Below are 110,561 nucleotides of genomic sequence, written 5' to 3'. Positions count from 1 at the left end.
AATGGACAAATGGAGTCTTTAAACATCTCAGATGTAAAGTTATTCACTGTCAAAGTGACTCAAAAATGAATGGGAGTCAATGGGATGCTAACAGCAGGTGATGGCTTGGTTAGCAATGGCAGCCCCTAGGGGTGGAACGCTTTCCGAGCGCTAGATTACTGAAGCTTTCGCGCCTCGATTGCCCCCCAGTGACCGGTCCCAGTATAGCCGCCCCTCTGTGATTTCTAATGGACGCGAGGCAAACTAAATAATAAAATTACACTTCAAAATTTTTTCCCCAAAGTTAGTTTATGTCACTGAAGGCAGTTATCATCACGATGATTTCATTTCAGGTGTTCGTTTTAAAAATAAGTTTAGTTTGAGTTAGTTATTTGATGCTATAAAAACGGGGGGTGTGACGTCATGATTGACAGCTGAGACTGACGGCTTCTCTGAGTGAAGTTGTCACTGAGGCACTAACAGACTTTTTTCAAAATTTTTGGGAGCAGATTAGAGCTTTAGCTTTAATTTCTACATTTCCATAACTGTTTATTTCACACCAACATAATTAATTGTTCTGCATCTGCGAGAGTGTGGGCGGGATTTTGATATCGCGACTGTACTTCCTGCTCTACTTCCTGCGCTCTACTGCGCAACTCCGGTCCCGAAATCGCTACTGCGCAGACTCGGTCCCAAGATGTCCGCGCCGTGCAAGGCCGCCTGAAAGCTTCAAATATGGCAAGCGGAAACGGATGATGTCGAGTCGTCCATATTTTTTTACGGTCTATGGTCTGAAAGCGTCTGAGGTATGAAAATTATCTGTAGACATGACAGGCGGCAAAAATATCAGAAGAAAAGCTAAACATGTACTTACAACTGCATTATATATCTGTATTTTCTAAATTAGGATGTTGAAAGCAAGTGAAGAGAACTTCTAACAATGCTACACTAACAACTATGCTAATTAACTAACTAGGCTACACGAATTAATCTAAATAACTATACAAATGGCTGTGCTAACTAGATGATAATATATGCTATCCTGATAATTTTCTATACTCGCAATTACAACTCCTGACTCGCTACAGAGGTTTTGAACTGAAACAGGATGCTTTTATACCAGGGGCGTGGTGAGCTGCGCCAGGGGCGTGGTGAGCTGCGCCAGGGGCGTTGTGAGTTTCCGCCAGGGGCGTGGTAGTGAGCCGTTGGAAGTACAAACCTACATAACGAAGTACCATAACGTCCAATAGGAAAATTCAACTGCAGTAGCCACCGTTCAACCTTAAGAGGGCAGCACTAAGACGTTTTTACACCATATATTATAGAATTTAAACACTTTAAACCCAACTGTCAAAACATTTACTCGACTCAATGAACAATAATAATAAAGCTCCATTCTTGCAGATCATTAACTAAAAAAAGTTGTTCTAGGGTTTAGTTACCCTTTAATTAATAATAATATGAATTATTTTTAATAATATGAAATAATATGAATAATAATAATCATATTATTTACATTTACAAATACAGATAGACTGGATCTTTTGCGCTCCTTTTCGCTAATAATATGATATTATTACGAATTCTTACAGATGATTATGAGGATTACATATCCTAGACAAGCAGTTATGGGCAGTTTTTCACACTAAAAGCAGAAGCAGCAGCAGGTTGGCTGTGGTTTGAGGGAGAAAATTGCACGCTATTATCAAGCCTGTGGCACAACTCGCGTAAAGTTGATCATTCCGTGAATGACTGCAGATTTCAAACAGAGATGGCGACAAACATAAAGGGTACATTTTTAATCTCAAAACAAATTTCATTTTTCTGTCATTGTCTTTTAAATATTGAAAACATGTTATATCATAACTCAAAACTGGCCAGAAATGATTACTCTGCTCTGTAATTATTTGTTCTTCTTCCTCCTTGTACCCCTATTTTTTTACCAACTCATTCTCATGAAATTCGTGTAGGTTTGTGCAACACTTGGATAGGTTTAATGGCATGAAATGTGGATATGTAGCCTACATATAACATGCACATATTGTATTTATTGTGCGCTTTATAAGCCGAGTGCATATAATTTGCATTGTCACCACATTTAATTGTGTGGAGTGTGTGCATATAACACGTTATAAAGTGCGTATCATATGCCCATAAAAACTAATTTTGGCAGATAAATTGCACAATAAATACAATTTGTGTTATAGCTATGCATTCCCATTAGACCCGGCTGATTTTTACAGTTTGCATCTCACAAACTTGTCCTTTTTCTCCGTGATACTGTAATTCTTGTTCGTTGTTGATATGAACCTGCAACCAAAATCTATTGAGTAGTCAGTCAGTAGCTACTGTTAACAAATGGAAAGCAAAATTTGTTGAACAATTGTTCATTGTACAGTATACAGCCTACAATGCACTTATATTGGTATTGTGCAGAATGTGTCTTAAGAATGTGTTTAGAGTTTTGCTGAAAAGTCTAAGTGGGATCTGCAAATTGTGTTTTACCATGTGAAATGGTTTAAGGTATCGACAACAGACTGCACAATTAGCTAAACGAGTTCAGGCAACTGAGAACATTGTTCAGCCAGTGGGTTTTAGTGTTTAGTGTTTCAGCAATTGTGAAAAAAAAACACACACAAAAAAACATTCCCTTAGTAGTGCCAAAACCTATCCTCCCATCGGCAAGAACTCTCAGTTGTACTTAGCAATCATTGTTGATGATATTCACCTATGTAGGGCCCTATTTAAGTTTGCCTTTAGCCATTTATGCCACTATGCGCTTTCCTTAAGTCAGTTGAAGTAATCGTTGGTCATTTCCGACTCCCCCGCATGATGGAATACCTTATCTCTTATCTCTGCTAGGAATTGCTCAGAGTTGGAAGTGAAAGGTAAACCATGTTCCAAGAGAACAGAAGCCAATTCCAACACTCCTCCAGTCAATAAGGTGATGATATAAGCCATTGGTTTTTTTAAACCTGTCCTGGAGGACCCCCAGCCCTGCACATTTTGTATGTCTCCTTCATCTAACACACCTGATTCAACTCATGAGCTCACTAGTAGAGACTGCAAGACCTGAAGTGGGTGTGCCAAATGTGGGAGACATATAAAATGTGCAGGGCTGGGGGTCCTCCAGGACAGGTTTGAAAACCACTGAAGCCACTCGACTGCTGTTTGTAGGAAAACTACTGGGTTGAAGTTAAAAGGCTAAAGAGCATTGAGTGATAAAGCCTCGACAGCCACCGGTATTTCCATCATATCTCTCAGGAGGTGGAAGCCTAGGTTCGAGAAGAGGAACTGTTGGAATTGGTTGAGTTTACGGAGGTGCTGTGGATAACTCCGAACCCTCCTGAGACGGAGGATCTTGAGGCAAGGATAGAAAGTTAAACTGCTGAAGAATATCTGTGAGCACCTGTTCATGATGTTGAAAAGCTGTAGCTTGATTGGTGAGCTCGGATAATATCCTCTCCCCATTTGATGATGGCCCTTGACCCTATGCTGGGTCCGTTTTTCTTTGGTTCAGTCTGGCTGTAATGATACAGAAGTAGGGACTATAGAATATTGTCTTTTAGCAGGATTAGAACCCCAGTTTCCTTGATACAGAGCTGATGTTCTTCCTGAGTGAGCTAACTCAAGGAGATGAGCAGTACAAACTCAAAGGTGCTCGGTGGGCGGTGGGGGGAGTTGCACTTAAGATACTTAACATCTTTTGTTGTTTGATTAACATTAATATATTACCTCCAAATTAATGTAGAAACAACATAAATATTTGTTTAATGGACCCTTTTTTATCTTTTTAGGCCAGTATCATTAGTAATACAGCTTCTGATGTCTATATTAAATAATATTTAATTCCCACTTAAATGAAATAACACTAACATTTATTAAGCTTAAAAATATATAACTTTTAATTTAAGTGAATTTAAAAACAGTCTTCACATAATACATCTCATTTGTACCTGTGCTCAAGAACTTAACAATTAGGAAACATACATAAATTGTTATCTGTTTGCACAGCATAAGTTATTAATTATATATAGATTAATCCTTATTAAAGGTACTAAAGTTATTTAGTCAAGAGCAGAGCATATTTAGTGAGCAATTACTTTTTTTCTTTACAATTGTCATTATAAGTGGCTACTGTCACTTTAAAAGATCTTCCGCTGTCGTATCTTACACATGGCTCGTTTTCTCACACCTCTTTAAACTCATTTAAAACGTTATGTAACTTTTTTAAGGCTGCTCTTATGAAGAAACTTAACAAAATTGGCATCTTGGCATAATTGTGTGTGTTATTGTTCGTTATTACACGGCTCTGTGAAATACTTGATTCTGATTGGTCAATCGCGCATTCCAGCGGTACGTTATTTCCAGATAACAACCGCTCATCCTTGATGATCCTTAGTACTACTTCTATGCTTAATCAAGGGGGTAATCTAGCGCTCGGAAAGCGTTCCACCCCTAGGGGCAGCCGTTGCTAACCAAGCCATCACCTGCTGTTAGCATCCCATTGACTCTTTGACAGTGAATAACTTTACATCTGAGACGTTTAAAGACTCCGTTTGTCCATTGTTTATTTCTAAAGAAACACGACAATGCATAAAAGGCTCCGTTACCTTGTATCTTACACTATCGCCCCGCAGAAGCTGTTTTTGTAAAAATAGGCTAACGATTGCGTCATAACCAACGCGACTCTTTCGCACAGTTGAGAAATTACCGTATAGACCTGAGGAGATGCTCGCAGGCAATCTTCTACTGTCTATGAGACAGTCGGGGGGACGTGGAGACATAAAGTCTGATAAAGTCAAGGGGGAAGAATGGGGAGAAGCCCGTAGTGAGCCAAAAGCAACGGGAGAAAATATTTAAACAACGTGATTCAGCTTTCACTTTCCACAACTACTAGAAGACCTACAGCTGTCAGACAGGAGGCTCACGTCACATCTACGTCGTCAAGCTCAGTATGAGCCTGCGCAGTTCGCTCAGCCATCAGGAAGTGAGTGCTCCTATACTGACATCACTTAACGCCGTAGAAGTCAATGGGATCGCTCTGTCCATTTCTTTTACTGTCTTTGTGCTTAATGCTGGCGCCATCTTGTGGCTATTAAAAACTTAAACAGACACGGCTACAAAGGAAGACTTCAAGGCGGGTTTCCTTTATAAAGTTTTAAATATGGATATGTTTCTTACACAAAAACATCGATTCGAATCAGAAGGCTCTATTAACCCATCGGAGTCGTGTGGAGCACGTTATTTGACAGACAGCTGCATTTTTTATAGGCTTCAAAAACAGCTACAACTACTGCTTGGATTAACATTAGCCTGGACTTTTTAAATATAACTCTAATTGTATTTGTCTGAAAGAAAAATGTCATAAACACTTATAATGATTTGAAGGTGAGTAAATTCTATAGGCTTGGTTTCATTTTTGGGTGAACTAACCCTTTCAGCATTAATTTTCAAAATTTCGCAGCAATAGATAAAGGCTTAAAGCAGTTTGGAACAGTTTTTCTTCGCAGAAGCTTTGCGTAAGAGCTAATAAAATATTTAATCTCAAGACAATATTTTGTGTCTAATTTATTTGAGACTAGTAGGCGAGAATAAGCGGGATAATGTACACCCAGCCGGTTGTTATTGCAGAATAAACCCCTTTCAGAGTGATTCTTGGATAACAACTGGCTGGGTGTACATTATCCCTTACCTAAAGGGGGGTGAAACACTCAGTTTCAGTCAATCTCATGTCCATCTTGAGTACCTATAGAGTAGTATTGCATCCTTCATATCTCCGAAAAGTCTTTAGTTTTATTATATTTATAAAAGAAATATGGGCTGTACCGAGTCTTTCCAGAAAAAAATGAGTGCCTGGAGGCGTATCGTGTGGGCGGAGCTAAAGAATGACAATCGCGAAAACAAAGCGGTGACGTCCTCAAGCGTGGAGAAACCCATGGCTATCGAGCTCGGCTAATACATATATGATCCAGAATCATTCGGAGGCTGAAATAAATTGAACAGGAGAAACAGCAACACAGGACGTCCGTCTCTGTGTGCATGAGGTGTAGCCTTCGCAACTTATGGACTATTGTATGCGACTAAACCTTAGCAGTAGCAAGCAAAACGGTTTTGCACGTCAGACTAGTGTAAGGTTATACATAGAACAGCAATGGAGTCCGTTAGCGCATTTGAATGACGAAGCGCGATCGTGTCGTTTACTGATGTTTACTCACGCGACGAGCCAACAGCAGAGACATTTGAAGCAGTTTTACTCACCGGCTGCTTCCAAAGCAGGACAGAACCTTTATCGCTGGGACCTCTCCGTCAAAAAGACACTTCTTTGGTATGATTTGGTGAAGTCCTGACAGCAGTGAATGGTGGAGATCCACTTTTGCGACGCGACTGAAGCGATGTTGTGAAGCTTCCCGTCATTTCTGCGTTCAAATCGGGTCAAATGCAGCGCTGCCTTCCCGGAATGCTGTGCTGAAGCATTGAAGTCACCCATAGGAATAAAGTGGAGCGCGGCGCCTGGATCGACTGGATCTGCACCTGAGAGAGTGTTTACAGGCGTGCATTTCCTCTCTCGCTCTAGTCACGCGCGCTCACCCTACCGGGAGAAGAGCCCTTATGGCCCATACAAGGACCTTCCGCTCTATTAACGTCAACCCGAGCCATACTCGAAAAAAACTCTCCGAAACTTTTGAGAAACCGGAAGGAGTTTTTTGGCAAAGAAATACTCCATCAAACGTCCAACATTAGTTTTTGAAACTTTGTCTATGTTTAGGATGGGAATCCAAGTCTTTAACAGTGTAAAAAGCTCAGTATGCATGAAACAGCATTTCACCCCCCCTTTAAAGCGCAAAAGAGAACTTAAATTTGGCCGTTGTGTGACTTTTTCAACAACAATTTTTTTTATACCAAACTACTGAAGTGTATTTGAAAGTATACATTTTGAATTGCAATAACACTTTATTTTTTTTATTTTTTTATTTTTATATATATATATATATATATATATATATATATATATATATATATATATATATATATATATATATAGCTGCTCAAGTTCATTGTGTAGAGAGATCAGAGGGTGCAAAAACAATCAAAATGAGAAAATCACCTTTGAAGATGTCCGAATTAACTTTAGCATTGTAAAAAATAAAATATATGTACGCACAGTAGAATGAATGAAAAAAGAAAGAAACGGACAATGTGTTTAATTTTTTTTATTTTGTGTGCGACAAAAGACTGGATGTTCACCACATTTTCTTCCAATATATGCATAAATGTAAAAACACACATCGGTGGCTCTACAAGATCATCCTCAAAACGGTCTGCACTGCAGTACTGTTTCAAGGCCTCAGTGGCTTCTTCATCCTCCATGCACAGTATACGAGGAAGCTGAATTAAGCCAAGAATATCACGAGAGTTCTCCAAGCACCACTAACTGGTAATCTTAAGATTCCTCATGATACGCACCTAAGAAAAGAAACAAATGCAAAAGAGAATAATTAAGAATTTCCTGAACAATAACACTTTTCATGAAACAATAATACTTTTCATGGAGCCACCTGTAAGGTGCAGGTAATCACTTCCGCAAGTGAGCCTCCATTGCATTTCTTCCGAGAATAGTTTTACTGCAAGTAGAGCAATGATAGTGGTAAAAATGAGAAGTTATTTGACAAAGATTAAATACCCGATGTCCAACTTCACAGACTGTTAGTAATTGAGAGGCTGTTCAAGACATTTCTTTTCTTTAATTTAACATTCAAGATGTTTATTAATGTTTACACGCTACCTTTTTTCTGTTCAGGGGAAGAAGATAAACACAAACATATTGAATGCTGGATAAAAAAGAAATGGATACACAAACAATGAGTTTGAGTATTCTTTTAGTAAGTAAATGTAACGGATTCACAGAGGCAGGATTCAAAAGCAAGTAATTCAGTTTATTTGACGGATAGTGTCACAGAAGTCAAAACTCAGAACAGTGAAGAAGTCCGGATAAGACAGAGCAGTGAGAGAGGCTCTGTTGGCGACACGGGCAGGCTGTGAGCAGCTGTGACTCGGGAGGTCGGTACAGGTAATCCGGGAAGGGATCCAGCGTTTCACGGAAGGGGGAAACGACAACCAACACGGAGACACAAGGGGAAACATCCAACACGGAGACACAAGGGGAAACATCCAACAACGCTCTGACAAAGACAAGAGAGAAACAGAGAGACTAAATAGGGTGAAGGTGATGAGTTGCAGCTGGTGCAGGTGATCAGCCACAGGTGCGTGATGAGCCAATCCCAGGCTCCGCCCTCACCTACATTCAACACGCACCCAAGAGTGAGACAGGGAATCCATGAACCGTGACAGTACCCCTCCCCCTAGGAGCGTCCCCTGACGCTCCCAGCCGACCTTACCTGTTGATTGTAATCATCAATAAGGGAGTGATCCAGAATGTCCCTAGCAGGAACCCAACTTCTCTCCTCCGGACCGTAACCTTCCCAGTCCACCAAGTACTGGAAACCGCGTCCCCTCCGTCTAGAATCCAGAATGCGATTAACCGAATAAGTTGGTTCCCCATCTACGAGTCGCGGCGGTGGGGGAACCGGGACTGGCGGATTAAGGTGGGAGTGAAAAACAGGTTTGATTTTGGATACATGGAAGGCGGGATGAATCCTCCTGTACGCCGGAGGGAGTTTGAGGCGGACTGTCACCGGACTAATGATCTTGGTGACAGTGAACGGGCCGATAAATTTGGGAGCAAGTTTATTAGATACGGAGCGGAGAGGAATGTTCTTGGTAGAAAGCCACACTTTTTGACCGACGACGTAAACGGGAGGCTTAGACCGGTGGCGATCGGCTTTAGCCTTGGTGCGCGCTCCCACCTGGAGCAGAGTCTCACGGGCTCTGGTCCATGTGCGATGACACCTCTGGATAAAGGCGTGAACAGAGGGGACCGCGACCTCGGAATCCAGACTAGGAAAAATAGGTGGCTGGTAACCTACACTACACTCAAATGGCGAAAGGCCCGTAGATGACACTGGTAATGAGTTATGAGCGTACTCAACCATAGAGAGTTGCTGGCTCCAGGATGAAGGATTCTTGGATACCAAACATCGCAACACTCTCTCCAGATCCTGATTGGCTCTCTCGGTCTGACCGTTGCTTTGGGGGTGATAACCCGAAGACAGACTAACCGTGGCTCCTAGTAATTTACAAAACTCCTGCCAAAATTTGGACACAAATTGGGAACCTCTGTCGGAGACCACGTCCATCGGGAGGCCATGTAACCGAAAGACGTGATCTACTACAGATACCGCTGTCTCCTTGGCTGAGGGTAATTTGGGCAAGGGAATGAAATGTGCTGCCTTCGAGAATCGGTCCACGACGGTCAAAACGACCGTCTTGCCCTGGGAGGGCGGGAGGGCGGTAACAAAATCTAGAGCGATGTGGGACCAGGGTCTCGAAGGAACAGACAGCGGCTGAAGTAACCCCTGGGGAGGTTGGTTAGATGTCTTACCAACCGCACAGACCGAGCAAGCCAAAACGAAACTGCGAATGTCGCGAGCCATAAGTGGCCACCAAAATCGTTGCTTTATTAAACTGCAAGTGCGGTTTACCCCTGGATGACAGGCAATGTTGGAGCAGTGACCCCATTTGAGGACCTCGGATCTTAACCCCTCCGGAACGAATAAACAACTCTGTGGGCCGCCGGGCTGGGGCGTTACCCCTTCTAAGGCCACTTTGACCTTCGATTCGATCTCCCATGTGAGTGTAGAGATAACTATCTTCTCTGGCAAAATACACTCGGAGTAACCGGGCGTTCGGAAGCATCAAAAATACGAGATAAAGAGTCGGGTTTGATGTTTTTAGACCCGGGGCGGTACGAGAGAACAAAGTCAAAACGTCCGAAAAAAAGTGCCCACCGAGCCTGCCTGGAGTTGAGTCTTTTAGCAGATCTAATATATTCAAGGTTCTTATGATCCGTCCATACAATAAAAGGTACCCCCGACCCTTCAAGCCAATGACGCCACTCCTCCAACGCTAACTTGACGGCCAACAACTCTCTGTTACCAATGTCATAATTGCGTTCGGCAGGAGAAAGACGATGGGAGAAAAACGCGCACGGGTGCATCTTGTCATCTGAGGGAGAGCGCTGTGAAAGAACCGCTCCTACCCCCACCTCTGACGCGTCGACCTCTACCACGAACTGACGTGTGGAATCAGGGGCGACTAAGATGGGAGCCGAAACAAAGCGGCTTTTAAGTTTGGCGAATACAGCCTCGGCTGTATCGGACCACCTGAACGTCGTTCGGGGAGAGGTCAAGGCAGTCAGAGGTGTGGCTAGTTGGCTGAAATTGCGAATAAAACGCCGATAGAAATTGGCGAACCCCAGAAACCTCTGTAGGGCCTTACGGGAATCTGGACTTGGCCAATCCATCACAGCCTTAACCTTGTCGGGATCCATGCGCATTCCCTCCGATGACACGATGTACCCTAAAAAAGGAACAGACTGTGCATGAAAAGCGCATTTCTCCGCCTTGACAAAAAGCCCATTCTCTAGCAACCTCTGAAGCACTCGTCTGACGTGTCGAACATGTTCCTGGAGAGACAAAGAAAAAATCAAAATGTCATCCAGGTAGACATATATGAATTGGTCGACCATGTCTCTCAACACATCATTGACGAGTGCCTGGAAAACCGCTGGGGAGTTGGAAAGGCCGAAAGGCATGACCAAGTATTCAAAATGCCCCCTGGGGGTGTTAAATGCGGTTTTCCATTCATCCCCCTCCCTGATGCGAACCAAATGATAAGCGTTACGTAAGTCCAACTTCGTGAAGACGGATGCTCCCTGTAACCTCTCGAAAGCTGAAGACATCAACGGCAAAGGATAGGTATTCTTTACCGTGATGTTATTCAGCCCTCGGTAATCAATGCAAGGTCGCAGAGAACCATCCTTCTTCCCCACGAAGAAGAACCCCGCCCCCGCTGGAGAAGAGGAAGGGCGGATGAATTTGGAGGCTAGAGAATCAGAAATATATTTCTCCATGGCCTCCCTCTCTGGAATAGAAAGAGAGTATAGTTTGCCCTTAGGCGGAGACTTACCTGGGAGTAAATCTATAGCACAGTCATAGGGACGATGCGGAGGGAGAGAAGCAGCTCGGGACTTACTGAACACTTCCTTCAGGTCGAGGTACTCCGGAGGCACGTTAGACAGATTCACCGTCTCACTCTGAAAAACAGAACGAGAAACAGACGAACAAGCAGACACCAAACAAGACTCATAACATTTATCACTCCATGCAGACACAGAGTTTTGTCCCCAGTCAACCCTTGGATTGTGTAACTCCAGCCAAGGGTGACCGAGGACAACGGGAGCCAAAGGGGAGTCCAGGATGAAAAATGAAATGCGTTCGGTGTGGTTGCCGGAAGTGATCAGTGTAAGTGGTTCAGTGGTGAATGAAATGTCAGGGAGAACTTGTCCGTTGAGTGCGTTGACAGAGATGGTGTTCTTGAGTGCAATGGTGGGTATGTTAAGTTTGTGAGCAAGGGCAGAGTCAATGAAGTTACCTTCCGCTCCCGAGTCGAGGAGGGCGAGGCTGGAATAATCCTGAGCTGCCCACAGCAATCTCACCGGGAGGAGAGTGGAGGATGAGGTCTTTTCCACGGAGATCCCGCCCGACAGTAGCCTTCCTTTTACCGCCGGGCGTGGTCTTTTACTGGGCAGGAGTCTAGCAGGTGTCCGTTCCCGCCGCAGTACAGGCAAAGACCACGGGATCTCCGTCTCGCCTTCTCCTCCCGGGAGAGCCGAGCTCGACCCACCTGCATGGGCTCCGGGTCGAAGGTGTAGCTGACCGCATCCGTAGCGCTGGCCTGAGGGCATTCGACACTCCCATGCTGAGGCTCCATCCTGGACCTCAGCCGACTCAGACGAGCGTCCACCCTCAAAGCAAGATCAATGAGACCGTCAATCTTCTCCGGAAGGTCGATGGCGAATATATCCTTCTGGATGCGGTCAGCCAGCCCATGCAGGAACATGTCCCACTGTGCCTCCTCGTTCCACTTGCACTCGGCGGCCAGGGTGCGGAACTCGATGGAATAGTCCGAGACCAAGCGGTTACCTTGGCGGAGCTCTGCGAGTTGACGTGCCGCTTCTCTTCCGGTCACCGCTCGGTCAAACACCCTTCTCATCTCTGCCGCCAGCGTCTGGAACGAGGAGCAGCAAGGATGTTGGTTCTCCCACACCGCCGTTCCCCAAAGTGCGGCTCGTCCGGAGAGCAGGGTGAGGACGAATGCCACCTTGGATCTCTCTGTGTTGAAAGTCTGCGGTTGAAGAGCGAAAAACAAGGAACACTTGGTAAGGAAGGCTCTGCAATAATTGCTCTCACCGGCATAATTCTCGGGGGTAGGCAGACGTGGTTCCGGTTGCCGCGATGCAGATGGTGTGTGGGGAATCGGCGGTGGGTCGGGCACAGTGGGACCGACGAGTTGTTGCATCTGTTGGGTCAGCTCGGCCACCCGTGCCACCAAGGTGTGTACTGCCTGTCCTGTGGCAGTTAAGTTCGCCTCCTGCTGGTCCAGTCTCTCGTTGCTGCTGGTCAGTAGGGCGTTGATACTCGCTGAATCCATGGTTGGTCAGAGCGTTCTGTAACGGATTCACAGAGGCAGGATTCAAAAGCAAGTAATTCAGTTTATTTGACGGATAGTGTCACAGAAGTCAAAACTCAGAACAGTGAAGAAGTCCGGATAAGACAGAGCAGTGAGAGAGGCTCTGTTGGCGACACGGGCAGGCTGTGAGCAGCTGTGACTCGGGAGGTCGGTACAGGTAATCCGGGAAGGGATCCAGCGTTTCACGGAAGGGGGAAACGACAACCAACACGGAGACACAAGGGGAAACATCCAACACGGAGACACAAGGGGAAACATCCAACAACGCTCTGACAAAGACAAGAGAGAAACAGAGAGACTAAATAGGGTGAAGGTGATGAGTTGCAGCTGGTGCAGGTGATCAGCCACAGGTGCGTGATGAGCCAATCCCAGGCTCCGCCCTCACCTACATTCAACACGCACCCAAGAGTGAGACAGGGAATCCATGAACCGTGACAGTAAATTACTTGAGTACATTTTTCTTTTCAGTCATTGGCTTCAGTGAAGGGTCCAAGATGTGCATTTTGGTATCAGCTGCTTTACACCAGCTAGGACTATTGATTGATGCATTTGTAAGCATAAATTGAAGAAACGGAATTGAAAATAATTCTTGTGTATATTCTTTGAATGATTGTTATCTGTTTGGTAGTATTCTAGCATCTCTCAGTTTGAAGAACCATTTAACAACATTAAGATAACTTTTGTAATTACATCTTTATTTTAAATAATTTTAAGTAACACATCATCTAAACAACAATTATAAAGAGTAGGTAACCTGCAAACTTCTCTTTAACTTTTCAAAACAACAAAACCCACACAAGAGCCAGTAAAGCATTTTCAACGCTTAAACAAAATAAATTTTGATATAACATTATTGTAACAGTATAGATAAAACAACACTTTACATCTAGCTAATCTTGTATGAATGAGGTAAATATACTTACATTAACTATTTTATGGTCGTCAACTCCAGCTCTGAACACGTACACCTGTGTGCATGTAGTAGATGAATATCAGGATCGGTTAAGATAACATTTACCAAATGATGAACAACTCTTAATTTAACTTAATCTTGCACGAATTGCATAAATATACTCACAAGTAGTCTGTAGGTGCATTAAACGCGTGTATCTGCACGTCTACAAGCTTCTGAGAAGAACGCGTGTTAGACTGTGTGCCTGAATGATGGGTCCCAATGATGTAGTGTAAATGGAGAAGAGGAGAGGTCCAAGCACTGAGCCCTGAGGAACCCCCGTGGTTAGTTGATGTTCTTTAGATATCTCTCCTCTCCAGGCAATCTTGAAAGACCTACCTGTAAGATATGACTCAAACCAGTGGAGTGGAATCCCTGTGATGCCCAGTGATGAGAGGGTGGACAGAAGAATCTGATGATTCACAGTGTCAAAGGCAGCAGATAGATCAAGGAGGATGAGGACTGATGATTTGGAAGCAGCTTTTGCTATCCGCAGGGCTTCAGTAATTGACAATAATGCTGTCTCAGTTGAGTGGCCCTTTTTGAAACCTGACAAATGTTTATGTCGAGTTGATCAGACTGTGAGAGGAAAGATGAGACCTGGTTGTAAACAACTCGTTCAAGTGTTTTCGCTATGAATGGTAGAAGAGAAACAGGTCTGTAGTTGTCTGCAAGTGATGTGTCTACTGTTTTTTTTAAGTAGTGGGGTTGCCCGAGCCTGTTTGAATGTGGTAGGGAAGATGCCGGTGCAGAGAGATTTGTTGATGATGTGTGTGAGTGCTGGTAAGAGTGTAGGGGAGATGGCTTGTAGGAGATGTGAGGGGATGGGATCTAGAGGGCAGGTAGTGGGATGGCTGGAGAGGAGAAGTTTAGATACTTCATCCTCAGTGAGTGTAGAGAAGGAGGAGAGAATATGTTTGGCTGTGGATGTGGCTGATTTAAAATTGTGTGTATGGAGGTGGGAACTGACTGCTGATGATTGTGGTTTTATCTGTGAAAAAATGGGCAAGATCGTCTGCAGATAGAGATGTGGTGGGAGGTGGTGTAGCGGAACAGAGGAGAGAATTGAAAGTTCTGAAAAGTGTGCGTGTTTCTGAGGTGCTGTTGATTTTGTTGTGGAAATATGAGGAATTAGCTGCATGTACATCATTTGAGAAGGAAGAGAGCAGAGATTGATACTTACTCAGGTCAGATGGGTCATTTGATTTGCGCCATTTTCTCTCTGCTGCTCTAAGTTTGGTCTGGTGTTCACGATGAACATCAGTTAACCAAGGGTTAGAGTGAGTAGAGTGTGCTGGCCTAGAAGATAGAGGGCAGATACTATCTAGACAAGAAGTAAAGTTAGAACATAAAGCGTCTGTTGTGGTGTTGACATCCATAGAGGAGAATTATGTGGGTGACGGAAGAGAGGATGACACTGCGGAAGAGAGATGAGAGGGAGAAAGAGAACGCAGGTTTTGTCTGAAAATAACTGGTAGGGGAATTGGAGGTGCACGAGTAGTAAGATGTAGATTAAATGTGAGGATGTAATGATCAGAGAAGTGTAAGGGTTTGACCAAAATGTTTTCTGTAGTGCAGCCTGTAGATGAGGTCAAGTTGGTTGCCAGATTTGTGGGTGTGTGAGGTGATAAGGAGTTTGAGATCGAATGAGGATAGAAGGGAGTGAAAATCCGTAGCATACGGTTTGTCCAGGTGGATGTTGAATCTCCAAGGATTACAAGTGGGCTGCCATCATCTGGAAATGAGGATAGCAGCACATCTAGTTCCTCAACAGAGGTGCCAAATTGACCTGGAGGGCGGTAAATGACTACAAGATGGATTTTAGCAGGAGCTGTAACTGTAATAGCATGGTATTCAAATTAGTTGTTATTGCATATAGAGTGGTGTGGGTTGAGGATTTCCAATTGTTTGTTTAAGTAGAAAACCTGTGCTTCCACCTCTGCCAGTGTGGTAAGGGGTGTGCGAGAAAGAGAAGTGGTTAGAGAGAGCAGCAGGGGTTGCTGAGTCTTCTGGATGGATCCAGGTCTCAGTCAAGGCCAAGATATTCAGAGTGGACTGAGTGGCAAAGGCTGAAACGAAGTCAGCTTTTACAGTTGACTGACAATTTCATAGACCCAGAGAAAGGGAGGGAGGAATATTAGTAGAGGAAGGAATAGAACACAGATTAGTGTTGTGCTGCCATCTGCTTGTGATAGTGGAGCGTGGTTTAGAGATAATGGGTATGTATTGAAAGCACATCATGAGAAAAATGAGAAGGATAAAGAGGACAGAAAAATAAATACTTAAGTGCGTTCTCTGTGTTCGTTCTTCGGTGGAGTCGATCGTAGGTAGAGTCGAAAGAAGATGTCTTTACCCAAGTCGATCTTCACACACACTGACACACACATAATATTTACTGCTTCCGTACTCAGATATGGAAGTGTACATTGTTACATTTTTGCTGCCATTTACTTTTGTTTTTAACAGCAAGTTGAGGTAACGCGAGAAGCTGTGGTTCACTGTCTGCTTTCCTACCTGGGAGAATCATCTGAGGAGCTCATTGAAGCCTACCAGTTACATTAATAGATACTTGTAAAATTTTGTTTTGACTTCAGATATGTACAGTACTGCAGAAGTCTAAGGCACATACAGTACTGTTGCTTTGCAGGTTTTTTAAGTGTCTTGTAGTTACAGTTAATAAATTACAGTTCTTCTGGATTTTATTCTCTTCGTGTAATAGATTTAATGGTAGTGAGACCAAAATCTATGTGGGGCACTTAACACATAAAATTAAAGAGAACATGGAACTTACTGTACATTACTGTAACCATTTTGCACTTATTTGTGTTTTTTACAGGATGTCAGCAGAGAAAAGATCAAAGATAGCTTCACCAATCATGTAATGAAGATAATTGTACTGGACAGCACTGCAGAAAAGGAAGATGCCAACATAACTGACATCGTCGTCACTGGGGTTCTGTTGGGCTTCTGCTCGTGGGCTTCATTTACTGACCTGAACATTATGTTAAGCCCACCGACTCTATACATGATGTGATTGGCCCGACCATTGACCTAACCAGGTTAACACGTCATGCACTGTATTTTGAACATGCTCATGTTCACTTTTTTTTTCTTTATCAAATATAAGTACCAATAACAAATAACAGTAGTCACAATAAATATAAGAACAGTAATCTTCACAATGAATATATTAAAATACAATGATTAATACAGTAAACTAGGAAAACAATTGTGCCATTATATTGGAAAGAGCACAGCTAGAAATTACTAATACAGGGCAGCTGAAATTCGACACCCGATGGAGATGAAGCCACTCTGTCTAACACATTAGTGTGCATGCACTTAAGGAGTGCTTTAAATTGACTCAATTCTTAATGGATAAGCAGTTTGGTCTAATATGTCTAAGTGTTTAAAGGGGTACTTCAGCACTGGGAAGACAAATGCGTGTGTAAAATGGATCTTCTATGTAGTAGAAATGTCCAATTATTTTTTAATTTGGTGCCTTCTAGACTATGAAAAGCCAGAAAATGTATTTTGGCTCATGTGGATGAAAGGCAACAACTCCCAGAATGCACTTGCTTCGCCTCCCAGAGGCCACTTCCAAAGCCGGCGCTTCTGGTTCAAAGGATCACTTGGCTACCGCGGCACCGCCCTACCGTTGTTTTCATTTTCATAGTATTAAAATAATTTTTCAGCTAGATAACATACAATTGAAAACTGAATGTGTCTGTTCAATATAATGTGAGTGGGCCGAACGAGCGTCACAGCACAAAACGCAGCAGGAGTCAGATTTCATTCTTCATGAGAGCGAAGAGATGAGCTGAAGTAAGTGCGGCAGTCATTCACGGCACGTGTTCAGTCTGGCGCGTTTTCAGATCATGCCTATGGAAGCTTAACTTTCATAGGAATTAATTTGAAAAGTTGAAACACTCACTTTGCTCCACTGCTCTGTTTACATGAATCCCCGCAGCTGCCCGAGATGAGAAATGTGAGTGCGATTCCACCCCCCATGAACTGGTTGAAAACATGGAAATAGCTCCTACTACTGGCTGTAGTCTCTAGCCTTTGGCCAAAAAAATCCTCCGATGATGCAAAGGGATGATCAATCGAATATACTACCGGGTTTCTACTGATTCAAAGCTTAATGCTAATTGCTGAAGTATCCCTTTAAGCCATATTTTGGAGATGACAAGGGTGATGTTTCAGACTTTTGTCTGTGGGAGTATTAAGAGGTCATATTATCTTCATTAAGGAGGGCGAACTGTAGGCATCTGTCTGGGATATGATCTATAGTCCTGTCTTACGAACAAATGTTTTATTCATCTAAAGCTCAGAGTGACCTTAAAGTTATTATTAAGTTGAAAAATACAGGGTTCGTACGGGTGCTTGAAATCCTTGAAAGTGCTTGAATTTTAATGTTGTGTTTTCAAGGTTTGAAAAGTGCTTGAATTTTGGATAAAGTGCTTAAAAATGCTTGAAATTGTAACTATTTATTTTACAACAAATACCTATCTGACTAAATAGTTCGTTTATTAAATGTAGAAATAAAATGTTGGAGAGCCTAAAATGAAACCTGCTGTGCTCGCGATCTGCCCGTCTATTTCCATGTGTGACTCTGCCCCCATGTTGTCGTTTCATTGAACGTTGGCTGAAAGATGCTAAATACGAATTTTGGATCAAACTGGCACAAACCCCACGAAGTGCCTCTTGTAAAGTCTGCAAAAACACTTGCAGCTTTTCACTATGGGCGAGTCTGCTCTTTCGAGTCACATGAAAGTTAGGCTAAGTCATAGACTTTCAAGTAAGCTAACTAAAGTAGTTTACTGTAGCCTAACGTTACACATTAGCGCCTATTTGTCTAACTTGCGCTATTAACTGCTAGCTAGGAATTCGCATAAGTGACAGTTTAACGTTACTTATGTATAATGTGATAATGTAAGATTAACATGCCCGTTATGGCATGTTCATTTGTGGAATAGGCAGTGAACGTAGCCACAAATCTGCAAATTAAAACCTACAGACGTTAGCTCAGTGCATAAAAATAGTATCAGATGGTCATACAAGTAACTTTGCTGTTAAAAAAAATGATATTTTTGATATGCATCGATAATGAAATATCCGAAACGATACCACCTCTCCTCTACACCTGTTGCTCTCCTTTCTGGCCGATCGTTTAACCCTCTGTACACTAACGTGCCGACGAGTACTGCTGGATTTTTCTTTATGACAGTGTGTTAGTGTGTGATCGGTCTGAATTTCGCACAGGATTAGACATAATTCTACAAATTCCCGCAGATTTTGCGCTCATATCTGAAGTGCGCACATACTGTTATAAAGCCGACCTCTGACATACAAGTAAAAAAATAAAATGATCAAATACACACAAAAATGTTACACTGTTCATCTGTATTAACGTAAATACAGGCTGCGTCCGAAATCGCGTACAATGTGTACTATGTCTTAAACAGTTCAGAAGAATGAGTAACAGGAACAGTGTTTTGATTCCACACTTGCGTCAGGTCTTAAAGGGGAAGCAGTTATTCAAACTACAAAAAGACAAAAGATCACTTGCTGCTCTTTACTTGTGTAACTTGTGTAACTTTAACAGATTCATATTTAATTTTTACAGTGAAAATCCAATGTTATTTTAAATTTGATAACTTGTTTTTTTTTTTTAATTCAGTTTCTCACCTGAATACAGTTAGACCTAGGCCTACCTGATTTATTTGTGCTATTGTTTTTGCTTATTTGTTCTTATTTGTTCTTATTTGTTCTTATTTTATTACTGTTTTCTCTTTTTTTTACCATTTGAAGTCAAGCTTTCTTGTGCTGTATGTAAGCTACTGCAACACAATTACCCCATTGTAGAACATGCACTGTAAGCTAAGCATATTTGTGAGATAATTGTAATGGTAATTGATCAATGTTTATGAAAAAAAAGCTTAAGATTTATCATATAAGCTAATATTTATTTATCATCTCTTCAGAAGAAATATTTGATTGCCTAGACTTTTAATAGACATACACACACAAAAAAAAGAACTTAATTAAAAATAGAAAAGGTCAATGAGCTGAATCTGATTGACTGTTTACCTCAAAGACGAATGTTTGCATTTTTTAAATTTTTCAATAAATGAATTGAAAGTTAAGTGAACCCGTCGAGTGATTTTGTTTAGGGTAATTGTTTTTACAGTTACCCCAAAGGCAGGTTAGATAGTAAGCACAGTCTACTTAGACAGTGATACATTTAAAATAAATACAACTTGTGATTTGGTTAAATATCTGATCCTTCTGCTTTACGAAACACAATTTTGGCTGTTTATAGCATTATTTGCTTTTTAATGTGATGATAACACTAAACAATAATTTTGACAATGTATTGGAATGTAATTTACAGCGGTGTTAGGTGCTGGAAAAATCTTTAAAATTGACCTTGAAAGTGCTTGAAAAGTGCTTGAATTTGACCTTTGAAAAGGTGTACGAACCCTGAAAATATAACTCGGGCCATATATATATTACGGGCAAATAAGTGTTCTCAATTGCAATCAAAAAGTGATTGCAAGGTTTTGGCCACGTTTGAATAAACATTCACACAGATCAAACTGGTTTTGTCTCGGGAAGATTTTCTTTTAATTCATGTTGCTTTCTATATATTTTGTATAGTAATCAGAGTAAGAGTTCTAAGGCATCTCTTCTTTCTTTATATGCCGAAAAGGCCTTTGACTGTATTGATTGGAGTTATACATTTTCTGTCCTGGATTAGTTTGACTTTGGTGATAATTTTAAACTATTGATAAAAAATACTTTATTCTTCACACAATATTTTCACTGTAATACTTACTAATTCGGGTAGGTCTGCTTTCTTTCCTCTTCAGCATGGTCCGCTGTTAATGGAATAACTTGAGGTTTTTGGCTCTTTTTATGGTTATTCTGTTAACTGGAATAAGAGTGTATTCATGCCCTTGGGTGAAGCTCTACTTATTTAGGGTTAGTCATTCCTTAAAATGTTAAATATATTTTCAGTCTAAATTTCATGGAAGCCATTAATAAGTTTAAAACAAATCTCTATAGATAAATGGAGGCTTCTTCCATTATCATTAATTGGTCGGGTTAATACCATCCAAATTGTCTCTCTGCCTCACTTTATTTTGTTTTAGCACTTGCCTACATATTTGCTACATCATATTTTTTAAAACTGTTAGATTCTGTCATTTTGACATTTATTTGGGGCTTTAAAGCGCATAGAATTTCTAAGGCCCATTTGCAGAAGCCGAAAAAGTTGGGTGGTCTAGACTAGAGCTACCTGTTTTCTGTCATTATTATTGGGCTGCTAATGCCAAAGCTATGATGTTCTGGCAGATTAGCAATCATGCTGCCCATAACTCAAGCTGTCAGGTGCTTTTTTCTATCCATCGTGTTCTTTTTTTGCGCGGTCAACATGTCATGCGCTGTATTTTGAACGTGCTCATGTTCACTTTATTACTTTCTATAAGTCACATATCTTTATCAAAAATAAGTTCAAATAACAGTAGTCACAATAAATATAAGAACAATAATCTCCACAATGAATATATTATAATATAATGGTTAATACAGTAAATGAGGAAAACAATTGTGCCATTATATTGGAAAGAGCACAGCTAGAAATTACTAATACAGAGCAGCTGAAATTTGACACCCGATGGAGATGAAGTCACTCTGTCTAACACATTAGTGTGCATGCACTTAAGGAGTGCTTTAAACTGACCCAATTCTTAATGGATAAGCAGTTTAGGTCTAATATGTCTGAGTGTTTAAAGGGGTACTTCAGCACTGGGAAGACAAATGCGTATGTAGCCTGGGTAATTTATGTAGTAGAAATGTCTAATTATTTTTGAATTTGGTTCCTTATAGACTGAGAAAAGCCAGAAAATGTATTTTTGGCTCATGTGGATGAAAGGCAACAACTCCCAGAATGCAGCTATTTGTAATTCATCATCTTAAACAGATTCAGAAGTTAACGAAAAAATGAATGAACGTGTGACAGTTCAATCTTGTTCCATTATGTTTGGTATGTATTTGTTTAGAACAGGGGTCCCCAGTCTCGGTCCTGGAGGGCCACTGTCCTGCAGAGTTTAGCTCCAACCCCAATCAAACACACCTGAAACAGCTAATCAATGCCTTTATAGGACCTTTATTGGCTGGTTCAGGTGTGTTTGATTGGGGTTGCAGGACAGTGGCCCTCCAGGACTGAGATTGGGGACCCCTGGTTTAGAATATTGCTTAGGGTATGGTGGTGGTTTGGTAAGGGATACGTGCATTAGTAAATTTTAAAGACACTTTAAAGACTAACTATGTACAGTATGCAAATGAGTTCCAATTGGGAAAGAAGTGTGGGCCCCACTGTGTGCCCCTCTGATGGCAGCAGCCAATCACAGCACTTGAATGGAGAAGTGCCTAATTGCAATCTTCTCATCGGAAAGGGATAAGGTACCCTTTCAAGAGGCACTCCTTTTTCTGAGTCTTCCTGGCAAGTCGGTCCTGCAAGGATAAGACTGTGACAGATCAACCAAGTTCTGAGTCAGTCCTGCAAGGATGAGACAACAGATACACTGTAACATTCTGATCCTCTGGTTCATCCAGAGAGACAACAAAAGATCTGAGGTTATGAGTCTACAGGCAGCAACAGATACAACGTGTTCTGAGCCTTCAGCCAGTGAGGAAAGACATTAACAAACACTATGTTCAGAACTTTAGTCCAGCAAGACGACTACAGTTTGTCCCGAGTCTCCATGAGAGACAAAAGTGGATTGACCAAGTCCTGAGTGTCTGGCCCAGAGAGGCAGAAGATCACAAAGGCATTTGCATAAAGGTTAAGCTCTGGAGAGCAAACATTTACTTTGAGATTTCATCTGCGTGTTCCAGATAAAGGACCTTCTGCACATACAGAAGGGCCTCATCTGCATGTTCCAGATTTTAGGACCCTATGGCGCTCCAAGAGATCAGCATCCCACAGATCTTTGTGTTCAAGGCTGTTGAAACAGATTTAAGCTTCTTTCTCCACTGCCAATGGACTGCTTACTCAACCATGTGGAACATAATTAAGTGGGTGGTGAATGCACCCTTTATGTGATAAAGTTTGCTGGTCTGAGACAAGGGGAAGATGTGAAATGACATTACTGCACCGGTGTGCATTTGTAATTACTGCCTCATTGTGTAAAAGGGAAGATCTTCTGGCTGACCGTTTAGGCCCAGCTGTTGGGCACCATTATACAAAAGGATTGTAATAAAAATGACTATGAGTTTAATGTCTCGGGGAATAATTAACTCAAAAGGGATTCAATATTCAATATTCATGAATTTATGAATATAATTTGCTAGTCGTTCATTACGTATTAAAATTTTCCGATAAGGAAAAATGTTTAATTAAATACAAGTAACCCTTTACAGAATTGCTTGAAATTGTCTTACTAAGTTTGTCCTGCAAATTAGTTATAGATTTTCAAATCAATTCTCAATAAGGGATTACTGCTTTACGAGCGCATAAGTGAGCTGGACTGGTTGACTTCTTTGGAGTGTCAAATTGCTGATGTCGCCACTGCGGGCCGCAGCCGCGGACAGAGATACAAGAAACCGAGATTCACACACAGCCGGTGTCGGTCACGTCGGTCGGGCAACCCCCCCTTTGGAGACCAGTTTGAGACGATTCTCAATTCACCATAGATGCTTGTGAGCCCTACAATAAATACACAAAGAGGGTAAACAGGCGGAATTAAAATGAATTAAAAACTCTCCTGTTCACCGGATCAAAGGCTTTATGATTGTAGGCGAGAAGGAAGTGAAGGAAGATTACATATCAAGAGCAATTTAGAAAAAGTTTCTGTCAAGTAATGATAAAACAAAAAGCACTTTTGATACTGTTTGTAATTACCAAAATGAGCTTTATTCCCACTGGGAGGGGAAGAGAAAAACTTTTGCAGGAAAAAAAAATAATAAAATAAAATAAAAATAAAAATATTTAATAAAAAAATAAAAGAAAAGAAATTATAAAAAAAAAATTAGAAGCCCAACTTAATTCAAATTACATTCAAAGCAATTTTAAATGAAATTTAAATAAGACTGTAAGGGAAATCAAATAAAAGAAAGCAAATCAAAATCCTATCCTATAACGATTAATCTTTAAGTGGGAGTTATCCAAATAAAAGAATTAATCAGAAAGGGAATAGGGAGTTAGTGGTGTGCTGACTTAGCAGGGTACAGCCACGAGGTGGCGTCCTTCCTTCCAAGTGGACTGTCTGTGATTTAAACCTAATTTCACTTTGAGTTAGAGAAAATTATGTTTCTTTTGAACTTCAATTTCGAATGAGGGTGTTTAATCAGCGAGAAAGGAGACTTGGTTGTTGCTAGAAAAATTGTATAAATGAAACTGTGTGCAACAGTAAGCAATAAACAATTTAAAAGCTCAAACTTATTTTGTTAAGGCAGAATCAAATAGCGGAGAGTGACACTATCCGAATTTATCCACACGATGGCGCTGTTGCGCCCGCCCTAGACTAGAGTTAGTTAGGCGGAAATGCTCACCAGATGGCTTTGTCTGATTTTAGAGTCGCCCTCTGGCGTTCTGCAAGCGGCGTTGCAATTTTTGAGTCGCCCTCTGGCGTTCTGCAAACACTTTTCTTGCTCAAAATCCCTCAAAATGACTTTGGTGCTGGGCACGGGAAACGAAACGGGTGAATACAGGAATTTACCATCTGTCTATCACGCATTTACAAAGGACTCCAATAGACATTTATCAATATGGCTGACGGTTTTCAGCATCTTTGATTCAAATGTTTTAGGTCTCAGGTCTTTGGTTAGCTAAGCCAGACTTAAACCAGGAGTTATCGTTTATCTTTAACGATATAATATTATTATTAGGCCTGTTATTGGACAGGAGAGTCTCGCCCTGTTCCAATCTTCAGCAATGATAGAAAATTTTCGTCGTTCAGATCAAGCGGGATAACGCACGTACATGTCTACAGACCACACCAAAATCTCATTATTTTGATGGAACATGTATTATATGCTTGGGTTCGCTTTGCGCGGTACCTCACAATTCAAAAACGCGCGTGCGGGTTATTAATACCCCAAAAATACACAATGAATAGAATATGTATATCGTTCACACATACACAAACGTTTGAAACTTACCCGGTAATTTTTCCACCATAATATGTAATAAAAATGACTATGAGTTTAATGTCTCGGGGAATAATTAACTCAAAAGGGATTCAATATTCAATATTCATGAATTTATGAATAAAATTTGCTAGTCGTTCATTACGTATTAAAATTTTCCGATAAGGAAAAATGTTTAATTAAATACAAGTAACCCTTTACGGAATTGCTTGAAATTATCTTACTAAGTTTGTCCTGCAAATTAGTTTTAGACTTTCAAATCAATTCTCAATAAGGGATTACTGCTTTACGAGCGCATTAGAAACATTAACTTTACTGATCAGGACAAATCATGTTTCATATGTTCGTATAGTTTACTTTACTAGAATAGTAGCATAAGCAGTTAGGTAACGTTAGGATCGTAAGTTTCATTGACTTTGTGTATGTGGAAGAGTAACAGATTCAATTCAGAAATGTCTTTTGGAAGTTTAATAAACACAGACTAAAAATAACACTAAAATTCACACAGAAAGTACATACTAAATATGCATAAAGAGATTAGAAATATAGATAGTAAACGAAAAGAATATGGTACATAAACGAAAAGAATGAATAGACCAAAAATAGAGAGAGAGAGAGAGAGAGAGAGAGAGAGAGAGAGAGAGAGAGAGAGAGAGAGAGAGAGAGAGAGAGAGAGAGCGAGAGAGAGAGAGAGAGAGAGAGAGAGAGAGACAGCGTCCACTTCAGTTCGTTACACAGAGCCCTCACGGAGTTAACTTGTCCCAAACGGGAAATAACACGACCCTTTTAACAGCAGTTTGGATTTTAGAAATAAGAATACTTGCTTTGGTTTTGGCTTCTCGCGTGTGTGCGTGTGTGCGTGTATTCTGAGTTCAAATGTCCTGCGTGTCCGGCGGTTCTTTCCGAGTTCGGTGTGGAGCGGAGGGTCTCTGGAAGTGGGCTGAGTTCTCCCCTCTGAAGAATGCCCTCGGGGGGGCTGGAAAGTTGGTGGCCGATGGCCCTGGTGTTTGATGCGATGCAAAAGCGAAAGGGTGAGGGTCACATTGGCATTTGTAGACCAGGTCGAGCGACGCCCATTTCCTAGATGGTCCAATCGATCAGAGAGTTTTCGGCGCGAAACAAAGTTCTTTGTTCAGCTGGGTCCCTCCCTTTTGGTTCTTTCCGATGTAGATATGTTTAATGCATTTTTCTTTCCAACGCTGATAATTTTGTAATAATGCATGTTCTGTAAATTCTTTTACAAGATTCGGTACGATCGCATTTTTCTGATTACGAGGATACCAGGGATCATAAGTCTGAGATCTGGGACTACACAAATACAGGCTTTCCACTGTCTGGTGGTCTACACAGCTTATTCATATAATTTCTCCTAATTATTTCAGACACATATAAAAACACTTTAAGCAGAAAAGCATACATTTAATACGTTTTTGGGGTGACTTTTAATCATACATTCCTTTGATACTTGGTGGACCCTCTATGTGTGTGTGTGTGTGTGTGTGTGTGTGTGTGAGGTGTCAGGTATCGTGCAGGCAATAAAAGTCACTACGGGGCCTGCTTGATGTCTCCTAAGGGAGATCAAAGGGTGGTCTCCAGACATCGTGGTGCCTTTGTCCGGCCATTAATCGTATTCACATGATCTGATAAGCACCTCAGGAGAAGCGAGAGGCATCGGGCTGTTTGCCAGATGCACAGACGGGCATTGTGGCTACAGGATGGTCCTCTCATAAGCTTTCATCATGAGTGCCCCGTTGTGGAGAATGACCTTGACAATAGAATATCTCGTTCATATTGTTCAATGGAAGTATCTCGTTCATAGTGTTGAGGAGGCAGACATTAGCAGAAGTACCTTCATGTGGGATAGTCTTTGAGATGTCTGCACTCTTGAGATTGATGCTATGAAGGACCAGTAGGTGGCCATCATTACACTTTGCAGTGCATTTTCAGATTGCACATGTTGCAGTCTTTTATCCAGTTTCGTTTCTGGTCAATAAAGCTGCTCAAAGTTGTTATGATTGTTGAGGGAGGGTTTATGGTGGTAACAGTAAGGGCAGTATGGAGTTGAATTAGATTTGTTGCTGTAAGTGTCTCCTTTGTCAGTGGAGGTGCTTTCTCTGTGCCAAGCAGGATGGTGGCACTTTTAGTGAATGACTTTTCTTTTTTTGGGTTTTGTCACATTAGCACTTTTGATGCGCACCCGGGTTCGATGGATGTCAGAGTTCGTTTGGATGATGTGAATGTGGTCTTACAAATTCGGGTGCACACCCACAAATCGTACTCGAGCCCGCTTAAAAAGGTGGTCTGTGGTTCGGTTCATGTGAACTCTGGTATGGTTCGTTGCTGATGTGAGTGCAATCATAATAAATTGCGGAAGTTAACGTCTATTAATGACGTATGATTTGATAAAAATGTGTGTTTTGTGTGTTTCACTCATTTACCTGACTAGCGTCACTAAGCCACAACATGCACAACCTTGAGGCAGATGGGCTACAACAGCAGAAGACCTAACCGGTTATCACTCATCTCCACTACAAATAGGAAAAACTGTGTAACAGGGTTCTTAGATGGAAAGGAAGGAGGCGGGAACTGGCGAACGTTCAACCAAAAGATTTTAATAAACAAACAAACTGAAAGTAAGGCGGGCAGCCCCTCATGGACGATTGCCCGCACACACATAATAAAGCGTAAACAAAACATAGCATAAGTCCAGGCGTATTATATACATTGCAACCAGTGTTTGGTTTGCATGCATTTGTGTGTGTGATCATGACTTTAACAGCTGAGGCACTTGCTATTTAAAGTTAATGAATGCGATCTAATTACATGCTTTCAATTAAATTGGTTTTGAGTGTTTTACCATTTCTGACCACCAAGTGGCGGTGTTGATTTATTCTAATAACTTGAGAATTAAGACATTAGTTGAGAGATTTATGTTGGAAACAGTGTATTGAGAAAAGGTTTGAGCAATGATACTCCAGACACATTGTAAATATCTTTATTCCTTTCTCTTTGTAGACCACACACGTACGCATCAATTCATACTATAAAGCTGTAAAGCATGTGAACTACTGTGTTGTGTTCAGCCAAAGACTGACAAAAATTAAACCTTCTTTGCCTGGAACTGTTTGAATCCAGTGTGTTCTTACCGACACCCAATTGAAGAATGCTAGATTTAAGCCATCACCCAATACAGTCCAACCGTTCCAGTATAGGGGAGAGCGGGGCACAACCTAACACTTTTTGACTGTCTGTTTGTGTAAATCCACTTGGGGTTTAGAGTATTTATTTTTTCCACATTAATTGCACATATGTCCAGTACAATTATGTGGCTTTGTTTTATTAATGACAGTGTTTACTTTTTTCTTGATTTACCCCGAAAGAATGGAAGAAAAATGTGACAAAATGCCCCATAGGTACATTATAACATGTAAAAGGATAGAGTGGTAAATATATTTTATTTTATCCAAGATGAAGTACATCCAAATGGCATCAAAAGCTCATAAGCTCAAAGCTCATAATGGTTGTCTTTTGCCTTTTCCCCTAGAGAAAAGAAAATGCATGATAAACACTGTAGTCTAAACAAACTGCTGTATCTTCTTTCATCAAAACATGTACTCACAAAAATAAAATAAGATGTGTGTTATGTCAGACATTCCCCATTACCATCATCTCAATCTCTTGATAAACATTGTTTTTGTAAAGTAGGAAAGGAATTCACAGGAAATCACCTTTTTCCCAGTAGAGCGAGCCAATTGCTGAACCATACTCGTTTGAAGCTTCACAGATATACAGGCCACTGAGATCAGATGTCAGTTTCAAAAAGGCAAGTTTATTTCCTTCAGTTTTAATGGCATCATTAGGGATCGTCTGGTGTGTGCTGCTCCACGGGAAAAAAAAGCAGAGAATACAAAACCAGTTTAGTAATAATAATATTATTATTTTTATACATGAGAGAGTTACATTTATAGATCACATTTATCGGTCCTCAAAGCGCTTTACATGGAAGGGGGAATCTCCTTAACCACCACCAATGTGCAGCATCCATCTGGATGATGCGATGGCAGCCATATTGCGATGGCATGCGATGGCAGCCATATTGCTCCACCAGCTGATTGGTGGAGAGGAGACAATCAGTATATAGGGATGATTAGGAGGCCATGATGGACAGAGGAGAATGGGCAAATTTGGCCAGGATGCCAGGGTTACACCCCTAATCTTTTTTCAAAGGACATCTTGGGATTTTTCATGACCACAGAGAGTCACAACCTCAGTTTAAAGTCTCATCTGAAGGACGATGCTCTTTATACTGTCCCCATCATCACTATACTGTGGTTTTAGCACCCACACACCCCCGTTGGCCTGACTAACACAAGAGACACACTGTCTGCTGTTTTTTAGACTGTATTATAAAAATGCATGCTGTCATCTGAATGCCTAGTAGTTTACAAAACCTGGCAAAGGACTGAGTGAAATATAGGGCCTAAGAAAAAAAGCTGTACATACACATCATGTCACAATTAGGGATGAAACGGTATGGAAATTTCACATCACGGTTATAGTGACCCAAATGATCACGGTTATCAATATTATCACGGTTTTGTTTAAATGAGATAGTGTTCACAAAGAACCAATGCACACACTGAAAACTTTTCAACAAGTTTTATATTTGAAAATCTACAAAAAACAAATAAATCAAGCAGCTCTATGCCCTTTTTTTAACAAAATTCTATTCTGTGGGATTTCCTTCCTTATATTGGCCATCATCAATAGCACCACATAATGCATAAATATAAATGTCGATATACAATGGTTACACACATAAAACTGATATTAGTGTAAATATCTTTTTTAAGACTGGCATATCTAACAATGGCAAGGAAAACTAACTTTATTGCACTCCGAGAGCCCCCTTGTGTTCAGGAGCGATTTTGTTGTGTTGTGGTTTAATTCCGTTGTGTTGTGGTTTAATTTAGTACGGCTGCACTACTGGGCCACCATCATTTTTACATAAAGTGTGGTTCTACAACATGTATTTACATGTACATTTTCATACACACTATAACGTAACTAAAAACACACTAAAAGCGTAAAATATTTATAAATCTGTGTGAATGTGTAGCAGCTCCCATGCACGGACAATACAATTGTGGATTTTTTTTTGTTTTTGTTGATTCTATTGTTTTTAATTGTCATATCAATTACATGTTTTCAGTTGCATTTATTAAATGCAGTTTACTCATCTGCTTACTGTAATATTTCAGTGACAATACAATCATAAAATACACCAAAACACTGTCAGAAGAGAGAGAGAGTACCCAAAGGCAAAAGCAGATGATGTCTTTTAATGGAAATAAAGCAATCAGCCACCAAAGCCGACAAACAACATTGTTGCGTCTCAATAAGCTCCCTAGTTCAGTAGTCAGGGCATTGATCGGGGAGTCAGCCCCTTGATTTGTGTCCTGATCAGTGCCCTGATTACTGAACTAGGGAACTGATTGAGACACACCCAAATTCTCTTTTAATGATCAACTTAAGCGGATATAGACCCAGGCAGAAAATCCCTCGGTAGAAATTTGCCTTACGGAAGAAGGGGGATGGTCTCCCTCGGTAGAAATCGTTCTCGGTGCGTGGTGGAAATCGCGTTCGCGAGGGCACTGTGGTGCGATTGAAAAGGGCACTTTTATTTTCAAAGGGGCAGGGGCTCAATCCCCCCCTTAACCCCTAAAATATTAGTATTCAGGTGACTGTGATTGCTGTGTGCAGGAGGTGAGAGAGTCTGGTAGATCTGTGACAAGTACAGACTTAAGGCTGCAACATACTCCGCAAGAACAGAGAAAAAAGTTCTCGCTCCCAGGGCTCCGAGAACAAGATGATGTCAGTATGTTCTCGCATCCCTGGTTTGTGAGTTCTCGCAGCTTGTTCTCGACACATCGCCTGAGTAGAACTTTCTTCTTGCGGGTATCCGAGAAATATTGTGTGATTGGTCATACATTTAAAGTGGGCGGGGTTAATGCGGATAAACGCAGATGATCAGCACCTGCTTTTCTCGTGAAGTATGGAATGTACTGCCAGAACGAACTTTGTTCTTGTTCTTGCCACCTCGAGAAAACAAACAAATTTCTTTGTTTTTGCAGAGTATGTTCCAAGCTTAACATGCACAAGCCAGACACGAGAGCCAGAGACCAGACACATGCGTAACAGTCAATAATCTGGTGGAGGGCAAAGAAAAGATGAGGACTAGAAATAAAGAAGCCAATAAGAGAGGAAGAGGGGAGTTACCCGAGATAACGAGGACTGAGGGAGAGAGAAGCTGAGGACTCGTGTGTGTTCGCTGGATGCTCTGCAGAGCTGCGGGGAAACTTTGTGGATTGTATTGAGTTTATTATAACACTGTGAAGCGCGACTTATGCTTTGAAGTTGAAGAAACTAAATAAAACACACAAGTCTAAGCAGTCTTCTTCTTCCTAACATTGTTACAATGTTGTATTTAAAGATTATTTACAACGGTACACAAATGCATGTACAAACACAATGGTCGGATAGGTGTAACGGTTTCTCTGAAACTCTAAACTTTAAACTTCAAAAAGTTCACACGGTGTTGCTAAACTAGCCTATTTACACAGTATATCCTTCTCAGTACAAGTTTATGAAGGTAAAGAGAGTACTCTCACTTCTGAGAGTACTTTAACCTGGCGCAGTAAAAAGTCCCGGCTGAAACATCCTCCCTCACATCTCCCCCTCCCCCTTATTGAAAGATATGTTTTTTTAGTGCGCCTGAGTCGAAGTACTCTCATAAGTGCTATTCCGCCATACATTATAGTTCTCCTTTTTAACCTGCTTTGAAAAGCTCCATGTTTTATTTTGTGTCACCATACTTGATCGTTCAACTATTGGTATAACTGTATTTAAATAGGGAAAATGTGGAGGTGTTTAGTCGCTTCTAATTTGATAGTGAATGAACTAATGAGAGATTAAGTGCACCCACTGAGACGAGAGAGGTATGAAGTATCCCTTTAATGTCACCAATACATCCATATTTTACATTTCAGCACCTTTCCAAACGTACAAAAACATACATTTTGTGTATTTGAACCTATACCTACATATTAACGATGAGACCAGGCTGCTCAACCACCCCTATGAAACTGGGATAATGATCATTGTAAATATTTGCTCTAGTTTTTTAATTAAAGTTAGGGTAGGACGGACTGATCTAAAACACTTTTGTCCAAATTTGTTTAAACTTTCTTTATATGTCAATACATAATTAAAATGTAAGTACTCTGAAAAGGAGAGTAAAAACGACTGACTCTGGACTTTTTAATGTGCAATAAACACCGCTCATTATTTTTGTTCGGGACGAAACAAATGATTGGCTTGGGCGACTGTCACTCTCTCTCGCTACCATGGCGACCACCGCTTTCGCTACAGGATCTGCCCACATGCGCCCGCTCGTTTGATTCGAGCAGTTCAAGAGGCAAAAAACCTAGGCCAAATAATGGCAGAGAAAGAGCATTCAAAATGCACAGTGCAGGGTTTTGCAGTCAGCGAAGGCAAACAATGCAAAAAAAGGAAGACAGTACGAGAGAAGGCAATGCACAGAAAGTCTTTGGATAAACAAAGAAATCAAACGCGAGTAAATATCTGCATGGCTTTTCAACGATGGTGAGAACTCAGGTACCTGAAAATCGACTCATTGCTGGCTCTATTTCTGCTGGACAGGTAATCTTTCATTTTGATTATACATTTTTTTGGTTTATGTTTTCATGAAGCATGTATCACGAGCACATGAAGCTGCCTAATAGCTAACATGACATCACTTAGCATAAAGTTACAATATTATACACTTAGCCATTAGTAGAGATGATAAATACTCAATATGCTTAGCTCAAGTTAATCGCTGTTGTTATGAATTTCACAAAATTCAACTTTCGATAACAAAATGCATGTGTAAACGCTAGTACACCGCATCCAGGAACTTTTTTTTGAACTAAGTTAGCTTTAGCTACTACTAATCAACAATGCTTTCATCATGGAAAATCTTATATGCAAAACACAGTATATGTTATGAATCTTACACAAAATTCATCTTCATTACAATATAACTGACGTTATTGAAAAAACATGATGCTACCCGTTTTCTTTGCCTTGTAAATATAACTAGCTCGTTACCAAATCAAACAAAAATATATTTTAAACTTTACCATTCTAGCTTGATAGTGAGTACTAAAAGACATCTTATTTGTTTATATTCATACTGATAAAGTTCGATTTTTTATTACATGTGATTCTGACATTATGTCACTACATGCACACTGCTCGTCTGAGGTAAATAATGCGTCTTCCAGCTGAGCTGAGCGGCCGGTGTAGCGTTCATGTATTTTGGGGGCGTGGCTTTGGAAAGAGCCCAGAAGGGAGAAGGTGGAGTGAATGGAAATAATGAGCTGTCTTTAAAACAGTCGTGAGAGGTCTACAGACACTCAATTTTTATACTTTCTTTTTCAGAGTACCTACATTTTAATTATGTATTGATATATAAAGAAAGTTTGGAAAAAAAAGTTTTTTTTAACCAATTCCTACATACCCTACCTTTAACTAAATCCCTTAATATTTCACACTTTCCCTTTTACAAGTTTATGCCAACATACAGGACATTTCCTGTTACCTTTTTACCCCATGCATTTTAGTTGGATAAAATTTGGTAATTTAATCCCACTAGATATCTTTTAGCTCTCCTTTTACTTAAAAAAAAAAAAAAACACTTAATATGACAATGTGCCACAATGACATTATGGTACATGCTGTACCTGACAATTTTATTAGAGTTGTTGATAATTAAGAATATTACATTTGAGTCGTCATCTCTACTTGCATATTATATTTCCTACCTGTGCCAGCGGAAGTGTGTAGCTGCTGGATTGGCATCTGCCTCACACTGATACACTTCAGCATTAGAACCATTTTTGAAAGGTGTCACAAAGACCAGCTGAGGTGGATCTTTAAAACACACAGACACAAACATATGATTGCAAAGTTCTTGCTACAATCCAGCACAACAAACTCCTGTCACATGCCTGTCCTGTCTTGTGTGCACATGTGGGTTTTGTCAGTATGGCCATTGTGCTTCTGTCATTGTCTGATCCCTCCCCCCTTGTTATCTAATTAGTGTTTGATTTCTCCCACCTATGGTCCCTCGGTCCCTGCCTCATTTGTTCCCTTTTATAAGCCCCTGGTGTTTGTCAGTCTTTCGGATCGTTATGTCTACGTCTCCCGTTTCCCTGTGATTCCTGTTGGTATGTTTTGAGTTATGTTCTGATTATGTATTTTGCCCCTCGTGGGTTTTGTTTTGAGTTTGTTTTATTTTGTAAATAAATCACCTTTCTTACTGCACTTGAGTCCTTGCACCATTTTCCTTTGTTTGATGTGACAACTCCTGTATGCATTTGTGCAATCCGTTCCAATGACAGATCAACTGATCCATCAACAACCAATTAATAAATCAAATAATAAATCAAATAATAAATGTGTACACTAGTGGATAACACGAGACACATATAGGCCTGTAAATTGAGAATACAATGCTTGTGAAAAAGTCTTAATTTTATTGAATGTGCACTTCAAATCTTAAAAGTTTATTTTAAATAAAACGACCTTGATTTGCAGATAATATACTTATGACACTAAAAATTAAAACTTTGCATACTCAAGGGGTGCATTTTTATTTTATTTTAACAGTGTACTTTTTATAATGTCGACTTAAAAATTGACTTTTAAATTACATTTAAAAGAATTTTACTTTAAAGATTACCATTATTTTAATGTGCTGTCTAACATACTAAAGTGCAAACTGAAGTCCTTGATTATAATTTTAACTGGAGTGTTATTTAATATATTTAATTTAAAGTATATGTATTTTAAATTGACTACATTACAACTTAATTGCAAATGTGTATTTACAAATACATGACACAAATTTAAATAGAAATGACTGAAGTATATTTTGGTTTACCATAAATACTTGACAGTACACGGAGCAGAACACTTTAGCCTTAAAGAATATAACGATGTATAAGTCATACTTAAGTTGGTCAAAGACGCTAAATATTAACAATTTAACTAATATTAAATAATATAATATTAATAAAAAATAGGTTTCATTCAGTTTGCAGTTGTTTTATTCTACAATAAGTACTATTTTTAAAAGTATGTTAAAGTGTCCTTCTATTTCACATGGAAATAATAAATCAATATAATGCATTTAAATCTTTAATTACCAATTATACTATCAGCCAGCTGAGGCAGGAATTGGCCCTCAAAGTGAAAGTTTGGGTAACACTTCATTTTAAGGTTCAGTTATTAAATAGTTGCTTATTAGCATGCATATTACTAGGATATTGGCTGTTTATTAGCTTTAACTGATAAAGCACATATTAATGCCTTATTCTGCATGACCTTATTCTACATCCCTTAATCCTACCCTATACCTAAACTGAAATGCTACAAAAACTACCTTACTAACTATTAATAAGCAGTATGTTAGGAGTTTATTGAGGAAAAAGTCGTAGTTAATAGTGAATATGTGTTCCCCATACTAAAGTGTTACCAAAGTTTGTTTCATCTTATAAAGGCTTGTTTCACTTACAGTGCACAATGATCTTGTGATCAATTTCCTGGTCCTTTTTCATTGTGGCATGTCTGATCACACACTTTACAAGCTGTTGATTCATCTGTACAGTTGGTGTAGCAATCAGATTGCTTGTGACCGTAAACGTCCCATCCAGATGTTTCACAGTGTTGGTCGATACCTTCACAGAATCAGACAAAGTGCCCAAAACCCATGACACCTCAGCAGCCGATTGTACTGTAGAAGATGTGCAGGTCGCCAAAGTAACCTCAGAGCGTCTAGCCACAGGGACTGCATCCACAGTCACGCTCGCATTCACAGGGCTCGTGTCTGTGGTGACCATGAAGAACTAGATCAGTCAATCAATCAAAACATTTTGCGCATGTTAAGAGAAAGAAAAATGAAAACATAAATATAATAATGCTATTTTAATATATTTTTTATTTGATAGTTTGGAAAGGCAAACTCGGTTCTTGAGGGACATCCTGCAGAGTTTAGCTCCAACACTGGTAAAAACCTGCTTGTGGCTTCTATCTATTGATCATCAACAAGCCATTGGAAGCCAAACCTGCAACCTTATCAAAAAAAAAAAAAAGTGTAACTCTAAAAAGTGTAACTGCTTGTGCTGTGCAGGGAAGGAGATAGAGGCCTGCATTCAAACACAGTTGCGGTCAGTAACTCTGGTATAATTTGAACGGGAGCAGTCTGTCATTGAATATCATGTTCCTGACCTTTATGAACAGGAGCAGGTGGGTGCTGAATATAACCCCAGCGGGAGCGGGACTTAAAAAACAGTCCTGCACAGGACTTTTTTCATGGATGTCAATGGAGGAGAGGCTTCACTACTCTGAATAAACTGCTTTTGTGGGGAAATAACTTAACATTTAATAAACTAACAGCCTATTCTTTAATCTTCAACATGTTGTGTGCTATATGTACACTCACCTAAAGCATTATTAGGAACACCATACTAATACTGTGTTTGACCCCCTTTTGCCTACAGAGCTGCCTTAATTCTACATGGCATTGATTCATCAAGGTGCTGAAAGCATTCTTTAGAAATGTTGGCCCATATTGATAGGATAGCATCTTGAAGTTGATGGAGATTTGTGGGATGCACATCCAGGGCACGAAGCTCCCGTTACACCACATCCTAAAGATGCTCTATTGGGTTGGAATCTGGTGACTGTGGGGGCCATTTTAGTACAGTAAACTCATTGTCATGTTCAAGAAACCAATTTGAAATGATTCGAGCTTTGTAACATGGTGCATTATTCTGCTGGAAGTAGCCATCAGAGGATGGGTACATGGTGGTCATAAAGGGATGGACATAGTCAGAAACAATGCTCAGGTAGGCCGTGGCATTTAAACGATGCCCAATTAGCCCTAAGGGTCCTAAAGTGTGCCAAGAAAACATCCCCCACACCATTACACCACCACCAGCAGCCTGCACAGTGGTAACAAGGCATGATGGATCCATGTTCTTATTCTGTTTATGCCAAATTCTGGCTCTACCATCTGAATGCCTCAACAGAAATCGAGACTCATCAGACCAGGCAACATTTTTCCTGCCTTCAGCTGTCCAATTTTGGTGAACTCGTGCTAATTGTAGCCTCTTTTTCCTATTTGTAATGGAGTGGTACCCGGTGGGGTCTTCGGCTGTTGTAGCCCATCCGCCTCAAGGCTGTTCATGATGTGGCTTCACAAATGCTTTGCTGCATTCCTCGGTTGTAACGAGTGGTTATTTCAGTCAAAGTTGCTCTTCTATCAGCTTGACCTCTAGCATCAACAAGGAATTTTCGCCCACATGTCTGCTCAACGGCTGTCCGATTTCGCTCACTCGTTTTCATTCACACATCAAGTCTGTATTAGTGGACTAAGGTAGGGAATAGTGATTCAGGGTTTGGGGGCGATTTCAGATTCTGCCCTTATTTAGCTGGTTCAGTTTAACTAGGGTTGGAGTTAAATTCCACAGGACAGTGTTTGCCCATCCCAGTTTTAAACAAATGATAAACAATTGCAAATGTTAGACATATGTGTGCAATTTTATTATAACAATTATAAACCATGCTAGCCTACCAGATAATGGCAGTATTTTTTTTCTAAATTTTACTGTCTGAAAGCACTCTTTTGTGTTTATTTAAAAGCCTGGCTCCAGCTGCAGTGAGCGCAAATGTGTCTGTCATTGTTTCACAAACTCTTCCCCAGCTCAGCAATCCCATACACAATTGAAAATCGTTTCAAATTTTCATGAAAATTGAATGTAAAGAGTTTTGTCTCTAAAAACAGATTCATCACTTAGAACAGCGCTCGTGGCTCGACAAGTCGAGACTGTTTTCCAAGATGGCGCCTGTCCGTGAACACGTAATGCTCTGTGTTTATAAAGTATCTTCTTATTAAACTGTTTGTACTCTTACAAAGTTCTCAATGATTCGGTTTGCATGTAGGGACCCTCATTATGCTACTGTGTTAGTGTGAGGCTAGTTTAGTTTTCAGCCTTGTTGGTGGTATTAACTAGCGATTTAATTTCACTTACTCTGCCCCATATACTTAGCCTGGATGCCAGCCGAACTTAGCCCCACCCACAAATTTTTTAGGTCGAGCAGTTCGGTCTGGCCTTGCTCCATAGAGGAGTAATTATCCCCGAACAGAAACTGTTTGGGGGGTAAAATGTGTGTTATTTTGGCAAGGTTGCCTGCTAAAATTCGCACTCATGGGTCTATATCACATAATAGTCGCTTAAACCTGCACACATAGAAAACAACCCACGGGGAAAAAAATGCGGACTTGGCAACACAGTGCAGTTGAAGTTCAGAGGTGCAGAGCAGAGGTTGTAGGTCTATCCTATTGATGTCTTTCCTGGTTCGGTTAAAACACGCCTCATAATCACAGCCCAATGGAGCAGTTTCAGACTCATAATATTCTGACTAGAATTGAGTATGACCACGTCAGGCTACCATATACTAGCGTTATAAGCTAATCTGTTTTTAGAGATACAACTCTTTACATTCGATTTCCATGAAAACACATCCCAGAGAATGATCTACTCTGTAACCATCTGTTAATTACCCCTAGGTTCATTTCTCGACGGAGTTGTCCTTTAACTCAAGAGACATTTGCTGCATCCCAATTTTTTTCTATTTAGTCCATGCCCTAAAAGTATGTACTCCTTTTGTGAAAAAAATAACTTGCTTTTGAGTGTGTAAAAAGTAAAGTTTTGTGACATGCTAGCATAATTGCCTCTTTATTAGTGCATAATTGCGTCTGTATTACATGCATCCTGTCATCGTAAACTGGCCTGTCCATCTGGTCACAGTTAACATCCTCATACACACACTCTACATTTTGATTTAAGTAATTTATACTTCAATTCTGCCAGCTTGGAGAGAAAAGAACTAGCACACTGATCTTCCAACTCTCCTCATGTTTTTTTTTACACAATGATGCATTTAAAACGTAAAGGCCACATATATCTTTATGTTGCAGATTAAATATATATTTTCTAATGTTATCGATATCGACAATCACTCAAACCCTTATAAACCTTTCCACTTAACCGTCTGTTATTTCTTATGTTTTTTTTTTGTTTAGTTTCAGTATCTATTTATTGATCTTTATACATTTTTGTTTCAAATACTGAATGTTTCTGAATGTACTTATGTTATTAATTATTAAGAATTATAAATAATGGAAACAAATTTTTACCATTAGTTACGTGAGGCAAAAGTAGTTCGAATGAAGGATAAACTGAAACGCACTGCATTTCAACTTTGCTCACGTGTTTGAAGGCTGCTATAGGTTCTTTGAGGGTAAACACCCTATTATGCGACTATGCATTACTTTACGGAGAACTTACGACCTGCTAGTTACGGTCTGCCTTAAAAACAAATGGCGCAACTGAAACAAAGTACAGATTTAGTTACAAACCAGCTAGTAGTTAGTAAGCCTCTATAGTGTGGACTTTACATTACAATTTGTGAAAGAACTTACAAGCAGTTGGTGCAACCCTACTGATGTGTATTTAAGTCCCTCCCCTTCACTCAGTGTTTGTCCGTTCTCGATGGAGTTAGTGTTTACACCTTTTTGTTCTATTTATCCTGTTTATCTATGTTCCTGCCGATCTCAATTCGTGCTGCCGAGTCTGTATAAAAAACATCTTAAGACACATCTCTTCCAATTGCACCTGACCAATAAAGAATAGCACTATCCATTAATTTTTGTTTGTTTGTCCAAAAAAAAAAAAAAAAACTGTACTGTGCTTAATTAACTGAGACTTCTTACAGCTTCTTGTTTGTTTCGTTGCTTCTATTGCTCTCCCCTTTTTTGCAACGTGTCTGCTAAATGATTAAATGTAAATGTATTTAATCCATGACTGTAATTAATTTCTGTTTCTTCAATTCAATTATACAACAACGAGGGTTTTATGGTCTTGCCCAGCATGGAGCCTGTGAGCAAACTGACTTTAACGTATATGTAGCCTTTACTTTGTTATCTTTTCCTTCTTTTTTCATGTTTGGCGAGCTACTGCTTTTTCTTTTTAAAGGGATCCCATGGTGTTGAGACTTGTATGGCTTAATATAACATAAATGATGTCTCTTACTGAATTATGTAGTAGAAAACCCATGAAAGATCTACGTTATTTTAAAAATCGATTTTATATTTGGACCATGGGCGGCGCCATTTTGTTTGCGTTCTAGGTTGATGACGTAGAGTGGTTGAACTCCTCAATCAGCTGGCATTACCTGTAGCTATTTTTACCACAACGCAACTCGAAAATTGTTTCAGAGTTAAACAAAACCAATGAATTCCTTTGTAATTATACTTAAAACACACTCAAACATACATGTGCACACAAACTCACCTACACAAGTCACAAACAGATCGGCGGGCGCGCACACGACAGGCTCTGTCTCAATCGAGATGTTGGGCTGCTCAGTCTCCACGACAGGGGCTGAATCTGAAATCGACCCTATACCCTTAAATAGGGCATTATTTGAAGGGACGGACATTTGTAGTGTTGTCCGACACCATAGTGGACATGTTCGAGTGCAGTCATTCAGTCTCACGTTCCACCGCAATAACGAGTAAAGCCGATTTACAAACAGCTGTCCGACTTCACGCACTCAAACATACATGTGCACACAAACTCTCTCTCTCACACAGACTCACACACACCCCAACAGATCGGCGCGAACACAGCAACACACACACACACCAACAGATCGGCGCGAACACACACCCAGCCCAACAGATCGGCGCGAACACACACACACACGCACGCACTGCGCGCGCATACATAACCCTCAATCTATTCCCTTTGTTGATATCCTGTTCAACACATCCTGTTCCCCAGATAGACTGTTGATAGTAGATTAACTATAATGCCTAATGTGACCAGCAGAGGGAAATATCTAGGTAGGACGATGGGATAAAGTAACGTGAGGAAGAGAGGCAGGATGTTTTGGTGATGATGCATGCGATTGAGACAGAGCAGTCAGGTGTGTGTGTGCGCGCCCGCCGATCTGTTTGTGACTTGTGTAGGTGAGTTTGTGTGCACATGTATGTTTGAGTGTGTTTTAAGTACAATTACAAAGCAATTCATTTGTTTTGTTTAACTCTGAAACAATTTTCGAGTTGCGTTGTGGTAAAAATAGCTACGGGTAACGCCAGCTGATTGAGGAGTTCAACCACTCTACGTCATCAACCTAGAACGCAAACAAAATGGCGCCGCCCATGGTCCAAATATAAAATCGATTTTTTAAATAACGTAGATCTTTCATGGGTTTTCTACCACATAATTCAGTAAGAGACATCATTTATGTTATATTAAGCCATACAAGTCTCAACACCATGGGATCCCTTTAAAAGTTATTGAAACACATGACTATTAACTAATTCAAAATTAATTCAAAACCCAATTACATATTACATACACTCACACCTTTAGACACTTTAGACAATTTATCATCTGTAATTCACACATTTTTGGATTATGAGATAAACCAGACGAAGGAAATACTCTCTGGCTCAGGATTCAATCCAGGATCTTCTTGCTGTGAGGAGCCAGTATTTCCCACTGAGCCAATGTGCTGCCCTTAATCACAGATATAAGAGACACTTTGACTATTTCTGTCAGAGTCAAACGTCTACAAGGCTCTTAATGAGAATTAACAGAGGTTTAGATGTTGATGATTTATGGTTCATTTGAAGTCATCGTTGTGGAGGGAAGCATTTGCTTTAGTTGGGCTTTTGGTCCCGTACATGTGTTAGCATTTCTTAGGCTGTTGTAACTGTGTCTGTGAAACACAATAGTTGTGGCTGAGAAAGCAAAGCTAATGTGACATCAGGTGTTGTCAGTTGATAATAACTAAATAATCAGAAAGTGAGCATCTGATTTTGTGTTTTGTGTTCTTGTTTGGCACAATAGTAATTTTTTATAGCCTCTATAATATTGTGAATCTGAAGTATTGGCACCAATAGCATTAAAATGATCACCTATCCTGAAGGATGATAAAAAAGTATCTGCACCCAGTGTTTTGAGAAAATATTTAGTCACACAGACTTGATTTGGCTTATGATTCACAACAACTGTGACAATCAAATCAAGCATGAGTGTTTGGCTTGGGGATGAGGGGAGAGGGGATGGCTTGTCCATGGACCCAATGGACATCGATGTTCCTAACATTACAGCTGTGACAAATGTTGGATGCAATTATTTCCTTTGCCCCAACCTACATCCAGTTCCCTAACCAAAATCCTCAACACGCCGAAATAAAATGATGCTGTAATGATTGATCCACTGAGAAGCAAGTTTAGAACGTCTCTGTTACGTATGTAACCCTTGTTCCCTGAAGGAGGGAACAGACGTGTGTCGAAACTGACCGACGAATTGGGATCTGGTTTCAGAGACCAATCTACTTTGAGTGTGTTAAAAACTAGCCAATGTAGATTGGCATGTGATCCACGCATTCCACGCTCCGCCCCGTGGCGCGGGTATAAATAAGGAAGTGGAATGGTAGATCATTGCTTTTTTTCTGCTGAGGAGCCGAACTAGTGGCTCTGCCTCCTAGCGGAAGCACAGCACCTGGCGACAGGACGTACGCCTCTGTTCTCTCCTTCATACGTAACATACGAGACATTCCCTTTCAGTCGGTCACATCATGCAATGTTTTTAAATGGTAAAAAAAAAAAAAAAAGTATGCTCATACTCTCAAATGCTGCTTAATCAATTCCAGGCAAATACTGTAATAATAAAAATAAAAATGTACAGTTTTGACACTAAGGGCCCTATCTTGCACCCAGCGCAATTGACTTTGTACACCGACGCATGTCATTCCTATTTTGCACCCACGCAAAAGCGCGCTTTTCCCTCCACAGAAGCACGTCACTAAACTAGTGAATGAACTTGCGCTCACTGGGCGGTTCAGCGCAAAAAAGGAGGCGTGTTCCGGCGCAAACAATCCCTGGTGCTATTTTGCTGTTCCATTAAACAATTGCGCCACTGACCAGAAAAAACCTAGTCTAAAGTCAGTGGCATGTTGCGCGTTGTTCATTATGCTATTTTAAGGGCGCATGCTTGACCATAATGTATAGCGTGCACAACGTGCATACACTTTGCTCATGAAATCTACACAGATGCAACAGTTATGTTTGCAAATCATAAATTGTTACACTAAAAAAATATTAACACATGAGATGACGGAAATCATTGTGGTGTGCCACGAAGATGTGAAAAAATAGGCATAAATCTAGCTTACAAATTATTCAGGCTAATTGTAGTAATTAAGGATCAGACCTGTTTTCCTAATAGTGGCAAGACATATACGTATATAAGGACATCTGTCTTTCACTGCTCTTACAAGAACATCAGAAAATTACAAGAAAATTCACTGTGAACCGCTCCTGGCGTGCGCCTGGTAAATACGCCATAATAATAGCAATCCATAATGGAACTCGCGCACCTGCTTTTAAAGGGAATGTTGGATGACGCTCTGATTGGTTTATTCACGTTACACCCAAACCACACCTATGAATAATGAAGCTACTTCAGACCAACCTATTTTAGATTTGCCCCGGGCGCAAGAGCCATTTATCCCACCGGGAAAATAGCAACAGCGCCGAGACCCGTCCACAAAGTTACTTGCGCTTCGCGCTTTGACACTTGCGTTTCAGATCGTTAAAATAGGGCCCTAGAAGCGGAACACTCCATTTTTATATCTAAACCTGATCTCATCGCATTTTATTTATTTCCTTAATCATGTTTATTTGTATTATTGTAGTAAGTGTAATTCACTTAAACTTACCATTATTCTAGGTTTGTGACAGCTCATTTTTCTTTCAGTACAGCTCTGAACAGTAGGCACTTCACTAATGCGATCTGTGAGTAGTGTGTCTGATACAAACTGCTGTGAGACAGTAACACATTATCTTGCAGTGGCGGCTGGTGATGGAAAAAGTAGGGGGGGCTGAGGGACAATGTGGTTTTAAATTTTTTATTTTAACAATTGAACAATTTCTGCTGTTTATTTATTACATTAACACCAAAGTAATGATTTACAAAAAAATAGCATCTAATGTAATTATTAAAGTATGAATTTAGAGTGTCCTTGTAGATTTCAAATATTGTTACTGTTATTAGATGGAGTAACCAGTAGATGAGGAAAATTACAAATTGTAATGGAGAGCATTTTTCTCAGTTCTTAATTTACCTTAAATTAATATGTTTCAAGTTTTTAATACTCTAATCAACATGGGTATGGATAAATATGCATGCTTTATGCAAATGTATGTTTATAGTAAAACCATACTCAGAGCATGAAGACAAGACATGTTGCAAAGGTCATAGATGTTTTTCAAATAACTTGTTGATGTCTCTTAAGCCTAAGCTTAAAAAATCAGAATAAGCAGTGATTTCTCTTATTTTAAGAATATAAATAAAGGGAGTTTTTACACTAGCAGTTTAGGGCAGAACAGGGCACAGTTCGTATGATAAATTGGTAATGTGAAAGCTGTGATGCAGACCTGAGAGCGCACCAGTATCACACCATACCTGGAGGACGTCCATATTCACCAGGAGTAGGAATATAGTGCGGCCCATTTAAGAGCTGGAATATAGTGGGGCCCCTTTAAGAGCTGGAATATAGCGCGGCCCCTTTAAGAGCTGGAATATAGCGCGGCCTCTTTAAAGGGATCCCATGGTGTTGAGACTTGTATGGCTTAATATAACATAAATGATGTCTCTTACTGAATTATGTGGTAGAAAACCCATGAAAGATCTACGTTATTTAAAAAATCGATTTTATATTTGGACCATGGGCGGCGCCATTTTGTTTGCGTTCTAGGTTGATGACGTAGAGTGGTTGAACTCCTCAATCAGCTGGCGTTACCCGTTGCTATTTTTACCACAACGCAACTCGAAAATTGTTTCAGAGTTAAACAAAACAAATGAATTGCTTTGTAATTGTACTTAAAACACACTCAAACATACATGTGCACACAAACTCCTACACAAGTCACAAACAGATCGGCGGCCGGGCACACACACACCTGACTGCTCTGTCTCAATCGCATGCATCATCACCAAAACATCCTGCCTCTCTTCCTCACGTTACTTTATCCCATCGTCCTACCTAGATATTTCCCTCTGCTGGTCACATTAGGCATTATAGTTAATCTACTATCAACAGTCTATCTAGGGAACAGGATGTGTTGAACAGGATATCAACACGTACAGGGAATAGATTGAGGGTTATGTATGCGCGCGCAGTGCGTGCGTGTGTGTGTGTGTGTTCGCGCCGATCTGTTGTGTGTGTGTGTTCGCGCCGATCTCTTGGGGTGTGTGTGTGTGTTCGCGCCGATCTGTTGGGGTGTGTGTGAGTCTGTGTGAGTCTGTGTGAGCGAGAGAGTTGTGTGCACATGTATGTTTGAGTGCGTGAAGTCGGACAGCTGTTTGTAAATCGGCTTTACTCGTTATTGCGGTGGAACGTGAGACTGAATGACTGCACTCGAACATGTCCACTATGGTGTCGGACAACACTACAAATGTCCGTCCCTTCAAATAATGCCCTATTTAAGGGTATAGGGTCGATTTCAGATTCAGCCCCTGTCGTGGAGACTGAGCAGCCCAACATCTCGATTGAGACAGAGCCTGTCGTGTGCGCGCCCGCCGATCTGTTTGTGACTTGTGTAGGTGAGTTTGTGTGCACATGTATGTTTGAGTGTGTTTTAAGTATAATTACAAAGGAATTCATTGGTTTTGTTTAACTCTGAAACAATTTTCGAGTTGCGTTGTGGTAAAAATAGCTACGGGTAATGCCAGCTGATTGAGGAGTTCAACCACTCTACGTCATCAACCTAGAACGCAAACAAAATGGCGCCGCCCATGGTCCAAATATAAAATCGATTTTTAAAATAACGTAGATCTTTCATGGGTTTTCTACTACATAATTCAGTAAGAGACATCATTTATGTTATATTAAGCCATACAAGTCTCAACACCAGGGGATCCCTTTAAGAGATGCGCGTTCCTGCCTATTTTTCACAGTCTATATGGTTCCTGCCTGTATTTTGTGTGTGTGTGTGTGTGTGCGCTGAACTGTGCTGCGATTCACACGAACAGTGTGAGAAACATGGACGCGGGAGCGCTCTTGTTCATAACCTGCGTATTCGTTTTTGCCGATTGTAATGAATTTAGTTCAATAAAAGTAACATGTAGCCTACTGTAGGCTAAGTGGTGATGGTGTTGATGATTTACCTCAGACATGAGCGAGAGTGAGCTTCAGTGCATCGCTCGGACTGCAGAGAATGTGCTCAGAGAAAAAAACGCACTTTAAAAAAAATATATATATGGTAACTTATCTTATGTAGGCTATAACTGCACTTGTTTCAGAGTAATGCTATTTTTAACCCTTTTCTTTCCCTATTAATATTTGCTGCTGCATCCTTTACATCTATGGCTGATTTCAATTTATCAGATAAGACTTTCAATTATATGCATCTGAGGTGAAATAAGATTTTCACTTCAATAATCAGTGCTGACGCAACGCTCCTGAAGGCACTGCCGGACCGCATCAGTGTGCAGTGTGAAAGCTGTTATCTGTAAACAAGGGAACGGAAAAAAATAAATACACACTGCAAGCGGACTGTGTGAAACCGGCGGTAGAGGTGAGTTGCGTTGCGGATCACAGATCAGCAGTTCTTGAGTAATTTGTTTAAACAACAATAGAAAGACTTATTTTCTTGCTATTATCTCATCACAGAAGCGCCGCTGATGTAAATCGGTAGAGGAAACTATTTATATTTAATACATTGGGAATTTGGGATACACTGCTGGGGTGGCAGACTTAGGGTTTTCCCCACCCCGGTAGATCCGCCCCTGCACCGTGCCACGTCACACGTGACCACACCAAACTCATGTATATTTAAATATTAAATATTAAATATTTAAATAACTCATGTTATTCTCCGATGGGCGCTGAGGCAAAGCGCCCATCAGAGAATTATTACTGCGCGTCACTGATTGGTTGAATTGATCATATTTAGTGACGTTTTATCGCATATCAGCGCTCCATTGGTTAGATAGTGTGGGCGCCCTTTCTCGGCGAGCATAAAACTACACATTTATGATGTTATGCGGCACATAATGAAGCTGGCAGACAAAAATGAAAAACACTTAACGTTACGTTTTTTTCAAACGTAATTTTTTTTTTTTTTTTCTATTCTTGGTAGGAGGGGCGGCGCCCCAGCGCCCATAATAGACCAGCCGCCCCTGTTATCTTGTGTCCTCCTATTTTTAAACGTCCTCACTGACCTGAAACATTACCATCAGACTTATCTGATTCCAGTTGGTAATATAATAGTTTATATTTATAGTCCATGTAGCATCTGTGGTCTCTCTCGTCAGGATCAAAGATGAGTCATGAGCATTGTGATATTGAGTTAGTGTTGAATTCCATCAGAATCATCATTTTGGTTGAGGTTGAAATTTCACTGCTAAATAATATTGGATCAATGTTCATAATTCCATGCTTTTCAGTGTTGAAAAGACAAACATTGAATCAATGCTGATGTTTGGTCAGCTTAATTCTCCACTGGTGAGGCTTACGGTCAATCTATCTGTCACATTATTCAACATGTTTTTTTTTTTTTTTTTTTTTTTTTTTTCTGATTATTCAACATGTTAAAGCTAATCCAAATAAATTGGGTACATTTGTGTGAATGTGAGCACATTTATTATCCTCAAAGAATACAATGAGTACACCAAGGAGTGTGTGGATTAACAAAGTGTCAGGGTTCTGTCACTTCGGTCTAGCTTTCTCTTGGTTTGGTGACAGAGTCCTGACACTCCTGTATTTTGTCCTATCTTGTGTGAGCACGCAGCTTTGAGCATGCTCGAGCTGCGTGCTCTTCTGTCCCTGTCATTTTCTGTGTGGGGCGTGGTGTTCGGGTCCCAGCACTTCTGTATAGTTGGGTTTCGGTTTTGTGTTGGGATTCGGACATTCATGCTCCTTGTGTTTTGTCTTCTGTTGTGAGTGCACAGAATGAGCATTCGCTCATTCTTGTGCACTCTGTGTTGTTGTGTGTGTGCGCTGTCCTGTCTGTGTTTTGTGTTGTATAGCATGCAGCTGGTGTTTTACTTGCTGCTTGCTTTCTTGTTGTCATGTTTCGTGTGAACATGCAGTTTATGAGTTTTCATTAACTGCATGTTCATGTCACGTTTGGTGTGAGCACATGTTCATGTGTTTCTTTGTCCCATGTGCTCTCATGTCAATTGTCTAACCCCACCCACCTTGTTTCCTGATTATTGGTTCATTTGCCCCACCTGTCTTCTCCCATTACCCTCTTTTGTTTGCTCCCCATTTAATCTCCTTGTGTTTGCAGTAGTGATGGGAAGTTTGGTTCTTTTCCGCGAACCGGTTCTTTCGGACAGTTCGTTTCCATGATCCGGTTAAAAAAACCGGATCACCGGTTCTTTTACGTCTTTACGTAATGACGTCATTTCTATCATCCCGGCGGATGAAAATACATTCAAACACATCCATATAAAGTATTTGTAATCAAAACTTAGTATAGTAATAATTATAATTGACATCATCATCATCTTGGAAACATTTTTTCATTTATGTTTTGCACTAAATACAGTTCACCAAATCGTACTGAATCGATTGTTACAACATCTACTTCAAGATATTAGTTTTATTTCTAGTTTGAGAGACTGTCACTGTCACTGTCGTGCAAACACTGATGTTTTACACGGATTAAATAAACATACATTGACATAATAGGCCTACTTACACAAATCCTAAGTGTTCACCCGGGCTCATGTATTATCAGCATCAGCTGTCCCAGTCCGAGAGAAACAGTTCGGTTACGACGCTATCACGCATGCTCAGTATCTCAGCTCACCGGTTCTCAGAATCGAACATGTCCGAAAGATCGAACGTGTCCGATAGAAACGGTTCTCAATTCTGTACCGGTGATCCATTGCAACCGGTCGATCTGACTCGAGAACCGCTGTATCAGTGTGTGTGTGTGTGTGTGCTGAGCATAGGGTGCTGAGCTGCGAACTGCTGCAAGCTGAATAGTCTATATCAAACCTACTGTTTTGATTACATGTATTTTAAAATCTGTATCGACTTAGAAATTAAATAAGATAAAAGCTGTTCCTGAAAATATCATGCATTATTGATAAAACAAATAAATGTTTAATTTGACCGTTTTACAATCCATTGTTTCCAAAACTTTAAAATAATACAGTGACAGCTTTGTTATGATGTTTCCAAACGTGATTAGTTTTATACACTTAACCTGCATTTCGTTCCTCTGAACAAATAACACGCATGCGCAGCTCATCGGCTCATCGGTTCTCAGTATCGAACGTGTCCGACAGAAACGGTTTTTGATTCTGTACTGCTGATCCGAGGATCCGACAACCGGTACGTTCGGTTACACGCGCATGCTCAGTATCAGCTGCTCGTGAGTTCATCAGATCTCTCAGCAAAACATGTCTCACTTCAGCTAACGATTGGAGTTACAGCATCTACTTCAAGATATTCGTTTTATTTCTAGTTTGAGAGGCTGTCACTGATGGCAGAAAGTTAATAACTACAGTAACTTGTGGGATCAGCCCTGATTTGAGACGCGAACCGTTTATAACGATTCAGTTCGATTTGGTGAACTGGTTCGACCGGTTCACTATAAAGATCCGGTTAAAAAGAACGATTCGTTCGCGAACCGGACATCACTAGTTTGCAGTCCTGTGCTGGATCGTTGTCAAACCTTCCTCGTCAAACTTGCCTCATGTTTCCCTGCTCCTGAAGTGAAGTGAAGTGAAGTCAAGCCAAGCCAAGCCAAGCCAAGAGAAGTCAAGTCTTGTTTTTCCCCCTCTGGGTTGTTTTTGTTTGATTTTTATAATAAAGAGCCCATTCTTCCTGCAATTGAGTCCTCGCTCCTTTTCCACACTACAAACCCTGACACAAAGAATACCTAAATGTAAATTTTGTAATTGTAAGCCTTTCTTTAACCTTTTTACTGGAAGAGTTAAAATTGTATGCGTGTTTGATTTCTGACTCTTCCAATAAGAAAGCTGTAAAACTACGAATCTTTTTAAAAGGTATATTATTTTCCTGCTTCCTGGGATGTAATGTTGTCATTCTGTGTTTCATGTTATTATAATAAAATAAAAGTAATAATAAAAAAAATAAAAATAAATGAAGTTAACACAAGTTCTGCCAGGAAGACTCAATCGTTACGTCACTAATTACCTTCTCATCTATCCAATCACATCCTTTACCGGAGCATATAAAGGTTGTACTTACTCATGTTTGGGTTCGCAGATACTACCGCTTCAGCATGGTGCGCAGATGCTGACGCCTACAGTTATTTGACGGTCTCGTCTTGTCATGGTCGATCAATGGGCCTAATATAAAGTAACAACTTGCAATACAGTAGCGATTAAGTCCTCGTCAGCAATCATTTCCTTGGGCAGTCGCGGCAATAGACGTTCGTTCCTTCTAACCGTGCGTTCACACCGCCGCCGGTGAGAGCGTCAAAATTCGCTCTTGCCGCCCTGACAACGACGCTGTAGAAAGCTCCGTGGACGTGCTGCCGCTCTGACGTAGATCGAATGATTTTTCTTTTTTTAAACTGTATTTAAAGAGGCCGCAAATCAAACAAGCATGTTGATGGATATACTAACCACAAGTAGGGTATAAATTAACTTCATGAAATCGTTTAAATGTGAAAGTAAGAATTAATTGCACACCCGCTGAACAACGAGCGTTCTAGCGCCTATAAAATAGTGTTGCGCGACTTCTTAACAAATTACACACCACTATGAATGATCTTGTCATAAATGGTAGAGAAACCCGCACAGCAATGATCAACCTTTCCTACAAATAGCTTGGGAACTAATGTGGTCGGAACCAAAGTTTACAGGCCTGCGTTCTCTGGATTTCTCTCAAGCGGAGCACTTCTACATTCTGACTGGTTGCCGCCTGTTGCCGCCGAACCGCGTCATAGCTCATTACCATAAAGTTGAGCTGATTTCAACTCTCTTTCAACTTCATCACCATTCTGGCATCCTACATCAGCATTCATCGCTGGGATATGGTTTTGCATTTTTCAATGACGATCGGGTGTAGTATCGTTCTCTTTCTCATTGTTGCAAGCATGTATTTCAGACGCACACGCATAGGACGCAGCACCTGCTCGCACAATGCGATCAGTTGTGTTGTGGCTTGTTTGTGTGTAAACTGACCATATAATGCCTCGAAAACACTACGCACAGTCTATCATTAATTATTGTTAGCTGAACAGAACAGATGGCACTGACTGTATATCCCCTATCAGTCTCCCCACCAATGCGTGGTAATCTCACGGGGTTTAAAGTAACATGCACCTATTTTATCCGGGCTTCAGGACGAACTAAAGCAAGCCGAATCACGGATCGACTCATTACGAGATTGCTGAGGTAAATTAACACGTTAATGTGCTCTGAGTAGTTCTTAAAAGTACAGCACCGACATCACTGGATATCCCATCTAACGTTACTTCGGTTCTCGCAAGTAGTAAGTGGCATACAACACACAATTTAAACTGATAAAATACTGTCAAGTTAATTTGGGCTGTCATCCTGGAGTTCATGCAGACATGTTTTGCTCAAATTTTCAAGGGTGTTGTTGAGAAAACATCTTGCATTTTTTACACTGCTTTCTTCTTATGAGGAAGAAACATAGCGAATGTGCTCCTCAAAGATGCTCTTTATTGCTTTATAAACGTACGCATACATTAACCTCTTTATGCTGCGTTCACACCGCACGCGAATGACGCGAATAAATCGCGCTATTCGCGCGAAGTTGGACGCGTGAACATTTTGAATCCATTCGCTTCATTCGCGCGTCAAATTCGCTTCATTCGCGTGTGACATTCACTACACAACAGACGCGAATTCGCGTCATGGGAGGGGGTTCTGCTAGTCATTTTGACTGGGTCACTTGACTTCTTTTCTGTAAAAAATACTACTGTTAATGTGTGACAAAACGTAGTTTGAAGACTTTTTCAGGCGATAATATTGTTGTTTAATGCTCAAATCTGTGTTTTTTTTATACAAAAAGTGCTCATTCGCGTGTGACATTCACTACACAACAGACGCAAATTCGCGTCATGGGAGTGGGTTCTGCCAGGCAGCGGCAGTCGGCAGAAAGACTATCCGAGTTAAGGCTGCTCTCACCGGGGTTGATGAGCGCTGAGCTCCGGTGATCGCCTGGGTCTCACACCTCCGAAAACACCAGATCAAATTTTCAAATAGGAGCTCTCTTAATAAATAAATCACATATTTGAGCTTTAAACAACTACATTCTCGCCTGAAAAACTATTAAAAGTACATTTTGTGACACAATAGAGTAGTATTTTTAAATTACTCTGTCCTCGGGGTTCCCCTATGGGTTTCCCATCCGTCACTTCACCACGTGACAGCAGTAAGCAGGCTCCTCATTGGTTAACGCGGCGCGAATATCCGCCAAAGTTCAGATTTTTCAACTTGAGCGATTCGCGTGTTTCGCGTGGTTCGCGCGAATCACGCGTTCAAAACGCTCAATTCGCGTGATCATTGCCGCTTCATTCGCGCGAATCACGCCATTCGCGCCGCCTCATTCGCGCGAATCGCGCCGCAGAAAGCCTATTCGCGTCTCTGCATTGACTTAACATGTAAATCACTCGCGCGAATCGCGTCATTCGCGTGCGGTGTGAACGCAGCATAAGGCCCGCGAGGATGTGGTCGTGCTGAAGCTCTCTTTGCTTGAATTAGCTCAAAATTATCAGATGTAAGTAATTACCTTGACAAACTATACATCACTACAAGATCTAAGACTAAAGTTTATTTTTAATTTCACCTCGGTTTTATTCTCAACTTATAGCGTTAATATGTGCCAGGAGTTATGACTGCGATGATCGGCGTCAATACCTTCACTGCATGAAAAGAGGTGTATCCGGACCCGTATACTCCTGTATACACTGCTGAAATTCGGAAGAATCCAGGAGTATACTGGCCGGATAGGTCAAATTCCATGGATCGGTATATATCCGTATACATCCGGAATGATACCAAATCGGATGTATGTTGTGGCCGTATATTTCCATGCTACAGCCATTTGTTGCCATGGCAAGTAATCCCATCAGGTTTTTTCAGGAGACATTTTCACACCTCTGAGCAGCTTTGCCTCCCATCCTAGCCTAGAAATCTAGACGCACCCTAGTGGCAGCAAATTTAATTTGCCCGCAAGTGTGGTCTAGCAACTCTCAATTCCTATCTGAGCTGTATTCCTCAGAATCTGGACGGCCCAATCACATCGTGTAGGTAGGCTATAGAGTCGGCGGGCGGGGCCATAATGGCGACGGCCGAGTTGCGTTTGCGTGCTTCTAGTAACACAGTCTTCTAGTAAACACAGAAACTGGCGAACGGCGGCGGTCTTTCGAATCAGCTCTGCCCGTGCCTCCGGAAGACTTGGAGTTAAGCTTTCCTCCGAGAAAAGAACAAAGAGCGGCACTGAAGTCATTCTTAAAAAGGGAAGATGTGTTCGGAGTTTAGCCGACCGGATACGGCGAATGTTTAATCAGTCAGCGAGCTCCCCTTCACCGTCGTTGCTCCGGTTGGTGTAGCGCTATCCTATCGCGTGCAGAGGGAGTTTGAAAGACAACCGTTTATCCCACCCCTCGGACTGAGCCCTGTCTATGATGAGTTTCCAGACCAAACATCTTGATGTGGGTCTGGCTTGTCAGGCTACTCCCATCCCCTATTGGCCTTTCAACTCAAACTGGATTGGTTGTTCTTTTAAAACCACTCCCAAAACCCAAACTGCTATTGGAGGACAGGGCACATTGAAAACCCAGTAAAGTGATTTTATTGGTTACTTTTAAAACTTAGCCCACCCTAGGCCTTATAGCATAGTGATTTGATTGGTTATAGGTCAGCTATGCAGATATTGCTCAAATATACATACACCATAAACCCCACCCCCCTCTCTCCCCAAAGGCAAAATACACACAAAGAACAATTTAGGAAAATTTTGAATATTTATTAAAGTACATAAAACATTACCAAGAGCATTATAAACAAGCATAAGAACAGAATGGGGAAACAAAAACAAGTGAACAAAATCTATTTAAAAGGGATGAAAATGTAAAGAACAACAAAATAAAAATAAAAAGGGCATTTAAAAGGAACAAATAAACAATATAAATATATAAAATAAAATAAGTTAAAATGAAAGGGTAAAAAAGGCATGGAAAAAAATTAACACAACATATTTTTATGTTGTGTTAATTAGTTGGCGATATAAAGGAATAAATACACAGTGTATCTAAAAAGTAACATTATAAAATGAGAACCAGAATGTAGAATGTTAAAAAAGGATATATAATATACATAAATGTTCTAAGTAAACAATAAAAATAAGTGAAGAAAAAAAAACAAGTGAGCAAATTCTATTTAAAGGACGGCGATGTAAAAGGAATACTAATACACTTTGTTTATCTAAAAAGGAATAAATATATAACATAGACATTATGAAATAAGAACTAGAATGTAAAGAAAAGTATATTATATATGGAAGTAAAACTGTGCCACTGGATTTTGAATTCTAATTTTTAGCACTGAAATTTTTTACATCGAATTTTTAACACTGAATTTTATTTTGCATCTAAATCAGACTTTGAATTTTAAAAGCCATCAAATTTCTAGCACAGTTTTTTTTTGCCTATGACATTTTTTCAATGTTTTAAAAAAATTCAGTGTAAAAAGAAATTCAACGTCTCAAAAGATTCAGTGTAAAAAAATTCAACGTCTCAAAATATTCAGTGTAAAAAAAAATTAATGTCTCAAAAGATTCAGTGTAAAATAATTCAACGTCTCAAAAAATTCAGTGTAAAAATATTCAGAGTCAACATCCAGGAGAAGCAATCGATCCCTGTATCAAATCATCCAACATCCAGCCAATCATTTACGTTCCATTGGTCATGTGATTTGATTTCTATGATCTACATATGTGTATTTTAAGATGTTCTGAAGGCCAAAAAATTAGATAACAATAGCTTGAAAACCATGTCACTCGGCGCCGCTGCGGATTGAAGAACACAGTGACACAAAGACTAAAAGACGGGACGAAGCAGTAGCCGAAGCCTTGCGCCAGTTTCATGTTTTAAAGGTTAATCACATATTTTTTTAGGGGGGGCTGATGCATAAGTTCATAAAAAAGGGCCTAGTGACGCCCATGGTTATGACAGTATTAGCCTACTTGATCAATTTACACTAAACAGCTATCTCTGATGTAAAAAAAAAAATTATTCAAATTAACTGCTATAATGTTCTGCACCTGAAATGAGCATGGCGTGTGGTCCATCCAGTACTAATATTCAGTGTAATGTTTTGCTCAACGTTATGATAGAGGGACCAGCTTAGTAGAGAACAAGTAACCAATAAGTAGGCTATACCTGTATATTTCGCTTTCTTTTTACGATACTGAGCCCCTGATGGCTTTGACCTTTTCATGATGATGAAACTAAAGCACGCTGTAACGAGTAGAAATATAGTGTGGCCCCTTTAAGAGTTGCGCGCGCTCCCTGCAAACGAAGTCTGCATTTTGTGTGTGTGCGCACTGAGTCTTGAGCTCCCATGTGTGGGGATTATTTTCTGTTTTCTGTTGCTAACAGTTATTTTGTTTTATTAAGTAATGCTGTGGACGGAAAGGGAGTTTGTGATGAGAGTTCAGCGGGAATAAAGTGCGATCTGTTTGATGTTAATCGCCTCCGTGTTTGCATCCACTCCAGTTACATTAAGTGAGCTATCCTCATTTTTCACTCGGACACAAGCGTTACAACGCCACGGATGACGACGTTCCCTGCCGCCCTCTACATGATCTCATTTCATTACAGCAGCTCCACTATCACCATGGCGACTTCACTCCAATAATCGCAACTAATCATAATGCCTTGAAATAGCAAAAGTACGAAATATAAATAATAAAATATATATGAAATAACTAAAAAATCTTGTTGGGGCGGGGGCTCATTGACGCCCCCCAGCTGTTGGCGCCCTAGGCGACTGCCTAGTTTGCCTATGCCTAGAAACGGCACTGGCGGGGAAGTTCACTTCAGGTGAGCTCCAGAGCTCAGCAGCATGGCTCAGAACACACACGATGGCGCTTCAGTGAGTTTACTCATGACCAATGGAGCGTAAATGATTGGCTGGATGTTGGATGATTTGATACAGGGATCGATTGCTTCTCCTTGGTTACCCGGATGTTGACTCTGAATATTTTTACACTGAATCTTTTGAGACGTTGAATTTTTTTACACTGAATCTTTTGAGACGTTGAATTTTTTTACACTGAATTTTTTGAGACGTTGAATTTCTTTTTACACTGAATTTTTTTAAAACATTGAAAAAATGTCATAGGCAAAAAAAAACAGAGCTAGAAATTCGATGGCTTTTAAAATTCAAAGTCTGATTTAGACGCAAAATAAAATTCAGTGTTAAAAATTCGATGTAACAAAATTCAGTGCTAAAAATTAGAATTCAAAATCCAGTGGCACAGTTTTACTTCCATAATTATATACATAAATATTCCAAATGAGAAATTTTTTAAAATGTATTTAAAAGGACAGCGATGTAAAGGAATAAAAGAAAAAAATGCATATGTAAATGTTCTAAGTAAACAATATATATAGGTGGAAAAATTTTCAAAGAGCATTGTAAAAATACATTAAAATGATGCACTGGTGATGTGACGTGTAGCGTGGATCAGCCTCTAGTCTGGTTCATAGCACTTCATAGCACATAGTGGTTCAAACAACCGTGGTTCTGTTTGGTGGAGACCTCACCATCCACACTGGCATTCCATCAACAACAGCATCATCTTTATCAGACATCTGCTCTATTGTTGCGGTCTCTTTCTGTGTTAGCTTGTACAACCCTGGACCTGGTCTCCAGCAACTGCAAAACATGACAGTAATTTAACAACTAAAACACAGACTGTGTTTACATGTTCAACAACAATAATGCAACTATGTATTCTAAGAGTAAGGTCTTAATCGCAGGAAGATGCTCACATGACGAGCAGAACTCTTCACTCCAGTTTACATGCAATTTGCATTATTCACTAATGGTTATGTCGCACTCAGATTTGATACAAAGTATTGGGTTTACATGAGGTAAAGTTTAATCACAATATTGACAAAATCATATCTCCTAAAGAGAAAAGTAATGCTAAGCCAGTTTCTTAACTTACCTTCTCTTTCTTTGACAGTTCTTTGCCATAATGCGCGTCGTCATGAGAATCCCGACAAAACATCCCTCAGGGCTTCTAGTTCAAATGCGTGCAGATGTGGAGAAATATCACTAGATTCTCTTATGTCTGAGTCAATTTTTACAGAGGAGTTATATTTATTCAATCTTATCCAAAATCTGTGCTTCCATCATTGAGTGATGTTGTACTATGTTTTTAGCTCATACTGGCAGCTGGAGGGTGCTGGCAAGCTGTACTACTGAACATTTAGTCATATATGACATATGAAGAACAGACACACATGCAACATTCCAGGAACTCCCTGGCATAAACAAAACTTGCAGAGAACGCTATGCAGATAGACACGTTCGAAGACAACAAACTCACAATCGCGACAATATATGGTTGGTCTGTTTTCTTTATGCCATGTTGGGTGTTTCAGTAATATATTATTTATAATGCAATGATATTCAAATAGCTTTCATCAGCTGCATCAGTACATTTTCTGTCAGATGCACTAGGACACAGTGCTTCAATTATAATAAAACGCATACGTGTATTCTCGCTTGCATTTACAGCCCAAAAGCCGGTTAAGGTTCACATCAAAACAAGGTTCAACTGGTTATTAGATAGCAACACTAATTTTCTTCTGTGCACAAATTAACCGTCTTTAAAATGATAGCATCCCGTAGAGCAATTAAACCACAGCGCAGAATCATAATTATCATATCTTTATGAATTTAGTAAGTGAGTGGAGGGTGCTCCCTTTATAAAATGCACGAACTGTCAATGCTTAATTGCAGCTAAAATCCTTCTCCAATGTAAAATGTTTGTCTAATCTGACCACACCGCGGTTCGAATCTATTCTACATCGGTTGAACGTGTTCCCTCGCAGGCAAAATTAGCAGTTAGTGAATTATCAAATAACTATTAAAGACATGTCAGCCAAGGAAAAACTTTTCAGGATCGCAATATTTTGTCTCAATTGCACAGTACGAACCCGGATTTGGGTTTCTATGGCCCTGTCCCAAACGGCACACTTCACGTGTACTTTTAGTGTTGTGGCCCTACAATGGCCATCGCGTGCGCGTGTCCGTTGGGTCCGCGGTGCCGTAGCGTGTTCCATTCGTCATTTAAGCTTAAAAGAAGGGTGTTCGTGAGCGCCCCCTTTGCGTCTGCTATGCGGCCTGGATGCGCCCTTCAGCTGAGCCCGCAAGTTTGCGAGCTATGCAGAGGATTTCTACCCGGCAGTCAAAGCGACATTACGCAGCGAAAGTGCGGACTCAGAGGAAGACCGCGAGGGTTTAGGGTGCCATTCGGGATAGGGCCAAAGATGATTATTGTATTGATCGTTCTCATAGGTTTTACAGGGTCCAGCAGCTAGCTATGGCCATTAGCTAGTAAAGTGCCATCATATAATTATGCACTTATTTTCTGCAAGGGCATATCTTGAGGTCCTCAATAGTTTGTATATTTTGATCTAATTCTTTCACTCATCGGTCATGCTGTTCAGGTTTCTCTCTTGTGGGTTCCCTCAACAGGTTCTGATGGCTACTTTATCAAGCCGTAAGTGGAAGTCACACCAATGGTTGCAACTCCTCCAACTGCAGATACAAAGAACGTCTCAGGTTACGTATATGTAACCCTAGTTCCCTGAGGGAACGAGACGCTGCGTCGAAACGCTGTGAGAACGCCTCTGCGTTAATGCGTCGTGAAGCGCCTGTAGAACCATTCCATCGGAAAAAAGATCGATCGTCGGCGTGATGACGTCATCGACCGGAAGCTATAAAGCGTCCGTGAAAACAAACAGGAACTAACTTCTGATAAAGCCTGAAGTAAGTGATCACGGACACGCCGGGAGTATGGCAAAGCGACGCAGCGTCTCGTTCCCTCAGGGAACTAGGGTTACATACGTAACCTGAGAAGTTCCCTTTCGGGGAACTCGAGCTGCGTCGAAACGCTGTGAGAACGCTTATACCCACATCGCCATAGGACCAAGTGTCTCGTATGTGTGAAGCCGAAGCGCACACGGTTACGAGAGTACCTGTGCCCCAACTGTAGATGCCAGGTCTAGTTCATAGAACCTGACAAAGGTTAAAGGAGACGACCATCCGGCCGCGTTACAAATATCGTGGAGGGAAGCCCCCGACAAAAGTGCTTTTGAAGCAGCCATACCCCTGGTTGAATGTGCCCGGACAGCCAGTGGAGACGGCTGCCCGGCCGCCTCATAAGCAAGTGAGATGGCCTCGACCACCCACTTGCTCATCCTCTGCTTAGATACTGGGGCCCCTCTCTTAGGGGGCCCGAAACAGACAAACAGCTGATCAGTTTTCCTCCACAGGGCAGCTCTGTGGACATAAGTATCTAACGCCCTGACAGGGCACAGCAGATTTAATCTTTCCTGGTCTGACGTCGTGAAAGGAGGAGGACAGAACGCCTGAAGAGTGATGGGGCCCCGTGGGCTCGTAGGAACCTTGGGGACATAACCCGGCCTGGGATGCAGAAATGCTTTCACCATCCCAGGCGCAAACTCTAAACATGAGGGCCCTACAGACAGGGACTGAATATCTCCTATTCTCTTTAGAGATGAAATAGCCAACAAAAATACCGTCTTGAGGGTAAGGAACTTATCCGAAACCTCCTCCAAGGGTTCGAATGGAGGCTCGGACAAGCCCCGTAAAACAATGGCTAAGTCCCATGCTGGGACCCTCGAGTGCATCACAGGCCTCAACCTTAAAGTGCCACGGAGGAAACGTGTAATCAGAGGGTGTCTTCCCAAAGACACTCCACCGAAAGGGACGTGGAAGGCACCCAAGGCCGCCACGTACACCTTTATTGTGGAGGGGGTCAACCCTGCCGAGAACCTTGCCTGCAGAAACTCCAGCACTGTACCAACCGGGAAGTTAACTGGGTCCCACTGGCGTTCTCTGCACCATGCTGAGAAAAGTTTCCATTTCAGAGCGTACAGTTTCCTCGTGGACGGAGCTCTGGAGTGAAGGATGGTCTCTACGATGTTGAAGAAATTTTTATAATTTATGTTTGAGTTCACACAAGAAGTCAACATCTGTTTCTGCCATAATAAAACACCATAAGACAGTGTCTTTTGAAACCCAGGGGGTAGGGACGGGAACCCTAGTTTGAGAGTTTTCCCTCATCAGAGGTGTCGGCTAATCTAAATTAGATCTAAGACCACTGTTTGTTGCTTTTCATTTAAATGAGTTCTAAGACAGAAGGGGGGCCATGTATGTGTGTGTGTTTCTTACTTTCCCTCTGTAGGTACAGGGACCATTGTGTCCCATGACAAAAGGGTTGGGGGGGAGACATTTGTTTCATCTTTCCTTTTGTTTTTGTAAAACACTGACACGGGTATAAAAGCTTGAACCTTTCTTTGTTTCCCCAGTTCACACTCGACGCAGGCATTGCCTAGTTGATTGTGGATTCATTCTTGCAAGGATTAAATCTTTATAAAGACACGATTGGCTAAAGTTTGTCTCTTATTCAGAAATGCAACGGAGTTAAAATAATTTTGCCTATACATTTGGTGTCAGAAGTGAGGATTCCTTGGATGTGCCTTCCGGACCCTGAGAGCGGACGGTGACCGATCATCCTGGACGTTAGAGTCACAGCCTTACCCCGACTGATTCAGGGAGAAGGGCCGGCTGCTCTAGGGGTCCTGGAGGGTCCAACCACTGGAATTAGAGAAAACGAACCCGGGGTGGCAACGGGACGCTTCTGGTAAGAGACAAACTTAAAAATTTGGGGAAGAATTTTAAATAGAATTTGGTTAAATTGAAATTTTAATTGATAGGGATTAACCATACTGGAAGTCTGAATCTGTGGCAAATGCAACGTGAATTTATGTGTTTTACGGGGTGAAACTGAAATCACGTGGGCGAAAAAGGACTGAGTTGTGTGCGGTCCGGGGACTGAGTTGTGTGCGGTCCGGGGACTGAGTTGTGTGCGGTCCAGGGACTGAGTTGTGTGCGGTCCGGGAACTGAGTTGTGTGCGGTTCCGAAATCGGGCGCTTGAGTAAGCGTCCGTCCCGTCTGGTCTGGGTGAAGGATAAGATCTGTACGGAGACGTCCGACAGATTACTAGCGTGCACGCGAACAGCCACAGACTCAGACTGCCAATATGGTAAAGTCCCAAAGCAAGCTAGCAGAATATGATACACCGGTGTTTTTGTCAAATGGGAAAATTATATGGCCAAAAATGCATGCAAGGTATAGAGAAATTAATTGAATTAATCATGATTTCCAAAAGAGGGAATGCTGTGTTTCACCAGGCTGAAAGTGGTCTGTTGGAGAGAGGAGATTAATCTAAGGGCTGTTGTGGGGGATGTGTGTGAGAAATGCAAACTAACAGTGTTGAATGAAACTGATAGCAGGGAAAGGAAAATGTTGTCTGATCACACAGAAGCCACAGCTGTTTAAAGATCGCTGGTGAGTATGAGATTAAGCTATGGATAACAATTTATGATAACTAAATTAGAGCTAAAAATTTGAATGGCATGATGAGTAACTTGATTAGTCCGAATAAAGATCTTGAGACTAGAGAGCAAATGCTGTAAGCAGCTTTGCTCTGAAGATCGCAATTGAAATAAATAAGCAGAACGTATTAAGAAAATGGCCAGCAATGTTTAAATTATGTTTAGAAAATTATACGGCAACTTAACTGGCTACAAATAAATTGAGAACAAAAGAAATTCAAATTTCTAGGTGTTAATGCTTATTCATGGGTTGTAAAATGGGTGGAATGCCATTAAACCCTAAAGGAAAGATCCCAGTAACTGAGGGATTGTATAATCTGATAACATTAAACTCTGAAGGAAAGATCCCAGTAACTGAGGGAATCTGATAACATTTAACTCTGAAGGAAAGATCCCAGTAACTGAGGGAATCTGATAGCTAAATGTGATTTTTGTTTTGAAAAAGCAGATGAATGATACCATTAATTGCAAGACATTGTATGTTTTATTGGACCAGAGCTCTTCTCTGACTGTCCGAGCGATTGCCGCTTTAGACACCACCTTACAGACTGGGAACCAGACTGAAACATTTCGATTGCTGAATAAGTGTTCATGTGTGGTCAGCGGGGCGTTTTTGCACACAACTGTGTCCACTCACCCATAAGGTGTTGAAAATGTGGCAAAATGAGACCACCAGACTAAATTTTGAAAATGAAACTAAATAAAGAATAAATTAAATAATTATTTTTTTGGAAAGAAGGAGTTGAGATGATTTTTAATTTTAATTATGAGATAAAATTAAAGACGATAAAAAAATTTGATGTAGAGGATTTAAAATAAATATGCTCTTGCTCTTCTCACTTTTGCAAACCTTTGATAATGCTTATTTGACTGAAATTGGATTGTTGAAATAACTATAGTTGAGTTAATATGTTGGAAAACCTAGAAGCTGATGTTTTGGGTTGATTATTTGAAAATGTGATCTCAGTCCAAGAATAGAGTTAAAAGGAACATGTCTGATGTTTATTTGGAACCAATTTTAATTCATAGCCAGATCTTACACTGAGGTAGTGTGGAGAGTGAAAAGTTTGTGAGAATGCAGTGTGCCAGCCCTGAAGGCCTCAGAGTCTCTCTCTCTCTTCCCAAATCAGCTCAAAGCTGATATCTGGACCAGTGTCACAGGATGTCATAGGAGATAAAGACACAAGGCATCAGTTGACAATCATAGAGACAATGATTTATTAAAAATAAACGATTGCCAATGAGAGGGCAATGATAGATATTCATGAAGAATATTTCAAATTTTTCTAATATAGACTACAAAATGAACTGAAATTTGAGACTAATCTGTTATATGACCAGTAACTTCCATGCCTGCTCTTAGCCACCACCATGTACAGAACTGATGGCTTTGGTCACAGAACATTAAATTGTTATGACCAGATGTACTGAGTATAATCTATTAATTTTAATGATTAAGTTGTGTTGTAATTAACCTGTCTCCATGTTTTACCAATAGTAAGCAGACCAAACGGTTCTAGTGACTCTTGAATGCACTTTCCCCAAAGTTCCAAAACACAGCCGATCCTGTTGAGGGTCAAAGATCTCAAGCGGGGAGTGGGCACGAAGTGATTTTCCCAATGACGGGTAAGATTCTGTGTGGCCTGACGCAGAACAACCTAAGCCAGGGGGATCACGCTGACACTCAAGCTCCGCCCCCAAAAGGAGGGTGGAGTCTATGTGAGGTGTGTAAAGTTGAACAGATGTCTGTATGAGGCAATCAGACTCACTGTGTGGGGGGAGCTGTGTCTTGTAGGGGCCGAGAGTCCAGACAGAGATACAGCAGTCTGCCCCAAAGAAAGGTTCTTCAATACCGCTCACCAAAACAAAACAAAAACCCGCATATATTGTGTTTGAATGCCAGGGAATGCCAGGGAGCACCCTGAGGGAAAGTTATGATGGTAAGGGGCATTCAAGAGCCAGCTGAGACCATGAGGTGATTGTCATTAACTTTTCTGGAGATCAGAACAAAATGTATAAATTGGTATCAGTAAAACTGTGTGATATTGAACTAATATGTCTCTATCATAGTTTTAAATCCTGCAGGTCATTAGATATGGCAGAGGATAATTCATAGACATGGTGATGGCTTTGAGATGAGGACGAAATTTGAAGTTTAAAAAGAAGGTCTGGATAACAAAGGTATATATAACTCAAGATAACTTGAAACAATTTCACAGAATTTAATACTATAAGTTGCTCTGAGTTAAAGTCTCAGAAGCTGTTGAAAAGATTATCTGTGTAAGAGACAGAGAGAGAGAGATAAAGTGAGAGAGAGGCTGCTTTTGGGAGCAGGGATGGCACAGTGTCTGTTAAAACTGAGACGGAAAAATAAATAAATAAATAAATAAATACATTTGGAATCAGCTGACTTCTAAAAGACAACTTAAAAGTGAACAGACATGATTTGAAACTGGTTGAGAAACCAAGTAGAAGCAAATTTTGAGAATGAGCGGTTCATATTTATGTGTCCTGATTAAGGTAGTGTTTTAGCACTACATATAATAGAGTTAAACAACAAACTTTAAAAGAAGCTGATTATTCTGAATCTGATAAAGAAGATGATCTAGAATAAAATTGGGACGAGCTTTAAGTGGATTGATATCCAGCTCTGTCTATTAAGGGTAGTTATGACTACTTTTGTCATTTATGATGTTGAATTACACTCTGGATTAGTAAATGCTATAGATTTAGAGACAGAGACAAAGTGACAGATTGGCTGAAGTCACTATGGAAATTATCCAGAGACTCCATCGCATTTATGAAATGCTGGAGGGCGAACAAAGGAATAAAAAATAAAATAAAATAAAAATAGTAAAAATAAAAATAAAAAAAGTTTAAGTTGTATGGTTCATAAGAAGGAAAGCATGACATTTGACTTATAAACAGAACTACAATTAATGTAAGAGAATAATAAAAATAAAATAAAAAGGACTGTGATGCTCTCTGTGTGACTGGGATTGAGATGAGGTAAAAATAGGGATTGTTTTAAAACAAGTTTAAAATAAATTTTGGAATTATAGTACAAATTTGAATACTTTATTAAAGTAATTTGTATGACAGCAGGGAGCAGGTGGGGAAAAGTCTATAAAGGTGGAGGTTTTGATATGGAGAGAAGAGGAATGAAGGCAGAAAGACAGCATACATGTGAATGAATGAGAAGAAACCAAGTGGAACAGTGAGGTTTACAGGGAAAAGAGAAGTAGGGGAAGAAGTCTGTGCAGGCAGGTTGGAATGGGTGGAGAAAGGTGTCAAGTCTGTTGATTGATAAAAGAGAAAGGAAAGGTGTACGGGACAGTTGTGAGAGACCAGCGATGGTGTGTGGTTTGGAGACAGTTGCACTAAGGAATTGAGCTAGAGGGAGGAAGATGATTCTTTGACAACCCCTGAAGGGAACAGCCGAAAAGAAAAGAAGATTAAATAATATGAAAACCATTTGTAAGTTCTTGGTAAAATTATGATAATTTGGGAGTTTTAATTGACAAAACATTGGATGAAAAAAATGTACTTTGAAGGAAATCCTAATTATTATATCATATTATACCTTATTATATCCTAATTGATAAAGAATTGGGTATTGAATATGATTAATCATTAATGTCACAAGAGAAAGATGAGTGAACGAGCTAATTGAATGTGATACAACCACATAATTATGTCGTTCTGATAAAGTTTTCAACATTAATACATTTTGATTTATGTTCATAAGAATATGATGTACAGTGAGAAACTGTACAGATCTAGATATAAACATGAAGTTGAGGTTGAGGATAGTGACCTCAGACATTTGAGCTTTAAACATAAGTCATGCCTGGGCAGAGGAGTCATCTGAACTGTGGGCAAAGCACAAACATAAACTGAAGGATGTTTATATATATAGACTTAAGGGCTTAGATTAATTATTATCTATATATTACTTATTTTTTGTTGTTCAATTTGAATTGGACCTCTATTGGAGTCTGTGATGATTTGGATTAATCAAGAGAAACAATGATTGTTTCTTCCTTCATGTTTTCTAAGAGTGTGTATTTGGTCTCTGAGGAGGGACTGGGGGTCTGTCCAAGGAATGTTTGACGTGTCACTAAACAGTTGATAGCAACGAGGTGTCGTATGCTGGATTTTGAAGGTTTCACACCCCTAAATTGACAGGAGTGCAGTGACAGTGCTTACTCACTTAGCCCGGCTTGCAGATATGAAATATAAATCGTATATTTACTTTCACTGAAACACGAAAGAATCAAGATAAAGATTGCCTGGTTAAGACTGAAGCCCTGACTGAAGCATGTTGATGAAAGGTACAGGTGTAACAATTTACACACAGTTATGTTTTGCGTTCGGATTTGCGCATGATTTTGGGGCATTGTGAAAACACTGGAAACCATCTCGCCATTTTGCGAATTGTGTCTGTTCCTCTAGACGCAATTTTTCTTGCCTGGCCGGGTTGATATCTGTAAATGCGCAGCGCACACTAATAACAAAGATTTGATTTCAACAGGAAACGTGAGAGCAGATGAGGCTGCAAAGGCCGGGGCAGAGCAGCAGTCAAAGGAACCATAATGTCTTTTGATATGTGAAATTAACAAAAAATGCTTTCACTTCTTTACAGAGTATGGAGACCTTCGCCACAACAGCAGAGACAGCTGTGGAAATGATGTGGCTGCACCATTCAAAATGGTGTGGTGATGGCAAGCCTTGTTTACCCCCAAAATTATTCGATCATTATGCTAGATGGCTGCATGGATGACCAGGCAGCCAAAGGGGGAATTATTAAATATAAAACTATCTGGGGTACAGTATTTGATGAAATTTTTTGAAAAAACTAAACTGTCTGCGGTACAGTATTTGAGTATTTGATGAACATTTTTGAAAAACAACAACAACAACAACAACAACAACAGAGGCCTACAGCAAATCTGAGACCATTTAAAAAAGTTTTTCGGAAAACCACCATTCATAGGAATGGAAGGGGGGTAAACAATAGCTTACATCAATAGAATTGCGAATTATTGCAAAAGAAATGTCTTTGCTGTTTGTCTAAGATCTGTGTGCAGGTTAAGGGACCCGATATGGTGATATGGGACCTTAGAGCTGGAAGGCGTAAAAGTGGCTAGAGCTTTTGTCATGCTGATGACGACACAAATGGCCGTCAAGGTTGCTGAGAGAGAGAGACGTGGGTGCATGCGAGCCATTGCAGACAGGGGAGAAGGAGCTGAGAGGAGAGGAGCAGGAGGCACACGTCTGTGCGGGCCAAGATCAAACACAAACATCACTTGGCATTATGATCTGAGGAGCAGAGAAACTGGCAAAACGTGGCGCTGAGGCAACCATTTCTCAAGTTAGAACCTATTGTAAGCCAGCAAAATCGAGACGCGCATAGAAGGTGATTGGACAAGATATACAACCATAGTTGGTCCATCTGAAGAGAGGTGGTGCCTTTTCATTAAGAGAGCAGAAAAGAATACAAGCACATCAAAGACTAATCCTCCTGACTTTCTGGGCGTACAACTGTGGGATTCATCTTGGCAACTAAAAGGACGGAGCAAGCAAAGCCATGACACCCTTTTCGAGCGCCTGGACTGTGAGGCTTGAAGAGAACAACATTAATACACATTTTAAATTTTTCTTTTGAGTTATCAAAGAATGATAAAAGGGGGAATTGTTGAAGAAATTTTTATAATTTATGTTTGAGTTCACACAAGAAGTCAACATCTGTTTCTGCCATAATAAAACACCATAAGACAGTGTCTTTTGAAACCCAGGGGGTAGGGACGGGAACCCTAGTTTGAGAGTTTTCCCTCATCAGAGGTGTCGGCTAATCTAAATTAGATCTAAGACCACTGTTTGTTGCTTTTCATTTAAATGAGTTCTAAGACAGAAGGGGGGCCATGTATGTGTGTGTGTTTCTTACTTTCCCTCTGTAGGTACAGGGACCATTGTGTCCCATGACAAAAGGGTTGGGGGGGAGACATTTGTTTCATCTTTCCTTTTGTTTTTGTAAAACACTGACATGGGTATAAAAGCTTGAACCTTTCTTTGTTTCCCCAGTTCACACTCGTCGCAGGCATTGCCTAGTTGATTGTGGATTCATTCTTGCAAGGATTAAATCTTTATAAAGACACGATTGGCTAAAGTTTGTCTCTTATTCAGAAATGCAACGGAGTTAAAATAATTTTGCCTATACAACGACCTCGGCCGAGAGACCTTCCTCTATGAGCCTAGCCCCCTCAGAGGCCAGGCCCATAGCGGGGCTGGATGGGTCAGAGAAAACCACTGCGGGCAGTGGGAATTCTCCGCCGAAGCAAATAGGTCTATTTCCGCTTTCCCATAAACCTTCCATAGGAGCTCCACCACCTCTGGGTGGAGTCTCCATTCCCCGGGCCTCGGCCCATGTCTCGACAGGCTGTCTGCTTCCTGATTTAGGACCCCGGGGATATATACTGCCCTGATTGACAGCAATTTCCCCTGGGCCCACAGGAGGATCCGATGTGCCAATTTGTCCAAAGGACGGGACCTCAGACCCCCCTGGTGATTTATGTAGGCGACCACCGATGTGTTGTCTGTATTGACTAACACATGGTGGCCCCTGAGGTCGGGCAGGAACTGTTTCAATGCCAGAAACACTGCGAGCATCTCTAGCCGATTTATGTGCCAGTGCCGCTGATGTTCCTGCCATAGACCCTGGGACGAGCGACCACTAATGGTCGCCCCCCAGCCCGTGAGAGAGGCGTCTGTCGTTAGCGTTACGCGACGAACATGAGCCCCCAACACGGGACCCTGAGATAAAAACCCCGGGTTTTTCCACATGACCAGAGCACGTAGGCATCGCCGCGTGACTTTGATCGTGCGGAGCGGATTTCCCCTCGGGGAGAACCCTTTCGTTTTGAGCCACCACTGCAGTGGCCTCATGTACAGTAGGCCAAAAGGTATCACGTTGGACGCTGCTGCCATGAGACCTAACAGTTTCTGGAACTGTTTCACAGTGACGGCCCGGCCTAGCTTCTGTTCTTTGACGGCTGCCAGGACCGATGCTATGCGTGTTGGCGATAATTGCGCCCGCATAATTACCGAATCCCAGTTCACACCTAGAAAAGTGGTTCTCTGAGCCGGAGAAAGCACACTCTTCTTGGCGTTCAGCCTCAACCCCAGCTTCGACATGTGGGCGAGAACAGCATCTCGATGCTGAACCGCCATCTGCTCTGTATTTGCTAGAATCAGCCAGTCGTCGATATAGTTCAGTATGCGGATGCCCTGTAGACGCAGCGGCGCCAGAGCTGCATCCACACACTTGGTGAACGTGCGGGGTGACAGTGCTAGACCGAAGGGAAGTACACGATATTGGTATGCCTCTCCCCCGAAGGCAAACCTCAGGAACTTCCTGTGATGTGGAAGGATGGAGACATGAAAATACGCATCTTTGAGGTCTATGGTGACAAACCAATCCTCCGATTTGACCTGCGCTACAATCTGTCTGAGTGTAAGCATCTTGAATTTGAGCTTGGCCACCGAGCGATTCAATAGCCGCAGATCTAATATCGGGCGTAAGCCCCCATCCTTCTTCGGCACGATGAGGTAACGGCTGTAAAAGCCAGACTCCCTGCTGGGAGGGGGAACCCTCTCTATAGCCCCTTTTTGCAGGAGTGTCTCTACTTCCTGTGCCATTACCAGAGCCTGCTCCGGGCCCACCTCTGTAGGTAGGACACCGCAGAAAGGAGGTGGCCGACTTCTGAATTGAATGGCGTACCCCTTTTCTATTATCTGCAGGACCCAATGAGATATGTTTGATAGACGTTTCCACTCGTCTAGAAAATCTACTAAGGGAACCAGCCTCTCGAGGCTGGCCTCTGGTGTATTTTGAGCAACAAGCACAGTGCCCTGAAGCGGCGGACCGGCAGGGAACGACTGACTTGACTGCTCGGGGGCCCCCCGAAGGGGGTGCGGACCACCCTCGGGTGGCCCGCGGAGACCGACTGCGCCCCGGCATTGCGGCGGGGTTGGCAGCGCGGCCCCCCGAGGGTGCCGTAGGGAAGCGGGTACCGTTGGCAGGGGTAAACACCGCTTCCCTACGGGGGGAACCACCCTCAGCGTCCTGGCGCTTCTGGCGTCAGGAACGCTTCGACGAGGCCTTCTTGGCGATCAGGACTGTCCGCAGATCAGCCCTGCCCCTCGAAGGCCTCGCCTGAGAGCGCCGCCCCTCGTCCCCGCGCTGAGGGGGAGCTCGAGCGGCGACGCTCTGCTTTTGTTGCGCCCTGTGAGCGGAGCTCGTACTCGGCTTGGGCTGCCTGATGTCAGCGGCAGCCCCAGGGACCTGGACCCGGAGAGGGAGAAACTGCTTTAGCGCCGCAGCTTGCTTCTTTGACTCCTGGAACCTCTCGGTGACAGTGTGTACTGCGTCACCGAAGAGGCCACCAGGAGACAGCGGCGCGTCGAGCAGGAAGCTTTTCTCCCTCTCCTTGATTTCAGTGGGGTTGAGCCATAAATGCCTCTCCGTAGCCACCAAGGCTGCCATAGAGCGGCCAACACATCTGGCCGTCTCCTTGGTGGCCCGGAGAGCAAGATCAGCTGATGTTCTGAGCTCATTTATAATATCTCCCCCCACTTCATCACGTCCATCTAGGTCCCTGAGCAGGTCAGCCTGATAAGCCTGCATTATAGCCATAGTATGCAGGCATGCAGCAGCCTGACCTGCCGCCGAGTACGCTTTGCCCACCAGTGCCGACGTTGTTTTTAATGGTCTGGTGGGCAAAGTCGGGGCCTTAAGGGACGATGCCGAGGAAGGCGAGAGATGGCTCGCGAGCGTCTCTTCTACCTTTGGCATCGCCCCATAACCGTAGTGCTTCAGCCCCATGATGTTGCTATAGACCGAAGTCTGAGGGCTGAACACACGGTATGATGCCGGTCTCCTCCATGACTTTGCCACCTCGGTGTGCAAATCATGGAAGAACGGCAGGCCCGTCGCTGAGGTTCTGAAGCGCGAGCGGGCAGGAATCTTTCATCTAATTTACTAGACTTTCTTCTTCCTGCCTCAGATCTTTCTATGGGCCAGTCAATATTTAGTCTGGCCACAGCTCGCGTTAAAACCTCAACGAGCTCCTCACTCGCAGGGGACTGAAGTGGCGAATCTTCAGTCGCGATGCTCTCAACGTCCACCTCCTCGGAGCTGGATAGTTGGAGCACCGACGACTCTCTCGGGGGGGAAGAAACCGCCATGCGTGCTTCCATGTCCCGAGAAGAGCCGCTGGATGGAGCAGGTGAGGGCAGAGATAAGGCAGCGCCCGTCTCTAACCCCTCTGCAACATCCAATTGTGATCCCCACGACTGCAGCCTTCGCTCCGCCTCGGCGGCAGCGGGACCAGAGCCGCGGGGAACACGAGCCGAGGCACCCTCCTCGAAGAGTGCCCGGCGGGAGCGCAGCGTTCTCAGTGGCATACGCTCACAGTGCTCGCAAGGGCTCGAGGGCTGCCTGGGCATGCTGGGCTCCCAAGCAGGCTACACAAAGAGAGTGTGTATCCCCGCTCGTGATGTAGCGTGGGCAGGGATGAACACACCTCTTAAAGCTGCTTTCACTCGCCATTTTAATCTATCTATTTTATTTTCTCTTTGTTTGTTAATATATACTGCAATATTTAACAAAAGGGTGGAAAATCTCTGGATATAGACAGACAAAAACACCAAATAGACAGACAGGTTCACACAGATCGCTTGCTGAAGGCTCAGAAGCTAGTTCCTGTTTGTTTTCACGGACGCTTTATAGCTTCCGGTCGATGACGTCATCACGCCGACGATCAATCTTTTTTCCGATGGAATGGTTCTACAGGCGCTTCACGACACATTAACGCAGAGGCGTTCTCACAGCGTTTCGACGCAGCTCGAGTTCCCCGAAAGGGAACTATGGTTCTCCAACTCGTATATGAATAGGACATTGTCTTGGATGAGGTCGCTACAAATGCAGCTCAAACATGCAGAGTCTGCTTCCTCTATCATGGTGTTGTGTACATCGACGCCATCAGCATTATAGTACAAGCAAGTTCTGATGCAAATTGCTCAAACACTCCAACGTCAAGTAATACTTATCATGCAATCACAGGTGGTGGTATGCTTCTCGAATTACTACTGCCCACTGATCCTGTTTTCATTAGTATCTATAAGCTTCATGAACTTCTCTGTGGTCTAACATGGTCTCTGTGCAGGTGGCCTATCATAGCCTTCATCTCTACTTTGCCTTTTCACCACGAGACTATGGTTGTTTTAGTTGTCTGGCTTGTTCCTGTAAAGGTATTCTCCAAGCCCTTGGAGTTCCCTGCGCAAGAGGGCCCTCTGACTTGCGGAGCAGCGCTGCTGCCGATCGCGGCTGTGCCACTCTGAGAAGCTGCGCAGGCAATTATCACAGCCTCTGCCAAATTGCGTGCAACATAGCGAATTATCGTGCAGCCCTACTCAAGATGGTTTTCTTCAGCACTTTAAACCTATAGTATGCTAAACCTTCTGGTAATTCTAAGATTAGCCATGTGTCGTAATAAGCATCAGATAAGTTACATTTTATTATCAAAGTCCTTTAATTAAATATTAACGGTAAGTATTCTTCCCTTACATCCATGATCTTTTCTCTTAATGTTTGGCTAAGGTTTATATTTTCACAATGGCGCTCCTTTCTCTCAGGCCGGGTTTTAGACCCACACCTCTCATCTGTCCTTATAAGTTGCAGTCTTTCCTTCATACCAGACATTCTTTAGGATCGGGGCAGTCACTCCAGCAGCCGAGTGCGGCATCTCTACAGCAGCCATCAAAATCCTGGGCAGATGGTCTTCTTTTGCTTTCAAGTCTGTATAAAAACTGATTCAAAAATCATCCTCGAAGCTCAGCAAGCTCTCCAATAATGGCAAATTCCTATTTAACTACTGGTGGTGGTGTTCCGAGCCGAATTGGCAGGATGTTATGTTTCAGTGGTCTTACACTATATTAAAGATGGTCTGTGGTACATATGTCCTATCAAAAGATGGTTCGTGGCCATGTGTCCTATCAGAAGTTGGCCGTTGGACATGTGTCCTGTCAAAAGATGGTTGTGGCCATGCGTCCTATCAGATGTTGGCTGTTGGACATGCGTCCTATCAAAAAATGGCTGCGGCCCACGTGTCCTATCAAAAGATGGCCCGTGGCCCATGTGTCCTATTAAAAGATGGCCCGTGGCCCATGTGTCCTATCAAAAGATGGCCCGTGGCCCATGTGTCCTATCAAAAGATGGCCCGTGGCCCATGTGTCAGATCAAAAGATGGCCTGTGGCCCATGTGTCCTATCAAAAGATGGCCCGTGGCCCATGTGTCCTATTAAAAGATGGCCCGTGGCCCATGTGTCCTATTAAAAGATGGCCCGTGGCCCACGTGTCCTATCAAAAGATGGCCCGTGGCCCATGTGTCCTATTAAAAGATGGCCTGTGGCCCATGTGTCCTATCAAAAGATGGCCCGTGGCCCATGTGTCCTATTAAAAGATGGCCTGTGGCCCATGTGTCCTATCAAAAGATGGCCTGTGGCCCATGTGTCCGATCAAAAGATGGCCTGTGGCCCATGTGTCCTATCAAAAGATGGCCCGTGGCCCATGTGTCCTATTAAAAGATGGCCTGTGGCCCATGTGTCCTATCAAAAGATGGCCTGTGGCCCATGTGTCCGATCAAAAGATGGCCTGTGGCCCATGTGTCAGATCAAAAGACGGCCTGTGGCCCATGTGTCCGATCAAAAGATGGCCCGTGGCCCATGTGTCCGATCAAAAGATGGCCCGTGGCCCATGTGTCTTATCAAAAGATGGCCTGTGGCCCACGTGTTCTATCAAAAAATGGCCTCCGGGCTATATTCAGTACGTCACGGTAGCTGTGAATCTGGCGTCAGGGAATACGCTTGCCGGCGGTTTCGAATCTTAACGAATCTTAAAATAGTATATGGTCTAAAATCTAATTGTTTTTCTCTTTCTCTCCATTAGGAACTTCAGGAATTAGGACCCGTGAGTATACTTCATAAACCGTTCTTTGGGGGTGGGCCCCGTTCACGGTGGATCCTCCTTCCACCTATCTTTGGGGGTGAGCTGCGCCCCTGCCTCTGTATTCAGGCAGGATACGCAGATTCCGTACCCTCAGAATGCGAATTACAAATGGGGCCTACGCCAAAGAACTTGATTGCTTGCTGAGCTCCTAAATAAATGTTATTGTTACAGCATTAATTCTTCCGAGTCTTTCTGGCAGAAATTAAGTTAGCGCAAGTTCTGCCAGGAAGACTCAATCGTTACGTCACTAATTACCTTCTCATCTATCCAATCACATCCTTTACCGGAGCATATAAAGGTTGTACTTACTCATGTTTGAGTTTGCAGATACTACCGCTTCAGCACCACCATCCTCCCCACCACCACCAAGATGGGACCTTTCCTTCATCCCCCCCTACACAACCAGCCAGGCTTTCATATGATCCTCAACACCACCAGACAGGATCTCCCCTCTACCCTGAAGACTTCAGGAGGTCTCTCCCTCCATCCACCCCACCACCACCAGATGGCCCCCTTTCGTTCTTCGCGGGGGGTGAGCTGCGCCCCTGCCTCTGTATTCAGGCAGGATACGCAGATTCCATACCCTCGGAATGCGAATTACAAATGGGGCCTACGCCAAAGAACTTGATTGCTTGCTGAGCTCCTAAATATATGTTATTGTTACAGCATTAATTCTTCCGAGTCTTTCTGGCAGAACTTCTACCATAAATTTAGTCTATCAGTTTTAAATAAATAAAAATGTAGGCTATTATTATTATTTAAATCATGTAGAATGTACATGCATTTCATTATTTATGTAAAGAATACAGAGTTAATAAAGAATTTAGAATATGTGTCCCTACCTATCGAATGTGCTACAATCCAATCCAGTAGGTGGCGGTAATGGACCTTCAAGACAACCACCAATCAGATCAAAGCAAGCGCAGCTGAACAGACTTCAAGCGTGAAAAAGAGACACAGGACAACGACCGTGTTTTTTAGAGGTAAGCGGCCTACAAAAAGATATTTATAAAATTCATCTCAATTTTAATTTAGTGTTTTTATTCATCTGTATGTTTTACAACTTGTGTGCTTCTCCTGAGCGAGTCAGAGTGAAGTGCAATGTTAATAATAGTCACATGAACGCCCTCGTAAATTAAGTTACACAACCAACGGCCAGGATAATCTACATTGAGGTTCAGTTTGTTTTTCATCAAACCATATCATATTTGTATTCATCTTTTTTTCTTAAGATTGGCATATACACTGTGAATTGCGTCCGAATTCTGACTCGTGCAACTTTTTTTTTTTTTTTTTTTTGTCGTGCGTCGTTTGTTATGAGGTGTAGGCTTTAGTAACTAAGAGTACTCGCGATTGAATGGCAAACTGATGCGAATGTGCTCTAGTTATGAGCCTCAGAGGCTCCAGTGCGTCATCGACAGTAGGGGCGGGGCCAGGCTCAGAGGCTCCAGTGTGTCATCGACAGTAGGGGCGGGGCCAGGCTCAGAGGCTCCAGTGTGTCATCGACAGTAGGGACGGGGCCAGGCTCAGAGGCTCCAGTGCGTCATCGACAGTAGGGGCGGGGCCAGGCTCAGAGGCTCCAGTGCGTCATCGACAGTAGGGGCGGGGCCAGGCTCAGAGGCTCCAGTGCGTCATCGAGCCACCGTTTTAGCCCCGTCTAGAAAATCCGGAGCACAGCAATGGTGAAAAACTGTTTAACGGTCTAACTCCACAATTTAGTACCACACAGTTCACAGTCTTTACAATGAGTTTTAGCAATATATTTCTAACATTTATAATGTGTTTAGAATTTTTTTTATAGAATTGCCTTTACAGGAACTTTAAAGACCGTTCACTGCAGGAACTCCGCTCTCCACACACCATCTCTTGTTAAACGTAAGGAAAATAATAAAGCGTGGCTTTGAAGTATTCAGAAGTCTCTTCCCAATGCGGTGGACAGTGTAAATCTTATCAGGATGATTTTTTACCCTGCTATTTTCTCTAGGGCGATTATTTATCAGACAGAGTGGAAATCTTCTGCTTTGCCTTTCATGTGGGGCCTACCCGGCCACTGGAAGTGGAGTAGATAAGAGCATCTCAGTGGGAGATGCATAATTATGGCAGCTCACATTATCAGACATTTGTAGCACTTGACCTCTCTTTTTCTTTTCTTTTGTCTGCAGCAGATTTCACCTTTAAAGCATCGAGGGGTACTATAGAAAACAAAACACGTCACAGAATTCTAAGTGATATAGTTTGACTGTTTTACAGTTTTTTTCCAACTGCTTACACACAAAATCATTATACTTGTTACACAATTTCTGAAACCTGACACTCAAACCCCAAAACCACACATCAAATCTGCAAAACCAAACTAATTCTCAGCCCTCGACTCAACTTCATAAAACACTTTTTGCAAAACGCATCACACAATTATCTATGAAACACACAACAATCTAAGGGCGTTTTCACACCTGAAAGTCCGCACTAAGGTCCGAACCAAAGTTCGTGTTTGGACATTTGGTTCGTTTTGGTTTGCTTTCACATTGCAGTTATGTCAGCGCACCAAAGAACTTTACATGACGCACTGGCGTCCTGTCGTCATCATCTATGTGGGCTGCATCTTAACATTGATTGGTTTGTTAGTGGACGTGCGTCTGACGTCAGTGTGTTGTCAATTCAGCGGCTAACTTTTGACAAGAATGAACAGCAGACGCATCGTTGCCAATACTGTTAATATTATGGCATTACTATCTGCAGCACCAACTATACTCGAGGCAAATTCACCAAATGAACGTCCTCGTTGAGCAAACATTTTATCGGCGCCGACAGGAAAGGAGGAGCTCCTAAAAGATAGACTTTTTAGCCAAACAATGTGTTTTATAGTTATGTATATTATAATGTTATTCTTAAATTTCATCTAGGGTAAATTGATTATGAAACGTGCACAGATGTGCAATATATGTCAAAGACATTAAGATTTGTTTTGTAGAAAGCTTTATTTTGTATCTTAATTTTAATAAATGTTTCATCGTTTGCCTGAATTTAATAAATAAGCTTAAATAAATAATATAGCAGACATCCCGTGACGGAGTGATCATTTGCGTTGCACATGAACTGGAGCGGTCTCATAAATAAACCGAAACTCATATAGTCAAGCAGAGCACGCTGTTCACGCGAGCTGACATAAGTACACAAGCGGTTCTGGTTAAAATGCTGCGCGCTCCATCACTGCTGCTCACATGTGCTGTGAGTTTAATCTGTGTTTTTTCACTAATCCTACACCAGAACTTCCTGTAAATGGTCTGAAAGTCCGAACTATACAGAAAATGCTTTCACACTAGAAACGAACCGAACCTTTGTTCTGTTTGGTCCGGACCGAGACTACCTCTTTTCGTCGGACCAAATTTCGTCTGTTTGGTCCGGACCATGGTCCGGGGGAGGTTTCACACCTGTAATTTTGGTTCGTACCAAACTGAAAAGTCCGAAAATCCGGACCAAACAAGGTAGGTGTGAAAGCACCCTAAGAGGAAGTATCTTGATTTCCTTTTCCAAACACAACCAATCAAAATGCAACACTAATTCATCAGTGCCTCACACAAACGCCTCACATGTGCAAACACTTTACTTAACACCAACCAATCACAGCTTTAGAATAGACCAAAGGTAAAGTTATAGGTTTTGAACAATGGATGCAAGCAATGCAGGCAGAGTAAGGGGAGTTGTACTCACACACACACACATTTGTTTTTGTGACATATGGGGACATTCCATAGGCGTAATGGTTTTTATACTGTACAAACCATATTTTCCATCCCCTTACACTGCCCCTGCCCCTAAACCTACCCATCACAGGAAACATTCTGCATTTTTACTTTCTAAAAAAAACTCATCCTGTATGATTTATAATCATTTTGAAAAGTGGGAACATGGCCAATGTCCTCATATTTCACCCTCTCCTTGTAATTCCTGTCATATCCATGTCATTATACACATTTGTGTCCTCATATGTCACAAAAACATGCACACACCCTGTGTGTTGGTGTCAAAATCTGACGGGTCGTTCCGTTTCTGCACGGATTTCAGGAAGGTAAATGCAGTCATGATGCCTGATGCTATTCCATTGCCGCGTATCGATGAATGCATCGATAACATTCGGGTAGCGAGATATATTACAAAGCTAGATCTTCTCAAAGGCTATTGGCAGGTGCCTTTAACTAATGCCTGGCTCACACTACAGGAGTTTTAAAATCCTATCAGATTGTAAAATCTGGTTGCAGTACACACTTCAGGAGAATCTTTGCAGATTTTCTGAACTCAAATCTTTAACATGCTCAAACTACAAGATATGAAAATCGAGGAGCATCACACACTACAGAATATTATTAAGATTATCATGCCAGAGAAAGTGCGTCATGTGATCTACGCAGCAGATAGTAAGTGTGAAAAAAAAATGGATCAGCCTACTGCTGTAAAATGACAACTTGCTGTATCAATAATGATAATTTGTTGTGGAAAAAAAACAAAAGTGTAAGAATAAACCAGTGTGTATTAGAAAATGGTTGGGGAGACAGGCTCAACTTGGATTGTCAGTTCTTCAGCGAGAAATGAAGGTAATTGTTTTGACCTTATTTGATCCTGTCGTTCTGGTGCTAGTTGTGTATAGCTGTGTGTGTTTGCAATGTATTTTTCCCCTCGGGCTTGCCGTATAGTGGTAGTGCATGCACACTTATTGTAATGGAGTGTAGCGGGTTTTCAGGCTAGTTATTACGCGTGTGACAGAATAAAGTGAAGGAACGTTCAGACGACTGTCACTTATTGTTTTCTTATTTCTGAGTATTTGAGGCGAACCCTGCACGAACGCTAGGTCACACTAGTGTGCTAGAATGTTTACCGCTGCCTAGTTCAAAAGCGATCGTCACCTGTTACAGTGTAGTTTTGTGCTGTCAAATGAAAAGCAAGAAATGCTGATATTCTCTCTCTCTCTCTCTCTCTCTCTCTCTCTCTCTCTCTCTCTCTCTCTCTCTCTCTAAGAGCTAACGTTACAGCAAACTACGGCAACTTAACTCGCGGTTGCCATTTCGAAATGTCCGTCTCGCCCTAGACTTGTTTCCTATTGGCTATTGTGACAGTACTGACGTTATTACAATCTTGCTCAGAAGATTAAACTGGCATAAACCGGCCTAAAACTCCTGTAGTGTGAGCCAGGCATAAACGTGCTGGGTCAGATGATCAGGAGATACGTCATGATCATGTGACTTGGTGTTGGGTGTGTGATGGGTGCATGATCTAACATGGCAGCATGCGGCTGCTAGAAAGAAGACAACAAACTTTTCTCTGCTTTTTTCTTAACTCTTTTCTTTCTGGTATTGTTTTTTTTCTACTTTTATCAATCAATGAGCGCTTATCTAACTTGGATTCCAGACTCTCACTAATCAAAGTACTTCACAAAGAATTCCAAAATCTTCACCATAGTCTGGAATACAGTCAACAACAAGTCGACTCACTCACAGAAGAAAACAAATCATTTAAAAGCTCCGTGGACTGACTCACCGCAAAACTTTCCACTGTAACCACTCAACTCACCCCCATCACCGCCGAAAACAAAGCTATGCAAGAAACCATCCTGGATCTACAGTCACGCAGTATGAGAGACGATCTAATCTTTTTCGGCATTCCCGAATCATCCACCGAAGACCCTGAAAAATCTGTTAAGGACTTCATAGTTAAACAGCTCAAACTTACACCAGGGACTGTCGAGCCATCACTTTCCACCGCATACTTCGTTTAGGACAGAAACTCCCCAACTCCACCCAACCCCAGCCCATCATCGTCAAATTGGAACATTTCAAAACAAAAAGTACTGGTTCAGCGACAGGGCCAGCAGCTAAAAGGGACTCATTACGGACTCATCGACCAATTTCCACCAGAGATCATCCGCAGACATAAGCTACTCTTCCCCATCCGCAAAACAATGATCAATCAAGGTAAAAAAGCAATCATTACAGTAGACACACTATATATTGATGGAGAATTATTCAGAGACAAGGACACTACTCCATGGCTTTACTAATTCTAGAAACTGTGAAAGATGTAGGGCTGAAACGATTCATTGAGTAACTCGAGTTAATCGAATCAAAAAAATCCTCGAGGCAAAATCATCTGCCTCGATGCTTCGTTTAGTCCATTTAACTACACACACATATTGCAGAAAGACATTTTTTGTGTAAGGACTCGGAGTATGAGCGGATTGCGGTTATATCCGCGGTTCAGGTGCGTATAAACATCCCAAAAATTGAAGGTGGATGAGAGAAATCGTTAATATGTTGATTTTAATAAAGATGCGGAACTCTCATATCACGCTAAAAACGCAATGAATGCGTGTCGTTCTTTAACTTTAGTTTTCATCTCATGTCGAGATCAAAGACCGCAATGCGAGAGAGAGAGAGCGGGAAGGCATCAGCACTGGTAATATCATTTAATATCGCTGTTTTTAAATGCAGACAACATAAATGCGGCAGTACATGCGTCAGCTGAGGAGAGACGAGCAACTCCAAACACATGAACGCGATGGAGTTTGCAGCTTTGCACATGGCTCACCGTCATTGTGATGTGTGTGAAATCTTTAATGAGACTTTATATATCCTACTTGATGATATCTTCGAAATGCATCATTAGATGTTCTCAATACTAGGCGCAACGCTGCCTATGCCCTGCTTACGCGTGCAGTGTGAAGCCGGCGTAACGCGCGCGCGTTTGTGATGAGCAGCGCTTGTGCTTTCAGAGCTGATCAGAGCTGCGTGCTTTCATTGATTTGTGTAATTTAATCACACTTTAATCATATTTATAGCTACTAACTTAAAACAAGCTTTGTTACAATGATGACTAGGGATGGGTACCGAAACCCGGTATTAAACGGGCCCCGGGGCTGAATTTTGAAAGACCGTTGTATCGATAAGCTCTGCCGTTATCGGTTCTGCTTTTGGTACTTTTGAAAATACACGTGACGAGAGAGAGAGAGAGAGAGAGAGAGAGAGAGAGAGAGAGAGAGAGAGAGAGAGCGCAAAACGACAGCCCTAATTAGTGATGAGTGCGGACGGAGGACAGAACTAAACATTCAAACATATATTTATGTATATATATCAAACAATATTTATGTCTAGCGCAACTTAATTTATAATACATATATATATATACAGTCTTGTTCAAAATAATAGCAGTACAATGTGACTAACCAGAATAATCAAGGTTTTTAGTATATTTTTTATTGCTATGTGGCAAACAAGTTACCAGTAGGTTCAGTAGATTCTCAGAAAACAAATGAGACCCAGCATTCATGATATGCACGCTCTTAAGGCTGTGCAATTGGGCAATTAGTTGAATTAGTTGAAAGGGGTGTGTTCACAAAAATAGCAGTGTGGCATTCAATCACTGAGGTCATCAATTTTGTGAAGAAACAGGTGTGAATCAGGTGGCCCCTATTTAAGGATGAAGCCAACACTTGTTGAACATGTTTTCATTCATCACAATGACAGAAAAACATGAAATTTGCCAAAATGTTTTATGTGCATATGTTACGCAGTTTTCATGTGCATATGATATGTACTTTATATTGTGTTATGTGCGCATACTCCAAATTACTAAACCTATCCAATGGGGTGACAATGCAAATCATATGCACATAAAAACTAATTGTGCCGTATAAATCGCACAATAAATACAATTTGTGATGTATATGCATTTCATGAGAATGAGTTGGTAAAAAGAACAAAAAGAGGAAGTAAAAAGAGGAAGAACAAAAAATTGCAAAGCAAAGTGGCAATAATTTCTGACCAATTTTGAGCTTCTATGATGGAACATGTTTTCATTCATCACAATGACAGAAAAACATGACATTTTTTTGAGATTAAAAATGTCCTTCTCCTTGAGAACTATGTTTTGAACAATGTGTTATGTGCATGTACTCCAAACAACTAACTTACCCACTGGTGTGACAATGCAAATCATATGCACGTGCCTTATAATAAATACAATTTGTGCATCTTATATGCATGTACTTTACACTACTAAACCCAAGCGTGTTATATGCAAGCGCCCCACTAGTGATGCGTATCATATGCACATAAAAACTAATTTTGCCGTATAAATCGCATGATAAATACAATTTGGGATATATATGCATTTCCTGAGAATGAGTTGGTAAAAATAGGGCTACAAGCAGGAGGAAGAACAACAAATTGCAAAGCAAAGCAGAGTTGTAATTTCTGGTCAGTTTTAAGCTACAATGATGAGAAAAAATTCATTCATCAAAATATGAAATTTGTTGAGATTAAAAATGTACTTCTTCCTGAGAACTATGTTTTGAACAATGTTTTCTATTTTTCAGTGTATTGTTTACTGATTGCTTGATAGCGTTTATCATTTTGATCCCTTCGTTTATGAGCAGTGTTTGATTTTGAACACAGGTAAAACTATTTTGAGACGAAAGTTTCATTTTGCAAGAGGAGTCAGAGGTTTTGTGAATAGTGCTTGAAGAGGAGGTTTTGTGTTTAATGGTTTCAGAAAATGGAGCAGTTTCCGAAATAGTGTTTTAGCAATTGAGAAAAACTGCAAGAGTTTAGGAATTTTTTTAAAAGTAGGCTATTGAAAAAATTGTCATAGCGATTGTAAAAAACTTTAATTCCTAGATGAGAATTCCTAGAGAGAGAATCAGCATTTATATGGTATTTGCACAGCTTCAATAAGCTGTTTCTCAGTTCCAATGGAACAGGGGCTATTTTTGTGCTTCAAATCACATTATGAACAGCTGTTCACTTTGACTTTAGCTCATAAGGTTAGGATTAGAATATGGTGTTATCTGTTCTGACATACAGTGTTAAAGCATTGGTCAATTTGGCAGTAAAAATCCATTGTTTTGGTCTTTGTTGAGCTTTTGTGTAAAAGAAGTTCAAGCATTTTGTGTTAAATGTATGCATTTTGTGTAAAGGCCAGAAGTAATGTGTTAATTGTATAGCCTAGTGTAGGAAAATTGTTAAAAGTATTGAAAAAATTATCATAGCGATTGTAAAAAAAAAACTGTAATATGATCATCATAGTATTACTAATGTTGACAGGATCATGTAATTTAGCCAATCCCACTTGTATAAACTGTCATCAAGCCCTCAGTGTTGCCTTTAACATTACATTGATGACTCATTTCTTACACTGCAGGGGGAAGACTCCAGCCCAGGAAGAAGTTTCCAGGTCAAGAACAAAGTCTGTAAGTGTGTGTGTGTGTGTGTGTGTGTGTGTGTGTGTGTGTGTGTGTGTGTGTGTGTGTGTGTGTGTGTGTGTGTGTGTGTGTGTGTGTGTGTGTGTGTGTGTGTGTGTGTGTGTGCCCTTGTTTATATTACATTGTGGGGACCAAATGTCCCCATAAGGATAGTAAAACCTGAGATCACCTATATCGTGAGGACCAGCCAGCGGTGTGATAGTTTAGGGACAGGGGCAGTGTAGGGGGATAAAAAATACTGTTTGTACACATTACACATGTGTAAATATACATGATGTAAAATCTCTAAATTGTGTCTTCATTTTACAGTTGCTGTTTTTTGGCTTAGTTCCCTTTCAGTCGGTCACGTTCGACGTACGTCGGACTCAGACCGACGAATTGGGATCACTTCTGGGAGCCCCTATCAGCTTCGAGATATAGAAAACGGGCCAATTGCTTTGCATATCGCATCCCGCCCCGCTGCGCAGGTATAAAGCGGAAGCGATCACCACGCACTGTTTCACTTCGGAGCCGAACGAAGTTGATGAAGCATCTGACTGCCTTCTATCTACCTGGGCTTAGAGCACGCTGAGGCGGCGTTTGTGGATAGCCCGTGTTCTCACTGCGGTGAAGGGGGGGATTCTGAAATCCACTGCCGCTTCGATATACCTGTATATATTTATATCTTAAATAACTTCATAATCAAAACCTTAATTAATATTTATCTTCCTATATTATTATAATGATTCTTTCCAGTTATGATTTTGCTTTGTTTCTTGTTTTCTAAAGTGTGTATTTGGTCTCTGAGGAGTGACTGAGGGTCTGGCCTAGAGATGTGTGATGTGTCACTAAACACTGGCAACAAGGTCGTGTGTTTGGATTTTGGAGGTATCACACACCCCTAACAGGGATGGAAATTAACTTTTTTGTCCACCGGCCACTGTGGCTGGTGGATTTCAAAATCTACCAGCCACTCAATGTTTTTACCAGCCACTTTCTTGTTTATAACCGACAATGTGTAACTGCATGTGAAAAATTAATAATACAAGCTCTACAATACTTAAGCTGTTTATTTAATCTCAAATCTCAATGAAATACTGACATTTTTTATTTCACTCTTATACACACACAAACCATGAACTGATATACATTTCATTAAATGAGTAGGGCTCTGTGTGCTCTTTTTTTTTTTTTTACCTGGATGTGGCATTTGGATGATTTGTGGTCTTTTATGGCTTCCAGTTTTAGGTTTTTAGTACCAACAATAAAACTATTAGTTTTGGCATCTTCTGAAGCGTGTTGACGACACACCGAGCAGAACATTGTCAGTAGGGATGCACAGAAATAAAAATTACTGGCCGAAACCGAAGCACTAAAAGAAATTATGCCAATTATTCATTGCATTTATGGCTAATGCTATGACTGTGTAACTTTACTAAAAATCAAGGCATTGCAATCGCATTAATTAATATTAAAGTTTCAAATAATAAATCAATTACAAATTATGCAAATATTTATTTAGCACATTGCAACATCAAACAGTATAAAATAAAATTCAAAGTAAAATGTTTAACTTGACCTCACTCATGCTACATTTAATAATAATGTGCAGGTCTACTGGCCTGCAGAAAGGTACAGAAATTAAATAAAGTAATCAAATGTAAAATAACTGCATATTTAACTGTTTAAATGAAAGATTAATCCTTATTTAACTTACAAAAGCTATTCAATCAAGAGCAGTGAGTGATGTCCTTATCGTTTGTTTGACATTAAACATAGCAGTAAAAGCTACTGCCCCTTTAAGACCTAATAGAAGGATATGCGTCATCTTTCACGAATGTATAAAGTTCACTTAAGGCATATTCAGACTATGTTTGCTAGAATACTCATCAAGATGAACATGTTGGCATACTTTTTGTGTGAGTTTGTCCGTTTAAGCACATGACTTGAAAGAACTCAATATTTGCGCGCTGTGAGACGAGTACGCGCTTCCGGATGACAGTGACGGATCTTCTCTCAGCGCGCGCGAGTTATTCGCGTCTTCTGGCACTACATCCGGGTAATGACGGCAAAAACGACTGGTCATATTCGGACATACGGCCGCACTCGCATGCACTGAACACAGGTTATAAAGAGGGGAAACAGTATGCTATTTTTATTTACCCGCCACGGTGGCCGGTAGGTGAAGCGAGTTTACCCGCCACAACTCAAAATCACCCGCATTTGGCTGGTGGCGGGTGCTAATTTCCATCCCTGACCCCTAACATGTCAGGAGTGCAGTAACAGGGTTTGCTCACTTAGCCCGGCTTCCAGAGATGAAATATGGATTTGTCTTTCATTTAATTTATTATATTTTATTCCTTTTATTTTTCCTTTTACTGAAACACTAAAGACTCAAGATGAATATTGCCTGTACTATTGTCTGTACCTCTCACTGCGAGAAAGCACATGCTACCAGCATGCTTTGGAGAAATGTTTTGTATATAATTAATTAAAATGTTCTCAACCTTGGAGGAAACCAGTATTCTCTGGACCTTTTTTTGTGTGTGTGTGTGTGTGTGTGTGTGTACCAGATCTGTGCAGGCCTAATGTTGGAGAAGGACATTTCTGCAGAAAACGCCAGACTTGAAGACGCTTTGCCCGCTCGGAATTAGAGCCCACTCCACTTCCTGGGCTCTGGCTTGTGGCGCCTCGCTGACAGATATTTGTAGAGCTGTGGGCTGGGCGACACCCAACACGTTCGCTAGATTTTATAGCCTACGTGTAGAACCGGTATCTTCCCGTGTACTCACTTCGCATAGTCGGTAGTACCGAAGTGCCCATTCTAGTGTCGGCTTGCTGCGCCACTCCCTTCCTCATGGAACATATACGTGCGCTTATATGCTCCAGTCGAGTTCCCCAGAATGGCGAACCCTGTCGAGTCCTCCGCAACCCACGGCAGTCAGACGTGGCGGAGCGTCTGACGCCAGGTCTAACCCTCGTATGCAGTGTGGAACTTGTGTTAGGCTGGGTTCCATATGTAGTGACCCCTACGGCGGTCCCATATGTGTATTCTCCACGATACGGCTCCCTACGGCGAGCCTGTGTTTCCCTTGGCAGAGCCCACTCTGCCGTCTTAGTGCGGTGACTGTCCCCCGCCCAACAGGGCCGGGCCACCCCTGGAACTCCCGTATGTAGTACTGCCCATGGCCAGTCCATACGTGTATTTCCACACGTTATCTCCTTCGGGGGAGTGTGGCTTCCGCAGCGGCCTCCAGGGGCACGCTTTCCCAGCGTTATTCAATAGTCCACTGTTTGGGTCTTGAGGGATGGCAGTATGACTCTCCCTGCAGGAAATTCCCCGCCCACTGAGACGGGGTCCGAGGGACTCCGGCAGGGCGCTGGAAGTGGTAGTAACTGTGGCTTTTTCCATAGGGATCCCAATTCGTCGGTCTTAGTCCGACGTACGTCGAACGTGACCGACTGAAAGGAAACGTCTCGGTTACGTATGGTAACCCTCGTTCCCTGAACGAGGGAACGGAGACGTACGTCCTGTCGCCACAGTTGCTGTACCATCACTGCAGTTCGAGCCACGGGTTCGGCTCCTCAGTGAAAAACAACAGTGCGTGGCTATCGCTTCCGCTTTATACCCGCGCAGCGGGTGCAAAGCACGCACGCCAATGTTCATTGGCCCGTTTTCTATTTCTCGAAGCTGATATGGGCTCCCAGAAGTGATCCCAATTTGTCGGTCTAAGTCCGACGTACGTCTCCGTTTCCTACCATACGTAACCAAGACGTTTTATATTCTCTTTTTTTATGTCTCAAATATCAGTATCATGTCATGTTTGTTATGCGATTCCATTGTCTCTTCTGTCATGTTGTCCTTGGTTTTTGTCACGTCTTAGTCATTAGTCTTTGTGTCCTTAAGAACTCTTTTGTTTGACTTTTTCCCTCGTTGGGTGTTGTTTCTTAGTGTACGAAAGCCTAACAACACCCTCTGTAGGTATCTATGTATATAAGTTATTAAGCTTGAACCCAGAACATGTCTGGACAAGTCTCCACAGGCAGTATATACAGTATACAGAGTTTTTTTTTCTCTTGCACAAAATGGACTGCTGCATGTTTGTGGTTCTGTGAGTGAATGATTAAGAAGTATGTTTTGTTTCACATTCTATATTGTTCACACTTTAACATTTAATAGCCTGACTTACTGTTACTCACATTTTGAATAGTTTATTCATTTTATGTTGTCTGTAACACTCTTTATATTAGAAACTTATATTGCATTTGTTTTCTTTGTTCATTGTAGACCACACATACCGTATAGGTGAATGCCTGTAATACCTCATACAAGCAGAAATAATCGGAATAAGCCCTTCATCTGGGACACTGTCTCTCTCACTTCAGTTTCTCTAACCGGAAACTCTTACCACCATTTCTACTTTTACCTACTCGAAACCTTTGAGTGTCCCATAAGCTTGTTTACCTAGTGAGGTCAAGTTCAAGTCATTGTTTCTGTTTGCTCACTTTGGATTTTTGGCAATAAAACTCAGAGGTGGTAAAAGTACTTAAAGGTTATACTCGAGTGAAAGTATATATACCTAAATAAAATAAAAAACTCCAGTAAAAGTAGAAAGTCCTCCATTCAAACATCACTTGAGTAAAAGTACAAAAGTATCAGATTTAAAACATACTCAAGTACCGAAAGTAAAAAGTAAATATTCAAATTAACTGTAAATATCAATAATTAAGCAGATAAAATCTTTTGGGACTGATATGCAATGCTTTAATTGAACAAATGATAAGATTAGATACTGCAATTAAGAATTTGTTAGCTTTGCAATTAATAAGAGACAATGAAGCACCTTAAGGCAGTATAGGGGTTAAACTTAAAATAGACATGTTCCATAACATTAGCTCCATAAAACAGATGAGGAGCAAGATACTATTAACTAATTCAAAATTAATTCAAAAGCCATAACCACAATGACATATTACATAACAATTAGTTAATAGTCATGTGCCTCAACAAGTAAAGTCATAATATAATTTTGCCAATTGTTATGATTAATGATTAATTAAACACAACTGAGAGTCGGAATGCATGGCTTTGAATAAATAAATTTACATTATTAGTTAATTAAATTTGTTTTTAGGGAATTAATGATGTCAATAGCAATTCATATATTACTTAATCTATTAATCATAGAGAATGTTCATTAGTTGCTGATGCAGTAATCATTAATAAATGGTTTAGTTCTTCATTAGTAATACATTCACTCATGATTATCTGTGCATTAGTTAGGCATGAATTATAATAGTGCACCTGTATTGTAAAATGTTACCAATGTTTTCATAGTAAATTGTGTGCCGCAAAATAAAAAAGTTGGGGAAACACTGAGCTAACGTTAGTGTGGCAAACCTGACTTGTCAGCTTTTCCAAGTCTATACCCGACTGGATCATCCATGAATGACCAGACCGGTTTGGAAATCAAGTGTAATAAATACTTAATACTTGGAGGGGGCATGGGGAAATGTATTGGAGTAAAAAGTAATCTTTGACTTTAATATTGTAGTGGAGTAAGAGTAAAAGTAGATGCAAATAAAATATACTCAAGTAAAGTACAGATCCCCGAAAAAAATACTTAAGTAAAGTATCAAAGTATTTTTACTTGATTACTTACCACCCCTGGGGGTTCCTTTAACACTTGCCTCCATTTATTTGCTAACACTTGCTATCATTAATTTCTTAATGTACATTTCGCAGTGTTCTTTTCACAGTGTTTCCCCAACAGAACAGAAATATTCATAAATGTATATGTTAGACACTTAATATTGATTTCAAAGCATTAAAGAAAAATGTCTCTTTGAATTTGACAGCATTCCCAGCAAGCAATAGCCGTCATTGCACCGTCTAGGTTAACTATAGACCTGATATAGTCCGGCTATGAGTAGACCACTTTTAGCCAAAAGAATCTTGAATTTGGTTACATGTAATTTTTGTCCAAAAAACTTGTGAGATGTATGATATTCCATCATGTAAGCAAAGTTAACAGTGATTACAAGGTGTTTGGTATCATTTCTTTAACATGATATGTGCATAGGCTGTGTGTAGCCACGGTTTAGCTCCTACACAGGAGCTATCCGTAGCCCACTTTTAGTCAAAAGACAAAACTGATTAATTGTAGTTTTTGGCAATGTAGCACATGATATGGTTAATATTACATCAAGTTCTCATTGTTGCAGAAATTCATTTTGGCCTTAAACCATTCAATGCTTTCCCAATCATCTACCTCATTGTTCTAATGCAACATAATGGCTAAAACATCTTTTAAACCCAAAAATTTAAATTCTGTCATTAACTCGCCTTCAAGTTGTTTCTTTTCGTCTGTTGAACACAAAAGAAGATATTTTGAAGAATCTGGGTAATCAAAAGCTTTATGGGCCCCATTGACTTCCATTGTATTTATTTTCCTACAATGAAAGTCAATGGCTACCATCAAATGTCTGGTTACCAACATTCTTCAAAATATATATTTTTGTGTGTGTTCAACAGAAGAAAGAAACCCATACAGATTTGGAACAACTTGAGGGTGAGTAAATGATGACTATCTCTTTAAAAATGTCACATTCATGTATCTTAACTTTTTATTGCCCAGCTTTAGTGCGCATTTTTTAAATTATATTACGTTGTTAATATTCCATATTTCTTATCCTAATTTTATATTTAATTTTATTTTTAACATTTTATTTGGTCATTTTTATGTTTTGGTCGTTTTGTATTATCTTAAGTTGTCTATGTTGTTAATGTTCTTTTTCTAAATAAAACCTTTATATTTAATGTGTTTGGATGGATTGTTATTTTTTAGAACCTGATATATTCGAGTGAAAAGAATCCTTTAGCCATTTTGTTGTCTATTAAATGTGTATATTAGTCATGTGTTAGCCGTCTATTTGATGACTAGTCTATCCTTGGGCTATGATTAGACGTCTATTAGATTTTCACTGACAGCCCAAGTTTAGCCTTGATTTAGACTAGACGTCTGGAAAAAATGCATCACCTCTGACCACATCACATTTGACTTTAATGTTTTTATTAACAAAGTGCAGGAGGAGCTTTTTCTGATAACTGACACAGGTGAAGAACACTCAGCTAATCAAATCCCGAGCTTGAAGAAGCCCTTTCCCCCCTGGACAGCACGCCAAATACGCATTTAAATTTACTCTCCATAAATGATATGTAAGTGTGAACTCGTGAAAGACTGATATGAATTGGGATGCAGCAACTTCCATTTTCCTGATATCAGGGCAATGCACATGCACCTGGTGGTTATAGAGCCACGTGCCCCTCTGCCATCATCGGCTGAGGTGTCCCTCTTGCTCTCCTTCCCTCCTTCACCCCTATATTCACATAAAAGCGTTCTGTTCCGCTAAAAAATCCACTAATTCCGCTAACACTGTTTTCTTTCCCTCAGCTCACTCCGCTTCATCAGTCACATGCTGTGGCAGCTATAGTGTCCTCTCTCTGTGGAGCTACATTTCCAGAATGCCGTCCCATTAACTGGTAGATTACAAAGTACAATCCACATTACAGACAGTGGTTGATCCGTGGAATTAGTAATTAGTGCATTTGAAAATATATATATATTTTTTTCTGTCGGTAATGTTTTGCTCCTGGTCTTCATATCTAGTGCTAACAACTTGCTCAAAATAATATCCATCAAGCTCTTGGAAGATATCTAATCAAATTATTGTAGGCTACCTGATTTAATATAAACAACAACATTTGCTGTTGTCGGAAAACTTGGTGGACAAAAAAAACGAACACAAAAAAGAATGAGAAGTGAGCGCGCAATTGGGGAGGCTAAAGCCCGTTCAACATTACAAATATGGATTCAAAGCTCCAGCGGGTGAATCGTCATATTTAGCTGACAGTTAGACAGTTAGTCACACTTTAACTCATCTAAAGTATATTTCTCATTATAATCAATTGTCTGAGTTAATACTAGTATCTATATTAGTACCATATTAGTAGTACAAAATTAAATATAAAGGAAAGCTATTTACCCAGACCATCATAAAAAAATAAAAAATTGTACACCACGATATATATTAAAATGGTTAATCGCTTACCACTGCTGCAACTGCTGAGAAAAAGGGAAACTACAACAGCCGTAATAAAGTGACAAGACATGTCTGAGTAGAGTACCCGTCTTCAAACTATGTAGCCGAGAGAGAGAGAGAGAGAGAGAGAGAGAGAGAGAGAGAGAGAGAGAGAGAGAGAGAGAGAGAGAGAGAGACATCCGTGTTGCGGTCTGCGTTGAGTAGGCTATGCAATGCTGAAGCTAATTGTGCTTTCATGTTGTACACCATTTTTTTTAAAAATATTTTTATTTACACCTGTTTTATTTATCCTTGTTTTTAATTCGAATTTAATACGAATTTTAATTCGTACACATGGTATTCTTTTTTCTCATACATATGTTACCACTATTTTAATTCATGTAAAGCACTTTGAAATGCCTGAAATATGCTATACAAATAAACGTGCCTTTCATATGCCGGGTTTGCAGTGCGTTTGCTTTACTTGTAGCAGTTTGTAGTGTAGTTGCTTTAACTTAGCCTTCACTCTTTCATAGATGACACGTCTATTCAATTCATTTATTCCAATTAGGGGGAGACCGGGGATGGTTGTAACATTTTTGACCTTTCTTTCTACATCTTAGAGTACGTTCAAGCCAGTGTGTTCAAAATGTGATTCAAACTAGTTAAGCAGGGCTCTATGCTAACTTTTTTCTTGAGGACCACTTGTGCTAATAATATATATATTTTTTTAATGTAGGAGCACAGTGAAAAATTTAGGAGCATATTCTGATCAATAACACACATTCCAATAATAATTTCCCCATTGCAGGACGATATTTTCCCTTTAAATTAATGTCCAGGTGCATTTTAACCATTTATAAGAGCAGTTTTCTAATCTTATTACATGTATCTGTCAATTTCTTAAATTAAAAAATAAAATGTTGTTTTTAAAATGTTAATTTAAACAATAAATTCATTTAAAACAATTAGACACAATCCGACTGTTTCCAATCAAATGAGATAAGCATCAAATTATCCATCTTTGCACTGCAGAAGTGGCAGAAGCTCTGAAGTGGGATTTAGACATTTGCATGTGTAAATAATGTTTTATAAATGTTTTACATATAAGTTTTTTTAATGTAGAAATATGTACAAATTAAACTTTAAATGTTGAATAAAAAGTCCATGCAAAGTATATGAAAATTAAACCGCCAGTAGGTGGCGGGAAGTCATTCAGTCAATAGTTCAAAACACTGGTTCATTTGAATCTAATCGCTTGGAGATGTTCTGGACTGGTGTGGCTTTGATTTTCACGAAATAGACAGTGTGGCTAAAACGTTGTTACTTAATAACAACTTGTCTTTTGGACTTTTGTGCAAGATCAGTATCACATATGCAGTATGTGGCGGATCTAGAAAATTTTACATGGGGGCAAAGGGGTGGCAAGAGGTCTTGGCAGGGTGGCAGGGGTAGACGGTCTATGGAAATCCCTATATGTGAATTACTCTTCTTGATCACTCTCTGCCTCTGTCCCTCTCTCTGAATCTGAAGCCTCCTCTTCATCCCTCGCAACCCGTTCTCACTCCCAGGGCGTCAAAAGCCGAAGCATGGTCAAGTGCCTTCCGCGTCACAATGACTACGTTTACATGAACAGCAGTAATCTAATTATTGACCTTATTCTGAATAAGACAATATTCTGATTAAGGTGTTTACATGAGTTGCTTTTAGAGTACTCCGTTCATGTTCCCGTTTTACATGTGATAGAATAACATAGATCGATTATGGCACATTATGGTCATTACGTCCCCATGCCACGGTTCTCCAACATCCAATCATAGCGTGACTTTGGCAGGTGTGTTAATTTTATGGGCTCAGGAAACCCGCTAACTTCACCTGCGGGTGTCGCTGTTGGACAGTGTTACTTTACATTAAGAAGTGTAACAAAACATGCGTTTTTATATTTACGTTGATTTATTTTTGTAATATTATGTATTGCCTCTTTCTGTTTTTTTTTTTTTGAAGAGACACTGCCCCTCTTTCCTCCTTATTGACAGCCTACATTTAGAATAATAGCTTTGATTATTGATGAAAAAGGTTTAAAAATCAAGACTCTTTGGATTATTTTTCCTGCCGTTGAGCCACAGGCGTTCACTGAATGACCTATCTGGTTTGCGATTACAGATACAAACTTATTGTATTTTACTTTTACAATGAGCATAATAATTACAACAACAACAACAACAACAACAAAAATATAGAGAGGACGCAGTGTGTTCACAATGAACAGTCAAGTAAAACACACACCGCCCATAGCAACGCGTTATGGCAACGACATTTCAGACTGACAGATACGTAAAAGATAAAAGCGACTTTTCCGCCATTTGTTACTGTTTTGTACACGTTGTATATTAATTATAATTCCAATTCTGTTTTATTGGCCACAATATTATCGATGATTGTTGAAAGGGGCACTTTTGATTAATTTTCAAAAAGGGCAGAGGCTCCAAAGCCTCCCCTCTGCACTCCCCTGTTGTGCGTAACGTTATGTGCCCTGTCACAAAATGCGGCGAAATCTCCGACACAACATTAATAATTAGATTAAGGTGTGTACATGTCTCCGATAATGCGACTAAAATAGGCATACTCCACATGTCTTAATCCGATTTATGTGTAGTTAGATTATGACTTTAATCAGATTAAGGTAATTAGAAATTGCTGTCTATATAGCCTCTTAATCAGAGTATTGTCTTAATCAGATTAATATCGGAGTATTGTTGTCCATGTAAACGTAGTCACTGAAGACGCTAAAGGTGCCCCTAGGCCCTAGGCGTCATTTTTCGACGCGCTGGGTGCTCCATTCATTTCAATAAGATACCTTTGGCGTCATACACAGACACATTTAATTCTTGGCGTTTGTAAAAGCAGACATGATTTAATTAATATTTAAAGGCTAATTTAATATTTTGGAACAACTACCAACCCACCCACATCTAAACAATATAAAACACATAACAGGCAAATAAATGTAGCCTACAGTCACAGGTATTTATTGCAAAAACTGACCAAAACAGTATAAAAGTATTAGCTCATGTTGCAATCCAAGTCTTATGAAGTCATACGATATCTTGTGAAGAACAGAGTTGATCTTGATGTTTTAATCGCTGAAATGATGATCCCGCTGCCCCGTGAACGAACTCATTCATATCTCATTCAAATAATTCAAACGACTCTTGAGCATGACACAATCAGTCACGAGACACAGGAGAGCCAATAGGCTTGTTTGAGATGCGCCTTGCCTCGCCTGAAATAAAGGCGAGACTAGGCGGCTGCAGTGAGGGGAGGAGTGAAAAAAGTTCAGGCAAGCCGGACAGTTCTCTCCTCTCGTAGTGGATCAGACACCTGCGAGATGAGTTGCGGATATCGCGGGATTCACACTCGAGCGCTCTGTTGCTGATAAACTGGATGTCATTTAAGTTCTGTTGCTTTTATATGAAAATAAATATTATGAACAAAACACCCAAAGTTTTTGTTATTTATTTCCATTCGAAAGGCCTGTTTATCAAGCATTTTTACTTTAATTACATACATGTTTTTATATATTTTTATTAATAGGCCTATGACAACAATCACATAACCCACAGAGAGATCGCACTCTCTGAGAGTTTGAGAATATCCACACATAATTTATACACATAAAAACATGATAGAGTTTTAAAATCAAATATTTTAAAAAGCAACCTTACATCACAGTTGTTTAAACCAATAAGCATTAAGCTGTGTCGTCAGCAAGTCGTTTCCCATCGTGCTTTTGCTCCGCGCAGTCGATGGAGAGCAACTGCGCTCGACTGCAGAATCCGACACATCCGCCTCGCCATCGCGAGAGATTTTTGACATACGTCGGCATGACATCAGAGGAAGGCGGACCGCCCTCGGACACATTTCTAACCGGCATGCGTCTCGCGCTGATCACCGGTGATCGGTTCTGCGCAGATTTTGCTCATCTCAAACAAGCCTAATGATATTTTACAATCAATGCTGACGTAATGACGCAATTGGTCACAAGACATATGAGAGCCAATGCAATTTCACTATGAAATCTGACGTGACGGGCGGCAATATTTGAAATTTGATGTGTTCATGATCTTCGACGGATTGAGTATGGCAAGCCGTTTTAGCATTAAATACCCCTTCTATGGCAAGCCGTTTTGGCATTAAATACCCCTTCGCATACTAGTCATAAATCAGTTTTGACTAGTCATAATTCCAGTTCCAGATATCTCCTCTGCAATTTTGACTAGTCGATATTGCAATTAAGATATCTACAATGTGATTGTGACTAGTCATAATATACATTCAAGATATCTATAATGCTATTTTGACTAGTCACATTCTTCCATTGACTTCCATTGGAAAATATTTCCAGATATCTTCAAATGAGTTTTGACTAGTAGAAATTGTAATTAAAGATATCTTTAATAGATTTAATACTAGGCATAATTCTAATTAGAGATATCTCAAATTACAATTGCACTAGAATTAGAGATATCTCTAACTGAATTATTACTAGTAAAAATTATAATTAGAGATATCTCTAACTGGTTTTTGACTAGTCATAATCACATTTAAGATATCTTTAATTCATCAATTTTAAAGATATCTAAAATACATTTGTAGATATCTGCAAATAATTTATTACTAGACAAATTATAATTGTAGATATCTTGAATTGGATTTTTGTCTAGGCAAAACTTAATACGAGATATCATGAATTGCAATTCTTCCTAGTCAAAACTCATTTAAAGATATCTGCAATTTAATTATAGATATCTCTGTCTGATTTTTGACTAGAACGATCTTTCTTTGGAGATATCTGCAATTAGCTTTGTGACTAGGAAGAATATAAATGTAGATATCTGGAATTAACATTCTGACTAGTCAAAACTCCTTTATAGATATCTTAAACATGCATGCAAATATGCCTTAGCTAAGCCACACCTTAAACATTTTATTAACCAATCCTACCGCAGAAACCGTTGTCATCTGCCATTTTGTTTAAGAATTGTATAATAAAAGTCCTGCGTCGTTGGTCATTTTAAGCTCCTTTATATAGAAGGAAATCAAACGTATGAAAATAAAAATGTACCTGGGACATGTGTAAAAGTGACATATAATATGCTGAGAAGATCAAGAAAGTTGTTGTCTAATTCTAGGCTATATATTAAAGTAATAAATAATGTTGAGATGTGCATGCTGTGGATTAAATTGTGTTAGTTTTTATTCCCAAACGAACACATTTAAAGCTAAGCATTTGGCCTTATTTCTGGTGCAACTTTACATATGTTATAATTTTAAAATAACTTTTCAACACACTGGTGCTCATCACTAAACACAGCAGAATATCACATCGCAGATCTTTTGCTATAATACAACACACCACTCCCACCTTGTGGATTATTACCTTTATGACACGAGTAAACACAACGCAATGTACTAATCAATGTAATCAGTAGCTACATCATGTCAATGTTATTTAAACATTTATTAACCTGTAATCTTTTTTAAATCATTCTTAAATGTTTTGAAATGGTTTGACTGGGTCTGCTGGAGACATTTAATCATATGCATCCAAATGTGGTCACTCGTCGATTATTGGTGGAAAATTTCCTCACGTCACAACCCTACCCAACAGCGCAGATTTGACTAGGAGCAGGTACAATTCAGATATCTTAAAATAGAGTTGTGACTAGTCGAAATTGAATTAGAGATATCTCTAATTACCTTTGCGTATGTGTGACGCGTCTATTGAAGATATCTCTGACGTCATTACAGATATCTTTAATAGAGTTTTGACTAGTCAAAATGTGTTTAGAGATATCTCGAATCAGATTTCTTACTAGTGCAATTATAATTGCAGATATCTCTAATTGTCATTTTGACTAGTCGAATTATAATTATCACTAGTCAAAATACAATTGTTACTATATTTAAATATATTTATAGATAGTCAGACAAAGGTTTAAATGCTAAAATGGCTTGCGATAGATGGAGATGCCTATCGCTTTTGGGGATTTTCTTCATACAAATCAATCGTTTGGCCTGGGAAAACATAGATTATTCAAATTTTTGGAATAACTTGTGGGTGCAGTCGTATGTTATATCCTGTGTTTTATATCATGTTCAGGCAAATGGGTAGGTTTAGGGATGGGGTGGGGTTGGGTTGGGTTACATGTTAAAACGTGTCTAAATAGCATAAATAAAATAAATGTAAATTAAATTATGCTTGCTGATTAAATTGAGAATCGCACTCCAACATGTCATAATGGCAAAATTATACTACAATTTCACCATGACCATAACGTTCCCATACCCAGTGCGTCTGTGTAAAACGCCAAAGGTTTCTCACTGAAATGAATGGAGCACCCAGCGTGTCGAAAGAAGGCACTTGACCATGCTTAGGATTTTTGATTCTTCTTTTTCCTCGTCTCCTTCACATATTTCCTCTTCTCCATCACTTATTTCCATGTCTCCTTCTGTGTTCTCCCAAACGGATCTCACGAAAATGCGTATAAATAGTTTTATACGTATGTACGAACCCCCCACCACCCTAATCCTACCCAAGAGCGTGTCATATACACGCCATAAAGTGTGTATCATATGCACGCGAAAAACAGCATAGCATATGTGCCAAAATGAGTTTTGGCGTATACATTCCATCCATGCCATTGAACACTCTATTTATATGCATTTAGATATTTTTTTTAGCAAAAAAGCTGGCAATAATTCATGGTTAGGCTCCAGCTTTCTTCAACTAGCATACACTTGCCTACAAAAGTCAATATGTGAAAACCTCTGTGTGGCAAGGGGGGCGTGGTTCAGCGAGGTCTGCAGCGGGAGAGAGAGCCGCGGGACGAGCGGTAAGTGAGTGGGTTGGAAGCAGATTAATAACACCTGTCTCTCGTTCCAGTAATGAGCGCGGGGACGGTATAAGAGATCAGTGGAACCGGAGACCGAGGAGAGAGAGAGGGACTGCTGACGCGACACACACACATCCACGGACATTGAGTTGTGAGACACGTTGACCCAAAAGCGGAACGTTTAACCGGAACCCGGAAGTGACTGAGAGAAATACACACTGGCAAAACAGTGTGAAGAGACTGAGTTTTTGTTACAACTAAAGAGAGCGTCAGCAGTCAAACCGACCCCCTTGTCCTCTTCCTTCCTTCCACAAACGAACTTTATCACACTGGTGCCGAAACCCGGGAAGGAAGTAGGACCGAGCCGCCGCCATGCAGACGCCCTCCGCCTCGCCGTTTGCGGACATCATCACCTCCCTCGCGGCCCTCCACCAAGACCAACATCAGGCAATGCTGGACCTGCGGGCAGACCAAGAGCGCCGCTTCGAGGCGATTGTCCGCGGCCAGCAAGAGGACCGCGAGAGGTTCCGGAGCTGGATGGATCGGGAGGTTCGCGCCGAAGCCGCCGGGCTGGCTAGCGCACCGGTCCACGTGCCCCTCCACAAGATGGGGCCAGAGGACGATCCGGAGGCCTTCATAGACCTCTTCCAGAAGACCGCGGAGGCCTCCGGCTGGCCCCGGGCACAGTGGCCGGTGCGACTCATACCACTACTAACAGGAGAAGCCCAGGCGGCCGCCCAACACCTGCCGGTAGCGAACCTCCTGAAATATGAAGATCTCAAGAGGGCCATCCTACAGCGGGTCGGTCGGACCCCGGAGCAACACCGCCAGAGGTTCCGCTCCCTGGAATGGGGCGAGGCCGGCCGACCCTTCGCAATGGCCCAACAGCTCCGGGACTCGTGCCGCAGATGGCTCCTGGCCGGCGGAAGCGACGTGGACCATATCGTCGATCTGGTGGTGCTGGAGCAGTTCATCACTCGGCTCCCCAGAAAGACCGCCGAGTGGGTCCAGTGCCACCGGCCCACGTCGCTGGAGACGGCCATCCATCTGGCGGAGGACCACCTGGTGGCGTGCCCGGGGGTCGGCGAGCCCTCACTAACCTCTCACTCTCTCTCTCCCCCCTCTGTCTCTCCCTCTCGCCCTGTCCCTCTCCCCAGGTCCCGTCCTCCAGGCCCACCTCGCGTTCCCCACAGAGGCCAAGGTGGGATGGGCCCAGGACCGTCCGGGAGTTCGCGGGCTCCGCCCAGGGGGGCGGGGCCGCTGGGGGCGGGTGGCGACAATGGCTCCGGTTTCACACCCTCCCCGCGCTCATTTTCCAACCCACTCCCCGCCGCAGGGGTGGCGGGTAAGCCTGGGCTGGCCTGCTGGCGGTGCGGTGATCCGGATCATTTTGTGGACCGATGTCCGAGGATGGACATCGGGACAATGATCCGGATCCCGGACGTCCAGCGGACCACCCCCGATCAAGCAGGAGAGTACCAAATTCCTGTAAGTATCAAGGGGGGTACATATCAGGCCTTGGTGGATTCAGGATGTAACCAAACCTCGATCCATCAAAGCCTGATGCAGCCTGGGGCATTGGATACAAGCCGCATGGTTAAGGTGTGGTGTGTGCACGGGGATGTGGTGGAATATCCGGTTGTCCCAGTCACGATACAGTTTAGGGGGAAAAAGCATAGTGTTGAGGTGGCGGTTAGTCCCCACCTCCGGCATCCGCTAATTCTGGGGACGAATTGGCCCGCCTTTCCGGCGTTATTGGGGTCGTTATGCGCGGATGCCGCTTGGGAGAACAAGGCTAGGAACGGGGCGGCGCGAGTGCAGGTTGGCGAGACTGATACGGGACCCTTGGGAACAGCTTCAGAGGAACCGAGCGGGGTCGAGAGACTGATTCTCTCGGACCGCGATGACTTCCCTCTGGAGCAGTCTCAAGATGAGACCCTAAAACATGCATTTCAGCAGGTCCGCTCTATCGACGGTCAGTCTCTCCAACCCGCATTGCCCGTCACGTATCCTTATTTTGCCATAATTAAGGATCGGTTGTATCGAGTGACCCAAGACGCTCAGACAAAAATGGATACAACCCAGTTATTAGTACCAAAGAGCCGCCGGGAAATGCTTTTCCAGGCGGCTCACTCGAACCCGATGGCGGGCCACCTGGGGCAGGCGGCCACACTGAATCGCTTAATGACCCGATTTTTTTGGCCAGGCATTCATGACAATGTGCGCAGGTGGTGCGCGTCTTGCCCTGAATGTCAGTTGGTGAATCCACTGGCCGCCCCAAAAGCGCCATTGCGCCCTCTTCCATTAATGCAGGTCCCCTTCGAGAGAATTGCGATGGACCTCATCGGGCCATTAGAGCGATCCGCACGCGGACATCGTTTTGCGTTAGTCATCGTGGACTACGCAACACGATATCCAGAGGCAGTGGCTCTCCGCAACATCTCCGCGAAGAGTGTTGCGGACGCACTGTTTCGTCTAATCTCCCGAGTGGAGATTCCGAAAGAAATCCTCACTGATCAAGGCACGGCGTTTATGTCACGCACGTTGAGCGAACTCTACGATTTGTTGGGCATTAAATCCATTCGAACAAGCGTCTATCACCCACAAACGGACGGCTTGGTCGAACGGTTTAATCGCACGCTTAAATCCATGATCCGTAAGTTCGTACAGGAAGACGCCAAAAATTGGGATCGGTGGTTAGAACCCCTCTTATTTGCCGTGCGGGAGGTTCCACAAGCCTCCACGGGGTTTTCCCCCTTCGAGCTTCTCTATGGACGGCAGCCCCGGGGGGTGCTGGACGTCCTACGAGAAACTTGGGAGGAGGGGCCTTCTTTGGCCAAAAACGAAATTCAGTACGTGCTGGACTTGCGAACAAAACTCCACACCTTGGGGCGGCTATCTAGGGAGAATTTGTTGCAAGCCCAGGACCGCCAGAGCCGGTCATATAACAGGGGTACGAGACTACGCAAATTCACACCGGGAGAGAAAGTGCTCGTATTACTCCCTACATCGAGCTCTAAATTAATGTCAAAGTGGCAGGGGCCGTTTGAGGTCGCACGACAGGTTGGAGACCTCGATTATGAAGTGATACGATCCGATAGGAACGGGGCACGTCAAATATACCACCTCAATCTCCTTAAGAAATGGAATGAGGTGGAATCAGTGTTGTTGGCGACGGTGATCGGGGGAGAGGATGATCTCGGGCCAGAGGCGAGCATCAAAGCACAATCGGTCGCGCTGGCCCCTGGGGGAGATCACCTCTCACCGTCCCAACTCACTGATTTATCAAAACTACAGGCGGAGTTCGCCGACGTGTTTTCGCCCCTACCGGGACTTAACCAACTTAATTCAGCACCATATCGAGACTGAGCCGGGCGTGGTAGTTCGCAGCCGGCCGTATCGCTTGCCTGAACACAAGAAAAAAGTAGTTCAGGAGGAATTAGGGGCAATGCTCGATATGGGAGTAATAGAGGAGTCCAACAGTGACTGGGCGAGCCCGATCGTTTTGGTCCCTAAGACCGACGGCTCGGTCAGGTTCTGTGTGGACTACCGCAAGGTGAATGCAGTGTCGAAATTCGACGCGTATCCAATGCCGCGGGTTGACGAGTTGCTTGATCGGCTGGGCACGGCTCGATTTTATTCGACATTGGACTTAACGAAGGGCTATTGGCAGATCCCCTTGTCTCCATTGTCCAAAGAAAAGACAGCTTTCACCACGCCGTTTGGATTGCACCAATTCGTCACGCTTCCCTTCGGCTTGTTCGGGGCGCCCGCTACCTTTCAGCGCCTCATGGACAGGATTTTGCGTCCCCATGCCGCATATGCTGCTGCCTATCTGGATGATATCGTGATTTACAGTCACGATTGGCAGCGGCATATGCAGCATGTCAGGGCGGTCTTGAGGTCGCTGAGGGGAGCGGGGCTCACGGCCAACCCGAAGAAGTGTGCAATTGGGCGGGTGGAAGTAAGGTATCTGGGCTTCCACTTGGGTCATGGACAGGTGCGTCCCCAAATCGATAAGACCGCCGCAATTGCAACCTGTCCGAGACCCAAGACCAAAAAGGAGGTAAGGCAGTTCTTGGGGCTGGTGGGATATTATAGACGGTTTATACCAAATTATTCGGACCTCACCAGCCCTTTGACTGACCTTACTAGAAAGGGGCTACCAGATACGGTCCAATGGACGGAGCCGTGCCAGCAGGCCTTCACCCGAGTTAAGGCTGCTCTATGTGGCGGGCCGCTTTTACACTCCCCTGACTTTTCTCTCCCTTTTCTGTTGCAGACTGACGCGTCGGACAGGGGGCTGGGCGCAGTCCTGGCCCAGGAGGTGGAGGGGGGAGAGCGGCCGGTGCTGTACATTAGCCGCAAGCTCTCAAAGAGAGAGGCTAAGTACAGCACCATCGAAAAGGAGTGCCTTGCCATCAGGTGGGCCGTTCTCACCCTCCGCTACTACCTTCTGGGGCGGGAGTTCACCCTCTGTTCGGACCACGCTCCGCTCCAATGGCTCCACCGCATGAAGGATACCAACGCGCGGATCACCCGTTGGTATCTAGCTCTTCAGCCTTTTAAGTTCCAGGTGGTCCACAGGCCGGGTGCTCAGATGGCTGTGGCCGACTTCCTCTCCAGAAATGGGGGGGGGGGGGGGGCTGCAGGCCGGACGGCTCCCCGGCCTGAGTCGGGCGGTGGGGGTATGTGGCAAGGGGGGCGTGGTTCAGCGAGGTCTGCAGCGGGAGAGAGAGCCGCGGGACGAGCGGTAAGTGAGTGGGTTGGAAGCAGATTAATAACACCTGTCTCTCGTTCCAGTAATGAGCGCGGGGACGGTATAAGAGATCGGTGGAACCGGAGACCGAGGAGAGAGAGAGGGACTGCTGACGCGACACACACACATCCACGGACATTGAGTTGTGAGACACGTTGACCCAAAAGCGGAACGTTTAACCGGAACCCGGAAGTGACTGAGAGAAATACACACTGGCAAAACAGTGTGAAGAGACTGAGTTTTTGTTACAACTAAAGAGAGCGTCAGCAGTCAAACCGACCCCCTTGTCCTCTTCCTTCCTTCCACAAACGAACTTTATCACACTCTGGTTATCCTTGTATTACATTACACTGTAGGGCCATATGTAGCTAATAAGTAGCCTATATAACAAATATAAAATCAGAAACATTTATCACATGCACACACCAGTTATGTTTAGACTAATCCTATTGTATTTTTTATTTCCCCAGGTGTAACCTGGTTTCATCGCTGTGATATCTGAGAGCAATTGGACTTAATAGGACTGTGTGGCAAGCAGCGGGGCGAGGGACCGCGAGAGCGGGCCGGTGACAAGTGCTAATGAGTGCCAGCTGCGTGACACACCGGTCTCGTCTCGCGGCCAAGTGACGGGAGCATAAAAGGTGGAGCGAAGGCAGCGGAAGACGAGAGAGGACCAGGCCTAGATTTTATGTTATGTTATGTTTTGTTTTGTTTACGTTTTGTTTGTGTGTGTGTGTGTGTGTGTGTGTGTGTGTGTGTGTGTGTGTGTGTGTGTGTGTGTGTGTGTGCGGGCAGTCGTCCGTGAGGGGCTGCCTGCGGTTTACTTTTGTTTTGTTTATTTATTTTGAAATTAAAAAGTTTGTTGAATGTTCGCCGGTTCCCGCCTCCTTCCTTCCATCAACGAACTTCGTTACAGACTGCTTAGCTAAATCAAATGTTACAATAATTGCACAATACGTGTATTGTGATTGTCACTAACATTTTAGTAACAACTGAATTTTATTAGATTTAGTGACAACATGTTACAGTGTTTACATGGTACAATTTCTGGTAAGTTACGCTTTTTTGTTCTTTCAATTCAGTTAAATTATTGTGATTTGATTTAATATTGACTCATTTGGATAAATATTAGGCACACAAGATGTACCTAATCTCAAGAAAAAAACAACTCACCTAATGATGTAAACATACAGAGAGCCCTATCAGCTGGCAGTGTTATTTAAGTTTAAAAATAACTCAAATTACATACTGCGTTTTTTATTATAATAACAACTTTTTTTAATGATATAAATAAAAATATAATAAATATAATGGTACACTACACATATTTAGCAAAACACTCTCTATAGCTCTTCTTTTCTACTCAACTAATGTGCTGTAGCCTATGGTCATTAAAAGGCTTTCCTGAAGTAAATGTTATGTGACAAAATTGTTCTCCAGTTGTTTTATTGACCCCTTTGTTAGATTGATTGGTCGAAATTATGTATGAGGAATATACATTTAGGTAAGTTGTAGGCTACTGTTTCTTTGGTAACGCTTTAGATTACGGCCCAGAAAGTACTGCATAATTAAAGTGAATTTACAGTGTAACTTTCGTAATTATAGTGTAACTATAAAGTAAGTACGTGTAGGTATAATTGAACAATATGTAATATTCGGGGAATAAAGGGGTACTATCAGGAAAATTAACAAATTATTTATACTGTAAGTATTTTTTAATTAAGGGGTAATTATCTGTGTAGTTACGCGGTAAGTATGAATGTGCGGGCTGTTAATTAAAGTGACTCTTGTTCCCCTCCCTTTTCATGTTACAGGGTAAGTAGGCTACAATAAAAACACTGATATCACTCATACATATTTATTTTAAAAAACAACTTAATTCAAAACAGATTTATAACACTTAATCTTTTTTTCTTCTTTTTTTTTTTAAATAAACTTTTCATTTCAAATGATAACGTCCTGACAGAAAGAGGCACGTTTTATCCAATTTTCTTTCCTTTTTTTTTCTTTTCTTGTTCCTCTTCTTAATTTTTGTTATTTCCATTGATGGATGTTAGGAGGAATCCCATGTATTTTGGAATTTTGTATTATTATTTATTAAAAGAAAAAGTAGTACACCAAGAAATGCTGTCATAATTTAGTAATCGTTTCATATCCGATCAGCTGTTACCAGCACGTGCATGAGATGCTTCAAGCTTTCTATGCACGATTCATCTGAAAACCACGCGAGAACTGGTGTCTCTTGTCTTTTATTCTTGTTTGATTCTAATTGCTATTTTCATATATTATGTTATTGTTTGTATACTGTTGTGAGCATTAAAACCGACAGCATCAGACATCCACATGACCAGAGGTAGTCGGCGTGCGCACGTCAGACTTCAAGTTACGTCAAGCGTGAAATGAACCCTTGCATGCCCACAGATGACTGCTGATCAGAAGCGATACACTCTAAAAACAATTGGTGCTATTTGGCACTAAAAGTGGTTCTTGGCTTGTAATCATAGGGGAACCACTTTAGCACCTTTGTCATATGGTGCAATGTAGAACCCATAAGAGGTGCCATATCACATTTTATTTCTTCCTCAATAATGGTGCTAAACGGCACCAAAAGTAGTTCTTTGGTGTGTAAAGAACCTTTAAAGGGGCTTGAAAGGTTCTTTGTACGGCAGTGGTGCTATATAGCACCTTTATCACCCGAAAGAACCACTGAAGAACTGCTGAAGAACCATACAGGGGCTTAACAGGTTCTGTATATGGTAACGGTGCTATATAGCACCTCAGTCATCCCAAAGAACTGGTGAAGAACTGCTGAAGAACCACTGAATCACCAAGATTTGGTGCTATACAGCACTTAAAGTGGTTCCCCTATGATTACAAGCCAAAGAACCACTTTTAGTACTATATAGCACTCTTAGTGTACAGTTTAAAAAATGTAAAATATTGTTATTTGTAACAGATCATTATTTCGTAAACTATGAAGTGGAACATCACGACACGTAAACAGCTCAGTCACTGAACATCCTTTTATTTCTCATTCTCCTATATTCTACACATTACTCTTTAGAGGCGTTAATGAACTGGTGTGCCCTCTGTGGGTCTTGATTTTTCCTTAGCATCTATTTCACTGTCCGCACCACTCTCTCTGCCTCTCCATTGCTCTGCCGATAATGTGGACTACTTGTAACATGTTCAAAATCGTAGTCTTGTGCAAACTCTGCAAACTCACATGATGCAAACTGTGGACTGTTATCTGTCACCTGGAATTCCAAACCAGGCAAAAATTATCTTCAGCCTTTCCACTGTTGTTGCTGTTATGTAAGTTTGCAACCTCGATGTATCTTGAAAAGTTATCAATCACGACCAGATAATGGCCTCTTTCCCATTCAAAGATATCAGCTGCGACACGTTGCCAGGGTCTCGCTCGTAACGGTGTTGGCATCAACTGCTCGTTTTTCTGCTGTGAATGCTGACAGCAGATGTCGCATCTCTCCACCAACTCTCTTACATCTCTTATTACACCAGGCCACCATATAGATTGCTGTGCTCTCGCAATGCACTTCGTTCTTCCTTATGACCCTGATGAAGTCTCTGAAACATCTCATTCCACATGGGTTTTGGAATCAAAAGCTGTTCTCCTTTCAGTAGAATCCCATCAGCTACATGAATATCTGCTCTATGAGACCAGTATGGCATGAGATGTTCCGACACTGATTTCTGATGTTCTGGCAAGCATTTTAGTGTATATCGTTTCAGCTGTTGGCATGTTAGATCCTCGTTCTGTTTTTCAGTCGTTTAAGTTTTGTTTTTGTCGCAGGGATTTGTTGAAATATATGAGATTCACAAAAACTCTGCACTGATCCTCCAATGTTTCATTTTCTGTTGATTGTTCTGATCCAGCTAGTGCTCGTGACAATGCATCTGCAGTGACCAGTTGTTTTCCAGAATGATGTTGTACCTGAATCTGAGCAAACTCAGTCTGAAACTAAGAATTCTTGGAGGCAAGTCATCAATTGGGCTGCTGCCCAACAGAGATATTAGGGGTTTGTGGTCGGTCTGCATCGTAAATTCCAATCCCAGCAGTTTTTCAATTTGTGCATATCATGTCTCTGTGGGTGTTAGACTACTTGAGATATACACTACAGGCCTCCACTCATCATTTTTCTGTTTCTGCATGAGCACCCCGCCAAGACCATAGGATGAAGCGTCGGCTAAAACTACAGTCTCATTGTTCGGACTGAGCTGAGTTATGCTCAGTTCGGACTGAGCTGAGTTATGTTAGCTGTTATGAATGACAGCACAAGTCTCTCAGTGGCTTTGTGAGAGTCGGCAGATGAGGCAAAACTCGGGGCCCGGTGGCTACCACGAGGCAAAAAAGCCAAGCAACATGTTTTTCGGCAGATGAGGTGAAAACTTCCCGACATGATTAACCATTCCCATGAAGCGTCTCACTCCTTCCACATTCTGTGCCTCAGGCATGTTGACGATGGCTTTAATCTTGTCCTGGTCTGAGTGGAGACAGAGGCACACTTCCTCCTCCACTGTGATAAATACACCGCCCTAAGAGACTCACTGGATGGGCAAATACAACACATTATCCCTGACTTCCAGTCACTACACCATCACGAAAAACTGAAGGTCTTACTCGGTGAAGGACCTGCTTCCACTTATATAGCACAGCATATCTATAAATGCCACAAATTGAGATGTACTGAGTGAACACATCCTGATTAATAATATATGTATTGCTTATTATCTGTATATATAAATATAAATGTGAATATGTTTGATGTATGTTTCTGTTTTGCTTTGTGAAATGCTTTGGCAATATGTACCCATGTATGTCATGCCAATAAAGCACAATTGAATTGAATTGAATTGAGAGAGAGAGAGAGAGAGAGAGAGAGAGAGAGAGAGAGAGAGAGAGAGAGAGAGAGAGAGAGAGAGAGGGGGGGGGGTTTAACAATACCTTTATTTATACATTTTTTACTTCACACTTTTACTTCACAAAATAACCACTACTATAAATACATTTGCATTCTTAGTATTATAAACCCTCCTTAAAAAGTTCTTCCAAAAAAAGTTTCAAAAATTTAAAACAAACTGATCTTCATGTAACATACATAACACTTCATTAACACACCATATATCACAAAACCCAAATAAATTATTTGTCAACCTATTATATGCAAATTCAATCTTAAGCCTCCCTGCTATAAGCCGCTTGCACATTTCTTCAGGATCTATAGTTGCCAATTGTAAACCTTTGTTTTTCCGTATTTTCCACACTGCCAGTTTAGCCGTTCCAATCAGGTAATTTAATAAAACCATTTTTTTCCTTTTTGAAAATGTATATTTTATTCCTCCAATAAACACCTTATCTGAAAAATTCTCATTAAATTTCATAAACCAGCTCCCAAGCAATTTAAAAATGCCTTTTAATCTCTCACACTTCAAAAACAAATGCTCCAAATCTTCTTTTTCCCCACAGAATCGACATTCCCCCTTTACAGCTGTATTTAGGTGTGCCACATGTCCGTCTGTTGCTATCGCCCCATAAATAATCCTCCACTGCAGATCCCCCGAACGCTTCTCTACAGGGGGTTTATATAGGGCTCTCCACCTGTCTCTTATCAGGAAGTCTGGGCTCAACAAATCTGGCCACTTAGAAACTTTTTGTTTCCTCAAAGAGTCTTGATGGATTGTTTTTACTGTGACATTATACAGTTCTTTCTTTAATATGCTTTTAAAGGAATAAACCTGAGGATTCTTGAAGGATAAAATGGCATCCACCACTTCTTCTTCATCCTCCTTTATTGCTGGAGAAATTAGCAGTTCTGGAAAATGCACATTATTCCCCATGTCCTGTGTACTCTCTTGTCTTTGTGAAATAAATGCTCTGTATCCACTTGGTAGTACATTGTAGATTTCTTCCTTTAGCTTTGACGCTAGACGTGAACATCTCAATCCTGTTGCTTCTTGAAGTTCGTCATTTGATTTCCATCCATCTTTATTCAATAAATGATCCAGCTTTACGATTCCACTCCTTAATAAACATTTTCATATAGTCACAGAAGACAGCAGTCTAGTTTGAATCAGTGGATTTAAAAAAAGTGGCTCCTCTGATGCCAAAAGTTCCAGATTGTCCATACTCCGTTCTTTCTTTATAACAGTTTTCCATGTTTGCAACATAGTTCTATAAAAAACAGTGAGCTCAGACAGATTAATCTCTTCAAGCTTCATTAAAAATAGTTGTTTATCAAGTCCAAAGCCACCAACTATCCTCATGATCACACTTGCAGTTTTTCCCCAAAGCATCTTTATCATACAGAAATCTCTGTGCAGCTTGTAGCCTGAACGCACAGATTCTGCTTCTCACATCCACTAGTCCTTGGCCACCCTCTTGTACTGGTAGATATAGTACTGCAGCACGCAACCAATGTTGACCATCCCAAAAAAAGTTCACTATTGTCCTTTGTATATTGGAAATCAACTCCTCTGGTGGCTCCATGACAACAGTCCTATGCCACAGAACAGAAGCAGCCAGATTGTTTACTACCAGAACCCTTCCTCGATATGACAATTGTGGTAATTGTGTTTTCTATTGATATTGTTCATTTCCAAAGAAAACACCTAAAATCTTTAATCCATCTCTTCTCCATTGCAACCCTCCTGGAAGTTTTGGAGCATTTTCTAACTGACCAATCATAAATCCTTCACTTTTTGTCCAATTTACCTTAGCAGAGGAGGCTTTTTTATATAATTCAATAGTCTTTGATAAAATTTCAATGTCTTCTTGTCCTGTAATAAAAACCATAATGTCATCCGCATAGGCTGATAAAACCACCTTAGAATAACCATTTACATGAGGGATTAAAATTCCATTTAAATTCCTCCTCAACCTACATAATAAGGTTTCAATAATTAGGCTATATAATTGTCCAGAAATTGGGCAACCTTGTCTTATGCCTCTCGTCACCGGGATTGGAGCACTTAAACCACCCCCTACTTTCACCATCACATAAACATTAGAGTACAACAACTGAATATAAGAAATAAAAACATCACCAAATCCATAACTCTTTAACACTTTAAATAGATATTCATGATCAACACGATCGAACGCCTTTTCTTGATCTAATGACAGCACTCCTATATCATTCTTATTATTCTGATTAAAATCAATTATATCTCTTACCAAGAAAAGGCTGTAACGACAATGACTTATGAGTTTAATGTCTCGGGGAATAATTAACTCAAAAGGGATTTAATATTCAATATTCATGAATTTATGAATATAATTTGCTAGTCGTTCATTACGCATTAAAATTTTCCGACAGGGAAAATTGTTTAATTAAATACAAGTAACCCTTTACGGAATTGCTTGAAATTATCCTACTAAGTTTGTCCTGCAAATTAGTTATAGACTTTTCAAATCAATTCTCAATAAGGGATTACTGTAACGGATTCACAGAGGCAGGATTCAATTGCAAGTAACTAGTTTATTGACAGAAGTGTCACAGAAGCCAAAACTCAGAACACAGAAGAAGTCCGGATAAGACGGAGCAGTGAGAGAGACTCTGTTGGCGACACGGGCAGGCTGTGAGCAGCAGTGACTCGGGAGCGCGGTTGAGGTAATCCGGGAAGGGATCCAGCGTTTCACGGAAGGGGGAAACGACAACCAACACGGAGACACAAGGGGAAACATCCAACAACGCTCTGACAAAGACAAGAGAGAAACAGAGAGACTAAATAGGGTGAAGGTGATGAGTTGCAGCTGGTGCAGGTGATCAGCCACAGGTGCGTGATGAGCCAATCCCAGGCTCCGCCCTCACCTACATTCAACACGCACCCAAGAGTGAGACAGGGAATCCATGAACCGTGACAGTACCCCTCCCC

The 110,561-nt window shown here is 41.4% G+C and overlaps 1 protein-coding gene and 1 long non-coding RNA gene across 2 annotated transcripts; both read right to left on the bottom strand.

Annotated features, from left to right (window-relative positions):
- Positions 1-7,249: 7,249 nt before the first annotated feature.
- On the bottom strand, positions 7,250-16,016 carry LOC137076006 (uncharacterized). The gene is made up of 3 exons (XR_010905157.1): positions 13,554-16,016; positions 7,539-7,604; positions 7,250-7,446 (listed from the first exon to the last, which is right to left on the bottom strand). It is a non-coding gene; the product is annotated as an uncharacterized lncRNA (long non-coding RNA).
- Positions 16,017-27,331: 11,315 nt separating this feature from the next.
- si:ch211-214p13.3 (poliovirus receptor) lies at positions 27,332-91,122 on the bottom strand. The gene is made up of 5 exons (XM_067444939.1): positions 91,041-91,122; positions 35,382-35,693; positions 33,628-33,736; positions 28,468-28,616; positions 27,332-28,279 (listed from the first exon to the last, which is right to left on the bottom strand). Exons 1-5 carry the CDS (start codon positions 91,099-91,101, stop codon positions 28,245-28,247), a joined length of 666 nt encoding a protein of 221 aa, XP_067301040.1. The 5' UTR covers positions 91,102-91,122; the 3' UTR covers positions 27,332-28,244.
- Between the last annotated feature and the right edge of the window lie 19,439 nt (positions 91,123-110,561).

The sequence above is a fragment of the Pseudorasbora parva genome, chromosome 5 (assembly GCF_024679245.1).
Source record: "Pseudorasbora parva isolate DD20220531a chromosome 5, ASM2467924v1, whole genome shotgun sequence".
Taxonomy (NCBI): domain Eukaryota; kingdom Metazoa; phylum Chordata; class Actinopteri; order Cypriniformes; family Gobionidae; genus Pseudorasbora; species Pseudorasbora parva.
Note: the sequence above shows the minus strand (reverse complement) of the source record. Positions and strands in the feature narration are given on the sequence as shown.

What these genes read in the sequence shown, in the direction of transcription:
- si:ch211-214p13.3 (XM_067444939.1), bottom strand. Translation starts at nt 91,101, where the DNA reads ATGTCTTGTCACTTTATTACGGCTGTTGTAGTTTCCCTTTTTCTCAGC. An exon ending in TCTCAGCAGTTGCAGCAGTG is followed by an intron (nt 35,694 to 91,040) that starts GTAAGCGATTAA and finishes TGGTCACCACAG; the next exon opens with ACACGAGCCCTGTGAATGCG. An exon ending in CTCGCTCTACTGGGAAAAAG is followed by an intron (nt 28,280 to 28,467) that starts GTGATTTCCTGT and finishes TCTTTTCTCTAG; the next exon opens with GGGAAAAGGCAAAAGACAAC.